Source organism: Castor canadensis, chromosome 9, assembly GCF_047511655.1.
Source record: "Castor canadensis chromosome 9, mCasCan1.hap1v2, whole genome shotgun sequence".
Classification (NCBI taxonomy): Eukaryota; Metazoa; Chordata; class Mammalia; order Rodentia; family Castoridae; genus Castor; species Castor canadensis.
The window spans coordinates 154592862-154733271 of record NC_133394.1 but is presented as its reverse complement, the minus strand read 5'-3'; the positions used below and the strand labels follow the sequence as shown (position 1 = coordinate 154733271).

General features: G+C 50.8%; 4 protein-coding genes, 1 long non-coding RNA gene and 1 other non-coding gene across 16 annotated transcripts in view; 3 read left to right on the top strand and 3 right to left on the bottom strand.

Annotated features, from left to right (window-relative positions):
• Ctbp1 (C-terminal binding protein 1) overlaps positions 1 to 8587 on the bottom strand; it is a 27151-nt gene extending 18564 nt beyond the window's left edge. For 2 of the 4 annotated variants that reach the window (XM_074042770.1, XM_020177306.2), the window contains exon 1: positions 8435 to 8587. Coding sequence is in view for 2 of the 4 variants with exons in the window: in XM_020177305.2 (XP_020032894.1) it covers positions 8435 to 8474 (40 nt within the window). In the remaining 2 variants the exon portion in view is untranslated. The remainder of the gene's footprint in view (positions 1 to 8434) is intronic. The other 2 variants (XM_020177305.2, XM_020177304.2) reach the window with 2 other exon arrangements.
• An 8794-nt stretch (positions 8588 to 17381) lies between these two features.
• On the top strand, positions 17382 to 37975 carry LOC141411027 (uncharacterized). The gene is made up of 3 exons (XR_012435897.1): positions 17382 to 17654; positions 29145 to 29286; positions 36725 to 37975. It is a non-coding gene; the product is annotated as an uncharacterized lncRNA (long non-coding RNA).
• Positions 37976 to 55289: 17314 nt separating this feature from the next.
• On the top strand, positions 55290 to 89178 carry Maea (macrophage erythroblast attacher, E3 ubiquitin ligase). Of its 2 annotated transcripts, none has more exons than XM_020177267.2 (9): positions 55290 to 55404; positions 69117 to 69299; positions 71186 to 71389; positions 76410 to 76532; positions 80166 to 80242; positions 84839 to 84947; positions 86862 to 86995; positions 87771 to 87966; positions 88182 to 89178. In XM_020177267.2, exons 1-9 carry the CDS (start codon positions 55336 to 55338, stop codon positions 88275 to 88277), a joined length of 1191 nt encoding a protein of 396 aa, XP_020032856.1. In that variant the 5' UTR covers positions 55290 to 55335; the 3' UTR covers positions 88278 to 89178. The 2 variants fall into 2 exon arrangements, with proteins under 2 accessions (XP_020032856.1, XP_073898870.1); XM_074042769.1 differs by lacking the exon at positions 55290 to 55404 and adding an exon at positions 56031 to 56240.
• Positions 58913 to 59016, bottom strand: LOC141411153 (U6 spliceosomal RNA). The gene has a single exon (XR_012435994.1). It is a non-coding gene; the product is annotated as a U6 spliceosomal RNA (small nuclear RNA).
• Positions 89179 to 93115: 3937 nt separating the features above from the next.
• On the top strand, positions 93116 to 125119 carry Uvssa (UV stimulated scaffold protein A). Of its 7 annotated transcripts, none has more exons than XM_074042765.1 (14): positions 93119 to 93259; positions 93835 to 93934; positions 95351 to 95681; positions 96231 to 96351; positions 97572 to 97718; positions 98955 to 99067; positions 99352 to 99480; positions 109202 to 109310; positions 116887 to 117055; positions 117464 to 117589; positions 119797 to 119980; positions 120529 to 120637; positions 123252 to 123429; positions 125012 to 125119. In XM_074042765.1, exons 1-14 carry the CDS (start codon positions 93214 to 93216, stop codon positions 125103 to 125105), a joined length of 1956 nt encoding a protein of 651 aa, XP_073898866.1. In that variant the 5' UTR covers positions 93119 to 93213; the 3' UTR covers positions 125106 to 125119. The 7 variants fall into 7 exon arrangements, with proteins under 7 accessions (XP_073898867.1, XP_073898866.1, XP_073898865.1 ...); XM_020177261.2 differs by having other exon boundaries at positions 93120 to 93255; positions 97323 to 97718; XM_020177263.2 differs by having other exon boundaries at positions 93120 to 93259; positions 97323 to 97718.
• Positions 125120 to 138902: 13783 nt separating this feature from the next.
• Nkx1-1 (NK1 homeobox 1) overlaps positions 138903 to 140410 on the bottom strand; it is a 3363-nt gene continuing 1855 nt past the window's right edge. Inside the window, exon 2 of the mRNA XM_020177299.2 lies at positions 138903 to 139753. Within this exon, the coding sequence (XP_020032888.2) occupies positions 138903 to 139753 (851 nt within the window). The remainder of the gene's footprint in view (positions 139754 to 140410) is intronic.

Here is a 140410-nt window from a genome sequence, read left to right as displayed (position 1 = left end):
TATACACAGTAAGCTCACCCTGAAATCATGTTTCTAAGCCAAGGCTGGCCCTCAAAGTAACCTACCCAGGCCCAGGAACAGCTCTGTGGCTGTGGCCACCCCATGGGCCTCAGTCCGGGCACCACCAATGTCCATGAATCAGAAGGTGAAGACAGAGTATGTGGCTTGCACTGGGCGCAGGGCTGGGAAAGTGCAGAAGGGTCTGCCAGCTAGTTCTGGAAGCTTCTATCACACATTGACAATTCCCGGCCTCTGTGAAGCTGGGACATGGGTCTTCCAACAAGGTGCCAGCTTTCCAGCATCTCCTGCTAACACCATGTGGCTCAAGCATCCCATTTACTGGTCAAATTCTTCCAAAACTGCTGCTTAGTTCTTCCTGCCTAGCTGCGGCCAGAACCAGGGAGGGTGCTGAAAGCTTAGGCCAAAACACACACGCACATGGGCAGGGTCTTCCAGCCCAGCAGGTCAAGGGGGCTACAGGTGGGCACAGACATCCAGCCCTCAGAGCGTGGCAATGAGCTGACTCCTGATCCTGGCACAAGGACAATGCTCAGAGGCCAACCCCAATGTTCAGCTGGACATCAGACTGGCTAGGACAAAGGCCAGACCCAACACCCTGCAACACTCCAGGGAGACAAAACCACCTATCTGGACATGTCTCTGGCAACTCCACAAGAAGGGTCACACATGGCTGGAAGTCCACAATACACTGGGTCCAGTATCCAATGGCGCCATCTTCTTCCAGAAGGCTGAGTTTCCCCTCAACTCCATGTTTCCACACACACCTGTCACTGGCTTCCAAGACATGACCAGCCTCGGGGGACAGCATGCAGCTCATCACAGGACAACACAGGACCAGCCAGTGAGGCTTTGATGTGGCCCTGGAGACAAAGCCCCATCTGTGCAGTGGGCTCTGGGCTGTGCTCCTGCAGATGGTGCTGGGAAAGTCCAAGGGAGGAAGGACCTGGAAACCTGGGCTAAGCCACACATGACCCTTCACCCAGAACCAGAGCCCTCAGGGGCAGCCTATGCTGAGGCCTCCCTCCCCTACTGTATCACCAGCTCCCAACTCAACCACACTCAGCTGTCAATGCTTGCCAATACTTATCAATACTTAAAGCCAACCAGTGCCAGTCATTACTGGTCAACACCAGCTGCTCCATGGGGGAAGGCAAGGCTGGAAATGCCACCTGATCTGCTGGGAGCTCCGCTGACTGCCTGAGGAAAGGGAGCTGAGATCAGTCCAGCTGGAACCCTGGAGACAAGGCTGTCAACCTCCTAAAAGCTCCTCTGCTGAGACCCAGGTCCTACACCTTCCTGAGGCCACTACGAGTTCAGGGTGGACACCAGCACCTATTTTTGTTCAGGGATGGATATCCAGGAAATAGCTGGCAGGTCCCCCATCCTCAAGCCACACTACCCCCAGCAAGTTGAGGTCCTAGAGCCCAGAAGGGCACCCAGAGCTCAGGAATACAGCTATAAACACCTTTTCACCCTGCCAGAAGGCTCCAACAGCAGGGCTGACTGGGCAGAAACAGGGCCCCATGAGACCTACTGCCCCAAATGACTAATTCTACCACCTCAAATGTATCACAACAGAAGGCAAAGGACAGGGCACAGAAAGCAGCCCCAAGTGACGCTGGTGTCACTTGGCCCCGGGTGCCACTGTGTGGCTGGTGATCTGTGGGTAGCCTACCTGGAATTCCACTTTAACCCTAAATCTGCAGCAGAAGGAGGGTCAAGAAAAGTACCAGTCAAGTGCCAGCCTAAGACGCTTGTTCAGTCTCCTAGGATCCCAGAGACAACACAAGCATCCCAGCCGCACCTTCCCAGGCCTCACCTGGTCCCAGTCAGTAGTGTTCCTACATGCTCACTATGCGCTCAGAAACTGAAACAGGCCCATGCCCTGACCAGGAGGCCTGTGCCTTGATACCCCTTCTACAGAGAGGAAGGCAGACCATTGGCCCTGCCATGTCCTTGAAAGCAATTAAGCCAGGCCTAGGGTAGGGTGGCCCACTGTGTCCTTCCTCTCCCTTCCACCAGTGGCCTCTCAAAAAATGACTTCATAGGTATCTGTGTCCTGGAGGGGGCAGTCCTCAGGCACCCACTTGGACTTTATGTGGAGGGCCCCAGGCAGGTCTCACAACCAGAAAGGTTTTGGAGAGGCCCTCTACCTAACATGAAGAAGGTGATTTCACTGATGCTGCAGATGCTAGAATAGAGTTTGCTTTCCCTTTGCACAGGCACTGTCACCTGCAATGGCCATGGCCATGTCTACCAGGGATGTGGGGGTTCAGGTAGTGACCAATATCCCAGGAGTAGCTTCCGTAGGCAGACTAGGCTCTGGACAGCAAGGAGTCCAAGAAACCAGAGGCTTTTAGTGGTGTCCCTGACTCTAGAAATAAGCCAAATGGTCACCCCAGGAAGTGACCTCATAACTCAACAGATGTGAGCCACAGAGACACAAGACAAGCATGAGACGGCCCTGGCCAGAAAGGCCACTGGAGAACAAGCAGTACCTCAGCTGAGGCAGGAGCTGCAGATCAGCTGAGGCTCCAAGTGTTTGCACAACGGGGCTACGAGTGTACTCAAGGGTTCTGCATGCGTCTTTGGCTCCAAGTGTGTACACAAATCACTTGGCCCCCTGCCTTCACAAGTCCTCTTCCACCACTGGCTCCTGCACCTGTCTCCAGTTCCATGCACACAGCTGGTGAGACCCCAGAATGAGCATCAACACCTGGAGCTTCTCCCTGAGAGCCAGACAAGCACAGGGCCAAGATGGCTGGTGAAAGGAAAAAGCCCTACCAGGTGCCGGCATGGGAGCACCTGCCACAGGGTGGGAGCACCTGCCACAGTAGGACTTCAGAGGTGAAGGGACAGAGCTGGGCCCCACAGAAACACAGGCATTTTGACAGAGGCCACCCAAACCACCCACTGGGTAAAAGGATGGTGTGGTGCACAGTGCATCCAGCCAAACGCCTCCAAACAAAAAAGGGCCACAAGGAGGCAGCACAGTGTAGGACCACAGGGATACTGCAGACACCAAAATGCAACCACATAGGACACTGGCCATGACATTCATTCACACAGAGGAAGGACAGAAATGGGGGAGGGGGCACAGGCACATGGAAACTCTCAGGACCATCTATCTGCACAACTGTTCAGTAAATCTAGAACTGTTTCAAAACTGAAACCTTATTTTAAAGAAAATAGGCAAGGCAAGGGACAGTGGCACCCAAGGTTTTCGGAGGCAGTAAGTCCAGGGATCTACCAGACAATACAGCTCCCACTGTGTGCTGCCACCCCAGGGACACCACGGTGCCCGAGAACCAAGCACCTGCGCAGAGCCATCTCTACTCACAGCCATGTAGTGCCTCAGGTATCCCGGCCAGTGCATGCAATTACTCACGCAGCTCTGATGACCTCAGACCCAACTGCTCAAAGCTTACCCCCACAACAGTCCTGACTCTTCCCCAGTCACAGCGATTTTCCCACCCCACCCCACCTGTGCAGGGCCCAACTTGGCAACTGCAGCTGTTCTATGCACCCATGCCCAGTGGGCAGCCTCCAGGGGATGTAGTCCCTCCCCACCCTCACCCCTCCCCACAACAGTCAGAAGCTCAAGAACCCCTCATGCCCTGAGTAAGACCCTCCGACCACCTGTCCTGGGAATGGCCATGCTCCCCAGCCAGGACCAGGTCCTCCAACTTTTCAGCCATCTGCACTCTCTAGAACCTACCAGGGAGGGGCTCCCCAGCAACTGAGGGGCACCCTCCTGCTGGCTGCCTCACTGGCTCTTGCCTGCCCCTGCACCTTCTTAGCATGAATCACTCTGGGCTAAAAGGCCAGCACTACCCCAGCAGCCCTCTGGTGACTCTAAGACAGCCCTTTGGCTGCCCAGAACTGGAGGCTCAAGGAGGGGGCCCGACCACGCCACTCAGGTGGAGGCTGACAGGTGGGTGCTGAGCACGGCCTGAGATGGATCCACCTGATGTCTGCCAGGAACTGAGACCCTGCCTGAAATAGGGACGGGACCCCACTGGGGAAGGAGCCTAAGGCACAAGGGCACATGGGTAGCTGGGCAGGAGCTGTTGCACGAACCTCACCGAGACAGGTACTGCCAAAGGCCCAGGCTTAGCACTGTGGGGCAGTACAAACCAAGATGCTCCATGGCTGCCAGTGCTTGCATTGCACACCAGAAAAAATTCATTCACCATAGCTGGTGGACTTCTCATGTCCCCATGTGTGCATATGCATGTTACATATGGATACTGTGAGCCTGAACACCTGGGAACACACTGACCATTCCAGAGCAGGAAGGAGCATCCTTTTCACTGGAGGAGTAGAGGCCATGTGACACCGAGCTGAGGAGGGGCTATCACCCTACCTGCCCTCCTAAATGGGAGGTTTTATAGATGATGCATGGAGGCCCAGCCTCATGGAGGACACAGAGACAGTGGCCTTAAGATTACACACTGGAGACTCTGCCTCAGACAGCACAGCCCTGTGGGCATCCCCATTGCAGAGAGCAGCAGAAGAGCATGCTATGAACCACATGGTGCCTGGGGAGGGGACAGCGATGCCTGGGAAGGAGTGCAAAAAGGGAATGAGGCCCCTGCCATTCACCCCTCCCTGTAAGCTGCAGCACCAGTGCCCCCGTCCACCCAAACCAACCCAAGCCTGCTAGGTTTTCCTCAAGCCACCCCAGGCCAGGGCTGAGCTCCAGTCCCCAAGGTCTTCAAGCTCCTACACTGCTCACAAGAGCTGGCCACATCGCCCTGCCAATAGCAAGGCTCTGGTACTGAGCAGGGTGCACACAGAGTCCCAGAAGAAGGACCTCACAGTAGCTAAGACAGTCTCAGTTTGATTTTGCCTTTGTACAAAAGAAACACATTTCCTCTGGAGATGTCACACCACAGGCCACAGCCTGCGTTCAGGAAGAGATGGTGAATAACATGGGCAGCACCCTGTGGGCCACTGCTACCTGAGGGACGAGGGTGCTACAGCAGCTGGTGGGGTACTGGAGACTTGGGGGCTGGACATGTCCACTCCACAGAGCTCTCACCTACAGATGTCAATGACAACACCCAGTGACCACCAGAAGACACAGAGGGAGGTGCTGCTGGCTCTTTCAGGGGACACAACTGGACCACCAAACCAGTTCGGCCCAAGCTGTGGGTTCCCTTTCACTGCACCTATGTCCAGTACCCCAGGCTCGGAACCAGGCAGCCACACCCAGCACACGACCCAGGCCAACTAGCAAAGTAAAACTTTCAAGACTCTGCAAAAGGCCTTACTGTAAGTCAGACTTCAGGGTACACATGCCTGTTTTGGTTTTCTAAGCCAGTCTTCAAACTCAAGATCTCCTGCCTCAGCCTTCCAGTGCTGGTATTAAAGCTGTGCACTGCTACGTCTGGCTCACCCACACCTGCAATTCTGCATGCCATGAGGAAGAGCCACAGGGATACCAGGTAACGCAGGCAAGGATCCACCCACGGGGTTCTCAACAACACTTGAGGCTACAGATGCTTTCCAGCACCACAATGCCTCAGACCAGGAACACACTGTAGGATGCTGGCCACAGGAAGTTCAAAAGGCAGGTGGAAAAGTTGTCAGAGAGAAAACAGAACTGCTGGCTGGTGGGGGGCCAGGATCTCACCTCAGAACCATGAAGAGCTACTGAACTGAGCCTGGGGCTCTTCTGTAGAGAAGCAGTCACTTGTTCCACCTGGGCTGCTCCAGCAAAGGTGAGTGCCAAGTAATAGCCGACCAGATACTCAAACTTAATACTACCACATCTAAAAAAGCAGTGGCTCACAGCCTGGGCATAGGCACATAGAGCTCAGCAGAGCCCACACCACTGGCCCCGAGCTGGACACTCACAGGACCCCAGCCATACCTCGTCACCACCAGTGCAGTGTCCTTGGGCTAAAGAAAAGGGGCTACAAGTGGAACACCGTCTCCACTGGCCACACCTAGACATCTCAATCATGCACCCATCTCACAACACTCAAGAACTAAAGAGCCACCCAGGCTCCAGATGAATAGAATGAGACTGAAGGTTGGGATGGGAGACACCCCCAGGCAGGTGGAGCATGACCACAGGGTGTGGGGCACCCCTAGGAAGAGGCCAGACACAAGCCCAAGAGCACATCCCTCCCAAAGCCTCAAATATGGCCCCAGAGTTACAGCTTGTGCTCAAACATGAGGGATAAAACCACAGAAAGGAAGGAAAGATGGCTGTGGATCTGGCAGAGACATGACCACCTGGTGCTCCAGATCAAGGTGGTGAGCACACAGCTGAGCCCCAACTGCAGGCTTGCGGGTGACACAGTATAGGGAGAGGTAGCCAAAAAGTTCAGAGGCAAAGATAGTGCATCCCTGAGGTCACAGCAGGAACCCACAAGCCCCATCCATGTCACATATGACCCGCACTGTGTGGTGCTGCTGGACATCTCAGATACCAAGGCTGACATCACAGCAGGGCCATGCCTATCCATGTTCCAGAGCAAAGGGCAGCACTAAACCACTGCTGTCATGCTAAATGACAGTAATAGTAAACACACAGCTCCAGAGCACACTGTCCCACACTGCCCACAGAGCTGTCCCTATATGGGGCACAGCCTCCAGGAATAACCCCATGTTGCAGATGAGAATAAGCCATGCCCATGGAATCATTCCTTCAAGCAGAACACAGTCTAGGGCCTGAGAACAGATGGTGGTGAGTAGTGGGCCTGAGGGAAGTCCAAGAGTCAACCCACTGGGAGTGGGTATCCTGTATGCTCATTTATGAGACATGTACTCTCTGACTGTGTGAGCAAGTGACGAAGAAAGCCATGTGGAGGGGAAGGGGAAGGCTCAGCCCTAGATGCAAACCACTCTGCACCTGCCTCATTGTCCTGGCTCGAGACCCCACTTACAGTATGGCTCCCAACACTCACCTTTCTGACACCAGGAAGAGAACTTATCTCCCTCCCATTTCCTTCCTAGAAGGCAAGTATGTCCTAACCAATCAAGAGGAGGCTCATCAGGACAAGTAGGGATCTGGCCCACAGCCAGGCAAAGCTCTTTGAATAGACAAGGCCAGCATGAAGGCCGCCTCTCAGGCATGCCCAGAAGCAGGTACCTTGATTTCTCACAGGCAGGCAGAGGGTTGAACCTGGCACCCCCTTCTCCTCCCGCCAGGGAAAACTCTGGCCTGCAACCCTGCTGGCTCAGGTACAAGGCTGCTTCTCCAGCCACAGGCAAGGCCAACTCTGTGGCAGGTGCAAGGTGATGGGGGATGGGGATCCCTGGCCAGCCAAGGAGGACAGAGGGCAGGCCCCTCACCCACCCAAGCAGGCACTACTCAGCCCTTCCCCTGCCACACCCATAACAGCCCTCCCAGGAGAGCTGCTGCAAAAATGGCCAAGGCTGATAAGCTTTAGCTCAGCAGCAGCAGGCCATAACAAGGGCGGCTCCCTCCCACTGCCCACAGCCCTAGGCTCAGGGCCACCAGCCCCACAGGTCCTAGGCAGAGCACACTGCAAGGTCCTGCCTCTGCCACAGTTCAAAACAGGAGAGGAACAAGGGCAGAACCGGGACCAAGACCCTGACTTTACTAAGGTGGAAAAGGCCACGGGAGGACAATGTGTGGTTTGCCTAAAATCCAGCGGTGCAGAGAAGGTGGGCCCTGGCTCCTCCAGGCTCCGTGCGAAGGTGGGACCCCGCCATGCTGCGCGCCCTGGTGCGTGGCTAGCTCAGGCCTCCAGGGAGGGGCTACCTGCTCCCCAAAATGGACCCCTATGATCTTACAACTTTTACAAATGTATTTTAAAAATGCAAATGACCCAACGCCTACGGCCAAACTGAGTGCCGCCAAAGACGCCTGGCCAGCGTCACGGGCTGGCTACGGCGTGCAGATGACCCCTGTTCTCTCGGAGCCACCTTCCGAGCCCGCCCGGCCCACAGAACCGCTGACACGAAGCCCAGACTCGGCTCCCCAGGCTCATCGCTTCCACAAGCGGTAACGCCAGGAAACACCGGGAGCAGCCCCCGGGTGTCCACAAGAAGGGGATTTGGAGGACCCGCGCCAGGGAGGTCGGTTCGGCTCCGGCAGTGGACGGGAGAAGGCCGGACCTGAGGCCAGAAGGCCGGGTCCGACTGGGTCACGCCCAGAACCCGGGATCCGGAGCGGCTACCCAAGGCGAGCCCCTTTGTCACCTGCGCGGGCCGCGAACGGGGGGGAGAGTGGGGGGGGGGTTTTGAGGACGCGCGCGCACGCGCACTCACACGCAACAACTCGCGCATGCGCGATGTCCCGCGGCCGCCCCGCCCCCCGGCAAGCGTTCCCCGCGCGCACGCGCACTCGCACACAAAGCCAGCGCCGCGCGCGCGCCCGCCCGCCCCGCCCCCGCCCCCGCCCGCGGCCGGAAATGCGCGCGCGCGGCCTTACCAAGCGGCAGGCCCTTGTTGAGCAAGTGCGAGCTGCCCATTGAAAGGCGCGAGTTGCCGCGGGCCCCGACGAGTCCGGCGCGCTCCGCCGCCGCGAGCCCCGCGCCTAGGGCGGCCTCGGCGCCGTCTGCTGCTCCGCCCGGCCGTCTGCGCCCGGCCGCCGCCGTGCCCAGCCGCCGCCGCGCCGCCAGTCGCGCTCCGACCGACGAGCGGGCGGGGACACGCGGCGCGCGCGCGGGCGGGGCCTCGGTTGGTCTGCTGTTTGCCGGCGAGGCGACGCTCCGGACGTACGCGGGCGGCTGAAAGGCCGCACTGCCCTTCCGCCCGCCCCGCGCGCCCAGCTTTCGCCGCCCAGCCGTGCGTCCCCCACTGGGCTGGCCCCCTCCCCGGGCCTTGCTGTTGCGGCGCCCCCTCCCCGAGGTGCCCCGCCTCCACGGGCGCCCCGGGTTCCCCGGGTGTCCGTGCCCAGTGGTGCTCGGGGACCCAGCGGCCTGTGCCCAGGACCAGAAGCCCCGGGGACCCGGCCCGAGCCCTCCGCGCACCCGGAGCCGAACGCCGCCTGTGGCTGGGACTATCAGGCGGCTGCGAAAATCGCACTCTTAGCTTAAAAAAAAAAAAAAAAAATCACAAAACCAGCCCAGACTAGAGGATGCTGAAGTCCATCTTTATTTACCTGTGCGTTTTTTCAGATCAAGCCATTGCGAAAGGCAAGCAGGTCGGATAAAGGGGGCGACAAGTGTCTGGGTGTGTTTGCAGAAGAAATGCTTTGAAAATACCTTCAAATTGGATCACCTCGGAGGTGGGAAAAGAGGCTGTAACTGTAACCCGGCGTTTCCCAAACACAGGCGCTAACTGGTCATAAGGGAAAGAGGAGCAGCCGGGTCCAGACCGGGGTCAGTCACACCCGGCGGCCCCTCCGGGTAGGAGGCTGGGGTCATGTGGTCCAGGGGGCTCTTCCTGGTTCTTCCCTAAGGGCATCTCCAGCGCAGAGAACCACAGCCCACCCAGGCCCTCATGTCTCAAGTGCGACCCGGGCCACCCACATCACCCCTCCATTGCCACGAGAGCCCTCGAACACAAATCCGATTTTATCACCCCTTGTACAAAATCCCTGAGGGCCTCCCTTTGCAATAGAGAGGAAATGCAAACTTCTTGTCACTGAGAGCCTTGGTCTTTGACCACTACCATCTTCTATCTCCCTTCTTCCCACCTGTCAAAGGGCCTTTGCACATGCTCTGTTTACTGCCTCCTTTGCTCCTGTTCACTGTTATGACTGCTTGCTTCCTGCTACACAGTCAGCCCCCCGCAGGAAGGAGGTCTGCTCCTCACCCCTGTGTTGTTGAGGTGGATTATAGAGATGTGCAAAGGAATGAATGTACCCGCCCTGGGGGTGCGTCCTCCATCCTCAGAACTACCGGAGACATCTGTGTCCAGGCCCTGCTTCTGGAAGAGGGTCTGGTGTCACCCTATACACTTTTGCTCAGGGCTTGAAGACCCGAGTCACCAGGAAGGGACTGGCTACATCCTTTACCTGCCCACCTCTACGCAGGCCACAAACTGGACCTGGTACCTAGAGAAGGGTCTGCCTACTCTACTTAGCTGTCACCTCCTAGGAATACAGGAGGAACCCGCAACCTGTCCCTCCTCAGCAAGCACTGGGTTTGTCCCAAGAAACAACACAGCTCTGCCTTTCACTTAAGCAAACATCCCAACCCACCATCTCAAGGAGACCAGAATGTGTCTTTTCTCCCAGGAGGGGGCAGCCTCTCCCCTGTGGTCACCCAAGGCACTGCCCATTGGCCAGAATTCTAGAGAATTTAAGGATCTGTCTTTCCTCCTCCCTCTCCTCCTTCTCTTTTTTAATTTTGGTGGGACTGGGGTTTAAACTCAGGGCCTTGTGCTTGTTAGGCACGTCTCTGCCACTGGATCCACATTTACAGCCCAAGAATCTTACTAATACTAAAGATTAATAATCTACTTTGAGTGGATGTGTGTTTCTCTTTTAGTTACTTTGAGTACTCTGAAATGTTCAGATAATTGCAAAATTTACAAAAGAACAATGTGAAAGCTGAACTACGCTTTAAAATCTTATCCACTGTTAGAGGGAGGTCTCCAATGCAATGCCCACTTCCTGTCCTCATCCTCACCAGGAAGCAGGCACCAGCCTGTCCACTCTGGGCCAGCCCGGGGCTGCAGCCAGGAGGGAACTACAAGCCTAAGGAGAAGCTGGGGATGGTGGCCCCTCTAGTGAGGCTCAGTGGCAGGGGACATATGTGGAGCCCTGATGGGGGAAGGGGCGCCCCTGCAGAGACCTAAGAAAAGAACATTACAGAAAAGTGAGCAGAAAACTCAAACGCCAGACATGGTGTAGGAGACGAATGGCCATGGTTGGAGGCCCATGACAGCTGGGCTCACAGGTCAAGACTGTGTGAGGGACAACATGCCATTGGGGTGGGAGGGCAGGGACCCCACTAGGCCAGCTCCGTGAATGGGTGAATGGGTGGTCCAGAAAGTGTCCAACAGCAGTAGAAGGGGCTAGCATGGGTGGCAGGGAGGCAGGACCCAGAGCCTTGCACTGGGCTGAGGGGCAGTGGGGACAGGGGCCCCAGGCTCTCCATCTTCTGCAGCTGGAATCAAGCTGTGATTTGAGGGAGGTGGGATAAACAGGTGGGTTTATGAGGCGGGGAATCAATGGACTTTATGAAGTGGAAAGGGTATATGGATGGCTGCAAGCAACAAACTTCATGTAAGTCCCCAGGCCCAACACATGAGGCTTTTGATAAACAGGTAATCTCAGTCTATTTTATTTTGAAAGGTAGCTGGAGCAGAGCTTCATGGAATTGTGCAGGCACAGCTCAGAATAAAGTGGGCTCTGCAGAGGTCGTCCTGGGCTCCATGAACCACATACTTACCATGCAGGCCTTGTGGGTACTTTGACTTGACTCCTCTGCTGCTGTCCCTGCCTTGTTCCCACTGCTGCCTTCTCAAGCTGGTGGTACAGCCACCGAACTCTTATCTGCTCCCCAGTGTGATGAGTGGAGTCTTTACACTCAGGAAGAAGGCCCAGCTGTCTGAACACATAGCCCTGTGCCCAGCTCCTTTCTGCTCCCACACGTCCACCTATCTCCCCCACCTCCAGACCTTCGGCCTTATTATCTGTGGAAACTAACACCAATAGTCCCCAGGTCGGTGCACTTGTCCTGGCTGCTGAGTGGGGCTGCTGGCTGTCTCTCTGTGCCCGGTCCACCCTGTCCTGTGAGCAGCAGGTGCAGTTCAATGCCCATTTGCCCTGCTACAGGCAGCACCATCCTGGAAATGCTGGCAAGGGACCTGGTAGTGCTGGAGACCCAGGCACCGGGACAAGCAGCACTGGCCTCAGTTCCCATGCAGGGTCTTATTGCCCATCAGGTAGACAACCTAGTATTGAGGGAAACGAGACCACAAAGAACCCTTTTGTTTGTTTAGTTTTGTGGTTTTGATTTGTTGTTTTTGAGACAGCAGCCCAGGCTGGCCTTGACCCATTGGCTTCCTGCTTCAGCTTCCCAAGTTCTGGAATTACAGATGTGGGCCACCACACCCAGCCTGAAATATTTTTTAACATTTAAGATATTTTTTAAATTTTTTATGGTGCTGGGAATCAAACCTAGGGCCTTGTGAATGCTATGCAAGTGCTCTATCTCTGAACTATGTCTGCAGCCTATATTTAATTGGCAAATTAAAAATTGTGTATATTTATAATATATAATATGTGGTTTGAGAACATGTATACATTGTGGACTGGCTAATTCAAGCTAATAATGTATGCATTACTTCACATACATTAATTTTGGTGGTAAGAACACTTAAAATTCACCATTAGCAATTTTTGAAAATACAATATATTGTATTAACCATAGCCACCATTTTATGCAATAGGTTTCTTGAATTTATTCCTCCTTTCTAACTGAAACTTTGTTTCGTGTTTTGTTTTTTGAACCAGGATCTTGCCTTGTGACCAGGCTAACCTCAAACTCGTGATCCTCCTGCCTCAGCCTCCTGAGTGCTGGGATTCCAGGGGTGCACCACCACGCCCAGCTGAAACTTGGTATCCTTTGAGCAACATCTCTTCCCCACAGTCCCCACCCTAGTCCTGGTGAGCACCTTACTATTCTCTCCTAGTCAATAACTTCCTCTAGTTCCACGTGTAAGTGAGGTCGTGTACTAGTTGTCATTCTGTGCAGAATGATGTGCTTTGAATAGTCCCCCAAAGCTCATGCTGGAGCTTAGCACACACAGTGAGATGTTTAGACAGTGGAAACTTAATCCAGCTTTTGTGTTTGGAAGTGGGGCCTTTGGGAGGCTATTAGGATTAGATGAGGCCATCGGGGTGGAGCTGTGTGATTGAACTCTGCTGGCTTAATAAGAAGGGAAATAGACCAGAAGACAGACAGACAGACACACACACACACACACACACACACACATACAACTTCCCTTCTCTCTCCATATGGCATCCACTTCAAGATGCTGCTAACAAAAAGATCATTACCAGATGTGAGCCCTCGACCCTGGACCTGAGCCACGAGGCCTCCATGTAGTTACAAATGACAGGACCATCTCCTCCTCCTCCTCCTCCATCATCTCCTCCTCCTCCTCCATCATCTCCTCCTCCATCATCTCCTCCTCCTCCTCCTCCTCCTCCTCCTCCCCCCCTCCTCTTCCTCCTCCTCCTTCTCCTCCTCCCCCCTCCTCCTCCTCCATCTCCTCCTCCTCCTCCTCCTCCATCATCTCCTCCTCCTCCTCCTCCTCCTCCTCCTCCATCTCCTCCTCCTCCTCCTCCTCCATCATCTCCTCCTCCTCCTCCTCCTCCTCCTTCTCCTTCTCCTCCATCTCCTCCTCCTCCTCCACCATCTCCTCCTCCCCCTCCTCCTCCTCCTCCCCCTCCTCCTCCTCCTCCATCTCCTCCTCCTCCTCCTCCTCCTCCTCCTCCTCCTCCTCCTTTTTGCAGGTGCTCTAACACTTGAGTCATACTTCCAGCTATTTCCTTCTGTTTTAAGGCTGATAAATATTCCAGTGTGTATGTTTGCCACACTTTCTACTTAAAATATTTTTAATGCAAACACTGAAAACTGCCACACAGTTTATACGTCATCTGGGTTTTCAGCCGTAAGGTGGGGAGAGAAGTAACGTCTACCTCACGTGGTGATTGAACACTGTAAAGTGCTGCTGCCAAGCCCAGGACGCTGAGGAGCACTGCAGTACTAGGTCGGGCTTTGGACACAGACATCTGTAGGCTCTTTGTCCCACAAGGACACATCTAGTCAATAATAAAATGATACTGAGTGGCTTTGTCTATTTGAGCTACTGTGACAGAATACCATAGGCTGGGTAATTTATAATGAATAGGCATTTATTTCCTCACAGTGCTGGAGGCTGGAAAGTCTGTGATCCAGGTGCTGGTGTCAGAGGAGAGAGCATCCTCAGAGGGCAGAAGGTGTCATGTGGTGACGGGGACCAAATGCACCTTCTCACTTCATTGATCCATCTGTGAAGCAGAGCACCCAGGGCCTAATCACCTCACAGCGGTCCATCTAAACACTGTTACAATGACAACCAAACCATACTATAAGTTTCAGAGGGGACAGACATTCACACCGTAGTAGAGGGAACAGCAAGTGTTCTTAGAATTCAAGCAGAAGTAGATGATCACCTCTGTCAGGACGTATGGCTACCACACCCTAAGCCTCCATGGTAGAACTGGCCAATGTAAGATGGAAGTCACAACCTTTCAATGTGGAGTGGAGCGTGCAAAGAGGCAGGGCTGAGCTAGAAACAGAGGAGCTGCAGGACAACACCAGGTGCAGAACGTGAGAGCTGCCCGGGAGAGCTCTGTCTCAGGGTGGTGGGGTTTTTAAGTCCACGTGGAAGTGGAGACAAGGCTTCCTTGGTCCCCAGGAGGCAGGCTCTGGAACAGAGCACCCAGGGCTACACTCTGAGGAGATGCGAGAACAAGCTGATGAACGCCTAGAGGCCTGGGAGACACGACAAGGGTGACTGACTGTTCTGCTCAGGAAACAGGACTGCTGAGAATTTATGACCAGGGCTCAGGACCTCACTTGGCTTCAGGTCTCACAGATCAGACCCTACCTTCCCTGTATTAGTGGTAGACAGTCTCAGAAGACCATGATCAAGAAGGTCGTAGGTCCTTGGCATCCCAAACAAAGAATTGGTGGTAATAGGGTTTAAACTTAGGGCCTTGAGATTGCTAGGCAGGTGCTCTACCACTTGAACCACACCTCCAACCCTTTTTTGCTTTAGTTGTTCTTGAATAGGGTCTCATATTTTCTGCCCAGGCCAGCCTGTACCACAGTTCTAGGCATTCCTCTGCCTAGAAGGGATGACAGACACATGCCACCATGTACCGCTTTTTATTGGTTGAAATGGGGTCTTGCAAATGTTTTGCCCACACTGGCCTCAAACAGCCTGTTCTCCACCTCCATAGTAGCTAGAAATACAGGTGTGAGTCCCACATCCGGCCACATCTTGATTTTGAACACTCAGAAACTGTGAGATAATAAATGCCGGTTGTTTTCTGCAGTGAGCTTTGGTTAAATTTGCTGTGCATCAATAGATAACAAATACTAACTGCAAAAATTACAGTGTGGCAAGATCAAAGACCAAAACAGGGAAAGAAGGCACTAGTACTACAAAGTATTAGGAATAAAAGGAAAACCAGAGACAGATGACAGATGCGAATGACCTGAGGCAGAGATTATAGGTTGGAATGAGAACAGAGCATCCTTTGAGGATGCTACAGACAAAGTGAATCTACAGACCCCGGGGAGAGAGGAGAGAGACATCTCTCAGCCCCTGAAAAAGTGCTGGGAGTGTGGAAGAAGGTGCCCTACCCCCAAAATCCTCACTTTTCCTGCATCAGTCCTGGACTGCCAAATGAGATGATCTCTGGGGCTTGTGCTCAGTAGTGAGTCCACTTTGACCAAGCAAGGGCTTACAAAGCAGGGAGTAGTGATCACATCAGTGTTTCCCATGGAGACCCATGGAGGGTGTTAGTGTCAATGAGCAGCAGGGACCTGCTCCTCCTGAGGAGCCTTCAGGTCATGGGTGACATCAAGCCCCAATGGTCACCTTCAACGGACAGAAGGGATGCATAAGGCTCCCCCCATTCTCCATTTCCAAGTGGAGCCCTTGGGAAGAATCCTCTTTGCTACAAGGTCCCTAAAATCATTACCGCCTGCCCCCATCTCTGCCTGCATTCCCAGCCCTAGGTCTTGCTCAGATAATTTTCATTTTCCTTAGACATCTTTAACACATCTGCATCACCTTCCCTGTCACCAGAGGACAGGGTGTTGGGCTCCATTATAAAACCTCCATAAGCCAGCTGGGTGCCTGTGGCAGAGAGCTTGTCCTTTCTGCCCTCTGCCTGTCTTGGAAATGGAGACAGTCACTTGCCTCAAGAGAGGCTGGAAATTAAGAGAACTGGGGGAATGGAAGGTAAGACATGCCTTCCCTCTGGGGGCTGGCAGGGTGAGATGGGCTGAGAAAAATGGGTGCATGAGGGAGCTGTGGAGCAATGGACTGTGGACAGCGGGATGGGATTGATTTAAACAGAGTTAAAGGCAGTCTTCCTAGTAGGCAGCTGGGAGGTGAAACCAGTTGATGTTGAATAGAGAAATGACCATGCCTGCCCATGGCTTGCCTAGAGAGTCAGTGAGGACATGACAGCAGATGGGAGGGTGTGAGGTGGCTTGTGAGTGAGTGTCCCAGTAGAAGGAATGGCTGACGTGTAATTGAGATTCCCTTCCGGGTGGCTGGCTGGTCTCATGAGAGTGATGGGAAAATGACAGTGCTACTGCCTGGAAGGTCGGGAAGGAAGTGGACTGATGAAGGCAAAGTCGTGACATGCCTTCCCTTCACATGGAGAGGTTGAAGTGGGTTGGAGAGACATCAGAAAATGACATCTTTTTCATGCTTGGTAGGGTCAACTGGGTTCGTGAGAAAAGAAATCTCTACCTGGAGCCTCATGGCTAGTTTGATAAGGTTCTTTGATAGAAGATGCACATGATGGCCCCTTTCTGTGGGGTTGTTGACAGGGTGAAGAGGGTTGAAAGGATGTGGAGGTTAGTACAATGCTTTCCTCTTTTGTAGTTGGAGGATGACGTGAATTGAGAAAATGTGGATATTTGATAGTGCCTGTCAGCAAGGACAGGCAGACACGACGTCTCAGGGGTTTTCCTTACCTCTTTCCTAGTGCTGTCATGTTGGCTGCTACAGCTCCTGTCATTACATATTCACCTTGCCAAGTGACAGGCAAAGAGTGGTGACTGATTTCGCCTTTCTTTAGTTGAAAAGATTGTCCCAGACATCACCTGCCTCCTTCAGTGGACACTCTCTCAGACCCTACTGGCCAGAACTGACTCAGACAGCTCCTTTTCCCCAACAATCCTGTAAGTGGGAAGAGGAGGACCACAACTGTCCTGCTTCCAGGCCTGGCTCACTCTCTGGGGAGAGAGACACTAGAACAATTTATATTTTGCTTATTGGTGACACTGCCCTTCAGGGCAGAGGAAAGAGATTGCTGGGGAAATGCCAACCTTTGGAACAAAAGGCAAGGAGATTGACGACCAAAGTCCAAGCACAGAATGGATTGTCCTGTAGATGTAGCAGTCACAAAAAATGACGACAGGATGTAGTAACACCAGCAAGCTGGGCTAAAGTCTCTGCCGATGACTGCAGTGACAGCGCAGACGCGGGGTACTGCGCAGGACCTCTGGTAGGTGTGTATTTAGGAGCAGTTATTTTCCTGTTCTCAGATGGCAGCCTACTGCCTGTGTGGCCCTGAAACCTTGAAGTGAAGCCCATTCCTCCTCCTTGCACGGGCTGGCCTCCTGCGTGTGGCCCCAGGCCACTGACGGCCACCCATCCTCCTCTTGGTCTTCCTTTCCGTGATGACCAGGGTCCACCCCCGAAGCCATAGCAACAGAAGGCGATTGGCCGCAGCAGTCTCTTTAGTCCGTCAGGGTCGCCATGGAAACGGGAGGCGGAGTTCCGATGGGGATGCCTGGTGACTGTGATTAAGACTCGCCCCACACCCACTTGCTGCTGGGCAGGGCAGTGGAGGGGCAAGGGAGCAGGGCATGACGTCAGGCGGCCAAGGTGGGAACCATCTGCTGATTGGCTAGCAGGCATGCGCGGTGGCTACGCCCCCCATTATGAAGCAGCTGGTGGGTATAAAAGGCGGTGCAGGCTGGGGGCACCGTGTAGAGGTTGTCGTTTGTCCTCCGTGTATCCATGGTCTGTCCTCTGTCCTCGGTCTAGCCTTTCTATCCACAGTCTATCCACCGTGCCCTCCGAGCCACCTGGTCACCAGAGCCCCGCAGTATATCACTCCCCTAGCCCTGGCCCTGCTGGCCTCCTGGTACCCAGGCAGTGCCCATAGCCAAGAGGTGGCTCCAGCAGCCAGAATCCTGAATGGTTGCAGCATCGTCACCCAGAACAGAAACCAATGCCACCAGCTTGGGTGACAAACATCATTGCTTGGAGGGACCAGGTCAGGGTTTGTGGAAGAGGAAGAGGCTACCTGCTCCAACAGGACCAGGGGTGGACACCTTTGCAGGGACTCCAGCCTGCTGTCCTGCTCGCTCTTCTCAAACCTGTTTCTCTTGAATGGCCTTCTGTCAGAGGGATGGAAGCATGGATGACCATGAAAACCCAACCTGACCTTGAAGAGTTGTCCAAAGGATTGAATCACCTTGGTAAAGGTGGTTAGGCCTGGCATGATGGCACACACCTGTAATCCCAGCACTTGGGAGGCTGAAGCACAGGAATTGAGACCGGTCTGGGCTACTCAAAAAATATCAACTAACTAAACTAAACTAAAAGAGTCTGTTAGAATTTGAGAACACCTTAAATTTATAAAAAGCGGAATTTAACTCTCTAAAGAGGTAGCTCTATTACAGAGAGCCACTGAGGTTTGCTCAGCATGCTTGATGGTGGGAGAGTTTGCTTCTTACCTGGAGGTCTCAGGGGGTGCATTTACAGAACGCACGGGATGACCAGGTCTCTGTAGACACTTCGGGAGATGGCAGGGGGGACAGTGGGCAAGTTTCAGGGAGACTGGGCCCTGAGCATAGCATCAAGAGGAGCACAGGGGAGGGGTAACCCATTGCTCAGGGAGAAGTACCCAAAATTAGGGGAGGCAGAGGCGTTGGGGGGCAGTGGTAGGAGGAGGCTCCTTTGAGACTCATGATGTATACACTAGAGTTAAATGCTTGGGTTAAAATAAGAAGGAAGTTCCCGGGTGACGCATGTACCCAGGAAGTGAGGGAGAGCTGTCTCGAGGCCTGGTGGGAGCTGAGTTGTCTCATTTTGCAGTTCGGTGGGTCTTGACATTGGTACTTGGGCATCAGCAAGCACAGTGCTGTGAGCCTCTCATGGCTGAGCACAGAGCCTATCACCGTGGGAAACACATCAATACCGACTCAGTTGCTCTGTAAGCTTCTTACATAGATGGGCTTATTTAGAACTCAAACAAGCTGGAGAGCTGTCCCAGCAGACCAGAAGCAGGGAGGTTGAGTGCATAGGATTCCTGCCTAACCATTTCTTCCCAAGACCTCACAGCAAGTTTATGGCAAGATTGGGTTTGGACCTAGATGTTATGGATCAAAACTCCACCCACTTACCACCCCCATCCAGTGGAACCACTGGGTCTAGACTCTGCAGGGCTGCAGTCACAAGTGCTTTCTCAGTGTTGGGTTCATAGGCAATGCAGCAAATGGGAGGGATGAGAGCAGGGCTGAGAATGAGGCCCCAAGCGGGTTGGGGTGAGGTGAGTGCAGCAGGTGGAGAAGACCACGGGAGGCAATAGTGAGTGGCAAACCAGGTAAGAGTCACTGAAAAAGCTGGACTGGGAGGAGAGCATGAATGCAGGGGGACCTGGACAAGATGAGCCAAGTCTGAGCAGTTTCCAAGCATGTCTGGAAGGGAGCATGAGAGGATCAGTGGAGTCCAGGAAACAGGGCTGTGGGGAGAAGTGGCTTAGAGCTGGTGTGGACAAGTGTGGATCTGGTGGTGAAATATCATTTGGAGGGAGATCACTGGTGCGGGGAAAGGAGTAGGAGGTGCAGTTTGAGGAAGGACACAGGGTAAGTGAGTGAGGTTGGGACGGGCCTCATCATTTCTCACAGCTGGACCCCTGCGGTCACTCTTGTAGGACAGAGGGGTAGGACAATGTGTTCATCTGAGGAAGGTTTTGATTTATTTTTTTCCTCGTCCAAATAAATCAGCTGTGAACATCTGAACACAGGTTTTTATGTGGTCATGTTTCCAGTTCTCTGGGATAAATGTCTAGCAGTGTGACTGCTGGGTTGTAGGGTAAGTGGATGTTTAGCTTTTTAAGAGGCTAGCAAATGATCTCACCAGAGTGGCTGGTAACACGTCCTGTCAACACGTGCCATTGTCTGCACTCAGTTGTAAGATGCTTTGTTTCTGTCACTCTCCCTGACGGCGGGTAGTATCGAACACCTTCTCGTGCTCATTGGCCTATTCTCTATGGGGAAATATCTCCCCATGTGTTGGGCCCATTTTCTATTTGGGTATTTTATTTTATTTTTAACTGTTGGCTTTTTCTTCATGTACTCTTGATACAAGTCCTTATATCCATGTCTGGCAAATTTGTTCTTCTAATGTGTGCCTCATCTTTTCGTACTCCCCATAGGATGTTTAATGGGGCAAATGATTTTAACTTTGGCAAAGTCTTAGTTTATCTGATGTTTTATCTTATTGATTGTGCTTTGAAGAACTCTTGACCGAGCCCTATGTCCTGAAGATCCTCTCCTGTGCATCTTTCTAAACGTTTTATAGCTTTACATTTTGTTTAAATCTATGCTATGATCAATCTGAGTTAATTTTTGTTTGTCATGGTATTTTTGTGTAGCCTTGTTGTTTTGTTTCTGTTTTCTGCTTGTGGTTGTCCAGTTGCTGGACACCATTTTTTGCAAAGGCCATCCTCTCCATATAAGATTGATTTTTTACCTTTGTCAAAAATCACTTAGTTGTAGAGTGAAGGTCTACTTCTGGGCACTCTGTTGTGTGACATTGATTGTGTGTCTTTTCTTCTACCAACACCATAAAGTCTTGCTTGCTGTGTAACAAATCCACACCTTTAATTCCTTTTCAAAAGTGTTGTAACTGTCCTAATTCCTTTGCATTTCTACACAAACTTTAGAATAACCTTGTGTACATCTATAAAACAAAACCAGCATTTATATGCATTAAACCAGCATATCCGTCTGAAAGACTTGAGGTCTTTGCTGGGTTTAGTCTTCCAACCCATGTCAGTCTCTGCACTTACTTAGAGCTTTGATCCTTTCATCAGTCCTATGTGCAACTATGTACACTTCATCATGTTTGTTAATGACTAGTCCTTTAGTGATTAGAAAGGGTGTTATATTTTATGTTTGTCATTGCTAGTCATAGAAATACAAATGATTTTCATTGTTTTGTACCCTGCAATCTTGCTGAACTGGTTTTTTTTGTTTGTTTGTTTGTTTTGTTTTGTTTGTAGATGCCTTGGGATTTTCTACAGAGACAATCATGCTATCTGCACAGAGGGGATAGTTTTACTTTTCCAAACTGTTTTCCCCACACCTCCTTTGTCTGATTGTGCCGACTAGGTTTTCAGCTTTATGCTGAATGAAAGTGGAGAGAGAAGATATCTTTGCCTTATTTCTGATCTTTGGATGAAAGAAGTCAGTCTTTCCCCATTAAGGGTCAGGTCAGCTCTAGGTTTTTAATACATGTTCTCTTATCAAGTTGCATTTTTTTTTTGTGGGACTGGGGTTTGAACTCAGGGCCTACATCTTGACCCACTCCACCTGTCTTTTTGTGATGAGGTTTTGGTTTTTTGGTTTTTTTGTTTCAAGATAGGGTCTCATGAACCTTTTGCCTGGCCTGGCTTTGAACCATGATCCTCCTGATCTCTGCCTTCTGAGTAACTAGGATTACAAGTGTGAGCCACCAGTGCCTGGCTGCATACTTAATTTTTTAAAAGATCATGAATTTGTGTTGCATTTATCAGGTGCTTTTCTGCCCCAATTGATGTGCTCTTGTGATTTTTCTTTTTAGCCTGTTGCTATGGTGGACTATATTGATCAGTTTTCAAATACTAAACCAGTCTTACATCCCTGAAATAAACACCACTTGTTCATGGTGTATGATTCTTTTTATAATTTTCTAATACTACCTGTCAACATCACAGAGTTTTTGACCTTTCTATTAATGAGGGATCTTGTCAGTTTTTAATTTTCTATGTTACCTTTGTCAGGTCCTGGATTCATACAATAACTTGGGAAGTGTTCTCTTCAACTTTCTGGAGATGTAGAATTGTTAATTCTCCCTTAAGCATTTTAAAGAATTCTCTAGTGAAATAATGTAGCTTGGAGATCACCTTTTTGGGAGCTTCAAAATGTCAACTTCAATCTCTTTAATAGTTAAGGTACTGAATGGGTGCAGTGGTTCAAGCCCACAACCCTACAATGTAAGGCTATTCAGAATTGTCACAACATATTCCACCCCATACAATGAATATATGCTAATAAAAATTTTAAAAAGTTCACAGTCCTAGCTAAGTGGGAGGCAGAGATTGGGAGGACTGCAGTTCCAGTTAAGCTCTGGAAAAAAAGTTCCCTAGACCCCATCTCAACCCTCAACCAGTGGCTGGGTATGGTGGCAGGTACTTACCATCCAAGCTACATGGGAAAAGCAAAAGTAGGAAGATCACAGTCCAGGATGACCTAGGCATAAAGTCTCAAAAATAGCCAACACAAAAAAAGGCTGGCAGAGTGGCTCAAACCATAGAGCACCTGCCTAGCAAGCATGAGGCCCTGAGTTCAATCTCCAGCACCACAAAAAAGTATGGTACCAAAATCATCTAATTCATCTGCATAGTGGTTGGTGCTTTTTAGAATGTTGTCCATTTCACAGAGGGCACCAAGCGTGTCTGTGCAGAGCATTCTCTCATGACTTCTTTGATGTCCACAGTCTTGGGCCAGCCATCATCTCCTCCATCATCCCTAGAATTGATCATTTGTGTCTTCTGTTTATCAGTTTCTTGAGTGCTATGCATTGATTTTTCTCTTTTTCCTCCTTTTTATCTCCTTCCTTCTGTGTGTGTTGGGTTCATTTTGCTCTTTGTCTAGTTTCTTAAGGTAGAATTTTCCATTATTGATTTGAGACTTTTGTTCTTTTTCGTTTCTATGTGTTGGGGATTCCTTATATATATATTTTTTAGTTTGATTCCATTGTGATTCAAGAATGTGGTCTATATGGCTTCAGTTCTCTCAAATTTGTTCTCGTTCTCTCAAATTTGTTCTCGTTTCCTATAACCCGGGATCCTGCCTATCTTGTAATTGTTCTGCAGACTCTGGAATAGAACGTGTGTTCTGCTGACATCGGGGGACTGTTCAACAAACGCCAGTTAGATGTATGGTATTATTGAGCTTTTCATGTATCTTTGCTGGTTTCTTTTAAAGCTGTTGTGCTGTTTGTTGAGAGAGTTGTGTTAAAATGTGTGGTTATGATTCTAGTTCTATTCTCATTTCTACCAGGTTTTGCTTCGTGGATTTTCAGTTTTGTTGTGTGCACTTTAGGATTGCTGTGTCTTCTTGGCTGAATTATCCCTTTGTCGTGGTCTCTGGCTATTTTTCTTGCTCCCCAAACTAATTTATCTGATTTTAACATAGCCAACCCTACCTTCTTTTGATGAATGTTTACATGGCATGTATTTTTCCAATCATTTCCTTCAAATCCACCTATATTTATATGTTTGAAGTAAGTTTTTGGTAGACAGAATGTAGCTGGCTTAGGTGTTTTAATCCACTCTGCCTCTTCTTACTTAGGTCATTTAGAATCTTTAAAGATAGTTTTACTGAATATAGAATTCTAGGTTCCTAGTGCTTACTCTTAATACGCCATGGCTTTTGATGAAAAATCTGTCACTTCGACGTGGTTTTTGTTTTCCCCTGTGGGTAAAAGGTCATTTCTCTCTCCTTGCTGTCAAGGTTTCTCTTAGCCATTGGTTTTCAATAGTTTGGTAAGTGTGTGTTGTTTTATTCTTCCTGGGCTGCCATTACAGTACATCACAGACTGTGTGGCTTAAACAACCATGTATTTCCACACATCCTGGAGGAAGGACATCTGAGGTCAAGGTGCCCACACAGTTATGGGTGGGCTGTTGTAAGGACTTTGGTCTCGGCTTGCAGACAGTGGTTGCCTTCCTGCTGTGTCCACAGATGGTGGGAAGAGCCTCTTCTTATAAGGGCACTGGTGTCATCGTGGGGATGCTGTCATGACCTCATCTATGCCTGATGACACCCAAAGGCCCCATCTCCAGATGCTATCGCATGGGGACTAGGGATGCAACATATGGATTTGAGGGGTGCAAAATTTGATTTCTACCTTGTTCTTGGTGTAGGTTTCTTTGGGATTTCTTGTTTTTTGGTGAGGGTTTCTTTGGTATTATCCTGTTTGAGTTTTGCTCAGTTTGTTGAATCTTTAAGTTGGAGGAGGGTTGGTTTTGGCAAATTTAGGAGATTATTAGTCATTTGTTGCTGAAATATTTTCTTCATTTCCATTTTTTTCATTTCTCATTTTGGGGTTGCAGTGACACAGATGGTGTGGACTGGCTGGCTGAAATAGTTAGCAGAAATACCAGGCTTTCTAAAAATTAAGTCGAGGTGGCTTCATCTCACAAGCACACGGGACTGTGCTCATTTGTGTGTCCTCCACAAGCCTCCAAGGGAATGGGGCATGGGGTAAGCATGGAGGATGGAACAGCTGGGCTCTGCCGTGGGCTGTGTGGTGAAGTTGGACACACACTCCCTGTCCACTCACCCAATATCTGCTTGAGAGTGACCTCTGCCCTTGTCCCCATCTTGTGATCACCTCGTTTTGAATCCCAAAGCCTGTGTCCCTCTTCCCATGCCAGTCAGGAGTAGTTGTATGGTCCTCAGACAACCACATCCGCAGTCAGCAGTGTCTGTCACCTAGGGAAGCAAGGAGGGAGGCATGGCAGGTAAGCAGAGGAAAGGGTGGAGGCACCTGAGCCCTTCCTGGAGGACTGCAGACCCCAGAACTTACTTAATGAACTCAGGAGCCAGGGAAAGAGTAGGGGGATCTGTGTCCTACAAGAACTAAGACTCAACTCCACCCCATCAGGGGTAGATCAGAGCCTCCCAGGATCCAAGCATCCCAAAGAGGCTTGGTGCTGCTGCCCTGGTCCTAGGATAACAGAGTGCTCCACATACAGGGCTCTTGCCTTCAGAATGGGCCAGAGCTGTGGGCATCCTGGTGACAGGAGGTGAGCTGAAGATAGTTCTGGAAACAGCTACAAGAAACCTGTGTCGAGCCACCCACCACCCTCTTCAAAGGGACATGATCCTCAGGTTGGGCCAGGGGCTGTGGAGCTGGCTCAGCCTCACGTGAGCACTCAGTTATTTAAAAGAATGGGGAAGGAAGTTTGCACAGATCTAGAGCTGTGTCCTTACCATCTCTAGCCGTGTTCATCAAAGCTGACAGACCACAAAGACCACCATCTGTCTACTTAAAACAAAGGTGACAGTGACACCAGGATGTGGGAGGAGGTAAAAGAAGCCTGTGTGCAGCAGTGGCTAAGGGGCACGGGAGTGAGCGAGAGGGTCGAGCACAGCCCGGACAGGGCTGGCTCCTCCCATGCCTAAGTCTCTGCAGCACAGGGGCCTACATAGCTGGAGGCCAAAGGCCAGCTTTTAAATGCCATAGCTGTGTGTTTGAGCTGTGTCTGGCCCACAGGGCCCCAGTGTTAGTCACCTGAAGGCCTTGCACTCACATCTGCTACTAGGCAGAGAGATGACATACACACACACACACACACACACACACACACACACACAGGGAGCCCAGGGGCTGAATCTCCAACCTCAAGGCAAGAAAATGTGGAAACACTTCACTCACCCAGTGTGTGCCCACCCCTGTGTGTTCCTTCACCAAAATAAAAGAGGAAGGGGATGGAAAATGAATGGAAGGTTAAACAAATTGCTTGCTCTCTTAACGGTCAGGTATATTAGTCTGTTTTCCATTGCTGTAACAAAATGCCTGGGGCTGGGTACTATATAAAGAACGGGGTTATTTAGCTCTTGGTTTTGAAGGCTGAGTATTCACGTTCTAGCTGGACACTAGAAGTGCTGCAAGTTCTAGCAAGGGCACCTCTGACTGTGTCTTATCTGGTAATGACATCATAATGGGAGCATGTGTGTGACGGAGCGGGGGAGAGGTCACACAGCAAGACAGGAAGCCAGAGAGCAATTCAGTGGTCAGGCATGCTCTTTTATGACCACCGTAACAGCTCAGGTTCTCAGGAACTCACTGGATTCCTTCCAAGGACAGAGTCACCAATGACCTAACCATCTCCCACTGGGCCTCTCCTCTTAAAGTTTCCACTTCCTCAACACCACCACACTGGAGATCCAGCCTCCAGTACCTGAACCTGATGGATTTACCATCACAGGTAAATGTTTTAACAACTGTAGCATTGGAGAAGTGTGTCCGACTTCACCCTACTGCACCACACGGCCCACGGCAGAGCCCAGCTGTTCCATCCTCCTTGAGCACTCAGTGTGGATGCTGAGTGTCCCCCAAAGGTCCATGAGTTCAAGGTTCCAGACTCAATGTGGCACTATTGGGAGGTGGCAGAACCTTTAAGAGGTGGGGTCTGGTGGTCTTCAAGTCATTGGGGGCATGTCCTCTAAAGGGACTGTGTGGCACAGTGATTCACGTTTTTAATCCCACCTACTCAGGAGATAGAAGATAGACCAGAGAGGACCCTAACATCAGAGGGTCCCAACAGACCAGATCTGGCCACAGGTTCCCAGGAGGAAATGGAAGAAGTAATGGTGAATTCAGTAGAGCTATATTGGGAAAGACCAGAGGAACCAAGCGTGCTCAGTCCTGTCTTCAGGGGGGCTAACGAGAGCTTTGCGGTTACACAGGAAAGGAAGAAGACGGACATGGATGGTTAAGCAGTCTTGGTCAAAATTGGGTCTAGTTGATCATTATCCCCAGGTGACCTTTAACTGTCAGAATAAAATATTTTTGAAAAAGAAAAAAAAACAAAAACTTCCAGTCCCTTTGCCCAGATATTTTGAAAGGTACGGCGTTTCCTTAGGGTTCTCTGGGAGGCGTTGGGCAGAGAAGAACAAGGTTGGGGCAGAGACAATTAGCATAGTGCCTAGAAGCTTCCTCTCCCAACTCCCACTCATGGTCCCAAAGTGTCAGTATTTATATGCATGCATTTCCATTTGCTTTTCCAGAGCAATTCATTCGTGTAAACAAATGACCTTGGCAGGAGCCATGACACACTTCCACATGTCAAATTGTCATTTCGTGCACACAGGGAAGGACTGGTCCACCTGCAGGGGCCCTGCAGGTCTGGACCCCATGCACTGGGCCCCCATTAGCACGACCACAATGAGGTACCAGACACTGAACTGGCATCAGGCTGGGCCTGCGTCCTTCAAGATGAAGTCACAGCTTCTGTGACTTTGGCACAGAAGTCTAAGAATTAGAGTTGCCTTTTGGTCACATCTGGAAACACTGACAAGACACTGTTCAACCACAAAGAGGACAAGGACACAGTCACTCCCTTGTAGTGCTGCAGGATCACACTGTGAGGACAGAACGCCAGGCATCTCTGGAATTCCATCTCCAGATGTCCCAAGGACACTTAGGGATCATCTCAAGTAAATATCCTGTTGTTTGAAATATTTTCAATTCCCGGTATCTTTTGCTGTTGGAGGTCCTTTATCACTCCATACAAATTTGAGGATCTGCTTCTCTCTCTCTCTCTCTGTCTCTCTGTCTCTCTCTCTCTGTCTCTCAGCAGTACTACGGTTTGAACTCCAGGCCTCCTTGTGCTTGCTAGGCAGGTACTTACCACTTGATTCACATCCCAGCCCTTTTTGCTTTAGTTATTTTTCAGTTAGGGTCTCCCACTTTTGCCTGGGACTGAGGCTGAGATCCTCCTACTTCTGCCTCCCACAACACTGCGATTACAGATGTGTACCACCACACCATGCTTGTTCTTTGAGATAGGGTCTTGCTAACTTTTTGCTCAGCCTGGCCTCAAACTGCAATCCTCCCGCTATTATCCTCCTCAGAAGCTTGTGTTCTGGGTGTGAGCCGCCGTGCCGGCTATGTGTGATCCTGAACTCATTTATCAGCTCTATTATCTTTCTTGTGAGTTCTTGGGCTTTCTACATAAAAAATCACATCTGCAAACAGAGATAGCTTTGCCTCCTTCTTTCCGATTTGGACGCTTTTATTTCTTTTTCTTGTCTATAGCTCTGAGTAGGACTTCCAGTAAAATTTTGAATAGCAGAGGTGAAATTATAATAGAGACGTGGAGGCTGCTTTTGCTAAAAAAAAAAAAAAAAAAAGCTAAAACACTGACGCCTTTGGGCCTGCAGATGGATGGTGATGGTGGACAGCTCACACAGGACAAAAGCTAGGCATCTTGAAGTTTGGGTCTGACTCCTGCTTAGTTCTGTCCATCACATGAGGAGTGAGTCTGCCCCCTCCAACATGGAAGCACCAAGACAAGAGCAGCTCAGATGTTTTCAAGATTTGCGGGCACATCAGAACCCACAGACACTCAGCCACCAGCTTTTGCCTCCTGTTCCAGACAACTGGGATGGTACTTCTAAGTCCCCAGTCATTGTCCTCAACAGCAGCAACTTTCTTATCCCTGACACAAAGTGGCCACCCGGGGATAATGGTCAACCAGACCCAATTTTGACCAAGACTGCTTAACCATTTGTGCCTGCCCTGCTTCTTTCCTGTGTAACCGCAAAGCTTTTGCTGGCCCCACCGAAGACAGGACTGAGCACACTTGGTCCCCTGGTCCTTCCCAGTATAGCTCTACTGAATTCATTCCTCTCCCACTTCAACCCTACTTTTTCTATTTTATTTTGGGGGCGTGTGGCCAGATCTGGTCAGTTGGGATCCCTCGAGGTCAGGGTCCTCTGTGGCCTGGGACTTCAGTGACAAAAGCAGGTATCCATACCTTGTTCCTGATCCAAGGGAGAAGCCCTCAGTCTTTCTCAACTGTTAGCTGTAAGTTTTCATAATACCCTTTATCACAGTGAGGAATTCCCCCTTGGTTCTTAGTTTTCTGTTTTTGTTTTTTGAGTTTTTTTGTTTTTTTTTTTTTTTTTTGTCATGAAAGGATGTTGGATTTTGTCAGATGCCTTTTCTGTGTCATCGAGATGGTTATGTGGGTTTTGTCCTTCATCCTATTAATGTAGTGCTTTTACATTAACTGATTTTCCTGAGTTGATGCACCTTACATTATTGGATAAATCCTACTTGGTCATGATGAGTAATCCTTTTAATAGGCTGTGGAAATTCGATTTGTGTTATGGTTTGGATATGAATTGTTCCCCCAAAAGGCTCATATTCAAAGCTTGGTCCCGAGTTGGTGGATCCATCCTTGAGAGGTGACTGGATCGTGACCCAATCAATTAATTAATCCACCGATGGATTCATAATTTGATGGCATTATTGGGAGATGATGGAGACTTTTGGAGGTGGGACGTGGTTGGAGGAATAGGTCAGTGAGGGCAGGTCCTTGTGGGCTGTATCTGTCTCGTCCTGGCCCCTCTCTCATGTCTCTTTGCTTCCAGTTCAACATGAGGCGAGCAGCCCTTCTCCATCACACCATCTCCACCATGACACCCTGCCTCACCTCCAGCCAGCAACAACGGGGGCGGCTGACCGGGGATGAAACCTCTGAAACTGTGAGCCAGAACCAATCATTTTTCTCCGGTACCTGTCGCAGTGACTGACCCAATCTGCTACTACTTTGTTGAGGGTTTTTGCTTCTAGATCCGTGCGGATATGGTCTATAACTTTCTCGAGATGTCTTTTCCTGGCTTCGGTGGTGGGGTAGTACTGGCGGCACAGCATGAGTGCTTTGATGTTTTGGAAAAGTTTGAGAAGGAGCAGTGTTAATTTTCCCAATGTCTTTTTGCTGGGAGGTTTTTAATACAGACTCAGTGCCTTTGCTTCTTACAGGACAGCTGGGATTTTTCTACCTCTTGAGCCAGGCTGGGTCCCTGCGTGTTTTAAGGAATGGGCCTACTTCCCCGTTAGCTAATTTGCGGGAGGCCAGCTGCTGCCGTCGCTAGCCGTACTTCCTGTCTCCGTAAGGTGGGCTGCAATGTCCTCATCCTGCCTGGGTTTGGACATTTTTGTATCTTCTCTCTTGTTCTCTGCCAGTCGAGCAAAATATTTGTCAGTTTTGTTGACCCGTTCTACAAAACCGCCTTTGGCTTTTCTCTTTTTCCCTGTTTTCCGTAACTTGACCCCTGCCTTTACTGTTGCTTTCCTTCCACTGGCTTTGGGTTCAGTTTGTTGTTCTTTTTCTAGCTTCTAAGAGCACCTTAGGCTATCAATTTGAGATCTTTCTTCTTTGTAACCTAGGCAGTGATGGCCGTAAGTTTCCCGTTGGTATTACTTCACTACCTCCCATAAGTTTTGGCATATTGTGTTTTCATCTCATTCATCTCCAGGAATTTCTGCCTTCCTTTACAACTTCCTCTGAGACTCATTGGTGATTTAGGGGAATGGTAGTTAACTCCCACCATTTTGTGAGTCTTCAGTTTTCCTTCTTTTATGGATTTCTAACTTGATTCTGCTGTGGTCAGAGAAGGTTCCATGTATGATATCTTTCTCATTCTATCAGGGCTTTCTTCGTGCCCTCCGTGTGGTCTGTCCTGGAGGGTGTCCCATGTGCACTTGTGTTTTGTTGTTGCTGGTAGAATGTTCTGCATGTGTCTGTTAGACCATGTAAGTAAGGTCAGCTTACTGTGTTGAAATCCTCTGTTTCTGATTTATCCCTGTCTAGGTGTTGTATCCATAATTGAAAGTGGGACATTAAAATCTCTAGCTATGAGTGTGGAACTTTCTGTTTCTCTAATTCTGTCACATTTTGCTTCAGATTTTGAGGGTCAGTTACTAGGTGTGTAAATTTTACAATTGTTATATCTTTTTTCTGTATTAAAACGTTTGTTCTTATATAATGGTCTTCTTTAGTTCCTATAAGATTTTTTTTTTCTGGTGGGACTGGGGTTTAAACTCAGGGCTTCTTGCTTGCAAAGCAGGTGCTCTACAGTTTGAGCCACACCTCCAGTCCATTTTGCTCTGGTTATTTTGGAGATGGGGGTCTCATAAAATATTTGCCCCAGCTGCCTTCAAACAGTGATCCTCCCTATCTCAGCCTCTCAAGTAGCCAGGACTGCAGGTGTGAGCCACTGGTTCCTGGCCCATAGGTTTTTTAATTTAAAATTTGTTTTGTCTGATACTAGTACAGCCACCCCTGCTATTTGCATGGATTATCTTTTTCTATCTCTTGACTATCAGTTTGCCTGTGTCTTTGGTAGAGATGGTGAAGTTGTGTGTTTCTATCCCTTCTGCCCATCTCTGTGGGTTTAAAGAGACTATGGGTGAAGAGGTGTCTTGTGTGATGCTGTTTGTTTTCACCCCGCACGGAGCTGACCCCTCACTTTCTCCATGACTGCCTCGTTTTATGTTGAATCTTTTGCACTGAAATGTTTTGCTCGAATATAATTTCCTATTGCATATCTTTGTGTTACTTTCTTTGTGGTTACCAAGGTGATTGCACGCCATATAACATCGTAAGGTTATATGCATTTATGCCAGTCTAACTATAAGAACAGAAAAACTCTGTCTCTCTACTCAGCTGCCCCCCACTCTGCTGTTGATGTCACAAATCTCAATTTTCTACCTTTCACCTAGTAACCAAAATTAACAATTGCTTTATGCTTTTTCTTTAGAATATGCAAAGTAGAGTTCTAGACCAAAACCACAATAATGGTAGCATTTGTAACTACCATTTGCCAGAGAGCTTTATTTCCTCCCATAGCTCCCAGTTATTCTCTCGCGCTCTTTGATTTCAACCTGAAATCCCTTTAGCACAGTTGAAAAAAAAGTGTGGACTACTCACCCTTTCCAACTTTGACACTTTCTACGAAGTTATTAAAGATAATTAAGGCAGCGTGATACTGACATCGAGTCAGGCACAGAGCCTGGGAGAAAGGAACACAGAACTCAAAAGGAAGCCCGTCCATTTTGACAAGAGTGCCAAGGCCACTCAACTGAGAAAGGACAGTATTTTCAACACTGGTCCTGGGAGAAGAATGCAAAAGAATGAAGATGGACCCTTCCTCACATCATGCACACAAATCAACCCACAGTGGATCAAAGACCTAACTTAAGAGCCAAACAGTCTATGAACGCTTAGAAAAACCTTGCAGAAAGTCTGGATGGTGTTGGTTTGACAAGTGCACAGACAAAGCACGGGAGGCACCAGTGGCAAAAGTAAATGAATTGATCTTCACCAAATTAAGAATTTTTTGCATGAGAAGACACTAGAGCTGGCAGAGTGGCTCAAGTAGAGCCACCTGCCTAACAAGTGTTGAAGCCCAGAGTTCAAACCCCAGAGCCACCAAAGGAAAAAAAAAAAAGACACACTAGCAAGAAAGTGGACAGACTGCCGAATGGGAGAATATATTTGAAAATTATTTATTTGATAAGGTTTGATTTTCAGAATAAATTAAGATCCTAACAACTCAACAATAACAAAAACAGCCCAATTCAAAAATAGGCGAAGGATTTGAACAGACATCTCTCCAAGCGGCCAATAAGCCATGGAAAGCTGTGCCGTCAGTCCTAATGGATTTGCCTCTTCTGGGTACTACATAAAAACAGAACATGAAATATGTGACCTTAGCATAGTTTTCCGAGGTTCATTTGCGTAACATGTGTCAGTATTTCATTTTCTTTTCATGGTTGAATAATATTCCATTATGTGGATGGGCCACCTTTTGTTGAGTTATTCATCACTGCACAGACATTGATTTTCACCTCTTGCTGCTATGACTAGAGTTGCAATGGCTTCCATGAAATCTGAACCTGTTGCTGGTTCTTGTGGGTGTGCACCTGGCAGTGGAATTGCTGGGTTATAGTGTCGCTGTGTTTACCTTCCTGGGGAGCTGCCAGGCTATCTTCCACAGCTAAGGAGGAGGGGCCCACCTTCTCCACATCCTGGTTTTTGGATTATGGCTTTCCTGGTATGTGGAAGGGGTGTCTCATTGTGATTACTCTTCCTGTGTGCTTTGTGACATTGGCCGTCTTTTCATGGCTATTGTTCATTTGTGCATCTGCTTTAGGGGAAGATCTGTTCAAGTCCTTTGTCCATTCCTTAATGAGTGGTCTGTGTTTCTGTGGTTGAGTTGTAAGAGTTGTTTATGTGTTCTGGATCCAAGTTCCTTATTAGATATAGCATTTGTAAATATTTTCTCCCACTCTGTAGTTTTTCTTTTCACTTTTGACAATGACTTTTGATGCACAAAATTCTTCAATTTTGATGAAGTCTGATCTTTCTATTTTCCATTTTGCTGCTTGTGCTTTGGGTGTTGGAGCTCAGGATCCATTGCCAAGTTGAGTAGAAGGTTACTGAGCAGTGCTTTGGCCTGGCCTCTTGTCTTCACACCCCCCCCCCCCCCGCCTGCAGCCTGATGCAGCGTTTGCAGTGCTGTGAGATCAGCCCTTGAGGAGGTGTCTCCACTGATGCCCAGGAACTGTGCACACAGCTTTCTCCTTCTTGCCTTCTCTGCTCCATTCAGCACAGCCACCCCTGCACTTCTCCAATTCCTGCTGGGTCAGCTTGGATGACCACACCCCATCTCCTCCTGCAGTGTTCCTCACACTCCTGCAGGGCACAGCCCTGGGGCTCTGCCATCAGCCGGGCTGGGCACTCCTGAGTGCAGAGCAGTCCTCACCATGGCTGTGCAGCAGCGAGTCTCCATCATCCTCCTGGAGACGACAGAAACGTTGGCTCTTGGCTGCTCAGGCTTCTCCCGCTCATGCTGCACTGCTGTGTGTCATCACCATGGTGACTGCGGTGTCCAGTGGTTCAGTGTACACGTGGTTGTCATCCGAGGAGGGCAGGCAAGAGTGAGCAGGGCAGCAGATACTGGAAGAATTAGTGGCCGAAGAAAGAATGTGTGGAGACAGAAGGCTCTACACACTGTAAGCAGAACCCATCCCTCTTGTCCTGTGCCCCTTCTGCACATGTCTTGTGGTGCCCTTGAGTGCAGACTTAGGTGGACTATGAAGTGTGGAAGCTCAGGAGGCTCTCAGCACCTAAAGATGGGTGCTGTGGGTAGGGCTGAGTGGGCCCCGAGGGCCGTGCCCCACTGTAAACCACAGTGAGCCTCACACAGGGGAAGCAGTGGAGGCTGAGAAACTCCATGGGGTCATCTCAATCATGTCATTTGCCTGTTAGCTGAGCACTTGCTGACAATGATGCACAGAAGGACAGGTACAGGCAGGGACCCACCATTGCTTTGCCTTCCAGGTACACCTCATCTATTAGCAGGTTCAAGGTAGAGTCCTGGCAGAACGTGAACATTCAGAAGTGACAGCACAGCTGGGTCACTTTGCATCGTGGCCCACATACACACAGAGTGAGGGAGACACCAGTTATTGTGTGGTGATTCTTCAAATCAGCAAAACCTCTTACATTTGCATCTAAGGTTGGCATTGAGCAGTACAAAGGTGAATGGTAATTTTGTGTGATTTAAAATTTTTTTCTCTTCAAATGAGAAGAGGCTTATTAAGTAACACCATGATAAGTCGAGAGGCCACGGAAGGAAAGGAGAAAGGTTTACATCTCAGCACGTCAATTTTGCCCCCTCCGTCGTTGGAACAAGGCGCCTGCGCTTTCACTTTACGTTGGGTTTTGTGTCTGTGTAGCTGGACCTGCTCCCTCCATGCTGGGCCAGTGGAATTCATAGGTGTGGAGAATGGGGCACATCAGAGCCTGATTACAGTCCTCCCATAGGCCCCACTGCAGCTGGGATTCTGGACACGAATCTGTTTCTGCCAAGCAATCATTACAACATGGCGAAGAGGACACACAGCAGACACACAGTGTTAGTTCTGCATAGAGCTTTAATCCACTCAATTAACACTGCAACCGGCGAGCTAAATACTGGCCTCTTACAAAGATCAGGAAACTGGGTCACAAAAGGTAAGTGGCCAATCCAACATCCCAGGCACAGGAAGTGAAACAGAAGAGCTGGGGTGGCACTCCCGTTGTGACAGGTGGAGTGGCAGAAGCTTCCCCAGTACTCTCAAGCCGTTTCCTGTTGGAAAGCAAGGCCCTGGAGAAACCCAAGGCTTCAGAAGAGCCCCCAGCCGCTGGCTTTGTATGTGTCAAGAGGCACAAGGAGTATAGGGTTGGCAGTTCTGACCCAATACCAGAGCCACACAGGGCAGGTGTCCCTTCCTGTCCACAGGTGGCAGCACCCCAGCAGGCACCTTCTGTGGTGGTGTCACTCAAGAGGCCCAGCCTTAGGCCTGCTGTCCTGTGCACATGGCAGCATGGCCACCCCATCCCTGGACTGACCATTATCTAAATGCCTCGTGTGGCTTCTGTGTTCTGCATGGAATTCTGCTCCCATGCCTCAGAGACCCAGATCTGGCTGCACTGAGGAAGTGTTTGCTGGAGAGATCATTTACTCCGACTCCTGTTCTAGCTTCCTGCAGGCATGTGTGCCCCATTTCATCCTGGGGTGCTCTGGAAGGTGATGTACCATCTGGGTTTCATAGACGTAGAGGCCAAGCCTTCATGAGGGAAGATGGGCAACTGTAGCCTCACCCAGCTTGCGGTGGCCAAGCCGGGTCTCTCACTGGTCAGTGCTCCTTTCCATGCTGCATCTGTGTGCAAACCAGAGTCAACCTTCTTAAAACGGTGTTGGAGAAGTCTTCTCTTGAGCTAAATTAAGAAAACCTTTGGGACAGTCCTGTTTATCGGAGATGAAGCTCTGACTGCAGTACTAGGAAGAAGCACACAAGAAGTTTGTCATCTGAGGCTGACAATGAAATGCCACATGGGTCCTACAGGAAATGGTGTGAGCTCCACACACAGGTCCCACCAGAGCCAGTGTGAATGGTACACATGGATCCCTCTGGAAACAGTGTGGGTTCCACACACGAGTCCTACTGGACACTGTGTTGTTCTCAGATATTCTGCGTAGGGAGGCAGCTTTCACCCTTAGTCGGCACTTGAAGGTGGTCAAGGTAGAGCTGGACCTAAGACCAGGCTGGTTGGTCAGATTTATGGAGCTCAAGCAGGGCTCAGGGAGCTTCATACCTATAGGTTCAGCAGCAGCATCAAGTTGACAGACCACTGGGAATGGTGTCCTTCCACCTTGACAAATGCCTGTCCTTAATGGTTCCACGGGCACCAGCCAGGTGAGATGGAGAATTCTAGAACTCCTTGGTGTCATGGGTTTGAGAGTGGGGTGTAGAGGGATTCCGTCCCCCCCTGCCATTGTCCTCATTACCCTCAGCTCCTTCTTGCTCTTGGGGAACATGCATGCATGGTATGGACACACCATGTCCATGTCTGTCCACACACCTTACAAACCGCTGGCCCATGGCTGCCTTTGGAGCCTAGGATGTGACATACTCCTTGTGGCATGTGATTGGGAAACGGACATGGAGAGGAAGTTCTCGTGGGCCAGAGGAAACTCTGAGGTTGTAGACACCTGAAGCATAGATGGAGCGTGTCCCCTGGGCCCTGTGGACGGACGGGACTTCCCGCCCAGCCCTTGTCCGTCAGCGCTTCCTTTTCTCCTGGCTCCATGGGAGGCGTGTGGACATATCTCCCCACCTGCCGATGCCTAGCCAAGTATGAGCTACATTGCAAATAGCATCACGCGGTGTGAATTCTCCCACAGCAAAAAGAACTAGTGTAATATAGGCTTGATCTATCAAAATACTGACCCCAGCCAGGCGTGTGGGCACACACCTGCAGTCCCTGCTACTGGGGAGACAGAGGCAGGAGGACTGAGGTCCAAGGTCCACCCAGGCAAAAACACAAGACTTTATCTGAAAAATAACTAAAAGCACAAAGACTGCGGGTGTGGCTCAAGTGGTAAATCTCCTGTCTAGCAAGCAGGAGGCCCTGAGTTCAATCCCCAGTACCACAAAGAAAAAAAAAAAAAAAAGTCCTCAACGTTGTAGTACTGAACACCTTCCACAGCAGAGAGCTCTGGGAGGGCATTTTCTCAACTTCACTCGTTCTTCTCTGCTTCATGTTTTCTATAAGGGAATTTAAAATTGCTACAAGTACCCTAGATGATTTTTCTTTTTTCTTTCTTCTTTGATACAGGATCTCACTATGTAGACCAGGCCGGCCTGTAACTCTCAACTCCCCACCTTCACCTAGGGAGTGCTAGAGCATGCGCCCCCACTCCTGCCTCAAAATTTTCTAATTAAAACTCTATGAAACTTAAGCGAGTAAAATAAATAAAAGTCTGTCATGGCACATCAGTGAGTTAGCACGAATATATCATAATTCAAGGAGTGATGATGTGAAGTGAGTAAAGTCTAGACTGAATCCTTGTCCTCAGAAAGCAGAAGGGACATTCGATTTCAGATGATAATCTTTTTTGTGTGGCGTTGGGGCATGAGTTCAGGGCCTTCACCTTGAGTCACTCCACCAGCCCTTTTTTGTGATGGGTTTTTTTGAGATAGCGTCTCATAGACTATTTGTCCAGGTTGGCTTTGAACCTTAGTCCTCCTGATCTCTGCCTCCTGAGTAGCTAGGATTATAGGCGTGAGCCACCGCTGCCCAGCTATAAATCTGTTTTTATTGTAGAAAAATTAAGTAAGAGTTGAGCGGGATATTATTAAGTGTGATGACATCCCAGTAGCTGGCAGATGGAAACCCTGGTTTGAATCGCCTTACGCTCTGCCTCTCCTCGTTCATAAAATCAACCTTTAGAGAAGACTTCTGCCTCACCTTCCCGGGAGAAGAGGGCATGTGGTTGCTTCCACTTCTGCAGAGAGCTGAGAGGAGGAACATGCCACAGGGGGAAACTGGACGTGTAACGTGCAACCGGTGTTCGTTGTCACAACTGGCTAGATGCTGGAATCCCACAGGCCCAGGCCCAGCCTTCCCACAGGTCTGTATGGCACGTGGGTGTCATATGCCAAGGCCGGGCAGAGGATTTTCTGAGAGGTCCCTCTTAGATCCAGGCTTCTGCTGAGGGCATGCTCTCTGATGACTGGGGACAGGACAGAGGGCAGAGAGGTGTCCGGAGTCATGGAAAGCAGTAACCCACAGGGTGGGCAGCTGGGCTGTGAGGCAGAGAGAGAAGCTCCATGTTTCAGGAGGCTAGTGGCTACGTGGGAAAGCCTCCAGAGACCTGGGTGTGACCCCAGGTCCTGCCGATGCAGAAGCTGTGATCCCACTTCCAAAATATTTATAGTTTGTGGTGAACTGAATCTCATTAAAGTCCCAACAGAACTCAGACCCAGATCAACTGCAAATAAATCAGTTCATCTTGTCACACAAGTGTCCTGACCAAGGAGAAAGCCCCTCCTTTTTGGCAGGTAGTATTATTTACTTCTATCTCAACAAGACTTTATCCACAATGAGTACCATAAAATAATGAATTACAAGACACATGAGGAAACAAGAAAATGTGACCCACCGAAGGAAAAAAAAGTTTGTAGAAGCAACCTTTAATTAGGTGAGCTTTACCTCAGAGGAAAGAATCAGTGAACCTGAGAATAGAAAAACATGAATTATCCAAACTGAAATACAAGGAGAAAAGTGAGTTTAAAAAGAGATCTCTGCGACAGGCATGGTGACACATGCCTATAATCTTAGCAGTCTGGAGGCTGAGGCAGGAGGATCACAAGTTTGAGACCAGGCTGGGCTAAATAGTAAGACCCTGTCTCAAAAAAACTCCAAACCACAAAAAACAACTGAGATCTGTGGGACAAGGTCAAGTGGTCTGAGTGTGTAACTTGACACCTAGAAATGCAGGAGAGGGACCAGGGAGTGACAGAACATTTGAAGAGGCGATTGGTTGATAAAAGTCAGAGAAGCTCACTGAACCCCAAGTGGGACAAACACAAGGAAAACCACTCCTCAGCACATCAGTCTGCCTAAGAAACAAAGATTAAAAGAAAAAAGTGAGGGATGAGAAAATAATTCTCAAGAGAAAAAAACGGAGACCAAAGGACAGTGGACACGTTTAAAGTACTGACTTATTAATATGTCAGGTCCAGCAGAAATGAAGGTGAACAAAGGTACACTCGTGAGAGAGCTCAGTTCCAACAGCAGGGGGGCTCAGAGCTGGAGGATGGAGTGGGTGGAGGGCTATGCTCACCTGAAGGTGAGGGTGAGGCAGGACAGTAGGGAAGTACAGTTTGGTCAAGAGAGGGTAGAGACTGACCAGATAAAATGTCATGAAAGTTCTGCCTGGGACAGCCCCCTTCAGGGGACCCCTAGCTGGGAACATCCCTGGATATCCCTTTTGTGCTTAACTCAATAGCTGTTATATCACGATAAAAGATGTCTGACAGAAGGGAAAGTCCCGGAGCTAGCACATGTGCTGAGGGCTGGGGAACCTGTTCTTAAAAGACCTTTTGTTTTTTTTGTAGTACTGAAGTTTGAACTCAGGGCCTTCACCTCAAGCCACTCCACCAGCCCTTTTTTTGTGAAGGGTTTTTCGAGATAGGGTCTCGTGAACTATTTGTCCGGGCTGGCTTGGAACCGAAATCCTCCTGATCTCTGCCTCCTGAGTGCCTAGGATTACAGGCGTGAGCCACTGGCCCCTGGCAGAAGACCTTTTGAGACATCTGCCCACGCTCACTTAAAGCGTCATACGTGTGGACTGCATCTCATGTATGTAATTGTTATAATTACTTTGTGAGTGTGCGTTATGAGTGGAGTCCAGTAAGTTCTGTAACATCCTCCTGTCAATCAACACTGTCAATCATAAGAAGGAAGCTCCTTTTAGTCCTCCCACCCCAACCCCAGCTTAGGTCTTAAATTACAACCCTGACAGAGAATTGGGGCCTTGAGTTCCTTGCTCAGATCCACTCCTGTCTGTGGGAGTGTATTTCCACGTCCAATAAATCTTCTCTTTGCTTGCTACTTCTGTGCGTTTTGTCCAAATCTTTTTCCAGTTCGCCAAGAACCTGGAATACTCAGGGTGCTCAGACCCCCACCCCCAGAACGGTATGAAAAGAGCCAAAAGACTAAATATGTAAGCAAATGTATCATGTGTGCACTTCACATGGAGAATATATATAATATAGGATATACATGTATGTAGAAAGAGAGATGGAGACAGAGAAGAGAGAGGAAGATCTATCGGAAGTCTTTCTCTAAGACTTGACCGCTTAAAGCAAAATAACGACAGCACTCTGAGTTTATCGTCTAATAGAAGCAAAATGTAAGACACAGCACAGAGAGAGACTGTAGTTAAGTGAAATTACACTCCGACAAAGTTCATATGTCTGTGACTGTGGTATTAAAGATGTTCACAGAAGTCTCTAGAGACCCCTAAAAAGCAGTCTTTGGAGGAGACATGATGGGCACCAACGCAAACCGCCAATCCACTTACTTAGTTCTCAGGTTCTCTCAGAAAAGTTTGCGGCGTCAGCCTGAAGTCTCGCACATCCTGCTGAGGTACATTTCAGTCTCTGCGCTGATGCCACTGTGGGTGGCAGTGGGAGTTTCCATCCTAACTCCCCTGTTAGTGCAGGGGACACGCAGTTGATGTGCAAAGCCCAAACCTATTATCACTTACTGCACAGCAAGCAGCCCCAAGTCATAGCTGTTGGCCAAAGGCCTCTTTTATCACTTCCTAATGCCCCACCCTGCAGGGACAGATGTCAAGGTCAGCCTAAGGTCACTGTCCAGATGGAGGCCCAAATCATAGGCTCTATGCAGGTGTGGCAGACTCAGGTTTGGGGACAATGGGATGAGGGTTGGCCCCTTCTTACTGCCTGCTACTTTCTGGTGTTCTGCTGGGTTCAGAGCCTCCACCTCCATCAGAAAGGGAACACGGACACGAGAAACAGTGGCCTGGCCTGGCCCCCTCCTGTGTGGGGAGGGGTACACAGTGACTCTGCTGCTCCCAGAGAACCCAGTTCTGCCTCCCACCCTGAGCCCACTCTCACGGAAACCTCATAGGAGAGTGGGAACCAGAATGCAAGCAAAACCACTGTACTGGAAAAGCCATCCTGCTGTGTGACAGAGTGGGGAGATGTTCACATCCTGGCTAACCTGGCAGGTAAAGAACCATCTCATTGGGTTGGGCCAATCTCATTGGGTAGAGCGCTTGCCTGGCATACATGAGACCCAGTACCCCCCTCCCACACACAAAATCACCCAACTGGTGCAGTAAATTCTAGGGTCCCTCATTTAGTGGATTTAAGTAAAGGGAGAAACGCAAAATGTTTCACTACCAAGTCCACCTATTTTGAGACAAGTGATCAGGAGTTGCTGTCCAGACTGCCCACTGGCCTCTCCAGCCTCCCTGCTGTCCTCCCAGAGGTGCTGTGGAAACTCGGCCTTCTCATGGCTGTGGGCTTCCACTGAGCCTGGACCCCCACTCTGAGCCTGGACTTGGCCCTCCTGGTGCCTGAGTGCTGCGCGGTCCCAGCCCTGCAGACTTCCTTCTCAGCTTCTTTCCAAGAGGGCTGAAGGCACTTGTTTATGAAAAAAGTTCAATTACAATGATTTAACACCGCAACGGCAGTGATTATGGTATCATGAACAACTGGCAGCTCTGCACACTTTCCTTTGTACACCGAGATGTCAGTTTCTACTGCACTGGGAGTGAAGAGCTGTGACGTGGAGTGAGCAGAGCCGATGGTTGGCCAGTATCTGCGACAAATGCCATGCCTGGCGCAGTGGTGATGGATGAAATGATGTGCCCAATTTATAAAATAGAGACCACAGAGCGTACATTTTTATTAAAGAATAATTTCATGATAACCAAGTAATGTGGAAACCTCCAAGCATAAGATTAAATTACATGCTGAACAAATCTGGCATTTTGTGATAAACTGCAGAATTAGACTTTCTCTGGGAACTGGGAGGGACGGTGCGACAGTGTCTGTAAACAGCCTCTGAAGCAGCCGCTGAAACCACAAAAAGACTGGCACAGCTGCGTGATCCGTGCGTGCCTGGAGTAATGACGTGCCGAAGGCTGTCTCCTTGTGCAAGAAATCATTTTCACTAACATCTCTGCTGTTCATGTTAAAATCTCATTATTTTTATTTTATTCCTTTGGAGGGAAACTATTGCACAACAGATTAAATTCGTATTTTGACTTCTCGAAGACACATGACTATGGCTTTAACGATCTTCTTCTGCAGTATCTGCTATAATGAAACTATTTTAATCTAGAATATCAGTATTTGTGCACTTATGTATGATTATGTGTTTTTTAATCACATCCGGATCGGAATGCACTGTCTGTCCAAGCCTTTTAAAAGGAATTTGAGAGCGAATCATTCGCTGTGATCTTTTCACACCTCCTGCTTTTGCTGAGGGAGGGATCCCCCCACAACCGCTCACTGCCCGACATGTATTCACTCTGCTCAGCTCCCCAACCCTTCCTACCTGGGGTGCCCACAACTTTAGACATTGTTTTGGGAGTACCCTTGCCAGTCCTCTGCAAACAGCCTCTATTCTCCTGTAGAGTGGCCATAGATCCTGCTGTATCCCTCCTCCCTGTGGTAATGGTTGTGCTCCACAGATGCCCAAAAGCGTGGAGAACCCAACACTGCAGTGTTGCAGGCCTGGGATGGAGTCCCTGAGGGATCCATCAGGTGCTAGGGCAACAGTGACTAGCACTGCTGGGTGGGCTGCATGCCATGGACCACAGGAAGTCACAGGACAAAGCAATCTTCAAACCCTCACCCTCTAGAGAGCAGGGGAGACCCTAGGGACCCTTCTGGAGGCCTGGGCACTTTAATGCTTCTTGTGGTCACAGCACAGACAGGATCCAGCTTAGCCATGATCAGAGCTACTGGGGAACACCGCAGGAGACTCTGGCCGGCCACACATCTCTGCTCTCTGTAGAACAGCAATAGGGACGGGAGGGTCAGCCTACCTTTCACCAAAACCTTCACCACCTCTATTGTAAGGGACCTCAGAAGAGAGCATTATATCCCCTCCCCCACCCCGGGACCCTAGAGCTCACTGTCCAGCTCTAAGCTCATAACTGAGACTCTGGTGTCTAGGGAGGATGATGAATGTGGACAGGCGGGTCATGGAGACACAGCAAGGCAGGATACAGCACGCTAGGACCTGATGTGGTCAGCAGACCTGCTTATGAAGCCAGGACCTAAATTTGAGCCCATAAGATCAGGCGGCAGAGAGACCTTCACAAGGGGCAGTTGGAAAAGCTGGCAGCTGACCCTTAGGAGGGATTTTGAAGCATTTAGTGCTAGAAATTAGCTTAAATTTGTCTTGGACTTGGGACAGTGGGCATTTCCCCAGGGCAGAACTTAGTCTCCTTCTTTCTGATTGATTTTTTTTCTTTTTTTGGTAGTACTGGGGTTTGAACTTGGGGCCTCATGATTGCTAGGCAGGTGCTCTACCACTTGAGCCACTCCACCAGCCCTATTTTGTGTTGGGTATTTTTGAGATAGGGTCTCACAAACTATTTGCCCAGGCTGGCTTTGAACTGAGATCCCCCTGATCTCTGTCTCCTGAGTAGCTAGGATCATAGGTGTGAGGCATCTGGCTCTTCTTTTGGATTCTTCCTTTCATGGAGGTTGCTGCTTTCAGCAAAAGGTCCCAGAGCACTACACAGCCAAGCTGCCTCCAAACTAACCAGTGCCATCCCTGGCCCAGTCAGGCTTTTCCACCATTGTCCAGATGTGTGTGTCCACACCAAGCACCAGCCCTGGGGCCCCACACATCCTGGAGGCCTGCTCTGCTCTGATGAGGGCCCCTCTGTGCCTGTCCCAGGGAACAGAGCCTCCCGTGGAGTCTTCTCCGCTGTCTGGACTTAACTATTCCTCATAGAGGCGTCCTTCCTGTGAGTACCACCTGAACATGCCAAGTCTCTCATGCAGCACTGCCATGGCCTGCCCTTTCCTCATGGCCAAACTTCTTGTAAAACATGTCCTTCCCCTTCTTCCCTCTAGCTCCTGAACCAGCCTGCTCTGTAGTGGGAAGCCACCCCCTGGATAGGCTTCCCCTGCTGTGGCCTTGAGGAAACCCTAATTTACACAGGAGTCCCTGCTGCCCAGCCTGGCTTTGCCTCCAGGCTCTGCCCCCAGGCTCTGGCCAAACGCCTATTCTTGGCACTGGCCTCCTGGGTGCCACACACAACGCAAGCCTGCATGTCCAAGACTTGATTTCCCTCTACTTCTCGTTCACTGGTGGCCTGGGTTGACCCTCCCTCAGCCCACACTGCCACCCATTGTTCCTCCAGTCTAGGACACCAAGAGCCTATGATAGGCACTGGATGTCTGGACTGCATTTTCTGATGACAGACATAAAACAAAGTCAGTGAGACCTGACAGGGCAGATACACCCAGGGAAGTCAGTCTAGATAGACCTCTCTTACCACAAGACCCCACCTTAGTCAGGCCTCATTTGTTTTTTAAAGAATGAAATCATACTTCCCTAGGGCTGCTGTGACAGATTACTATAAAACTGGGGTCTGAAAACCACAGAAACTTCCTCTCTCAGAGTTCTGGAGGCCAAAGTCTGAAATACAGGTGTCTCTCCTTCTGGTGGCCTGTGGAGGGAGTCTCCCGCCTCAGCCAGCTCCTGGGGGTGAGGGGGTCCAGGCCTCCTTGGCTCATGGCCACTTCACTCCAGGCTCTGCCTCTGTTTCCATGTGGCCATCTCAAATTTCCTGTTCTTTTCTCTCTCGCCTTTTTTCTTTTTTTTATTTTTCAGAACTGGGGCTTGAACTCAGGGCCTACACCTTGAGCCACTCCACCAGCCCTTCTTTGTGATGGTTTTTTTTTGAGATTAGGGTCTCATGAACTATTTCCCCTGGCTGTCTCTGAACTGTGATCCTCCTGATCTCTGCCTCCTGAGTAGCTAGGATTACAGGCGTGAACCACTGGCACCTGGCCTCTTTTCTCTTAAGAGGACATTTGTCATCCAATTTACGTTATCCTCCATCTGGGATGCTCTTAGGATCTTGACAACCCTGGCAAAGACCCTAATGGGGTCCAAAGAAGATCACATTCACAGGTCCCCAGGTTGAATGTGAACATGCCTTTTGAAGACCAGCATTTCTCCCACTACACAACACACGCATGAAGCAGATGGTCTACCAGCTGGACCTTTTTCATTTGGTGATGCATTGAGTTTGGATACATGTAACTCCACCATAAATTTTTTTTTTTACAAGCTCTTAGGGTCACTCCTGAGACAGAAGGGCCTCGGGAAACCTCCATTGTGAGGTTAAAGGGTGACCTTAAAGGGTGGAAAGAAGGAAGAGTAGACAGACCAGAATGAGGATGGTGTGAGGCCTAGTACATGACCAATCAAAATGTTGCAGGACAGCCAATCAGAGTCCTGCTTTCTGCACACCTAATTAGCATAAAGAGAAAATGGATAAAAGCCTTGGGCCACGTCATTTCTCAGGCATCCTCCCTTGGGATCTCCCTCCCCAACTCTGGGGGCTCTATGTTCCTACATTACACTTTATCTCAGTAAATTCCCCCACTTTACTCACTAGCTGTCAGTGAAGTTCATTCTGCTTCGTGAGACAAGAACTCGGAATTCTGACCTGCCCTCCGGCTAAACACCTAAGCCAGAAAGGTTGAGTGGAGGCTCCCGGTCCTACACACATTTCCTGTTTCACTCCCATTTGGGACACGCTGTCCGCCATTCTGTGTTCATGCCTGATGAATGATGCTGTGGTCAACTCACTAGTCTCTTCAACTTGCGGGTGGAAAAATGAACTTCAAAAAGTAGGGGCAAAAAGATGCAAATGCTCACACATTTCATAGTTGTTGATGAGTAAGTCAGGCACAGGGCATGAGCCTGTAGTCCCAGTTACTCAGGAGGCTGAGGCAGGAGGATTATTTGAGCCCAAGACCAGCCTGGGCAATGCAGTGAGACTTCATGTCAAAAGAAAGCACCAGGCCTGTGATTCCAGCTATGAGGGAGGCATAGGTATGGGAATTGACTTTTGAGGATGGCCCCGGGCAAAAGTGTGAGACTCTATCCAAAAGAAAACTAAAGCAAAAAGGGCCAGGAACATGGCTAAAGTGGTAGAGTACCTGCCTAGCAGCATGAGGTCCTGAGTTCTAACCCTAGTACTACAAACAAACAAGTAATAACAAAAAAAGAAAACAAAAGAAAAACTTCTGGCAAGTCTGGGTGCTTTTGGTAAAGACAAGAGAAGAGAAACAATTTAGAACATGTGTCACCCCCAAAGTGGTGTTGGGAGCTCCCACAGGCACTGCCTAAACTGTTCTGGAATGGGAATTGCTGCATACAAAGAGAGAAGCAGGAAATGCCAGGGCAGCAGTGTACAGCACTCACGGGGGACCTTTGACCAAGGGCCTGCAGTGCGCTATGGGCACAGGTGGCTCACTTCTGTAATCCTAGCCCGCACATCCAACAAGGGAGGGTTAAGGAGTCCAGCTTGGACTGGGGCCGGTTCTTCCAGTGTCTGGGCAACAAGCCAGACCCCTTATCAGAGTGGGACTCTCCAGGCCCTGCCTGGCCTCCAGCCTGCAGGGAGAACCTGCAGCTGCTAGCCACAGTGTGGTCAAGGCCTCTGACATTTAATCAGGACACAGGAAGAAGGGGGCTGGGGCTACAGGGTGAAGGGCGGCCATGGTGGTAGTGCTGAGTGAATCTGACTCAACGCTGAAGGACAGAGTGAGATGAGAACTCAATGCTGAAGGACAGAGTGAGATGAGAACATGTACACATCATATGATTCTATTTGTATGAAGCTCACACCTGAGATTTCACTTTCCATGGTTTTAGTTACCCATGGTCAACCATTGTCTGAAAATATTAAATGGAATGTTTAATATTACCCAAATAAACAACTCATATGTTTTAAACATCTACATTACAGTATGCTGTTAGGATTGTTCTATTTTATTAATATTGTTAATCTCTCACAGTACCTAATTTATAAATTAAAATGTTATCATAGGTGTATTAGTTACTTTCATTTAGCTGTGACCAAAATACCCGAGAGAGCTTCTTAAAGAGGATTTATTTTCTTTGTAGAATCAGAGGTTCAGTCCATGGCTGCTTGGCCCACTCCCTTGGATAGGACATCATGGGGTGGAGGGGAGCGTGTGGCAGAGGAGGTTCTTTATCTTATGGTGGACAGGAAGCAGAGAAAAGAGAGTACAGGAAGTGGCCAGGGCAAGCTATAGCCCCCCAACTCACAGTATTGTTTCCCCCAACAAGGCCCCAAGGCCCAACCTCATAATACAGCCTCACAACTACAGTTCCACTACCTCACAATAGTCCATTCAATAATGGATTAAACTATTCATTAGTTCAGTGCCCTCATGAGGGTGTCTCTGGAAACACCCTCACAGACACACCCAGAGGTGTGCTTTACTAATCTCCTAAGCACTTCTCAATCCAGTCAAGTTGACAATCAAGATTAATCATCACAGAAAGTCTGTAAGTATAAGAACAAAACCATGTCTATGTAGAGTTCAGTACTGTAGTTTCAGGCATCCACCCCAGGATCTTGGAGTATCTCTTGCAAGACTAGGTGGGACACCATATAGAAAGCTCAAAACTGGACAAACCAATCTACAGAGATAGAAATGGAGCAACAGTCTCTCTGGTAACAGCAAACAACTGGAAGGACCACGGCAGTCTCAGGTGAGGACTCAAGATGGTGGCAGTAATGACATTAACACTGGCGTTTGCTTACCAAAACCCACTGCATGGCATATTCACCCTCTGGGCACACTACCATACAAATGATATCCCCAGGTAAAAATTAAACTGCTTAGTTAATGGTTTTACTTGTTTGTTTTAAGAAATGGAGGGATCTCACTACGTTGTCCAGGTTGACTCCAGACTCTCAGACTCCAGTGATCTGCCTGCCTCCCCAGTGCTGGGACTTCAGGTGTGTCACCAGACTAATGCGGTAGCTTTAAATGTAGGAAATAAACAGATGATGCCTTCTCTCTGGTAGGCTACAGTTGGAGGAGATGCTCCCACTCAGCCACCTGTCAGAAAGGCAAAGCTTGTGAGAGGCAGCCATCAACTGCCTTTTGGCTTCCCTGTTCCCTAGCGAGCTGGGCGTGCAAGACAGGTGTCCTCAAAGCTCCTTGTATGAGCTGGGCATGGGTGGCTCCCTTCTGTAATCCTAGCTACTCAGGAGGCAGAGATCAGGAGGATCAAGGTTCGAAGCCAGCCTGGGCAAATAGGTCCTCCAAGCCCTATCTCAAAAATCCTTCACAAAAAAGGGCTGGTGTAGTACCAGGAAAAAAAAAAAAAGCTTCTTGTGTGCTTTACCACAGGGTGCAGAATGGTACAGAGTACAGAGTTCTGAGAATTCTTTAACTGCTTTGGAGCAGTTTCCTCTTTGTCATTTTTGACTTTCCATATTTTTTGACATCTTTCTTTAAAAAAGTAGGTTCAATAGTGGGATTATGTATTTTTTAAGCAACTATATTCCAGCTGGGGAAAAAGAGGAGCTCCTGCCAGAAATGCAAGACCCTTTCACAGAGCCAGAGAGGAGACAAATTTGGACCTGTGGAGCTTCCAAGAAGTAGCAGTAACAAAGCAGTACATAAATCAGAACCATGGGACCCCTTAGGCTGGAGCACAGGGAAATCCACAGTTTCAAATCTGTGTAGTTACAAAGGAGAAATAAACATGGACCTATGCAGTCTACTTAAAATATGTAGCTTGGGTGGAGCGCTTGCCTACCACAGGCATGCCCAATGTTGGACTCCCAGCACCCCAAAAGGAAAGATATAAAGTGATACCACAAGAAAAAAGCAAGAAGAAATGAGAAAGAATAAACACAAAATTTGAAATTACAAGGCTTGGTAGAGCCAAATGTGGAATATGGTTTTTTTTTTTTTTTTTTTGCGGTACTGGGGTTTGAACTTGGCCTCATGCTTGCTAGGCAAACACTCACTCTACTACTTGGACGTTGCAGTCAAGGACATCACTGCTCTTGTCTGCTCTTGGCAACATTTTCATCATGACCTTGTACATGGATGATTCTGATGACGATTTTGTAGGTATCCTCCCTAATTATCTGCTTGGCTCAATTGCTAAGAGTTGACGAAATGGGTAATTCTGCTAACATAGCCCCAGATAAGAGGAAAGCCTTGCCAATGACCTGGTGGCCTCAGGTCAGATGACTGGGCTCTCAAGTAGTCACAGCACCCATCCCTAATTGAAACCATGGAGGCTGGATGTCTTTCTGCTGTTCTCACCTGCCACGGCTTTGCATCCTGTCAGGGACCCACACACATAAGTGTGCCAATGTCCTTATTTCTTGATCCAGGCTACAGAAACAAATGCATGGGGCACATCTCCCAATGCGGACTTCTCCCATGGGAACTGGGCTGAGTCTCACTAGTGGGACTCTCACCCACGAGGCTGGGTTTTCTGGATCAAAGGCACATAGCATGGTCTACAGCCCAGTCTTTTTATTTTAGGGCTCACACCACCTTCTAGAGGGAATGTTCATCATCTCAGATGCAATGGGATGGAGCACAGATCCCAGAACCACCACCCCCCCACCCCCCGCCGTCGTGGAGCCCTTCCAGGGCCCCCGAGCTGCTGGTGTGACTATCCCAGGAACGGCCTCTGGGCCTCCAGCGTGGAGGCAGCCGGAAGCTGTTTCCTTGGAGACACTTACAAGCAGATGTTGTGAAAATAACCATTATGTGGTTTGGGTGGATTCAATCTCTAGCTAATCATAGAAACTAATTACAGGTTGTATTACTAAATAATTTCAAGGGAAAAATCAAATCGTGTTATCTTCTTGCCAATTAACCACTCAGCTGTGTGTAGTCTTAGCATTTGCTGCAAGGTATGCACTTTTTATTCAAGAATTAAACTTTTAAACAGAACTGGCAGGTATTAAGCCACCTCCTATGAGATGTGCAGATCAAAATAACCACAAGGGAAATTCCAGTTCAGAAAGTCAGTCTTGGTAGGTAAGAGGAAGCAGCTATGGCCAGCAGCACAGATCAGAGCCCTAAAGTCAGTTCCTGATGAAATCGGTCAAGGCCTGGCCTCACCCGGGCACAAATTCCTTACATAACAAAGTGCTTATGCAGAATGCACTCAAGGACAGTTTGCAACCAGCTGGTCAAGAACTGACCTACACAGCAGCAACCAGCCCATCCTGTCAATGCCCTTTCTGACGTCACAGGTGCAAAATCCTCTGAGCGGAACATGGTAACTTCCCAAAGAAGGAAGCCTGAGACCTGCAACCAGGCACCAAGACCTTGGATGCCTGTACAGAAGAAGGCTAAAACTCCCCTCTGGCCAGCCAATTAACAAGCAGCGTTCCCCTCCCTTCCTATAAATACCCTGGTATCAGCTGAGTAGGAAGGCAGACTTGAGTTTTTTTTCTTGCAGTTGGCCTCTGTAGGGGTTGACCTTGCAATAAAAGTATTTTCTGGGATGCCAGGAGTTCAAGGCCAGTGGGAAACAATAGTGAGACATTGTCTCAAAACAAATAAACAAAGAACCAAGCAATAAAGCCTTTTCTTTCTGCAAAAACCTGGTGCCCTATTATTGGCTTCTAGGGGACTGGCATCAAGCCCCTGCTCCTTATCTCCAATGGGGGTGCCTCCAAGCACTGGTTCTCTGTGAAAGGAAGGAGGGCTGTTTGGTGTGCAGATTCCCAGCAGCGTGTCATTGGAGTTGGCTGTGATACTGAGGCAGGATAGATCAGGGAAGCTGAGGCACGGGAAACGGCAGGCAGGAATGCATAGATAAGCATTGTACTAACAAATAGCTTGATTGCAGATACTGCTTTTTTTGCTTTAAACTTCACAAGCTGCAACATTTAGAAAAAAAAAAAAAAGTTAAAAAGAGCAGTTTCTCCCTCTGACCTTGTCCGGTTGCCCAAATAATTACTGGGCTGTGGGAACTGAGCGGATTTCTTAGCTGGGCATAGTGGCTCATGACGGTAATCCTAGCTATTTGGGAAGCCGAGATTGGATCAGTCCTAGGCTATCCAAGACAAATAGTGTGCAAGACCCCATCTCTAAAATAACTAGAGCAAAATGGACTGGAGGCGTGACTCAAGTGGTTCAGTTCAAAGCCCTAACTTCAAACCCCAGTACTACAAAAAAAAAAAAGTATATCTTAAAGAAAAACAATGGGGCACAAAAAATGTTACTTATTGGAAGGATGGATTTGTCTTGAAGGGAACATCCTTTGTTTAAAGAGATGTTCACACATCTATGTCACAGTGACCCAAGTTTAATGAGTGGACTAACCTTAAAATCTCTGGGTCCAACTGCTAAAAGTAAAACAGCAGAAATGGCTAACTATACCAGGTGCTAGACCAAAGGGGAGCACTTATCCTAAGGTGAATTTGAGCCAGACTCCTCAACCCTACCTTTCCAATGTAAATACCCCTGATGTCAGCTGAGTGTGTCTCCCCAGGATCACATGTTCTTATTAGAGCATGCCTTTGTTTTCTGCTTGCTTGCCCAATAAAAATCTGACAAATTTTCCTACCATTGTGATTTATGCAGAAATTCTTTTTTTTATTGTTGTGCTGGGTGGGGTACATTGTGACATTTATAAAAGTTTATGCAGAAATTCTTTTTTTTTTAATTGTTGCGCTGGCATTTACAAAAGTTTATGCAGAAATTCTTATTCTGGCCCTCCTTCCTGTAGGCAGTGTGAATCTAAGGGTGTGAACCTAAGGGAGAAATCCTCCTGGTGTAGCAAAAGCTACATGATGCCTGAAACCAGGCTTGGATTGCCCCTACAAAACATTCCTACGCCATTCTGGAGAGGGCAAGGAGTAGATTTGGACTCCATGAAAGAAAGGAAGACTGGAAGAGAGGAAGTATGTGCCCTTGCAGTGTCAAAAATAAAAATGTAGTTGGGGGTTTAGCTCTGTAGTAGAGCACTTGTGTAGCAAGTGCAAGGCCCTGGTTTGATCCCCAGAACCACCCCCCACACACATAAAATACAAAAAAAGATGCCCAAGAAATGCTTTTAAATCCGATTTGAAAATTCCTCAGCAGCACTTGTCCTTGAGTCCATAAAAACCTCTAGTCTAACAAGATGCTGTGAACCGCTCAGGGGCAGAGGAGCTTCCTGCCCACTGCAGGCCAGAGGTGAGCTAATTCCACTTGGGAGAATTCCGATTTGTCCTGGTGGTAATTACCAAAGACTCCAGTGACCACAACCTGTTGTGTTACACCAGCTCTTGATGCTCCAGCCCTTACCACCCACCCCAAACCAGAGACTGGGCAGGTGGAGATGGCAGTTTTTGACATATATGCAGTAAACATTCTGAAAAAGTACAGTTATCCGTTGATTCACTCATTTATTCATTCCAGGGTGATTGGTGCCCCGTCCCCCTGCACATACTAAGCAAGAGGTAGATTTGGATTAGCAAGGAGGCATGATTTTTCCTTTTCACCTTGATTTCAACAAGGCCAGTACATATTCCTTTTTTTTTTTTTTTTCTTGGTGGTGCTGGGGTTTGAGCTCAGGGCTTCAGGCTTGCAAAGCAGGCGCTCTACAGCTTGATACCATGCCTCTAGTCCTCCTCCTCTTTCTTATCTGTTAGGTCACAACTTCTGACCCCAGGTGTGACAGTGCAGGATGACAGTGCAGTGTGACAGGATCTGCTCCCATTCCCCACGGGGTCCCTGTGATTCCCTAGGGGGCTTTACAGGTCACCCAATTCCAGCCCCTTCTTCTGACAGCCTGCAAGGAAGGAAAGAGGCTCTTCCTGGTAGCTGTCTTTCCTCTCCTTCCGATTGTTACTTTTATTGTGAAACATTCCCAAGCCAACTTCCTCAACAAGCAAAAAGCAAGGCCACACCTCAGGTCATGGAACATTTCAGGTCTCTGACTTCTGCCAAGAGAACTCAGCAGGAGCTGGAGGGAGTATCCCACTCCTGCCCAAGGTGCCATAGAGCCAACATCTCACCTGCTTGCTGAGTTTCCAGGATGAAAACTCAGGTGCCAGTATCTGAAACAGCCATTAACACAGCTCCCACTGGTGGCAGTGGTCTGAGGCCATGCTCTCAATGCCTCCAAAGCGGACTGCTCAGGGACGACAGCACTCATTTGTCTCCCCTGGGCGACACTGGGGATTTCTCTCTATGCTGTGACTGGCAGGCAGCCTTTCCCTCCTTTCAGGTGATCATCCAGATCCCCGCCAGTGCCAGCAATGGGCCCCAGACACCCTCATTCCCAAAAGGAGGAAAATTCTGCCCAGGGCTGAGAATCATGCTGACCAAGTGCACCATTTAACACATGTCATAGTTCTCTGGCTAAATGTTTCTCAAGCTAGAGCCTTTCTTCAGTGCTGGAGCTGAGCTGGACCCTTTGGGCCACAGCAGCTCTGGGGTCTGCTGCTGGGATGCAGGGTGCTGTTGAAATGGGGGTACCCTCCCAGCTCATTGTCTGAAAGGGGAGTAAGTTTCCTGAAATGCTGGGTCCAAAATGTAACACACCTACAGATGACACTGGCAAGTAGGGCACATGGGGCTAAGAATGGGAAGCCTTGGCTCTGTAGAATGAAAGACACTGGGGCTTCCAGTGCACCTGGGGGATGCTCTCTGGGGTCACGAAAAAGACAGTAACTGAAGCTGCTTAAAAGAGGCACAAACTTGGTTCCCTCAAAGAATGGAACTGTGTGGCCACAGAGCCACAGGCTCCCTCAGGGTCCCTTGGGGTTCAGGGGTGATTGTTTCTGCAGGGTCCACCAGCCAGGACCACCAGTTCCAAGCACAGAGCCTGCTCTACTATCCATATACCCAAGTTCACAGCGTGATGTCCCTCTGTGCAAACTGGACAGCACCAGGGGTGGGCTGGGGCATGATCTAACTCTACAGTAAGGGACACAAAGCAAGCAACTTTTTGCACTTTATTAGTGCACAAAAGACTAGGAAAAGGACCTGCTATGGTTTGGATAAGAAGTGTGTTCCCAGAAGGCTTGGTTAATAGTGATGGCACTAAGAGGTGATTGGGTCTTGATCACATTGAGTGGGCTTCTAGGAGATGGGGCCATCTAGGAAGTGGGTCACTTGAAGTATTCCTTTGAAGGGTCTCTCTTGTCCTCAGACCCTTCCTCTCTTGCTTTCTCTGCCTCCTGTCTGCATGAAGTGAGCCACTTTGCTCCACCACACGGTCCCTGCCATCATGCATGGCTCTAGAAGCAATGAAGACAAGCGACCAGGAGCTAAAACCTATGAAATTGTGACCCGAAATAAATCCTTCTCTTAAAGTTTTTCTTCTCAGGTTTTTTTGTCACAGTGACAAAAACTGACTAAAAAGGACCAAATAATTCCAATGCAATTTTATTTTTGAATGAAAGAAAGTCTAGAGTAAATGATCTAATAAGATTGTGGGAGGTCTACACATCTTCAACCTGCAAACCTTTTTCTTATCGTCCTCGAGTATTCCTACACGGAGCAAGGACAGAATTACTCTGCTATGGAGAAGAAACCTGTGTCCTTGTCTTTGGGTTAGTTTTGTGATGCTGGGTATTGAACGTGGTTCTGTTCACTCTACCACTTGAGCTACATGCTCAGCCTTCTTTGGGTTAGTTAGCAATGAGATCAAAGTCTCTAAGGTAGCAGTAGTCGTCAAATACTGCAACACTACCGTGAGTAACTGTGACCACAGACAGGAACAAGACAGGATGGTGACAGAGAGTAGAGTGAATCTCTCCACCTATGTGAAGCCTAAGACTAACTCTGGACGGAAGGGCTAGTCTTCAGGGTCATGGACAGCTGGGCTGCTGACTCCTGCACCACCATCTTAGGCTGGCTAGGGCTAATTCGGTCACTGGAGGACAACTCGTGGGGAAATGACCACACCCTGGGAGGTGGGGGTTAGGGAGCTGCATGGAGCCTCCTGCAAGGCAGGAAACTTCCTAGATGGTGCCCCTTAGGTGGGCAGAAATTCAGCGAGTTGCAGAGTCAAGGTGTGCGCACTTTACCCAACGCTATCCCTCAAAATGTCAACGTGCCAGGGTGACCGGAGCCTGGGGCCCCTGGACCCTTCCAGGTGAGGGCATGGCTTCTTATCTCCCGGGTCTGGCAAGCCAAGGCTGACACTGCTGCGCAGGTTCTCCCCCCACCACCCCCCGCTGCGGGTGTTTAACGCTACACTTACCGTGTGAATCGTCGCTCGAAGCCAGTTCTGCCAAAGCACAAGAGACGGGTTAATAGGAAGACATGTCCTAAAACCGAACCGATTTTCATTTCTACTTTAAAAGGCACAATCTGCAAGGAGGAGAATGTGCCAGGGTTCAAACCAGACAGCACCACGGGGCAGACCCACTGGTTCACAGCCCTTCCCATACTCGGGGACTCTGAAGCCCCTGGCCTTTCCTCTTCCCATTGGGAACCGTGGTTTCACGGCAGGCCTCCAGCAGCTGCTACTCGGTGAATACGGGGCTGTGAGAGATCAGAGCCTCAGAGGCCATCGCCACGGGTGGTAGCCGCCAGGAGGAGTGAAGGCAGGAGCTATAAACTCCAGGAAGAATGACCGCTCGCAGAGAGAACCCCCGATTCTCCACGGAGTCCACACCACCGCGTATCCGGACCAGGACCGGGCGGGGAATTCAAGGTGGGAAGCTGCTCACCAGAGCTGTAGGTGATTGGCTGAGCCCGGATGAGGCCGACGGTGATTGGCCCGCACCTTCTTCCGCCGACAGGAGGTTGGGCTACGCTATTAGTGCAGCGGCAAAGCCCGCCCCTTCGCGTCACTACGTCACTACCCGGCCTGCCGCGCGCCGGCCTCCTCCGCTTGGCCGGCCCAAGATGGCGGTGCAGGAATCGGCGGCCCAGCTGTCCATGACCCTGAAGGTGCAAGAGTACCCGACCCTCAAGGTGTGCGCTGCGGCTCAGTCTGGCTCGCCGCGGTGCTTTCTAAGGGGATCGTGGGGGTGTCCTGGGGGACAGGGGAGGGGCGGGCGGGGTCTGGGCGCAGTGGGGCCTGGGGGCGGGGTCCTCGGGGCGGTGGGGTCCAGGGCGGAGGGGGCGGGATCCGTGGTTCCCCAGCGGCGGCCGGGCTGGGCAGAGTCCGGAGGCCTGGGTGGTGGTCCTGGGGTGGGGTGAGTGGGGGGGGGTTCCGGACAATGGGGGGGGCAGTGGACCCCGGGGTCCGTGAGGCCGTTTCCGCGCCCCCGCCCACCCTCCTGCCCACCCGGCACTCAGAGTCCGAAGGCGGCCTGAGGTCTGAGCTGTCCCAGCGACTGCCGGGCCCGAGCCGCCGGGGGCGCGGGCTGATAGGGGGCCGGCGTCGTGGGCGTGGGGTCGCGGCGGCGTCCGGCGTCCTCCCGGAAGCTCGGGTTGGGGCGTGGCCCCTAGATTTGCCTCCCCGCGCTGTTTGGGGGGCAGGAGAGGAGCCCCAGCGATCCGGTGGCACCCGCCGCGTCGAGGTCTCCGGACCTCGGAGTGCAGCTCCTGCCCTCGGCTGCCGGGGCGTGACCTTGGGTGGTCGCTGCGCCCGTCGCGTTCCCTTCGGGCGAAGGTGCGATCCAAGCGTCCTGGAGGGGTGGATGGATTCCTGCGAAGCTCCGGGGAAGAAATCCCTTCCGAGAACAAGTTCGGGCGTTCTTAGGAGAGCCTGCTGAGCTTTGAGATTCTGCATTCCTTTCCTCGGAGCCGGGTCCCTTCTCTCGGCCCGCAGTACCGCGCGACACCGTCCATCTCAAGGATGACAGGTGATGGATGCCATGTGGTTAGGTGGCGGGAGTGTCCCCAGCCCCAAGGCGGTCTAGCCAAGGGCTGAAAAGCACAGGTGCTGAGCTGACCTTTGCGGTCTAACCTGACCCCTGAGCTTATGGGAGACCTGGGGCGGTGCCTATCTGATGGTGTACCCTTATCAGATGTAAGCCATGGTAGCACCTGTGACCCCCGCATGACATGAGTGACCAAACACTGCTCAGGGCCGTCAGGTACTTGTCGGCATTGTCACTGCTGATGCCTGGCTGCCCTGGTTCAGTTGGTCTTCACAGAAAAGCAGAAGCAGGACCCTATTCCTCCTCAATAGTGGGTGAGCAGCCCTGTTTCACCACTGCTTTGGTGTCCACACTTTATTTGATCAAGGAAGGGAAGGGAAGGGGAACATTGCTGGCATTGCCAAATTCTTTTCTTCGAAATTTCTTTTTCTAGGTGTTTTGTTTGTTTGTTTTTCTGTGTGGGGGATCCAACTCTGGCCCTTGCCAAGGGTGCATTCTCAACCCTTGGGTTTTTGATAAAAGGGCTCATGTACCTCAGGCTGGCAGTCTTCCTGCCTCCACCTCCAGAGTTTGGGGTTATAGTTGTGTACCACCCCGCCTTGTTTGTAGTTGGCTTTATACTCAACTCCATGATATTGGTGGGTTTCTCTTGGTTGACAGATGAAGACTTGGTGGCTCAGAATGGTCTGCACTGAGGTAGGGGGATACGCCATCACTGGAGAACCTTTAACGACTGACCTTTAGTTGCATTCAGCACCTCCAAATCCACCACAAGGAAGTTTGCTAACTAGAGCTGTGGCGGCAGTTCACTTTTGATCTGACTGGTGAATGTGGGAACCACCAAGCAGGAAAGGTCTCCAGAAATTTCTCCATTGCCCATTGGGTACACTGGGAAAGGAAATGGATGGTTAACCAAGGGTTCCTTTAGTCCTTTGTCCTCGGTGACCAGAGGTATTTACTACTCAGTCTGATTGAAGTGACCATGAAGAGGCTCGTGCACATGCAGAAAGATGGCGGTGTCATTTCAGATGAGCTTGCCATATTTTTAAAAGCAGTTTTCTTTTTTTAAAGAATGCTATTAAAGTTGATTTTTCAAGTAGAGATGCTACTTCTCTACTTCCCATCCATATGATGGTTCTGTTGACAGTGTATCTCTGCTGAGTTGAGGTTTTTTCCTAGAAGTTTTCAGGAATAATTCCTGGTGAATGATGGGGAGCTTTTACTAAGAAGGTAGGGATCCTCACTTAGAAGCATTTTCTGACATAGAATAAGCAGACTATCAGAAGAGCTGATGTCTCCAGAGCTGTATTGTTGAGTCGGGAGGTTCAGCAGAGTAGGGTGCATAGTGTAGGAGTCCAGGAGTGAGGACTGAGGGCTGGGTGCTGGCGGGTATGGGTCTGTACCTCCATTCAAGGGAATATCCTCCTGCATGGTGGTGGGAACTAGACTGAATCTTTACCTGGCGAGAATTAAACTCCTTTCCTGCCAAGTACATCTGCCTCTGGCACACAGGGTTGGGGTCCCTGGGTGGGTTCAAGCAGTGGACCTGAGATGTCTACCTCCTCAATCTCAGGACTGGTGATAGACTCCTGGTGTCTGGCAGGGAATTCATTCTCTCTCTCTCAACTAGAGCAGTGTGAGGTGCTGTTGCCAGCATGCCCTGACTCTGGGCATGGCTCTTCCCTGGACCAACACAGGCTTCTCTGGAAGCCTGGGCACTCCTGGGCTATGCCATCCCTTACTGTGCATCCCAGGATGTTTGGCTGCATCCCCAGCTTCTGCCTACCAGATGCCAGACACGTTTCCCAGAATGCCTCCTACACAGCCAGGTGTCCCATGGGGTCAAAGTCACTCATGTGAGTACCTCTGGATTGGACCTTGCTCTAGGGGGCTCATTTCTTTGTTCTTCAAAAGCCACAAGGTGTGGCTCAGGAGACGTTCCATGTATTCTGGCTGTGACTGAGGTCTTTTGCTGAAAAGGCTGTCTGGTGCCAGACAGATGATGACCCTTTGGAGCAAGGAGATGAAGCTAGGATGTAGAGTCTACCATGTTGAACTGGAAGCCCTTGTTTGAATTTTTTTTTTTAAGTAAGTTTCTTTTCTCCAGATTATTCTGCTGCACAGATTGTTTTGTTCCATTAATATTTCTTTATTTTTTTCTTTTCTTCAGATAGGTGAGGTAGACTAGTATCCTATCAGTCTTTATCACCACCCAAATCAGGTGGAGTCCACAGGGGGAGGGGGAAACTTGGCAGTTGTCGCTGAGACACCTGACTCCTCCCCTTGGCTTGCCTGGGCCTACGTCTGTCCTCTCCTGGAGCCCAGTCAGAGGCTTCTCAGCTTGACTCTGTTCTCTCATACCCCCATTGGTGACACTGTCCTCACCTTTCATATGACAGGCTGAGAAATCTGGGAGTGTTGTTCCTAAACGTATTCTCGTGTGTCTTTGAGTTCTTTACAGGAATACTTCCATTTTCTGCCTTCCATTTGATAACAGTACTTCCATTTGACCAAGTACTGCCCTGGAATTCACAGCCTGGGTTTGTACTTGACATAGAGTTTGAATGCCAAGTACATGCCTCAGGTTCTAACTTTTAGTGCAGTTTCCCATACTCAGTCTTGCCTGGATTTGGGAGGATCATGTGTTCTTTTTTTTTAATATGGAACTCTTCACGAATTTGCGTGTCATCCTCATGCAAGACCCATGCTAATCTCTGTATCGTTCCAATTTTAGTGTATGTGCTGCCCAGGTGAGCACTCATGTGTTCTTAAGTGTAAGAAACGATGGTAACCATGAAGTATTTGACCTAAGGGACAGACACATACTGGACTTTGTCATGGCCGTGTATGTCCTAGACAGTGGCATTAGGCTAGATCTTAACTTCTTTTGATGGCAAAGTAGCACCACGTCTCTTGCCCTCTTCTTGGGCACTTACTAAATTGTAATCCCTTTCCTCTCCCAGGCTTCAAATCCTGCCAGATCTTCAGAGCACTGTCTGCTGTTATCTGAAATGCCCTTTTGCTTTCCAGTACCTACTGCCCCGGGGCACAGCTGAAATCCCTTCTCTCCTGAAGAGCTGTGCCCTGCCTTTCACTTGCTTTGTCTTTCACACCATTGGCTGGACATTTGACTGAGTGAAACATACGGGCCATGTATCCTGCTGGTGTCCTTGGGGCAGCACATGTTTTGCCTCTTTGTGTCTGGGCTGTTCTGGCATAATAGATGCTGGCTGAAATGAGAATGCAGACTTGGAATCCCTGCTAGCTGCCAGGCTGTTTTTGGTTTGTTTCTGATGTGCTAATATTTTAAGCAGATTTTGAGTTAGGAAAAGAAAAGACTTTGTAATACCTAGTTCTCAGTGATGTATGAGGCAGTACTAAAACAAGGTATAGAGTGGCTGAGGGACTTGAGCAGGGCATATCCAGTAGGCTGCGAATTTAGGATGCAGCTCAATGCTGCTGGTGCCAGTGCCTCTACACTTAACCCTAGCCATGTATTCCTGTAGTAACTGTTTGGGAGCCTTCCTGGGCCTGGCATTGTGCCGGACCCTGAGGTGTTGCGATGAGGGAGAGCGTAGTTCCTGTCCCCTTGGAGCTCATCCTCTGGCAGGAGGGTGGTGTTGACAAGTCAGTGATGTTTAAATCCCTCAAGGGATGCCCAGGTGAAGTTGGGAAGGGTGGGGTAGGCTCTTGAGTGGGTGATGAGCTGGTGGTCAGAAGCTGATAGACTTGTTAATAGCTTTAGTAAGTAATAAACATTTAGTGAAATGAGGTTGAAGGGAGAAAACATCCAGCATGCTGGAGGCCTGGCTTTAAATTCCTGACCATGAACCTCTGATGTCCCTGAGTGCCTGCCTTCATCCCTGTCCAGTCTCCCTCCTGTCCTCTCAGATGCATTTTTCCTACCCATCCTTCTCTCAGGCCCCTCTATTACCTCACTTACCTGCACCTGTCATGCCAGCCTGCCCACCTGCACTGCTGTGCAGCCTCTGGGCATCCACCTACCTGTGCCCTTCCTGTGGCCTGCTGCTCTGGCAGTTGGCTTGTGTTTGCTCTGTGTCTCCAGGTACCCTTTGGTAGGTCAATTCATAGCATGCACATGGTCAGCTGCTCCTCTCTCTGCCCTCCTCTTCTACACTCTAAGCTGTTTGCCAGGCACTTCTGCTGAGGATAGGGTGGTCAGTCCCCAGTTAATCACCCACTCAAAACCTTCTCTCTGCATGACTCCTGTGGCACCCTTCTCTGGGTTCTCTTCCCCCCACCCTGAGCCTGCAGGTGCCTTTGCCTTTGCTCTTCTCTCTGATCTTGTAGTCTTTTCACTCTTCTGGGTCACCAGCTAACACACAAGAGGTCACTGGTCATGTTGCTTTTCAGGTGGCCTCGATGTTCGCGTACTTTGCCTCCAGCCAAGCTTCTCCCTGAGCTCCCGCCTCATGTAGCTGCCCACCCACAGGGCATCTCTCTTTGGATGTCTGGGAGGTGGATCAAAGATCCAAAACAGAAAGCTAGACCTGGCCTTGGAACCCCAGATCTGATCCATATCATCTCAGTGGAAGATGCCCCCCTGCCATTTGCTCCACAGCAGGCTACAACCCCAGGTGGTTTTCTTTCTTTATTCTCCTTTTCTTATTTGAAGAGATGGATTACTGGGGATTGAATCCAGGCCTCAAGCATGCTAGGCAAGCACTCTTGTTACTGGAGCCATACTCTCAGCCCTTTTGTTTATATTTTTTGTTTTTGAGATAGGGTCTCACTAATTTTGCCCAGGCTGGCCTCAAGCTTACAATCCTCCTGCCTTCATTCTCCCCTGCTTCCCTCCAGTTCCCCCTCATTGTACAATGGCTGCTGGGTTTGTAGCATTCACATAGCAGGGAAGGATGAGAAAACTATGCTGCTGTGTTTGGACCAGCTTCCTGCATGGGGCTTTCCCAGAAGTCCTATTGAGCATTTATACTTAAGTTCATTGACCAGATCAAAGATTTGCTATTTCCAGCTTTAAAGGAATAAACCTGGAAAAAAATTATTCCACCATTTGTGGGCTTATTGCTGCCTTAAATAAAATTGAGGCTTTGTGGTTCCTTTTGGCCTCTGCTACTTTTACCCTGTTTTGGTTTCTTTGTAACATTAATCACTGGCTGACAGAATTGTGGACACCTGTTTGTATGTTTCTTTTTTGTAGATATCTTTAGAATATGCTCTGCAGGGGTAGGGGCTTTGTTTTGGTCACTACTGTGTTCTCAGCACATCCAAGAGTGCCTGGCACGGAGTCATAATAAACAGCTATTGACTAAGTGAATTTCTCCACTGTCTGGAAAATTCCTTAAAACTTTCAGTCTCACTTTTGTCTGTTTGCTGCATTCCAGAGTGCTTTTTGTGGCAGGCATGATCATCTGGGTGTGGTCAGCCTGCCTTCTTTAGCCCACGTGCCCTCTCGGTGCAGCCTGTCACTTACCCATCCTTCCCAGCTGTCCAGCATTTCTGCTGGCAAATTCTAGCTCGGAGTCATAACTCCACACAGCACCTGAATGGACCCTGGAGCTGTGCCTACTACTGAGGGCCCTAATTGCTCACTGGAATGAACCCTGTACCCCAAGGACTGTTTAATGGGTCTCCCTTTCTTCTTAAACCTTTATCACCCACGCTTCGCCCACATGCTGTGCTCCTGGTGTGGTTCCCAGCTGTTGCCTGCTCGCTCCCCTGACTAGGATAAGTTGTCTGCTCCCTGGCCCAGGCCAGGCTCCATGTTCATGCTCCGCTACCCCCCACAATTCAAAGACACCTGTACTGCTGTCTTCCAGTTACCCAGTGGACAAAGCCCATGGGCCACCCTCCCTGAGTTGGCTTTGCTTATGGGCTCGAGTTGCTGCCCTTATGCTTTTGCCTCTATTGACCATGGTAGTGCTGTAGCCAGGTGACCCTAGTGTACTGCTCAGACCCTTGATGATGATGTGGTGCTCATTTTCATCTCTGGAGGCACAACAGCCACTGGCCACTCCCTCTTCTTAAAGCACACCTCCTTTTTGGCTCCCAGGGCGCCCCTTGCCTGGTTTCCTGGGTTCTCCTTGGCCCTAATCGTTACTGTCTTGGTGATCACACAGGTCTGGTGGACCTGAGACCCTGTCCACATTGTTGGCCTCAGCCCCAGAGCCCTGCTCCTCTTGTCTACACTGCTGGTCCCAGCCCTAGAGCCCTGCTCAGGAACTTGGACACATCCTCACTTGATATCTGCAAGGTACTTCTCATAGTTACAGCTGGACTTTGATGATTTTTTTTTTTTTTTGAGATTGGGTCTCATATAGCCCAGACTGGCTGCCAACTTAAGCTTCTCCTGCCTCATCCTTTCAAGTGCTAGGGTTACATGCCTGTGCCATCACTGTGGCTTAAGCTGAACTTTTATTGCTCCACACATCTTAGGCACTACCACTTGAGCCACACTCCTAGTCCTTTTGCCTTTTTAGGTTTTTTTTTTTTTTTTTTTTGACAGTACTGGAGTTTGGACTCAGGGCCTCAGGCTAGCTAGGCAGGCATTCTACCACTTGAGCCACTCCACCAGCCCTTTAGTTTGCTTTTGAATTTTAATTGCTTCCTCCCAAACCCACCCCCACCTTCCATCTGCCAGATGGAATAGAGGTGGCCTTTACCCCTCTGTTTTCACAGCTCTCACCCCACCCCATGTACATCCTCTGTGTTGTAATTTCAGAACACCTGGGGGATCCAGCCATTTTCTATGCTCGGCTGCTGCCGCTGGGACTGGATGCACCATAATCTCTCGGGAATTGATGCGACTACCTGGCTGGCCTACACTCCCTCTGCCCATTGCATAACGTTCCAGGCCAGCCACCAGATGGCAAATCACCTGGTTCTGCCTAGTGGTTTCTGTGTCACTGGCGTAGAGATCCAGGGTGTTAGGGAGGTCGCCCTAGCCCTTTACAACTCCATTCCCATGGTGGCCTTGCTGTTACTGGGACTCACTGGCCTGCTTTTCCTGCAGATGTCTCTAGGACCCCACTGTCCTCAGTCCCCTGCTTAGTGAGCTGCTCAGTCACTTGCTGAAAGGAGAAGCCCACTCCCTCCTGCTCTGTCCCTACCTGAGTCGGTACTACCATCTGATGTGCTGTGTTTGCCTCTTTGCTTTTGACTGCTGGGACTAGAAGTTGTGTTGGAGGGTGGAGGTAATTCTGTCAGCAAATGAAGTGTTAAGTAGTATTTTGGCACTTCTGACAAAGCAGTAAGAAGTGAAGTAGAAGTCAGCATAGCAACTGAACATGGAATAAACACACACATCTCAGCTGTTCCTTGTATATCATCAACAGTTAAATAGAACATGTCCTGGGGAAATGCCCACCCATAGTGACCTGCCAACAGGTATAGGTGGCCAAAGGCCTGGCTGATGGAAGACTGGCATTAATGGGGATGTCCTTGTTTATGTATGGAGGTGGTGATGATGTCTGGTACTTTTTGTTTATGAGATAGCATTTCTTACATTAAGGGGAGGACCAAGAAGACTGGGGCTCTGTTGACCCCAAACCCAGGGACTGCTCAAGTGCTGACCTCCCAGAAACTGCTGGCTGCACTGTTATCTCTACAGAGGGAGAGTAAGGCTCATTAAGGTGTGTAAGCTGGTGCTGGTGTGCTTGCAGCTTATGTTTTGTTGGGTCACTGAGCTGTCCCAGGAATGGAAGTGCTCAGTGGCTTGGAGCTGGCCTAACGTCAGCAGCTGCAGCTCAGAATCTGCAGCACGTGTGGCTTTGCTTGGACCGCAGCAGGCAAGTGGTGTAAGATTCTGCACAGAGCCAACGACTTGAGGATGGGTCATACCCCCAACCCAGGGAAGGAGTGAGCATGGTGGTGCGATGGCTGTCCTCTTACCTAGAATCATGGGCTGCATCTCATTACTGCTCCCTACAAGATGACCAGAAATGTCACTTTCCAACAAGCCTAGTTAAAACAGGGAAACTGAGCTGTTCCTAACCTTGGTGAGTCTCCTCAAGATATGGCCTGTAATGGGGCCTTTGGCTCTGTGGGCTCAGGGTAGCACAGAGCCACCATGATTGTGAGACTGAGTATACCTCTCCAGGGTGCAGTCCATCACTTCAGAAGGTGTGGTTAGGTTCGTGGTAAATACTTAGAAACTTCCTCTGAGGCTTCTTAATTGTGAAAGATAAAACATGCCATTGGGAAAATACTTCCTTCCTGTGCTGGTAAAAATGGCTGAAAACATGACGACAAACTAAAATGCAGTTTTGGCAGCAAATACTTTCAGAAAACCCACAGCAAACATTGGACAAGGCTGGAGGAGACATGTCTTCGACAATAACATGCTGACATGTACTGACAATAATGCGGGACTGGAAAAGCTGCTCTGCATCAACTGAGTTGCACGATGTGCTCAGGAATTAAAAATGTTTGTTCTTGAAATTTTTTGATATTTGTTCATTTGTATATTACTTATTTTGGTCAGACTTGGTCAAAACCATGTCCTCACCTGTCAGTAGTGTGTGAGGCTCAGACTCCACAAACCCACTGGTCACATCTTAGGGCCACACACACTGCGTTGCTGCAGCTGTGAGCCTGTGTGGACAAGGGGCACTTGGACCTTATGTGCTCCAAGTTAACATGTACCCGGGTTTTAAAGATTAGTATGAAGAGAAAAAGAATGTAAAGTATCTAATGTTTTGATTGTGTGTTCAAATGAGACTGTCTTAGATATTTTGAGTTAAGTATATTAAAACAAATTTCATGTCTTTTTGTTTGTTTTTTTGAGACAGGGTCTCACTATGTAGCTCAGATTGGTCTTGAACTTGTGATCTTCCTGTCTTAGCCTCCCAAGTAGCTGGGATTATAGCATGTGCCACCACATCTGGCAGCTTTTTGTTTTTTATTTATTTCTATAAGTTTTATAGAAGTTTTATAAAAACTCAAAATTAAGTTTTATAGAAACTCAAAATTAATGTGCATTTGTGACTCAGTTCTACTGGATGGTCTGCTTTGTACTTTACTTTTTTTTCCCCCTCTTGATGGGGATTGAACCCAGGGTCTTGTGCATGCTAGGTGAGCACTCTACCACTGACCTGCACTCCCAACCTTGTTAACTTATTTTTTGGCCCCTTGTGTTTCTGAGAGATGTTTATAAGAAAGCATTTCTTATGGTGTGGTGGCACATGACTGTAAGTGGAGCACTTGGGAGGCTGAGGCAGGAGGATCGGGAGTTCAAGGCCAGTCTGTGCTACATGAGAGCCTGTCTCAAAGAAACAAAGCACTGGTTTTGAAGTTCCTCTTCCTGTTGCTATCCAGATCTTTAATCATAGTAATGCTATGGACTTGAATCCTCACCATTTTCTTTTGTTTTCTATTTCCTGTGCGTTTATCTTTGTTCATTCATTTCTTCCCTTTTGGTGGACTGATAAGGTTTTCTTTGTTCATTTAATTTGTTATTGTGGTTTGGCCAGTTCATAGCTGTACTCCAGTTGTGACAAATCAAAATGTGGTCATGCATTGCAGATGAGACTGAGGGGTATGTCTTACGGGGGGAACCCCTGCTCCATGGCAGCTGTGCCTATGTGAGGACAGCTTGTCAAGGCAGCCCAGGTGGGCAGGCATCATTGTGCCTGGCATTAGGATGACTTGGGTCTGAGGCTTGTCCTGCTGGACACATAGTGTGTGTGTCGGGGGGGAGGGTCGTTCCCCAGCCTTCTGCTTCCTGTTGAGAACCTGCACATCTCATCTGGTGCTGCCTTGGTAAGCAGTGTGTGCAGTATTATTATCTTCTCATTTCTATCTTATGCTTCTTTTGGTTATAGTTATTAAAATACAATTTTAATGTCTAAATCTGATAGTAAAACTTTGGGGCTTTTGTTTTTTGTGTGTCTTGGTATTTGTTTTAGTTTACTTTATTATTATTTTGCAGTATTGAAGTTTGAACTCAGGGCCTGCATCTTGAGCTACTTCACCCACTCTTTTTTGTGATGGGTTTTTTTGAGATAGGGTCTCTTGAAATATTTGCCCAGCCTGGCTTTGAACCACATTCCTCTTGATCTCTGCCTCCTGAGTAGGTAGCATTATAGGCGTGAGCCACTGGTGCCTGGCTCCAGTTTATTTTTTCAGTAATTCAGTGTTACTATGTTTAATGAAAGTTGGGTCCAGGTCAAATTGGAAGGTATCCATAGTCCTCCCCAGGAGGGTCTGCAGGGCAGGAGTACTGGAGTGGGAGGGAGCATGATGGTGGAGTCACCACCTCTGCCCTGCACTGAAGCCTTTTCTTCATCTGGTTCTTGTCTGCCTGGGAGGAGCACTGGATACCCAGTGGAGTTTGCTGGATGCTGTCTGTTGGAGTGATGCAGCGTGGGGGTCTAGAACTGAAGCTCTCCTTCAAAGCAACAGGCTTTGTATCTTGCACATGGACACAGTCCTGGAGATCAGTGAGATATGTGGGCAAGGATCCGTGTCCCACCAACCCAGCTGCATCTGTTTCTTCGAATAGCGTTGCCTTTTCCAAAAGGGTCTTGCAAGTGCTTGCATCTTGCCTGCGTGTGCATTGTTTGTTTTAGATTTTGAATTTTGAGGTAAAGTTAAAAAACAGCCTATTTCATTTGGACAAAGGAAAGACTCAGGACTCCATGTCTGCAGCCCACCAATATCTAGGAGCTTTGCCCTGCTTGTACACCATGTAGGCTGGATGGTGAGGCAGAAGGCCCTTGGGCAGCCAGGGGTATTCAAAGAGGGCCCTCCTGCCCAGATTGACACTGTGTCTGTAACGTTGAGCACGGCTGTGCCTCTAGTTGCAGAGACTTTCCGATCTTGGCACACTAATTCCTGGCATAGTTAAAGAGTAGATGTACGAGCTACCTTCCAGCATCCCTCCAGAATCCTGTCTCCTGGAAAGACACTGCACATAGAATGGCACATGGAGACTTGGATTCAGGAGAGGTACCAGGTGCCAGGGTGGTTCAGGGATTCCGGGGTGCCCCCAGAGCTTCACCCTGTGCCTACTTTTACTCCTCATCAGGTACTTAGTAAAGACTCTGCTGTGAGCCAGCTCTGGGCTAAAGCGCTATCTCTGAAATGTCCACATCCCTTGGATAGAGACAGGAAAGAGGACCCCTTTGCTTTTTTTTGTAAAAAGTACCAAGTCCTCTGAGAACACATCTGTGACAGCATGCAGTGTGGAGTGAGGAGGGTCTTGAAGATTGCCCCAGCAGCCACAAAGCTCTGGGCAGGAGTGGGAAGCATGTGGGGATGCCTGGCCCACAACACAGAGCTTCCAGAGATAGTGCCTGCTGCTTCCAGCACTGCTTGCTGCCCTGCCTGGCCACACTGGCCTCCTGTTCCCCACAGGAGCATGCTGTGGTTTGACAGCTTCCCACCCTGTGTTGCAAGCAAGAGTCCCTGCTTAGTCACAGACAGCAACGGCATTGACAGTGGCAAACATGGCTTGTTCAGTGTTGGTGTGGATGGAACGGCACATAGCATGCTGCCACCCCATTGAGTCCCTGTGGGCCCTGGGGGTGTCTGGGGGTGGTGGTGGCTGGTCGGGGAGGCTGACTTGGGAGTTGCAGCTGGGGCACCAACACAGTGCTGCAGCAAAGCAGGTTTGGGGGTAAGAGTCTAGGGCTAGTCCTCTTCCTGTGTCTCCCATTATCCCCATTGTCTCTGCTCCTAAGAAGCACAGGCTCTGAGCCACACCAAGCTCGTCCCTACCCACACCCTGCCTTCCTCAGGCTGTCACTGTGAGCTCAGTGCCTGGCCTGTCTGTGTTGGTGGGGCTGGCAGAGCCTCCAGGAGCCTCTCTTCCATTTCTGGGTGGGCTGCAGAGGACTTTGCTTAACAGCAAAGTCAGAACCAGCAGCATTATCAGTGCAGCCTGCCTCTTGAGCAGTGCTTCCCCCAGGACTCTGTTGGGACAGAGACAGGGTGTGGTGCTGGGTGTCATGTTCATAGTTGTGGAGCCAGGAAAAGAGGGGAATGTCAGCTGCAGTTCTTTGAGAGCTTGTTTGAAGGTTCTAGCAGGGGAGCGCAGCTACTCGTATACCCTTGACCGAAGAACGGTCTTCCTCTATCGGGGATGGTCGTCCTCTTTGACCGAGCGCGCAGCTTCGGGAGGGACGCACATGCCTAGCCAGCCAGGTCAGCTGAATCAACCCTGGCGATCAATGGGGTGACAGATGTCGCAGCCAGATCGCCCTCACATCCGCTGCAGTTCTTTGAAAGGGTAGAAAGTCACAGCGACTTCAAGGTTCTTCATATATTCTTTATTTTCCAAATTTCCTATTGGGAGTAGGATTTTTTTTTTTTTTTTTACAATCGGGGTAAAATACTACTCTTTCACTGAGGAGATGGGCTGAAAGTGTATTCATAATTTCATGTGGATGTTCGTGGTTTGCTTCAACCCTGGTGGATGTGGAGTTCTGCCTTGTCACCTCCACAACATGTGGTAATATCCCTACCTAGCATTGTCTGCGTGACTGGGTCCTTACTGGCTAAGCCTAAAGCCCCTTTCACCATTCTCCTTCTTTAGCCACTTTTTAAACTGTTCTAAATGAACTTTGGGATTATTTTGTCGATGTACACTTAAACTGTTTTGGAAGAAATGGGACTGCATGCCATCTGCAGATTTGGGGTAGTATGTATCTTTGCTTTCTCCCTTCCCCCCTTCCCCCCACTCCATCCCCGGCTATCCTCCACTCACCAGGCCTTGTGGGTCTTGGTCCAGTTTGCATTAGATGTGTTTTGTGAGAGCTGAGCGTCTATGACATTGCCTCTACAGGTGCCTGACAGAGACTCATGTGCTGCACCTGGGTGGGGTACCCACACACCGCCTTCAAGCCAGGGACGGGGCTCTCATCATCTTTTCTCATCTAGGTGCCCTATGAGACACTGAATAAACGCTTCCGAGCTGCTCAGAAAAACATTGACCGGGAGACGAGTCACGTCACCATGGTGGTGGCCGAGCTGGAGAAGACCTTGAGCAGCTGCCCAGCTGTGGACTCTGTGGTCAGCCTCCTGGACGGTGTGGTGGAGAAGCTCAGTGTCCTCAAGAGGAAGGTCGGTATTGCCTCTTCTACTTTGTTCCCTGTGAAGGATGCGCCCTGGCTGGGGGGTCTTGAGGCAGAAAGGCAAGCTGCATGTAGGACACAGGCCTACTACTGCTGGACGGCCAGGTTGTCTTGTCCTGACTCCAGCTGGTGGGGAAGCCAGGGCTTGTGGCAGATTGAGTTTTAGAATTCACCTCAGAATTGCATGCGGAACTTCTTGTTTCTGGGGCTGGTAGACTGGGTGTTTAGAGTAATCTGCCCACCAAAAACAACATTTTAAAAAATTGAGTTAGACATTTAAAAACATCTTCTTGGGAAGATGTCAAAGAGCCCAGGAGGCAAAAAGGAATCACCATTCCAAACTGGAGGCAGGGGTCAGAGAGGTGAAAAGGCCAGGGACAAAAATATGTCATTGAAATGTTGACTGGGTATGAGATATGGGGTCCAACGACCCCAGACCTGATGGAGATAAGCTGGGGGAGCCTCAGTCTAAGCACCAGATTGCTCTTGGTGATTTTTCAAGTACAGTGTTCAGCACAAAGACAGTCCAGATCATCGGCACACGACTGTTGAGAGAACCAGCAGAGGCAATGGACAGGGACTGGCACAGACTTCACTATGGGAATGTCGGGTCTGTACCTCATAGCATTGAAAGAATAAAAGCCTGAAACTCTCTGTAGGGAACAGGAAGTGTAAAAAGTGGTTTAGGGTTTAAAAAGAAACATAAAATGTCAAGAAATGAAAAATACAATAGTCAGGCCTGGGGGTTTGGCTCAGTGGTAGAGTACTTGTTAGCATGCATGAGGCCTGGGGTTATATCCCCAGCACTGCCAAAATACATGTGTATGTAAATATATATGTTTATATATAAAGTAACCAAAGTATTTACAATAAATAGTTTAGCAGTTGACAGACAAAACCCAGGAGGGGATTAGTAAACTGGAACATTCACCAATGATCTCCTCAGAGATCACTGAATGTACAGCACAGACAGAGGACATAGTACGCTGGGTGTGTTTGTGTGTGTGGGAGAGCTGTTAAGAGATTCAGAATAGAGCAGGGTTCCTGAAAGGTCAGCCAGAGTCCAGAGAGGGGACAGTGACAGTACTGGGAGAATGACATGACCACCCCCATCCACCACCACCACCCCCCCCCCCCAGTCCAGAGCCCTGGACAGCACAGGCTCTGCACAGAGCTTTGCAAGGTGAATGAGAAGAGTCCTAAAAGCAACCAGGGGAAAAGACTGCTCCCAACAGAACTATGACCCAGCAGCTGACTCCATAGCAGTGGCCTGTGCTGGAAGAAAGTAAGCCATTGAGCCAGCTGGGTCCTGGCTCTGCTGCCCAGCAGCCAGCAGCTGCCTACGTGGCTGTCAAACCATACCTGATACCATTGAGCCCCCGGCTCCTCAGTGGCACAGACCTCTCTCAGGCACTTACTTGGAGGCACATGAAGTAGTGGCCTCTGTTGGGCCGTGTAGATTGAGAACGTTTGTATCTAGTCTTCAGTTTTCAACATGATTGTCTTTAGAAAGCAGTTGTAGAAGATGAAAAAGCCACTTTATCATGACAAACAGTTTAGCTAGGAAGGTACAATAGCAGCGTAGCATTAGAATATGTAAAGAAAATAAACATGAGCAAAGTGGGAGACTTTTTTGGGGGGGGTACTAGGGATCAAATCCAGAACGTGGTGTGTGTAGGGCTGACCCTTGAAGTGCATGTCAATAATTCTGCATCCCAGGTACAAAGCAGAACCTAGCTTGTATTTCTGTCATATAGTACGGTGACAGCCCCAGCTGTACTTGTACTTTTCCTTCCTTGTCCTTTCATGAGCACTCAGGGAGTGGCACCCGTGACCTGTGTTCCCCACCCTGAGCTTGTCCTTGCTGTGGCTTAGGCGGTGGAGTCCATCCAGGCCGAGGACGAGAGTGCCAAACTCTGTAAGCGCAGGATCGAGCACCTCAAGGAGCATAGCAGTGACCAGCCAGCAGCGGCCAGCATGTGGAAGAGGAAGCGCATGGACCGCATGATGGTGGAGCACTTGCTGCGCTGTGGCTACTATAACACGGCTGTGAAGCTGGCACGTCAGAGCGGCATTGAGGTGAGCCCGCCCTGCTCGCTGCGTGTCTGTGTGGGGGCTGTCCAGTCCCAAATGCGTTTCACCCGACCGGGCTCATGTCCATGCTGTGCCTAGTAGTTTTCTCTTCGAGGGCCAGAGCAGTGACTCCACGTACTCCTTACTGGCCTTCAGTAGTTTAACGGGGTTCTGATTAGGGAAAGTAAGGAAAGAGCCTGTGCTCCCGGTACTTGACTTCCTATGGTTCCTTCCATTGCCTGCTGAGTACTGTGGGTTTCCCAGGAGTCTGGCTTTACTGGCTTCAGCATTCTGGTACAGAGATGAGCACCAACTGCCCGTGGGGCATTTTTAAGCTTCCAAAGGAAGGCTGCTGGTGGTCTTGGAGGCATTCCTGGTGCAGGGTAGGGTCTGAATCCTGTTACTGTGTTGCCCCTCAACTTGGTCTTCATGGACTGTCTAAACCTGTGGCTGAGGCCTTGCTGCTGTCAGTCAGTCATCCACATAGTGAAGCCCACAGCAGTCAGAAACTCTTAGACCATGGTGTGTGCTCCTCCTGGTCCCAGTTCACATCCTCTCCATTGGTGCACAGACTCAACATGACCCGATTGAAGGCGATGTCCAGGTTCCACCTTCCCTAAAGCAGCATCATTCAGAAAGCTCTCAATGCAAGACCTGTGCAGACAGCAGTGAGCCTTCATGGCCTGTGTCAGGCCTTCCTCAGCCTCTCCCAGTTCCCAGCTGCTCTGTCCTCATCTCAGCCACCTCTTTAGGCTGCCGTGACCTCTCTCTCGTGGTCCCTTCTCTTCCCTGCTTTAATCCTACCCATGTGTGAGGTTCCCACCTGGACTGAGATGAGCCTCAGGCTTGGCAACTCTAAACCCTGGCCCGAGACTCCCAGGTCCTAGCCTGAAGCATGGTGTCAGTGCCATGCTCATTCCTTTGCAGGTGTCTGCAGCCCTGCCCTCTGCTTCTATGGTGCTTTCTGGTTCCCCACTCTGACTGCATCAGTCTCATGGTCGGACTCAGCCCCAGGCCTCACAGGAGCCTCCACCTGGGCTCTTGACATCTGCTCTTGGCTATCCTCCCTGCCACACTCTTAACTCTTAACTCTCCATCAGGCTGGCCTCTGAGCAGGCTAAGCTGGGCCCTGCTCTTCAACCCCTGTGGCCCCACCAAGCATTTCAACTCAGCCCATGACCCTGCTTTTCCTGAGCACAGAGCTACCGCTGCTGTCTCCAACCTATCGGATGTTGGCTCACTAAATGCCAAGTCTGCAGGGCAGCCTCCCTGACCACCCCAGGAGAAATGTCACCCTCCCTCATCTTTCCTAGCTTGCTCCCTTGAGCTTCCCTACCCATGACCTTGTCAGTGGAGGAGTAAAACCAATGAATGGCGAACAGAACCATGCACTGAGACCCAGAAATGGGGAGGGTGGAACCATGCACTGAGGCCCAGATTGCATGGCCAGGAAGGTTGTGATAGAGCCATAGGGCCAGGTTCTAGCTCAGCCCTGTCTAATCCATGTCTTTCTCAATTAGCAGCTTGGGGTCTGTGTGCTTGTATACACAGGATGGGTCTCTTGATGTTGCTGCCCCAACAGACCAGCCAGCCACTCATCCTACCCTTTGCTTCTGCCCTCAGCCTTGGTACTGGTGATAAGGATGTGGCACTGTGGGAACTCAGTGGGGCCTGTGTGGCTCACCCGCTCACCCAGAAGGGAAAGACTGGGTTCACAGGCCATACGAGGTTGGAGGCACTGAGGAAGGTGTGGGTGCCCCTGTTCACTGTAACCACTGAGGACCACTGGATAGAACTGTCTTGATCTAAGCCTGGCCAGTGCCGGTGAGGCCCACAGGAGGCAAGATAGGTCAGCATTCTTGATAGAACGAGCCAGGCCTGAGTCAGTAGCATGCCCACTTAACCAGCAGGTGGTGGGGGTCGGGTACCGACTGCTTTCCTGCAAGGAAGTGGTCACCAGAAATGGTCATTGCAGGTAGACAGTAAGCATCTAGCCTCTGCCCATCACGTGGGGAGTTGCGATGCTGAGCCTATGCATCGCCTCATTTTTTTCTTTTAATTTTCTTGTCATGGGTGTTAACTGGTGCAGTACTAGCCATAATGCTTTACTCACTTGCTGTTTGTCTTGAGATGGGAAAAGGAGGAGTCTGACTTTATTGTGACTGCTTTTGTTTAAAGTAGGTATCTTAAGTTGTGTTCCAGACAGACTCCTCCCAGTCATGGCTCTGTTCATGGCTCTGCCTACAGGTTTCATTCCCTCCTCCTGCCCCTTGGTCCTTGTGTGTGTGCAGCATCTAGTGGTTCAGGATGTGATGCTGACTGGGACACTGTTCACAGGGCCTCAGCATGAGGGCATCAGGTACCCTGTGGATCGGCCAGAGTATACTGGGCAGGGCTCAACTGGGGTGTTCTACTCACTACTTGAGAAACTAATTTTTTTTTTTTGCAGTGTTGGGTTTGGGGCAGGCACTCTGTCTTTGAGCCATTCCTCCAGCTAATTTCTTTTAAAAATAGACTAATGAATTTTTAATCCATATTTTTGTTAAAATATAACCTAGGATTAAATTCTCAGTTTAAATTAGACTAAATAGAACTCTGTTATCAACCACTAAATGGATTTAGCTTGACAGTGTTTGTTAAGTGTCTGGTCACCTGCTTTCATCCTTTTTCTTTGCTAAATTCATTCTGTCCTAGTTTTCACTCAAATATCACTTTTCAGGATCAATATACTTGAGTAATTATTAAGCCTGTTTGGAAATTTCCAAATCTTTTTTTTTTTTTTTCATTTAGATTCAGTTAGTTAATTTTGTTTGTTTGTTTGTTTCATTGTTGTACTGGGGGTACATTGTGACATTTACAAAAGTTCTTACAATATGTCAGAGTTGAATGCTCCCCCTCCATTATTTTTCTTTATTCCCCCTGCCCCCATTCCTGGAATAGTTTCAATACGTCTCATTTTTCCATTTTCAGGCATAAGTACATAATATTTCTACTAAAATCACCCTCCTATACCCTTTCTTTATATCCTTCCCCCTCCCACTGGTACCAACCCCCCAGACAGGACCTGTTTTACCTTCCTGTTCTCCATTTTTGAAAGAAGACATTTTTTGTTTGTTTAAGATAGCTATATTGGGAGTTTAATTGACATTTCCGTGTATATAGTATTATAACCTGAATTGGTTCGTCACTTCTATTTTTTCTCCTTTCTACCTTAGTCCCCTTCTTATGGTGATTTCAGCAGGTTTAAATGTTCTATATTCATCTTTGTATAGTGAGTACATCAACCATAGTCACCTTTTTAACTCCCTTTTTTTACCCTCCCTCTCCCATTAGTGATCTCCCCTTAGTGTGACTTGATTTTTATAGTATGAGTTTTTCCAATTCTTAAAATTTGTTTTCACTACACATTCCAAAGAACTACTTATCTCACTTTTTAAATTATTACCATTACATTCCACAAAGAGCCAATAAAAGTGGTTTATTTCTCTAAAATGAAAGATGAGGATATTCACTGACTTATACTAATTACTTAGTGAAAGTACATCAAAATGGCTCATTCCCATGTTCTTCACTGAAATTATAATAAACTACCTCTTGTCATTTCATGCTCACAAGACTTTTAAGTCATCACAGTAGCTGCTCACAACTTGTTTGCTTTCTAGATGCTTCACATTTCAATGTCTGTACAAAGAAAATCCAAACATACTTTCCTTCACTAAAAACATTACAAGAGGCTGAAAGGCATTGAGGATTTACCTAAAAATATTACAGGAGGATAAAAGGCATTGAGACCTTAAAAACAGAGTGTATTTAAGTTACAAAATAGCTTCCATTCTGTGGCATAGCTTCAAGTTAAGTGCATCATAAATAAATTAACTGGGTACTACTCCATTCATCAAGCCAGACTTTATTTTCCATCAGGGCTCTTATTTGAGATTTCTGTTCCTTTTAAACTACATAGAAGTTGCCCAAGACTGCATGTGGTCCTCAGTTTTTGCTCCACTGGTGATAGAGGCCATTATTTTTCACTGAGGGACATGTGTGAAGATGGCTTTTTATAGTTAATTAATGAGCAAATCCTCAATGTCCAAAAAGTAAGCATGTCTTCAGTTGGCATATTTTTGGACACAGGGATCAATTCTAGTTTGTCTTTTGAGTATTTTGGGATTAGAGAGGTAAGATTCTTCCCATATTTTTGAAAGCGATTTCTTTAGAGACTAGTAATTGTTGCTAGTAGCTTGTAAATTGAAGTCTGATTTTAGAATAGTCTCTTTTGTGTTTTTTCTGGAGTCTGTTCCAGGTGGGAGAGAAATTTAGTTTTTGAAATTTCCATGTTTTTCAGATACTCTCCCTTGCCTTTCTCATGGCATTCACATGTCCCCTTGTGTCGAATGCTTGCTCTTGCTGGACTCTGCCATTGGGGGTCCTTGGCCCTTTGAGCTCCAGAGCTCGGCAGATATGGCTGTCATTAGGCCCTTACCAGAGAGCACAGTTGGAGGAGGAGCAGGAAGCCCAGCATCTACTTCCACTGCCCTCTCCAAAAGATCGCGTTTTCAGAACAAAGCAAAACAGAACACGAGATTGTGGGCTGCTTGGGTTCTCGGCTCCATGAAGAGCTGAGGTGGGAATGGGCTTTGGCTCCCTCAGGGCCCTCAGGGTTCTCACTTACCTGTGCATCTTGCCCGTGCTTGGCCAGTTGCTCTATGTGAGCACACTCTAGATGTTCTGCCCTGGTCGTGTGGACCCTGCCTCATGGCACTGTTAGGTGAGTGTCACCTGACACCCTGGCCAGCCTCAGTGCTCATCTCAGCCTCCGGTGCTGCAGAAATGGTGTTGTATCCTCTACTGTGGGCTCTCTGGCCCTTGTCCATGTGTATGAATCTGCTATTCTTATGGTTTAGGTGTGAGCCTGGACCTCTGGCTGCAGTGGGGGAACACGGGCCAACTGCCTCTGCTTATGGGGCACAGGTGCAAAGGGTTCCCTTGAGTTAAGTGTGTTGTGACCTGAGCTGCCCCTTCCCCTAAGGACCTGGTGAATATCGAGATGTTCCTGACAGCCAAAGAAGTGGAGGAGTCCTTGGAGAGACGTGAGACAGCCACCTGCCTGGCCTGGTGCCATGATAACAAGTCCCGGCTCCGGAAGATGAAGGTGCGGGGACTTCCCTGGGGTGTGGGGACTCCCTAGGATGTAGTTCCTGGTAGGGACAGGACTCCCTGGAGTGAGGAGCAAGGTGGAGTGGAAGTAGCACCACCCTCACCTGCTCATGGTTCTTTATTTTGGTTTTGGTTTGTGAGGTGGGGTTGTGGAGTTCAAGGTGGGGTTTGATGTGATTTTGGTTGTGGGGTGTCGCTCTTAGGTAAAAACCCTGAGGAATGGCCTCCTTCCATTGTCCTGAGCACAAGGTTCAGAAAGAGTGAGGTTTGGAGCTCTGCTGTGCATGTGGTATGTCAGGGGCTGCTGCACTTGGTGTCGGGGTGGGCCTGTGGACTCCCCACTCAGGCATGTCAGAGAGTGCTACAGGAGGCCATTGCCCCAGCAGGCTGCAGAGCTCTGGGCTGTGGTATTCTATTGAATACACACTTTCCAGAGACCACAGAGGCTTTAAAAATACCCTAGAGCAGAAACCACAGAACTTAACCCTGCTCTGCTCACTATGAGATGATACTGTCCTTGGACTTGCAGAAATGTGCTAGCTTTTGTGAACACCCTGCCTCTGAGAAAAACTGTGTTCTGTTTTCTAAGATTAGTGCTGCTTCACCCACCTGCTATGCTTGTCAGGTCACAGTAGTCACAAGCCAAGAGTGATACTGTCTGCCACTCAGGGTCACCAAAGTGAGCACAAGGCAAAGATGGGTGAAAGAGTAGCTCTTGTGGCTCCAAAGAGAGTGAGAAGTTTGGTATGGAAACCCTAAAAGGAAAGCCAGAATTGGTTTGTAACACTCAGCATGCTGCATACCTGTACCTTCACTTCCTCCTAGAGAACACGTATTGGGCTGTGTTATGTATGGCATCTGTGATCTCTGCAAGTCCCAACCCTGCCAGGCCATGGGTGGAAGCTCCTGGGTAGGCTGAGAGGGATGGGTGCTGAATGGGTGCTCAGCAGGTGAACAGTGCCTCTGTGTCTGAGAGGCCAGGGTAGAAGGGAACATCGCAGCTGTCCAGAAACACATCATGAAGATGCCTGAAGATACAGGAGCCTGCCGTCACAAAACATCAGCTGAGACAGAATGTGCAGTTGTCTGTGCAGTCTACATGCATGGATATATGGGAGGGGAGGTTAGTGCACACTGTGCACTGATCTCTCAGGTCAGAAACATGAGGATCTAGATGGGAAGAGAAACTTTTGAGACACAAGTTTCAGGCTTTGAAAATAGCTCAAAATAATGGACTACCAAGTTAACTTCTGTTGTCTTGACTCAGTCTCTAGACCCTACAGGACACTGAAGCAGCAATTTTGGTGCCTGGTGTCTAGAAGTCACATGGAGTGATAGGCGCAGAGGCTGCAGCCTTTTGCAGAGTGCATGGAGTGGCCAGTACACATCTATGTGACTAGACTACAGATTCAAGTCTGAAGACCTGATTTCTTTTACATATATGCACTTATGTATTAGTGGACTATTGAAAGTTAACCTGAGCCATCACTGGTAGCTCATGCTTGTATTCCTAGGTACTCAGGAGGCAGAGATGAACCAACCACTGGTAAATAGTTCACAAGACCCTGTCTCGAAAATACCCAAATAGGGCTGGCAGAATAGCTTAAGTGGTTGAGTGCCTATCTAGCAAGCATGAAGCTCTGAGTTCAAACCCCAGTACCACCAAAAAAAAAAAAAAAGCGTTCACCTGTTACAGCAAAGGACAATCCTAAATGAAGACAAGTTTGAGAATATATATTTTGCAAACCAGTCAGCTAGAGTTTGCCCAAAATGTTACTCTTTTAAGATGCCCACACAGTGGCTCCTTCCTTCTCTTAGCCATGACACCTGTTGTTGTAGGTAGTCCCCAGGGGGAAGGCAGGGCACAAGGAAAATGGGCCTTCTATGGGAGGATTCTCCCTCGGCCTCTACTGCCCTAGCTTTGAAGGGATCAGAGGGCCCACCATCAACTGTCCACTTATCAGTGGACCCAGGTCACTCCCAGGGAGCCCTGGGTAAGCTGTCCTCTTTACTGGTTGTACCAGGCCTTCTACTCAGAGTCAAGACTGCTTCTGCCCTGACTTGAAATGGGTTGTGAGTTTTGCCTCTAGACTGCAGCCCACTTGCTCAGCTTGGGTGCAGAGAGGGGGCATTGGGTACAGGATGGGGAAGGAGTGGCTAGAGACCCCTCACCTCTGCCCTGTCACTCCTCTGTCAGAGTCACTGCAGGTGCTCCTGTGTGGTGGCACTGTGTCAGTGGAGCAGGATCGTGGCACCAGTCAGGTGTGGCTGGGGTAGAGCCAGCTCTGCAGGGCCCAGGAAGAGACAGTCCCTAACAGAACTTGCTGAAGAGTCTGAGTGTGAAAGTACATACAATTGGGAAACTTGAGTTTAAGGTTTAGACATTCGGAGTTGGTTTATTTATTGCCACATGGGATTCTGTTTATGCCATGGAGTTAGAGTGAAGTTCCTGTTCGTGGAGTGCTGAGTGTCCTGAAGCCATCCTGGAAGGCTTAGCATTTTGACACTCATTTGTGTAGAAGAAGCAGCTTTCCCTCTGAGGTGACGGCACTTAACACCGTCTGCTGGCCTTACCCAGTTACAAGAGTTGCAGCCCACTTTGGATCCATGCTGCTGGTTTCAGTGCCAGCTCCAGTCTTCGATGCAGACTGCACCCACCTATGAGCTCTGTACTGTTCCCAAATTACTTCAGCACTGGACAGGCACCTGCCAGATCTTTGTCCCCAAGCCAACCCATCCTCCTACCATGGGGCATGGAGCCCTCCTTCCTGCAGTACAAACCCCAGACCTCTCTCACAGCTTCAAAAATCTCAGGTCTTCTGCCCTTCGTTGGAACCACTTGTAAATCAGGACATCTCCACTTGGTTCTGGCCAACCTGAGCCTTAAGGTCATGACAGGAGTCTTAGCATCCTTGGGATTAGCACCTCCTGCTCCAGGCACCACCTGCCCCCGGGCCTTTGTACTGGCTCCTGCTTCTGCCTGGAATCCCCAGAATCTTTCCAGCCCCTATACTCATACATGTTTGCCCCTGTATTCCCTGTCAATCCTCTGAGGTGTCAACTCTGACCCACCCAGCACCCACTCATTGGGTCACTGTCTCCTCTCACTAGGCTCCAGTGTCTCTCGGAAAAGCAGTTTGTCTGAGTTCTCCCAGAACAGGTCCTGACACGGGCAACACCTTGCTCACACTCTTGGAGCAATCAGACAGTGCTGTGAGTGGGGACAGTTGGGAGGAAATGAGTTTAGGGGAAGAAAATTTCATGGTGCTTACAAATGTAGGACCTTGATGATGACAGGTGAGACCTAGAAAGGCCTTTTGCCCTTGTGAGGAACTGGCAGTTTTTTCCATGTGCCCTGTGAGCTGGCAGTGGCCTCTGGCTACTGCCCTCCTTGTTGGCGCTTTTTCACAGGAATCTCTTCTGTGCCTTCTGCCCTTCCAGCAGAAGGGCCGACCTCCTAGGTGTGTCCTCAGGGCCATTGCCTTTGAATGCTCACCATGGCTGCCTTGGAGAAGGGGCGGAGGAACAGGTGGCAGGGCCTGTTGGAACCTGTGAGTCCCTACACCCAGGTGCCTGGTGCCACTGAAACACAGCGCTGTCTAAGCTCTCCCCTTGTCTTTGCTCTCAGAGCTGCCTGGAGTTCAGCCTCAGGATTCAGGAATTCATTGAGCTCGTTCGGCAGAACAAGCGCCTGGATGCTGTGAGGTAGGAGATCATGCCACATGTGTGGTTTCTCATGGGAGGACCGGATGCTCTACTGCTCCTCTCCTCTTGCTCCATCCTGGTGCTGGAGATGGAAGCATGGGTGTTGGGGGTCTTCCAGAACCAGCTTCACCTTGCTGCACCCAAGCAGGGAGTCCTGCTTCCCTGCCCCACACGGAACCACAGGCCAGAGCCCAGACCCCCATGGCTGTCGGGGGAGCCAATACTGGCATCACAACCATCCACGTAAACCTGTGGATAGGGCTCTGAATCCTATCTTCCCATATAGGAAAGTGTCATTAGCTTCTGGTAGCAGGAATGCCCTGATGGGGTTGGTCCTTGATCAGGTCAAGGATCTTTAGCCTGGGGACTTCTCTTGGTGGACATCTGGAAGAATGCTGGCCAGGAAGACCTGAGGGCATTCTGAGGCACATCTGGGCTCTGTGGCCCATATCTGATCCAAGGGTGCTGAGAGCTGCAGCTGGTGGCCCACAGCACAGCATAGCTGGGCATAAGGATGGGGAGGCTGGTTGTCTTGCCTAATGAGCCTCATTTGGATGCACTGTGTTGACCAACCCCCTCCTTTCCCCCAAGCAACCCTGTGAAGCCTTCCTGTTGCCTGGTCAAGCCTGGGGGTTCAGTCCATGCAGGCTGCACGTGTGGCAGCTCCTTGAGCACAGCATCTTCTCTCTCCAGCTTCACCAAGGCTCCTGCTCAGTTAAACCTGGAGTTGGGAGCAGGGAATGCAATGTGGGCAGAGCCCTGCACTGGGCCCGTGACAGGATGAGCTACTACACGCCTGTACATGTGCTGAGCTGGCAGGCATTGCTCAGTGCCAGCCCAGGAGCATGTATGCCAGGATATCTGGCAGCTTCCCATGCCTCCCTGGAGCAGCCTGGGTGGGTAGCCCAGGAGTCTGCCCACGAGGACTCCAGGGTAGGAACAGGAACCTCAATGAAGTGCTAAGCCCCAAGGGGTGTGCTGGCATGCGGCCAGTCTGCACAGTCAGGCCCCTCTCTCTGGTTCCCAGTGCCTGTGCTGGGTGCACCGTAGATGGGAAGATAGGGCTGGGTCTGTGTTCCTACTCAGTCCAAGAGCCAGCCAGGAGGAGGATCTCTGGCCCTGGCACAGTTGAGCAGGCACTATGTGTGCCAGGCTGCTTCTCTGAGGTGCAGATGTGATGGGGGCAGAAGTGACTGGCTTTATGTGGGCCTTACTCTGTCGTACTTCCTGTTCCATTCCGCGTTGGCCTTGACGCTTATATCCACAGGATGACATCTACTGGGCCATGGCCTTGCGCACTTCTCTCTAAGGACCTCAGCTGCCTCATTAGCCCCAGTGTCTGAGAACAGAGGTCCTCTCCATGCTGCCTGGGCTGGGCACCCCCTCCGTATCAGGCAGGCAGCTGTCAAGTGGTGGGAGAAGACTCATGCTGCCTCCGTCTTGTGATTCTGGAGGCAGAGCCCAGAGCTGTGCCTTTGTGGCAAGTAGGTGGGCACTACTCCCCAGTGGACCTTGGCCCCTGCTGGGGGACTACTCCCAGCAACATGTGTTCCTTCTCTGTCTCGGTGCTGCTGTGTGTTGTGTGAAGCCTCAGCCCCCAGCCTATGCCTTGGCCCTAGAGTGTCAGGCTCTGCTATAGGGGTGGATGCAGCTGGGTGTTGCTGAGTGCCTATGCTGTGCCTGGCATGGGGCACGGCTGGCTAAGGGGCTCTGTGCTTCTTGGGTGGCCTGGGCATGCCCTCCATAGATGCCTGGGACATCAAGATGTGTACAAGCAAATGAAGCAATGTCTCATTTTGGTGGTATCAAGTTTCACTGCAGTCTGAAATAGCATACCAGAAGTGTTGAGTGACTTTTAAATGCTATGTTTTCCCAATTGTCTTACCATAAGCAGGTATAAGAAAAATGACAAAGCTGTTTCTCTTTTGTGAGAGGCAAATTGAGTCACCAGTGAAACCTGTATGGAGTGAGGTTAGAGCAGGATTTGGAACTTGCTTTGGGCTGGACCAGGGCCTAGGTGGGAAGATACACAGTGCAGGCTTGCAGTTGAGAGACAAGCAGGGACCTCTGTTGGCAGGTGTCTGGATAGGGCCAAGAGTTGGAGAAAAGGGCCTTGTCCTCCAGGCTGGCTTTCCAGAAGGGTGGGGGTGAGGGGGCTGAAGATGGTGGGCATTGATAGGACCCGTACAGGACTTGGGAGCTAGGTTTCCAAGTGGGAAAATGGAGCAGTGGGGCAGTGTCCCCAGGGCTCAAGACTGAGCCATCAGGCTGTGTCAGGTGAAGAGCACCTTTGGCCAGATCAACGCTGGAATGCTATCCTGCCCAAGGCTGAGATAGGCTCACCCAGGACCCCTCTGGTGGGTCAGGAGAGGGTGGAGACCTGAGTCTAGGAGGGGTATCCTGGACCCAGCTAGGACCTCACTAGCTGCTGGGGCTGTAGCTCCTTCCCACTTCCTGCACTCATGAGCCTGAAAGCCAGTGCTGCAGTGACTGCGAACAATTCTATTATTAATTTATTGTGGTGCTGGGGGTTGAACCCAGTGCCTCGAGCATACTAGGTAGGTACTCTACCACTGCATTATATCTAAAGACCTTATTTATTTTTTAAGAGATGGGGTCTCGCTGTGTCACCCAGTCTGGTCTTGAACTCCCAGTCTCAAGCAATCCTCTGGCCTCAGCCTCCTGAGTAACTGGGAATGTAAGGGTAGGCTACCATCACTGGCAGCATTTTTAAATTTAATTTAATTTTTATTTATTCATTTTGCTCTATTGGGGTTTGAACTCAGGGCCTCACGCTTGCTAGGCAGGTGCTCTATCAGTTGAGCCATGCCCCCTGCCTTTTTTGCTTTAGTTATTTTTCAGATAAGGCCTCATGTGTTTTCACCCAGGGCCAGCCTCAGAGTGAGGTCCTCCTACCTGTGCCTTCCCAGAAGCTGGGATCACAGGCATGTAGTACCACACCTGACTTTTATGTTGAGGTGAAGTCTTGTTAACTTTTTGCCCAGACTGACTTTGGATCACAGTTTTCCTGATACCCACCTCCTAAGTAGCTGGGATTGCAGGTGTAATCCACCAAGCCTGGTCTGGCATTTTAAATCTTCAATGAATGAATAAGCCAAATGCCAGGTCAAAGTGCCGGGGAGTTGGCCTTTACCAGGTGCTCTGTGTGAAGTGGGCCTGTGTCATTTTACTGAACATCTGCATCTCAGCCTGGCCCGGTAAAGTTTAGGGATTTAGGCTTCTGGGTGTTTTTTTACATTTGTTTATGTTTTTAAAGGAAAGCTAGATGCATCGTATGTTAGCTTTTCATCGCTGTGACAAATACCTGAGGTAAACAATTTAAAAGGAGAAATGATTTATTTAGGGCCATGATTTCAGATGTTCTGCCCATGGTCAATTGTTAACCATTGCTTTGGGTCCATGGTGAGGACCTCCTGGTTGGTAGGGAAGCAGAGAGAGAGGGGAGGGGCCACATCTCACTATCCCCTTCAAGGGCATGAGTCCATTGACCTCACTTCCTCCCATAGACCCCACCTCCTCCCCATAGGCTGGGCCAGCCTTCAACACATGGCATTGAGGGACATTCCAGACCCAAGCTCTCCATTCATTAACCGCAAATCAGTTCCAGTGTCCTGGGTCTAGGATGTCAGGCTCAGACCCACCTGCTCACAACTCACAGGCATCCATCTACATCCCAGGTGTCAGAGTCCTGGTTGTCCTAACCTCACTGCTCACCACTTACCCATTTGGTGGAGAGCTGTATGGACTCTCTTGGGTGTGCTTAGAACCTGGGCACCTTTCCTGCTTCCTCTGGCCTCACTAACCCCCTTGCCTGCTGCCCCCTTAGAGCTGCGGCCTCATGGCCACCTTGCTGTTTCTCAGAGACTGCTTGGTGACGTCCAATGCTGACTCCAGTCTCTGTAGACACCATATTCTTTCCCACCCCCAGGCTGCTGTGAGGGCCTGGGTTCTCCTGGCTCCATATTCTTGGCTACACACCTTCGTTCTGCTATGTCATTGGCCCCAGGGTAGAGTTTCAGGGGAGTGAGCCTTGAGCGCAGAGAACGTGCCATGGATTGAGGGCATGTGTGAGGGCAGCCAGTGGGGCAGCAAGCCTCAGGGCCCATGGCCTGGGGAGAGGTGTATGGCTGAGGCCCTAAAGTGAGCAGATGCCACTGGGTGGCCAGGAAGAGAGTGGCTCTGCTCTTCCTTGCTCTGACTTTGGTCAGCTCTGACTTTGGTCAGGGGCTGGCTGTGTATGGGAAGACCATGGTGCATGTTTGCTTACACACACAGGGCCAAGTGACTGGGCAGCTGGCCATGGAGGTCATCCATGGGACTGAGTTGCTAGTGTATGGGTGTATGGAATGTGAGCAGCGGGGCAGTCTGGAAGCTGGCCATGGGGATGAGCTTCCAGGGCAATTGGAGTTGTTCTGGAGGCCTGGGTGGCACACCAGTCCTAGGGAACCCCTGCAGGCCCTGACCAGTAGAGCTTCTCTGGTAGTGGCTCCCTTTGTGCTCAGTTCTGACAGGGACTATTAGTGTGGGTCCTTAAAGTTGAAAATACAAACTTAACCATGCCAACTGTTTTTTTAGACATGCAAGAAAGCACTTCAGTCAGGCTGAAGGGAGCCAGCTGGATGAGGTCCGTCAGGTCATGGGCATGTTGGCCTTTCCGCCAGACACACACATCTCCCCGTACAAGGTAATGCCTGCACCCTCCTCCAGGTTCCTGTTGGCTCTCAGAATCAAGGGTCCTGTGGGGTGGCTTATAGGATGTTGCCAGCTCCTGAGGGCCTGTCTGTCCTTGCTGCCTTGAGTGTGATATGAGGAGTGTCCTGCAGTTACCTGACCCAGGCAGCCCAACCCGGAGGAACCTGTTCTGCTTTACTCCTGTTCTGCTGATGAAACATTTGGGTCAGAAGGTTCAGGAGGCTTTAGCCTGGCAAACTTGGTTCTGCTCCCTCACCTCCCGCCCCATCACTCCTTCATCTTCTCTTCGTATAGTTCCTTAGTCACATGTAACAGAAGGGCATGTCTTCTGCTCTGCTCTTACCAGTGTCCTTGCTGTCTTTGTAACCTTGGAGCTCTGGGTCTCCAAGGCACTGGTGGTTCTTGGTAGTGATCTTTTCTTTAGCCATTCCTGGTCTTTATCCTTGGCATCAGGCTCACTGGCAGGTCTGCTGCCCACAGCCCTCCCCCTATGGAAGGAGGGGGGCTATGAAAAGGCCCAGCAGAGGATGTGTTTATGTGTTGTCAATCACCAGAGCCCAGTGTGCTGATCCAGGGCTTACCCAACCAGGGCACTGCTCCTAGCCCTGAACAAGTGACTGATGACTTTTGCATGCAGTGTGGGGCATCTTCTAGCAAACTGCCATCAGGTCACAGAGACATCAGGTGTTGAGCCTAAACTTTTCACATCTCAAATTTGTGTCTGAGGTGTTTCTTCCTGGTCTGAACAGAGTTTGGTTTTGGGGTGAGACATTTGACTCTCCTCCTTTCGGGGGCTTCATAGTGTTGGAGGAGTGAGGTGAGTCCTGCTGTCCCAGCTCCTCAAGCACAGGGAGAAGCCCCTGTCCCATGTGGGGATCCCAGCATCAGCTGTGTCTGCCTGCTTACTGGCATCAAGGCCAGCTGGGTGACAGTTTCCTGTCACTGATGGTCAGAGTCTGTGATGTGATAGAGAAGGTGAGCGCGGTGGTGCGTATTGGATACTGTGAGGAAAGTACAGAACAGGGCCCTCGTTAGGTTCCACAGTTGTCAGACTCAGCAAAGGCCTCCTGTGGCAGAAAGTTGAAGGGTACAGCTAATGGGTAGAGCGAGACAAGGAGGAATCTTTCCTTTTGTTCAAGGTGGTGGCTATAAAAGCAACCTGAATGCAAAGGTCCCTGGGGGCAGGAATTGTTCCTTCATTGAGACCCTCTTGGACTGTGGTCCTATCCAATAGGCTCTACTTTCATAAGATTCATATTGAAAACAATATATGTTTAAAAGGTTGAAGTTGGACTGGGAGCATAGGTCAGCTGGCAGAGCACTTGTAAGGCCTTGGGTTCAAACCCCAGTACTGGGGGAAAAAAAGTTGGAATTTTGCTGTTTAGCCTAAGACTGTCAGAGGAGAGCCTAAGACTGTCACAGAGATGGCCGGCACCCTGGAAACCACCTTCCCTCTTCAGGATGGCAGCCACCTTCTCTGGGCCCTTCAGGGCTGGTGTTAAGGTTTCACCTCCTTTTACACATACTCTGTCTGTCTTGTCTGTTTGTCTCTCAAATGTTGTTCTGTGGTATGAGGCTTGAGGTGCAGGGGCTACTGTCTGCCTGGTGTTGCTGCTCTGCACCTTGCTCTGAGCCCCATCCGATTGTTCACTCATACTTAGATCTTTCAAAAGATTTATAAGCAGGGAACATTCCAGAAAGTTAAGCAGTGGTATCATGCAGTGATGTTAAGTGAGGGCTTGACAGCACCTTCTGGGCTATCCTTCAGCTCAGGAGGGTGTGGGTCAGCAAGGGCTGGAGGCAGCCTAACACCTGCCTCCCACAGCACACTGTGTTCACCGTTCCTGGTGGTCTCCCTCGGAGCTGCCTGGAGAGGGGCTCAGTAGTGACACCTTGTCTCTTCCAGGACCTCCTGGACCCGGCGCGGTGGCGGATGCTCATTCAGCAGTTCCGCTATGACAACTACCGACTGCACCAGCTGGGGAACAGCTCCGTGTTCACACTAACACTACAGGCCGGCCTCTCAGCCATCAAGACACCGTATCCTCCCACTCCTCCAAGTGGTGTGCAGCTCCTTTCCATGGTCACTTTTTGGCAGACTAGCCCTCCCCGTACTGTCCTATCTGCTGTGTTCCACCATATGAGGATTGAGCTGTCCCCATGCTGTGTTTGCACAGTGTTGACGCTGCTGGGTGAAAGTTAAGAAGGGCTTGTACGCAGCAGCACTGTCTTCACCTGGTCTCTTGCCTGTGTAGAGGTGGACTGAACGTTGGCTCTCCAGCTCAGGGTCTTTCCTTTACTTCTCAGGTTGGATCATGAAATGGTCATGTCTCTGACAAGGGGATAACCTTCTCAACAGAGAGCAGGGACAACTAATACCTCCTCATCCAGATTGGCAGACCCTGTCCCTGCATGTGACTGACCTCATCCTTGCCCCTGCATGTGGTTTGGTCCTGTCCCTATGTGACTTCCTGGGAACGCTGCTGGTGCTGGCTGTGTTGTGCTCTGTGCTGAGGCCTTACTCTCTGCCTGCACATTGGAGAGGAAGCACTTGCACGCTGCCTTGTAGGGCCCGCCACACACCGCTGTTTCAGGCACTGCCCTGTTCTCCTAGGAGGCTGGGGCTGTGGAGGTTGCTGGAATCCCACTGGGGTGTATTCCTGGAGGCAGTGTCAGGGTGGTTTCTGTCCCAGGTCAGGTCTCAGTGGCTGTAGAATATAATATTCTCTTCCCCTTAAACATTAATGAGTCACAGTGCGCCTGCCTGTCGCACCCCGCTGACCAGCAGCCCAGCCATCCTTAACCCCATGTACAGACAGTGCTATAAGGAAGATGGCAGCTCCAAGAGCCCTGACTGCCCTGTGTGCAGCCGCTCCCTGAACAAGCTGGCCCAGCCCCTGCCCATGGCCCACTGCGCCAACTCCCGCCTGGTCTGCAAGATCTCCGGCGATGTGATGAACGAGAACAACCCGCCCATGATGCTGCCCAATGGCTACGTCTATGGCTACAACGTGAGGGGCCCAATGGGCTGGGGCCTCGGGGGGGGGGGCAGGTGGGGGGGCCACAATTGAGCAGCTCCGGGCTTCTTTGGCAGGTGTGCTTTCAGGAAGTGACTCGCACAGTAAAATAGCTTATTTTCTGATAGTTGATTACAGGCATTATTAATGGAAACCCTGATTTGTTTCACATTTTCTCATCTTAATGCAGTCCCTGTCTTGTTTTTCAGTCTCTGCTTTCTATCCGTCAAGATGATAAAGTTGTTTGCCCAAGAACCAAAGAAGTCTTCCACTTCTCACAAGCCGAGAAAGTGTACATCATGTAGGCCCCGAGTCGCCAAGCGCACGCCTGGGGTCAGGGGCTATGGGAGCGGGGCCGCACCCTTCTCCGTCCCAATCCCTGCCTGCCCCGGCGTTTCTGTTTCTTGCGACCAAAGATGAGTGAGCAACGACACATACTCTTACAGACAGAGGAAGTCAGATTTATTGAGTCTGTACCTGAGAACAGCATTTTGATCAGTAGGATTTTGTAACATAAGTCGACTGTTTGATGCTTCTGCAAAGTTCTTGCACCTCAAAGGAAACTTTCTCTACAGCGTGACCTAAACACCGAGGGAAACTCAGAACGTCTCAAAAGTAGGAATTGGTGATTTCCCAGTGTTTCTGTTTCCTCCTTTGCTAGTGACCAGACGTGGGGAGCATGAGGAATAACTCGTGTTGGCTGCAGCCTGGGTGAGGTGCTGGCCGCACCAGCCTTGACTTGTGATGTAGTCCCCGAGGCCTTTCCTGACTTTACTCTAGAGCTGCTGCCAAAACGCCACCGTGTGCCACACCCCTGGGATTGCTTTGCCGAGGCTCCACCCGCAAGGCAGGCTTGCGGCTGCGGGGCTGTGTCCATATGTGCATAGGTTCAGTATCTCATCTTCCCTGCGCCCGCCTTATTTCCTGCTTCGAGAATGTATTCATGTGGAAATCCACTGGACCAAGTTTCTGCAGAGGCCTTGCTGGATGGTTCCGTAACCCTAGAGCCTAAATGCTATTCATTACAGAAACTGATAGTTGAGCCGAAATAAGTACTGATGGTTTTCAAAGCAAATGAACCATTATAGTTCACACAAAACCATATTGTAGAGGTTTGTATCTAGCACTTATTTTTGCATGTTGATGTTGATTAGCTAATAAACTGTAAATGTAAAGCGTGTTAATAAAACAGCTTTCTATTTCTCATTTCTGTGTGAAGCGTTTCTAACACCTGGAATGTGTTCTGCCCTCCCATTGGTCAAGAGGCCAGCAGCACCATGTGGGCCTGGGTTTTGTCACTGCAGCACATGTGGCAGCCACGTGGCCAGCCAGCACCAGGGGCCAGCCCTTCTAGGAGGTGCACGCCTGCCCCACCGACCTCCAGGGGACTGCCCTGGAGGATGAGGGCATTAGTGTCTCCAGTCCTGAAGTCACATCTGATTCCTGTCATCTCCATCCCTGATTCCCAAGACCTTTGGGGTTGCTGTCTTTTTGTACAGGAACTCGGGCTACAGACACCAGCAAGCAGTGGCCAAAGTCCTGCACCACAGTCACTTGCCCTCCCCACTCCACGCCCACTACACTGTCCTTCCCCTGCTGTCCTCTGCCTCACCTCTTATTTCACTGTGCCACTGCTTTGGCACTCAACTCCTGTCCCACCACTACAGCCAAATGTGACATGGTCCTCTTCTAGTACCACCCCAGTTCAGGCTGTGGTAGAGGAAGATGCCTGCGTGTTGTCCTCACTGACCTCCTCCCTGTGCCTGTGCAGTGCCGAGTGGTCACATTGTGCCACTTGGCACTTCTCTACTTGGGCTGAGGCTGCACCAGTGAGGACGGTAGCAGCGCCCAGGACTCCTGAGCCACCTCACCAGCTGCACATCCTTCATCCTGTGCTGCTGAGCCAACCCCAGAGCACTGCACTGGTAGCATAGGGTCTTCCTGGACACCTTCAGCTTACCTGCCTGTCCCTGCACCTCTGGACACCCTGTATAGCAGCGAGCCACTCCCCAGTGCTCACATAAGACTGTTCCAGCATCCCATGGGTGCTCCAGGGCCTCCACAGGCCGTACTCTGGCCTGTCATTAATCAGAGTAGCTCAGAAGGGCCCCTTAGCCCAGCTTCATGCGGGGCAGTTTGTTCCTTTATGGCTGTGTGGCTTCACTACAGGACCAGACATGGTGGTTTGTCCCTTCCGTGGGCATCTTAGATGAAGCATCCTGAGGGAAGAAGCTGTATGGTCACACCGACTTGCCCCCACCCACAGTACACAGGCCGTGTCTGCTATGTGCTCCTGCATTCAGCACTGGGAGCTTGTTTTTTTTTTTTGTTTTTTGGTGGCTTTAGAGTTTGAACTTGGCTTCACACTTGCTAGGCAGTCGCTCTACGACTTGAGCCACTCCTGCCTGCTGTCGTGATTGGTATTTTCAAGATAGGTTCTCACTGCTGGGCACCAGTGGCTCACATCTGTAATTCTAGCTACTCAGGAGAGAGAGATCAGGAGGATTGCAGTTCAAAGCCAGCGGGGCAAATACTTTGTGAGACCCTATTTTGAAAAAAGCCATAAAAAAGGATGGTGGAATGGCTTAAGGCATAGGCCCTGAGTTCAAACCCTAGTACTGACCAAAAAAAATAGGGTCTCACAAACTATTTCCCTGGGCTGGCTATGCATCATGAGCCTCTTGATTTCTGTAGCTAGGGTTACAGGCATGAGCCATGAGTGCTCACTCCAGCTTTGATATATTTAATATACATTGTATCTTTTCTAATCCCTTATTTTAACATGTGGATTTGGGTTTTTTTTTTTTTTGGCAGCACTGGAGTTTGAACCCATGGCCTCATGCCATGTGGTAGGCAAGTGCTCTACCCCTTGAGCCACTCCTGCCAGCCCTTTTTTGTGTTGGGTCTCAACTATTTACTTGGGCCGGCCTTGAACAGCGATCCTCCAGTTCAGTTCTCTGCTGAGTAGCTGGGGGTTACCGGTGTCCAGCTTAACCTATGTATTCCTGTAGACATAATGTGGACCTTGCTCTTTTTAATCTAATCTCTTTTTAATTGGGGTGTTTAGACCTTTGACATTCACTATTATCGTTTGGGTTTAAATCTGTTGCCTTGTTTCCTTTCTCCACTGTTGTTATTTTTCGTTTTTACCTGCCTCTAGATTAGTTTTAAGTGACTCCTATTTTTAGCGATACTTGATTTTTTTGTGGTGGTAAGGATAGAACCGAGGGCCTCATGCATGACAGGCAAGTGACTATGAGCCATAACCCCAGCCCTGCTATACTTAATTTGTGTACAGTTAATGTCAATTAACTGAAGGCAGTATGTTCTGAGAAATACAGCATTAGGTAGTTACACTGTGGCGTGAACAAAAAGTGTGCTTACAGTCAACCATGTCACTAGGTGTTAACATTTACCTGTGGGGCCACAGTGCTACATTCGTACATTCAGTCCTCTCCCGCTGAAACACAGGGCGTGGCTACATCTTTAACTTACCCGGTGTACCTTCAAGTAGCATTCGTGTAAGAATCCTAAGGGATATACTATTGCTTTTCCCCTCCCTGTCCTTTGGATAACTGTCCTAATTTCTTCCACACATAATGTATCTTCACGATCCACTATTGCAGTCGGTGCTTTCTAGAAGAAATGTGAAATAGAAAAATATTTACTCTTTTACCACTTACAGAGCACGTCCCTTCTTCTGTAGCTCAAAGTTAGCCTCTGATGTAATTGCATTCATGCAAAGAACTTCCCCTGCCATCCCCTGCACTCAATGTCTGTGGGAATTTTACTTATTCACTCAATCTTCAACAGATATTGAGCACCCATTCTATCTGGCATCATGAAACAACAAAGGTGCCTGTTCTCAAGGAGCAGACTAGATACACAAGAGAAAATGTAAGCTTGCAAGCCCATGTGGCAGAAGGCTGGGAAATGAGTGGAGGCCTTCTCACAGCTCGAGGTGAGGAACCAGCAGACCTGGAGGAGCCCTGTGCATGGGGCATGTGTGACCTTTGAGGCAGAGCAGCCAGCTCCTGCCTGGTAGCAAGAGGAAGAGCAGGCCAGGCCAGCCTGGGCCCTGCATTGCTGCAGGAGCCACCAGAGGGCTCTGAGGAGTCATGTGATCTTGCTGAATGGGGAGTGGACTCCTGGGGCACCAGGGGAGACAGGTGGTCAAGGCATGGACCCGGGAGGGGAAGGGGCCGGGAACTGGCAGTGGCTTGAGAGGGTGGGAAATGCCTTGGTCCTGAACGTATTTTGAAGGTGAAGCTGCCCAGAAAAGTCCAGGTGGCTCAGGTCACCAGCTAATACAGAGAGGGCGGTGGGGAAGTCAGCTTGGGCAGCGTGGCAGACACCGGAGTTACACAATTCAAACCCCATTGAGGTCCTGGGTGGACGTAGGTTTAGTGGAGAAGTAAAATGAGGCACGGGGCAAAAAACTTGTAGGAATCTTGATGCAAAGGGAAGCAAAGCCTGCGGTGCGTGGTGAGAGGATGCAGAGGGCAAACTTTGCTGACCAGAACAATGCGGACCGCCAGGCAAACCAAACTGCCTCGTGCGCGCGGCGGCCGCCGGGTCTCCGGGAGCTCGGGGCTGCAGGCTCCCCGCGCAGGAGGCGATCTGCCGAACTGAGGGAACCTCAGCCGGGGGGTACCCCAAGGGTGTCGCCGGGAAGAGCCTTTGCTCGTGGTCACTCGGTGGGCACCGGGTGTGCCCCAATCATCACCCGGCTGGGACCCGCGCTGAGACTCCCACCTGGGACCACCCTCGCCAACAGGCAGGGGCAGAGTGCGGGACCGCAAGCTCACTGGTGGCCAAGGCTCTGAGGTCCAGACCGAAACCTCTTTCTGAACCCCAGTTTCCCAGCCCGTCGCCGGGTCCCACCTCTCGCCTCCCCCAACCCCACGGCCCCTTTAAGGACTTGCTGCGCCCTCCCGCCTCCTTTTTCTCGCGCTCCCTCCTCCTAGGGTCCTCACGCTCCGCCGGGAGCGCGCCTGCGTCACCACGCAGACCTCGACAGCGCCCTCGCGTAGCTATTGGCTGCCCCTCTCGGACACGTGATATGAGGAGGGCGGGGCCCCTCCGGAAGGGGCGGGGCGAAGACCTCCGCGTCGAGCGGTAGGTGCGGCCGTCGCCGCGCTGACCTCTGCTAACGCGCCGCGGGGCCTGGGTGAACCAATGACCACAGCGCTCCGGGGCACGTGATGGGGTGGTACCCCCCCACCCCCGCCCCCCTGTCCCATGCCGGTAGGGGCGGGGCCAGGAGAGCGGCCTAGTCTTGCGGTAGGTGCGTTGGGGGCTGCGCTGGGGGCGGGACCCGGCGGGACCCTCGGATCTCCCGGGCTGCGGGTCCGGAGCTGCAGCGAGTGACGGGCTGCGGACCGCGTCCGCTCAAAGCCTCGGCCCTCGGGCTCTGGCGGAGCTGTGCTGCAGCCTTCCGCCCTGGCCTCTTGAGGGTGCGGTTCGCGGCAGGTCCTTACTCTCAGGCCGCAGCTCCGCCGTCTGTCCCTAGCAGAGAGCGAGTACCGGAGGCTGCGCTGCCGGGTTGGGAAGGCCGATTGCATATAATCATAGAGCGACATTCGCCCCCCTAACCTGGGGCCAGGGTGGGCGCGGCGGCGTCTCCCCCGAGTGGCTGTCGGAGTCACTGTCATCTTTGAAACGTCTGGTTGCCTCCAAAGGCCTCGTTGGACTCGCGCCGATCTCCCAGGGAGGCACCCATAAAGGCAGGGTTGTAAAGGCCAGCCGTAGGGTCCCTCCCGCAGTCACCAGTACTTGGGCGCCCCAGTAAACATTTGTTGCTGAAGCCAATAATGTGAAGCACTAGGGTGGTAACTGGGTACCTCCACTCCATATTTCTAGATATGGATCAGAAACTTCCAGAGTTGGTAGAAGAGCTCACAACTTCAGGAGAACCCCAACTGAATCCTGAGAAAATGAAGGAACTGAAGAAAATTTGCAAGTATGTCTTTAGGTTCAGCATTTCGTGGTTACTGACTGGTCCCAGTGAGCCCAGTGACACCTAGGAGATTGTGGGGTTTTCTGCAGTATAGCTCGCCGCTCACCTACGTATCTCAGCCATCCCGTGCACTATAATCCCAGCACTCTGGAGGCTGAGGCAGGAGGATTGTGAGTATGATGTCAATGATGTCAACCTGGGCTACATAGCTGTCTTTAAGGCCTGCAATGCCTGGCTTAGAAGGGCAGTCATATTCTGGGGCTATGGTCTTGGTGCCGTGAGGGAGAACACAGGTCAGAGCTTTCCAATTGAAGCTTCTGACTAGTCCATGTATGCGGCTTATAAAGTACATATTTGAGTCTTTGGACATATGCGACCTATAGATAAAGAAATGCACATCTTTATACTGTTGGAATATGGGAAGGGAAGTTTGTGGTTGACTTAGTCACTTTTTTTCCCACTAAGTGCTGGGAATTGAACCCAGGGCCTCAAACATGCTAGGCTAGAACTTTACCTCTGGGCCACACTCTGCCCCTGTGTGCCCACCCCCCGCCCCAGCCCTGCCCTGTCTTTTTAAGAGTCCACACATTCCCATTAGACTCTCCCTCCAGGGAGAGCACCCATAGGGACCCTGCTGCACAGCTTGAGGCAGCCAGATTTGAAGAAACAAAATTTAGGTGCTGTAAACATGAGCCTCGGGTTACCGAGTGTCCTGTCTTTTTACAAGGGGCGAACTTAAGCGATCCTTTGCTAAGTGGTAGAGTATTTACATTTCAGTAAAAACATTCCAGCTCACACCAGGTTTTGCTGGAAAACCCAGACTTCTGTGGTTTTCAGGGAGCTATTGCTGGAAAGAAGGACCACCAAGAGGGTTCCAGGAGCCTTTACCCTCAACTTCCCAAACAGGAGACTGGGGTTGTGCCCCTGGTTCGTTGAGCTAGTACAGGGCAGCAAGCCCATCCTATGAAAGGTCTGAGAGTACATAGGCCGTGCATCTCTAATTGGATCCACTCATCTCTGAAAGCAGCTGTGGATGATGTCAGTGAGGAGTGGCACTGACATTTGAATCTCATGTGATTGTCACAAGTCAAGACGTATCCTTGTACATATGTATTTTGACCATGTGTTTTGTTTATTCTTGCAGTGCTGGGGATAGAACACAGGGCCTCCTGCATGCCAGGGAAGTGCTCTGCCATTGAGCTACATCCCTAGCTGTTTCAGCCATTTAAAAATGTAGAAAACATTTTTGGCTTGTGGAATAGGCTGGAGGGAGGTACGGAGGCCATGGTTGTTGTTCAGACAGTGATATGCCCTCTCTGCTCTAGAGAGGGAGGATGAAGTTGTGTGTGGTGTTCCCACACAAAGAGCTGTAGTTACTTGTCCTTCAGGCACTGGGTCAGCCTACTTTGTGTCCCCCAGGTCTTCAGAGGAGCAGCTCAACCATGCCTACCGTCTGCTGATGACACAGCTGACCCAGGACCACGCCGAGATCCGCCTCTCCGCTTTCCAGGTTGTAGACGAGCTCTTCACCAGGTCTCACCAGTTCAGGGTGCTGCTTGTTTCCGATTTCCAGGAGTTCCTGGAGCTCACACTGGGCACAGACCATGAACAGCCCCTGCCACCCCCGAGAGAGGCAGCCCAGCAGCTGAGGCAGGCAGCCATGCGGGCTGTGGAAGGTTGGAATGAGAAGTTTGGGGAGGCATATAAGAAGCTAGCCTTAGGCTACCATTTCTTAAGACATACCAAAAAGGTAAGTGGGCTTTGCCCAGGGCCATCTGGTTCCCTTTTGTTGAACACAGCACAGAGCAAGCACAGGCTGAGTGGGGAAGGGCTCCCTGAGGACAGAAATAACCCTGGGGAAGAAAGAGCTGCACCTGTATGTGGCTCTAGTGGAGCCTGCCTAGGGTGTTACTTTCCCAAATGCAGTCTTGTTCTGCGAAGAGCCTTTCCTTCTGGGATCTGTCCACTCTTGCCCTTTAAGTTTCCACCTGGATGCAGCCATCCCCAGCAGAGGTAGGTCCAGCCCCACCTTGAAGACCTGCCTGAGGCTTGCCCCCCTCTCCCTCTGGGTCTGGCCAACAGCCCATTGCCTGCTGATCAAAGAGCATGCTGCTTTCCCACCTATGTCATACTTGAGCTGCAAGTCCTGCCTCTTTTACCTACAGTGGCAAATGTGCTGGCTATCCAGGAATGGGGACTGACAGACACGTGGAGATGGTAGCTGCATGCTAATGCCAGCGTATCTTTCCAACTTTGTGTGTGTGTTGCAGGCAATCTGTCTTTATTCTCAACTTCTCAGGTAGATTTTCAGGATGTAAATGCTAGGACTCTGGCAGAGAGGAAGCGAGAAGAGGAGAAGCAGAAGCACTTGGACAAAATCCACAGAGAAAGAGCTGAGCTGGCCCAGAGGGAGATAGAAGGCAAGTTCCAGAACTGTGGGATATTGCAGGTGCTGGTGGCTGCTGGTACCTCTCTTCCCCAGCTGTCCTCTGCCCAGCCTGCTTATCCTCCCTGTTGTAGGAGACTCAGGAAGGCAGGACAACTCAGGTCTGGGCTGTGGCTTTACAGGGTGCCTGCACCGTCTGTGCCCCCTGGTGGTTAGGTCTTGTGGCCACTTGCTGAGGCTTCCTGGGCAGAGAGGCTTCTTGCCAGGGGTCTGCACTTGGTTGCCTGGCTGAACCATTCTTCTCAGAGCTCTCCATTTGCTCTTGGTAGCACCCTTTCCCCAGTCCTTCACATGCCCTTCCTGACAGCCAGCACTGTTAGGGGGCATGAGCAGGGTGTAGGGAGTTGGGGCAGGCTCAGAGAAGCATTTGCCCACCTGCGGAGTACCCCCCAGGCAAACTGAGGCAGCTGATCTCTGTCCTCAGATGGCAGAGCTGGGGCTCTTACTGTACCGAGAGCCACCCACACACACACCTATACCAGGCATGCCTCAAGGAAGCCTATACAGAAACCTGTGCCCCAGGTGGTGCTGTGGCCACCGGGAGCAGGTGTTGGACCAGTTCCTGAGAGGCATGGATTGGTGGCAGAATTGTACTGCCTTGGAAGGAGGCACAGCCTCACTAGTAGTCACCACCCTGGCCTACTGCTCCTGGTGAGGGTTGGCCATGGCAGCATTCACAAGGGCTCCCATTAGTTGCTGCATAGCCTCATCCAGAGTAGGACCTTGCAGGCCCAGTGGTTGAGCCAAGCAGCTGGTATGTTAGGCAGTCAGAAGCTTCTGTGATGTGTGCACCAGGTGTTGGCTTTTCTTGGGAAGAAAGGTATGAGTGGCAGGCAAGGCTCTCAGCACACTTGGTGCCCTGGGGAGCAGGCTGTGGCAGTATTGGGTCAGGTGCTCTTTGGCTCGAGATGACAGAATTAAGCAGGTGTCTTGATCTCTTGGCAGAAATGTCTGAAGAAATCAGGTGCTGCCTGACAGAAGTAGAGAACTGCTTTAGGCTGTTGGTGCCCCTGGACTTTGGCCCCTGCCCAGAGGGTGAAGTTCTTAACCAGGCATTTGGCAGAACTGAGGAGGGAGCCTCTGGCTCCTCAAGCCTGGGCCACACAGCCTCTCGCCAGTCTTGTGCCTCCGGCCCCCAGGATGAGGAGCAGCCATGCTGCAGCAGGGACCTACCTGCCTTTATGTGTTACTCAGGAGCTGCTGGTGATGGGGAAAAGCCAGCCCAGACAGACACAAGGAGCCCCTCAGAAGATGAAGATGAGGGTAGTGACCCGGAGGAGTTCGTGCGGAGTCACGGGCTGGGCTCGCACAAGTACACGTTGGATGTGGAGCTCTCCTCAGGTAACTGGTTGGCCAGGTGTCACCTGATCAATGCCTCTCTGCCCAGCTCTGGGCTGGTTGGGCTGCTGCTCTCTCCCTGGCACCTGACCCAGGGTACCCTTGCCCAAGTAAGTCTGGGCCCTGCTGTGGCCTCCAGGTAGGTGGGGCGGGCTGGGGAGCTGCCAGTTTCTCTTTTCCATTTGGCTCTGCACTGGGCTACCCTACCATGCTGGGCTTCGGTAGCCATGGGACAGCCACAAAGAACTTGTGCACTTCTCTGTCCTTGCAGCCTCACCCTAGCAAGGCATTAGCAAGGCTGGAGCCCCTGGCAGGCTATGGACATCTTGCCTGGGTACAGGTCTGCTAGGGGCACTACCCTTGCCTGGGAGAAAAACATGATCAAAATATGGTTTCTTTCTGTGTCTGTGACAGTGACATAACACAGTCACACAGGACTCTGGCATTCCAGCCTTGGTGGGGTGCAGAGGCAGTTTCCCACGCTTCTGTCCTCCTTGGGCCTGCTTCCTCACAGGTGCCCTATGCTTGCCATGTGGAGTGTGGATGGAGGAGTTGGGGCCTTCAGGGATACACAGCTTCAAATCACTGTCTCTGAGGAGGCTATCTCTTTGAAAGGATAGCAGGCATCCCTTTTCCAGGGGGAGGCACCAGGCTCTGTGGCTATGGGGAGATCTTGGTTTCCAAGACTCAGTCAGCCCTGAGGCCAAGTGCTTCAGAAGGCCTCTAAGAGAGCCTTAGGGATGAGGTAGCGTGTTGTCCTCAGCCATGCATGGCAAGGACAACACTGACACCCTGACTTCACAGTGGGGCATGTGTGCAGCCCAGGTTGAGCAGGAGATGGGGTGCCTGTCAGAGGAAAAGTGGGGGAGTGGGGCCAGTGAGGATGGCCTGGTGGGCCACCAAGACCCCAGGGCTTGGAGGCAGAGGCATCCTGAGAGCATGGTAGGTGGAGCTAGGTCTGCGAGTCTGTGCAGTGGAGAAGGCTCCCTGTTGATGATCTCACCTTCTGGGTAAGGAGGGATGGCCACAGCTGGGTCACAGTAAAGGCATGAGGGGAGTTCCTGTTGTGGGACTAGAGTGGTCTTATCCACAACCTTTCTAAGGCAGCAATTTCTTCCCATAGTCGGCAGCTGGCTGGGAACAGGTGGGTGGGAGTCAGGTTTCCCTATGGGCTCAAATGGCCTCTGCCATGTGGTCAGCCACAGGGTCCTTCTGTGACCCCTGTTTGCCTTGTCACAGATGGCCTGAAGGTACAGGAGAGCGAAGATAATCTCGCTGTTCTCCATGCTGCCCGTGATGCACTCAAGCTCATCAGGAACAAGTTCCTGCCAGCTGCGTGCTCCTGGGTTAAGGTGAGGTTGGCACCTGGCCTTTGGTGTGGTCTTTTGAGGCCAAGAGCCAGGCAGAGTGTGGGTGGAGGGAAGACGTGCAGAAAGTGCTGGGTATGTCATCCTTAGAGTGATTTAGGGAGCAGAGTAATGGTGGGCTCCATTCTGGGGAGGGCTCTGTCCCTGCCCATAGAGTCTTGGTGTGCTCAGGTGTGCTTAGTGACAGGATCAGATCATGTGCCTCATGGCAGGGATGAGCTCTCTGGGGCCCGTCTGGGGTCATTGTGATTTGTTCCCTTGCTTTGCAGCGGTTTACCCGTGCAGGGATCCACAGTGAACACTTAAAACATGCCATTGACCTGAAGATAGAATTGGAACTTGCTCTGAAGAAGTATGAAGAGCTGGACATTGTACCCGAGAGAAGGCAGAAGAGCAGGGTGAGGGGGTGGGGCATATCAGGTCCCAGGGGTCTGTGCTCAGCTATCTGAGCAGGCAGGAGTTATTGGGGTTTTGGAAGATTCCAGCTCGTTCTTTACCAGAGCTGACTTCTTGCAGTGGGAGCTCTAGACAGCCTTGCTCTGCAGTGGACCAGGGCGGCTCTGGCAGCAGAGCCTGCCCCCAGCCTGGCTTCGCATGAGCTCACTTATGCCACATCAGTGCAACATTCCTGTTGTTGGGTTGCTGTCCACTTGTCCTGAATTGTAGCCAAGACTACGAGGTGCTGAGCACCTGTATGTCAAGGATACATACAAGGAGCCCAAACAGCCAGGCTGTGGCACATATACACCTACTGAAGTGTGTGTATGTGTGGTGGTGGTGGGGGGGGCTTGCAGGGAGTTGCCAGCAGAGAAGCTGTTTGCCTTGGTGGGCACCATGATCAGGCAGAACAGAAACCTGCAAAGTGCACTGAGACAGCCGGAGAGGTGAGGGTGGGCGCTGTACTCACTTTGTGATGGAGACCTGAAGGCGAGCTGGACTGTGTATGCTTCAGGCCACGAAGGGTTGGGGTTTGGAAGCAACGAGCTGGTCCTTGGGAGAGCAGGTGGCTGTATCTCTGTGAGTAAGAAGCTGGTGTCCAGGTGTGCCAGAGGGAGTTTTCAGGTGCCTGCTCTGGGCACCTGGTGGAGGGCAAGGGTATAGCCTGCAGTTGATTGTGGAGCCGCAGAGATTGTGGGCAGTGGATACATTGGGGCAGGCTAGAGAGGAAGGGGGCATTGCTCTGGCAGAACCTGGAGGAGGGGTGAGCTTGGGTGGGAATTGGGACCCCACTGCCTGAGAGGGACATGCAGAGCTGGGAGTCCTGGGAAGGAGTCCTCACTTCTTGTGGCCAGAGAAGTTTGTTCTACTTAGTGTAGTTGGACCTTGAAATTGAGACACAAAATGGTCACAGGCAGGTCCCTGTAACCCCAGTCCCTCCCCGCAGTCATCTTCCTGCCTTTGGTGGTCTCTCAGCTGGTCTTATAAGGGAGAAAACAGATACTAACTTCACACAGAAAACCCAGGCCTGGGCCTTGAGCCTAGTACCTGGACTTGGAGCCCAAACCTGACCTGAGTGGAGAGTGTCCCAGTTCTAGCCTGGAGTAAGCAGATCTGTAAACTCTTCCCATTTTTGAAGGTAGCTTTTGGATAGAAACATGTTGTTCCTTTGCTGAAGGGAAAGTCAAGTTCGAAGCCAGTCAGAGGCCCCAATCTAGAACTAAGTAGACAACACCCTATACCACTTAGGGACACATTGACCACCCTCTGGCAGCCAGCGGGAGTGGGGGGTGGAGCAGCCCAGGAAGTGCTGATTCTGGCTTGGGAAGGGGGGAAAGGGTCTGACTGCTCTGCAGCAACTGCTTGCTGGTCCCAGCTTTGCAGAAGGTGTGTGCAGCCCCTGGCTCCAGCAGAGGGCGACCTTGCTTCTCCCTTAAACTGCCACTTTGAGAGGTTTTTTTTTGTGGGGACACAGTGCTGTAGTAGGGTCTGCCTGGCTGTGTTTTGTGGTTGCTGCTACTAGCTTACAAGGGTTTCATTTTGCTGTGTCACTTATCTAAGAAAATATTTTTGTGAATTTTTGACCAAAATGTGTTTGCAGTGAGTGGAACAGTTTTCTGGGGTAGGAAGATGGTTGCTCCTTTTAGCATGGTGTTGGGTAAGGATGTATTGGCTCTGTACCTGGGTCACAGGTTGTCTGAGCAGCAAGTTTGGCCCAAACTGAGAGTGCTGTGGGGTCATGCTTTCATGGTGGTCTGAAGGCCTATTGAGTGGAAGCTCCTTGCTGTTCTGCTGTATGCCTGATCCCTGCTGTCAGGACTCAGCCAGGTCCAGCTCCTACAGTCTGTGGACTATGTTGCTGATAGGATGTGGCTTTGCCCAGCACAGCCTTGAGCAGCTGGTACTCTGGGTAATGTCCATGATGCTTCAAGGGCTGTTGAGTTAGCTGGGTCTGGTCTCACAGATCTGGGCACCTCTGGCCTCATGGCCCATGGGACTGCGGGGTGACCCCAAACTCAGAGGCTTCAGCAGCTAGCTGCCTGAGCACTGATGCTCCTGCTCTCATCTCTCAACAATATGGCTCCTGATTGCTGAGTCCCCACTCAGCTGGTAGAGGGAACTGCTGGCTGTTCGGCATGTGTGGTAGGTGACATGGTCACCTAGGTCAGAGCTCAGCCAGCTCCAGGTACTCCACCTGGCACCCCCAAAACCTAGGGAGGCTCAGGCTCTCCTGTTTGTGTCCACTGTTCTGCCACCCTAGCCGGGCCTGCTGTGCACTCTTGGTTCCTAGCTTAGCCTGACTAGGTGCCATGAGCTTGCTTGCTTTGGCTGCTGCTGGCTGCCAGGTCCTAGCAGTAGTCCTGGCTTCCTGCTGCCATTGCTCTGGTTGCTGTTCCATAGGTGCCATTGAAGCCCATCATGAGTGCCACCAAGGCCCATCAGTGCCTATGGCTGTCTCCATACTCCCATGGGACACAGACACTGGCCTCTTGGACCCCCTCCATGGTGCACAGCCCCAGGCCTGCCTCTGTCCCCACCTCCCCTTGTCACACCTGCTGGCTGTTGGCCCCATCTGGACCCAGTTCACTGTGTCCTCACACCTCTTCGTGAGTGGTGGCCTTTGCAGTAGTGGTCTAACCACTTCTACCTGGGGCCTGCAGGACCTGCTGCTGGATGGCAGAGCCATGTGGAGTGATGTGTGAGGATAGCTCCAGGCAGTCTGGGACCTTGTTCTCCTCTAGGCATGCAAGTCAGCGTATCCTTGTCCAAGCCATTCTCCAGGGGCATGGGGGCCTGTGAGTGCAGGTCAGCTAGGCCTGTGGGGTGGGAGGTGCTTGGGCCACCTGTCACAGCTGCAGTGGGAAGGAAGACACTGCTGTACCTTGTTGTCAGTTGAATAGACACTTCCAGACCCTTCTTCATAAACCAATTTCAACAGAAGGCTCTGCTCTGAATCCTTGGAGATTTTGCTTACAGCAGCTTGAGAGCGAGGAGCTGCCTGTAGATGAAGTGATTGGCAGCTCTCTGGCTGTGAGTGGCAGTGCCTGGGCTCAGGTGAGCATCGCTTCCCAGAATAGACACGGCTGGGCAGCAGCGACAGCCTATCTGCCCATCTTCCCTTCTGCAGCTCTCGGGCAGCTCTGTACAGGGCTGCTGCTCCTGCAGTGGTGTGTGCAGGGCAGGTGGGGCCAGCTAATGAATGCCAGTGTTAATTAGAGCTGTTTTAATTAGAAATTGTGAATGAGGTGTTCTTCACTAATTTCCAGATAAAATTTACGGAGGGTTTAAATCATTTCCCGTAGTGTGTCCCCATTTAGCACGGGATGGGCATCGTTAACTCCGTGTGTAGAACAGGCTGAGCGGTGAACACTAATTCAATAATGCATAATTTAAATATTTTAGAACTTCTAACAAATGTATAAGATCCTGAAACAAATACAAAGCTCCCAGTTAAACTCCAGTGGCAGCAGCTCAGACCCTGGACCGCTCTGGTCCTTGGCAGTTGGCTGCTGCGGGCTGTGGACGTTGCTCCTTTTTCCTTCAGCAGCACCTGGAGGAGCCTTTTTCTTTTCGCAGTTCCATTTCTGTCTGTTGCTGTTGGTTTCTACATAGCGTTGTTTCCCTTTTGACATAGACGTTCTGTCTTCAAAAAATACTTGAGCCAGTTTAAATATGTCTAAGTGTTTGTTTTATAGAGTGTGTCTGTGTCAGCTCCGTTTGGAAGCAGGCAGGGGATAAATCTTAACTGGATCAATGTGGAGGGTCATTTGGTAGAGTTACTTTCTACCTTGCTCTGTTACAGAAGAGCTGTAATAATCCGTGGCTGCCTCATTTGTTAAACTGATAAAAATCCTTGGAAAACTTTTAAATTGCCTGCCTTTTAATTATGTAGCTCAGATCACCAGTAGTTTGTATTGTGTAATTAAGAAAATACAAATTCTCACTGACTGGTGGATGAGCACAGTGATTTCAAGCATCATTCTGTCTAGCTGCTCTTTCTGTCCTGGCCTTTCAGGCCACTTGTTCATGTGACTGTAAGGCCCGCGTGGCCTCTTTGTGCTCACCTGTCTTTGAGGGCAGCCTGGCTACCACCTGGCTATACAGTAGCTTTGTCCTTAGCACTCATGGGAGTAGGTCAGTCTGTTGTTGCAGCTTGCAGTTTTTTTTCTGTGTTGGGCACCGGCTTGCCTCAGCACCAGGATTATGTGGGTTCTGTGTGCCGGAGAGCTCTTGCAGGCCCAGCTCCTACTGTGCTGAATGTTAAGGGAGCTTCCTGTGCTGCTGCTGGGCTGCAGGATGTTTGTTTCCTGTAGGTGAAAAGGACAGAGGCAGAAAACCCAGGGGATGAAATGTTGAACATCAGGCCCACGCAGGGAAGGCAGGGAAACTAAATCAGCCACACAGGGGACCTTGTGCGGCAGCGGGGCCAGTAAACAACCTTCCCGGCACTTGCGCTCCCTCCATCACGCTGAAGGCCGAGCCCGCTCCCTGGCAGAGAGCAGGGAGGGGTGTGGGCACTGGTTCTTTTGAGGTCACCCATGAGGGTGGGAGAATGTCTTAGCTTGGTCTCAGCCTTCATGCCAGCTCACCCCCTCCCACTCCATAGCCCAAGCATCTTGGTTCTCCTTGATTCCAGATGTCTTGCTGCAGTCAGGTTTCAGAGTGAGCCTGCTCTCGTTGCACCTTCCCATGTGTTAGCCCTTTAGTTCCAGGAGTAACGATCAGGTAGATTATGGGAAAATATTGGGTTCAGTGTGTGAGCCTTGGCTGCCTGATGAATTGGTGCTTTGGTGACAGGGCCATACAGCAGAGCATGCCCTTATGCTTTCCAGAAGCTGGCCTGCTGACCTGGTCAGCACTAGCCATGCACTCTCACCTGAGTTTAGAGCCAAGACAGGTAGTTCTGCTCCATGTCTGGGAAGAGATCCTGTTCATCAAGGGCCTGTGCAGGCCCCCACACAGTTAGCTTTCTCTGCAAGCTTATGGGGTGAGCTACTAGCCTTAGAGGTGCCAGTGACTGTGAGGTGATTTCACACTCCGTTGGATGTGATGTTGGCGTGGAGTGCAGATGACCTCATGATAGCTTTACCTGCTTTGCTGTTCCACTCACACTGCCTTGTTCAGCGGCAGCACATATTATGCAGAATCTCAGGTGTCTGTCCATCTGGGGAACACTGCCAACACAGGGTGCCTGGTCTGTGTCCACCTGGCCACTAGCCCTCATTTGGATGATCACATCCATCCTCCTTACCCATCTGGCCGGCTGCTTGTTGGGACCCAGCAGCAATTTTGGCTCTGGAAATTGGCCTCCAGGCACAAGTGACCCAGGCTCTCCCATCCGACCCGACACTTCCAAACAGGTGAGCACAGCTCCTGGGTCGCAGGCCTGGGATACTGTGGCTCTGGTTCCAGGCTTGCTGGGCCTTGGAGCCTCCTATTCCTGGCACTGATTGAGATCAGGTGAGGAAGGAAGATGCCTGTCGTTCTGTGTTCTGATACGCTGTTGTGAGATCTTTTTGATGAGTGTAGATTTTATGGAGAGATAGTCATTCCAGAAAACGATGATGTGCTTCAGCATCATTTTCAAATTCTCATTTAGGAGGTGAGCAGAAACTCCTAGTGTCTTGTCTGTATCTGAGCAGGTTTGACTTGACCCTGGCACCATTGCCCACCAGGTGTCTGTTCCGGCACACTCACGTGGTCAGCAGCACCCTCTGTCCTCTGAAGGTGCGTCCCTGGCAGCAGGAGATGCACATGAGATATTGGCCTGGCCGGGCAATTTGCACGGCCTTCCAGGGAGGGCATTAGCATATAAATAGCAGATGCAATGACGACCATCACAGCTGAGCACGTTTAATTTTTAGTTTATAAGATAGAATGGGTTTTTAAATGCATAGCCATCAACCCGCTGAAAGACAAATGCAGTTTGGAACTCACTTGTCTGACGAGGCCTTACATCATTTTTTTTTAAAAAGGGAAATAGACACACATAAAACTGAACAAAAGTGATTTCTTGGGTGAAAAGTAATTGAGATTGCGCACCAAGTTAATTAGATCGCACAAAATTTATTTAATGGTCCCAGCTGTATCTCTAGGCCGTGGACTTGGTGGCCACCCGCTTCCCGGACATTACGATGCTCTTCTCATTCCTTCACAAATAATTAGCACTCACTACCCCCACTTCTGTAAACTGATTGCGTTGTATATTTCAGCTATTTTATTGCTTGTTTAATTATGATCGTGGAGACTCATTTTTCTAAATCCTTTTAACTGTGGGTGAAAATCAATTTGTATAAAACCAGCAGTGTCCCGTCCTGTGTCCCCCTCCCACCCCCACTGTTGCGATAGCGGCTGTGAGACATCTTGTGGTATGGGAAGATGGGGTTGGCTCTGTGTGGGATTCTGTAGTTCCCACCCAGGAGACCAGATTGGGAGATGTTCCCTATTGTTCTGTAGGGTATTGACCACCTGCCGTCCTTCACAGGCACTGAGGAGGGCACCTGACAGGGAAAGTGTGGGCAAGATGCCCAGTTTTCCCCAGCATGCATCTCCCAGTGAAGGGTGCCTCCCTGTTTTGCCCTGTTTTCATAGGACTTGCTTTGTGTTCCATCACTTTGGCAAACTCGGCCCCCAAATGGGTTCAAATCAAACTGCTCCTAAGAAAATTTCACACCTGAGGCTGATGCCTCTGTAGTGGGTATGCACTCATTTGGTGGGGAGCTGGGAGGCTTAGGCATCTGACACCTCCTGCCCGCTGTGTACTGCACAACCCCCATTTTCTTGCTCAGTTTTGGCCTCTCTCTGACCTAATCTGTGACCTTGAAGCCAGGTCATGACCACTGCAGCCATGGGCTCTTGATTACTTGGTTTTAGTCCTTAGGACTGTTCCACCAAAGCCGTAAACCTCTCTTGGGCCATGCTGCCTTCTCCAGAGCACTGCCCCTTGTGACCACAGTATTCCTGTCTCAGAATAAGCCTTGAATGAGATTCCTGAACAGACCGCATGAGTGTCCTAGCAGCAAGTGGCTTAGTGCTCTCTCTTCTTGTCCACACCAGGAATTTCACTGTGTGTCCATCAGTTGCAGCACACTTAATGTCAGTTGTCCACAGTAAATTTGGCACCCTGGGTTTGTAACATCCATATTTACCAGATGCAGATTCAGTGTTAGCAGCAAAGGCTCTAAATTCTGGTTGCTGTAGTTTGAGTGGCTACCCTAACTCTAAACAGTTTAAAAGCATGAGAATGGCTGGCTGCGGAGGTCGCTGTGGACCAAGGGAAAGCCCCAGGGTCTTTTTTAGAGGCAAAGACTTGTAGGAGGACTAGCAGCATCTACAGAGGGAGTGCAGACAGCCTGAGTCCTTATCAGTGCTAATTTAAGAACAAAGAGGACTTCAGATTTAATCACAGAAATAAACAATTTTAGTTGGGGAGAAATAAGGTGTAATTCCTAATAGTTAGCTAAGCAGTTGAATATTTTTTTAGGAAATGAAAATTTGATAGAAGTCCCCGGTGAAATTCAAGGGTGTGAGCAATAAGCACAATATTTTATGAAAATGACCCCCATATTTAAAACCTGGCACTATATGTTATGCATTGTAGCACCCAGTCCACATCTACCTTTTAGAAAATTAAAACACATAAATTCTGTTTAGTGTTTGATACGCACTGCACTAGCCGAGACCATAATGCCCTAAAACCTTGGGCTGCTTTCCACCTTTCATAAATTCCTGGGTAGATTCTATACAAAAATAATTTTCAGGTCCGTGGCTCATTGTTATTCAAACGTGATTGATCGTCGTCATTTGCTCAGCTCGGGAGTTAAGTGCCCCTGTCATTTCCAAAGAGTATAATTGGGACGTTTCACAGGTCAGTGGTGGAGGCAGGCTTCCCTTTTGATCAGTGTTAGACTGATAACAAAAATTACAGTTTCCAATGATTAATGTCTCCTGTGCTTCCCAGATGCACGGCCGTGGGCTGTACCTAAACAAAGTGCATTTGCATCTGATTATGCCTCTTGGGCAAGCAGTCTCGGCAGGGGCATTGGGCCCAGCAGGCTGCTCATGCCCTGGGCTCTGATGGCTGCACCCTGGAGCCCAGCTCTACCTGGGCGGGCAGTGCTGAACAGGGCATGAGTTAGTGACATGCTGCAGGTCCCTGCCCCTGGGGGCTGTGGCTTGCTTGACTTGACTCCTGGTGTACAGAGGCTTCCTGCCCTGGAGGGTCAATGACTGCTCCTCTTTTCAGGAGCAAAGCTAGGGGCCTTCTAGATGTTGCTATTGAGAATGGCTTTTAAAAATGAAGCCATGGATCACAATGACTTAAGTTTTTCAAAGTTTTTCTCTTACAACCTTTTAAGGGTCCCACTGGTTGTTATTCCCCTGACGGGGGCCTCCCTTTTGGGATGCTCCCATCAGCTTGGTCCTTGAGCTGTAGAAACTATGGGGCCACTACAACCAGGGTGCCATGACAGGGAGCATGGGCCCAGTCTCCCTGACGGGCTGAGCCTCACTCCTGTTGTGGCAGGTGGGCCCAGTGGGAAGGTGGAGTGGAAACAATCTCACCAGAGGCTTGTTTCTGAGTCCATGGGGTGGGCACTACCAGATGTCTGCTCTCAATGCTGTCTGGTACATTCACATGTGTTTGGCCACAGTTCTGGCCATGATGTGTATCAGCCTGCACTGGCTGCTGCCTGCCTTATGAGGAGGGGAGCCAAGGGGATGAGCTAGTCACATGGATCCCCTGCACGGCCCACCGAGGCAGATGCAGCAAGGTGCAGAAGGAGGGCAGGGTGGGTGCCGAGAGTCTGCTTCTTAGGGGAGGAAGCAGTCCTTCCCATGCAGTTCTTCAGGTCCCCAAGGTGTGGGAGACATACCTGCTCCCCCAGGACTCACATGAGTACCCACCACTCCCTGGCAGGAGAGGTGGCCTGGGAGGGGACTCAGATGGCTTCCTCCCTCCCTCCTTTTCTGGATTTGAACTCAGGGTCTCATGCTTGCTAGGCAGGTGCTATACCACATGAACCACACCCCCATCCCTTTTTGCTTTAGGTTATTTTTCAAATAGGGTCTCAGGCTTTGGTCCAAGACTGGCCTGGAGCAGCAATCCAATCTTCTTTATGCCTCCTGTGTAGCTGGGATTACAGGTATGTACCACCACATCCAACTCAGAGGACTTTTAACAGGTTATTCAGGACAGAATATTCCAGAAGTGCCTGTTCATTTCCACTGCCCGTTGTGTCCAGCACCCTGGATAGGTCCACATAGTGCATTGGCTCTGCCAACTGTTCCAGGGGTGGACACACCTGCCTTGTTTCATGGAGAGCTGCTGCCTGAACTGGGAGGAATGTCTGTAGGTATTTAGGTATTCTGTCCTGAGACTTGGAGCTGCGCTTACTCCTCGTGAGGGCGGAAGGAGAGCACACGCCAGGGCTTGGGGTATGGCAGGCTCACAGTCTGTGGCCGTAACATAGGCTAAAAAGGCCCCAGGTAGGTGCAGGCCAGAGAGGTGAGACTGAGGGACAAGAACAACTTCAGAGATGACCTTCAGTGAAGACAGACCTTGGCTGAGTCTGAAATACTGAATTGTAAGAAAGGCCCTGCATTTTTCCCAGCTGCCTACTGATAGTTGCTCTCATTCACAGGGTCTGGGTGTCCTTATCTGTACTTGGGGTATTTCCACAGACAGAAGCCCCAGAGGACAGGGAGGATGAGGACGATGAAGACTTTGTGGAGGTCCCAGAGAAGGAGGGGTATGAGCCTCACATCCCCGACCACCTGCGGGCTGAGTACGGTGAGCTGTGGGCCAGGGATCAGGGAGGGGAGGGGTTATAGGGATGGGTAGAGCAAGGGGGTTGGGGGGATACCTGGGGAGGAGAGTCCCCACTCTGCATACTGCCTTAAGGCCATGACAACTCTCTCCTTGACCCCCCATGCAGGTGGGTCTTGGTGGGCATCCTACCTGCCAGACCTGCTGGCTTGTCTTAAAGAGCTGTTGTGTCAGTCATTGTTACTTTCATTTAAAGTTCTGGGTTTTTCCTTTTGTTCCTTCCCCCTGCCCAAAGTGGGCTGCCATCCCACAGGGTGGGTCCTACAGCCCTTTCTGCTGCCCCAGCCCTGAGACAGGGACCACAGACAGGTGGAGAGTCCTGTGTGGGTCTGCACCACAGATGGAGTGGAGGCAGGCTTTGGCTCTGTGGCATCTGGTACTCCCTGACCCGACAGGCAGCCTGTTCACTCGAGCACATCCAAGGATGTAAAGGACACCTTCCAGATCCAGCTCTTTCATATGGGCTCCTTAGATTAAAGAAGAGGTATTGGGGTCTGGCTTCTGCAACTCAGGTACCATCTCTAGGGGCAGGAGGTGGCTACCCCATGTGCTCTGGGCTTCCTCTCCAGCAGCCATTTCTTAAGGGCATCATGAGTAAAGCATGTCCCTGCTTGGTGTCTGTGAAGTCACAGATGTATCTGGGCCCAGGACATCCATGTGCCCCACAGTAGAGGAACAGACATGGCTCAGGGTGTCTGCATACCCCACAGCAAAGAGCAATTTCTCACTGCTTGGGACATGCATAGCATAGCTCTGAGGGGCCTTTCCCATAGAATTTTCCTCTTTTCCAGAAAAACCTCTAAATGCTGTGCCCTTACACTGCAGGCTGTGGCCCTCAAGGGAAAAAGGGAGTGGATCAAGTCAGGACAGGGCCCTCAGGACCCCACAGCCACACTCAGGTAGCATTTGCCCATGTAAAGAGGAAACAAACAAAAAGAAGCCTGGCCTCTGTGGTGAAATAGACAAGTGGGCTTGAACCGGAGTCTACAGGATGAAATGTAAATTTGTTGAAAGTATTTAGATGATTAGACAACTCATGTGTGACGACATGATCCATTAGGGGTGTCATGCCAAATTAACACAACCAGACTGCTAAGGGCCTTCTGTTTGTGCAGCCCTGTGTACCCACACATGCCATCTGTGTTGGGCCACCTGAGCACCTTGGGGTCAGTGCCTGTTGGCAAGCAACATTTGGGGGTCACTGGGGATAGCCTGGTTTGGCCTGCTCTGCATGAGGCCTAGAAAAGACTCAGACTTGCTTCCTGTTCATGAGGGGCTCTCCACCCAACAATGCTCCTCTCGCCCAGCTCACCCTGCTGGGTCAGACCTGTTGTTCTCCATTGCCCCCCACTCCCTGTCCTCATGGGACTTCTCTAGCCTCCCCTATCCGAAATGTTCCATTCTTTTCCGAGCCTCAGTCTCTACCTGAAATGATTGTCTGCCCTCCTGTACTACTGCCTTTCCCCCTGGTGTGAGGGCTTCTGTGGACAGAGCCTTATCTAGGACAGCCTTGGCCAAGTGCCACACTTCACATGGGGCATTGAGAGGTGCTTGAGGTATGCTGTTGGGTGCTGTGACTACCCTCCCTGAGCCTAGATGGTCTTTGCTTCCCATCCTGCTGTCTGCTGTCCTCATCCAGACTAGGTTAGGTCATGGCCCCAGGTTCAAGTTGGTGCTGGTCTAACTATTGCCACCAGGATCTGAGACAGTGGACAGTTGGGGCAGATGAGGCAGGGAATAGCCTACTTGGCCTTTCCCTTCTGCTCGAGATCCTGCAGCCAAGGACTCCAGGTTTTAGGCAGCACCTGCCTGTGTACCACCTGGGTGGTCTTCTCTGTCCAGATGTCCTCCCATCTCCTGGGTACCTTGCCTTAAGCCCCAGGGCTAAACCTGGGCTTCTAGAGGTCCTCAGGGGAGCCTGGAAGTGTGATTGTAGCAGAGTTTTCTGGGACTGGGCCTCTGTGCATTGGTGCAGCCCTGTTCTGATGCTTTCATGTTCTTCTAGCAGAAGTCACACCTGCTGGGAATTGTGGCTGGACGGTCACTCAGACCTTACTGGTGGCCCCAGGTCGTAGAGCAGGGCCAGAGTGATGAGTGAACAAAGGTAATTGTCCTCAAAGAACAGCAGTTTCCTTCTGGCCTGTGGCATGGGAGTGGTCAGTAATAGTGACAGTGATGACAATAACAACAGCCTCCAATCATAGGTGCTCACTTGATGTTACCTGGAATTTACCTCCAGGAAATGGGCACACAAATAGCAGAGCCCTTGCTGGCCCCTGTGGGAAGTGACAGGGCCATGCAGGTCTTTGGCGCTCCTGTTTAGCGGTGGCCTTGTGCCCCCTGCTTCTGAGTGGCTTGTTGCTGTTGGCCAGTTGAGTCTAGCAGAGGGGGTTAAGTTGTCAAAGACCCTGTGGACCCTGCCAGGTTTGCTAGGACACTTACTTGGACACACAGGACTACATAGAGCAGTCACAGCTGGCCCTCGGGTTGACGAGCCAGGCCCAGCCCTGTTTGTGGGTTGTCTCAGTCTGGCCCTGGGCACAATAGAAGAGATGTGCCATCCCTGCAGAGTGCTTCTGATGCTGAACAAGCTTAGGTGGCTGCTGCTTCCATGGCTGAGTGTTGGAGTAGCTTGTTAACATACTCAGTAGCAATAACTGCGATGCCTGTCCTCTGGATTCCTGGCTCTTTGCTTACCAGCCTGCATGTGACTGTCCTGTCTTCCATAACCTGTGTGTGAGCAGGGCCAGGCCCACATGCACCTGGTCTGTGGGGGCTAGGGGAGGGCTCTTCACAGCAGGGCAGAGACCCCGGTTGTTTTATTGCCTCTAATTCATCCCTTTTCTTCAAAAGGCTAAGAACATCTGTCTTTAACCTCGAAGGCAGCCCTGGCTGCTGTGGTCTATGGTTCTCTAAACTGCATCCAGTGGAAAACACTGGGCTGGCAGGATGGGTGATGTGGTGCAGTGATGCTCCAGGCAATGTCATCTGTGCCAGCCCTAGGCCTAGACCATAGGAGCCAAAGGAGGGACCAGTGGGCCCCAAGTTCCAGGGCCAGGTCACCAGAAACGTTCAGAGTGGGGCAAAGAGGGTGCTGGCCCCATGGGCAGGAATTCTGGTGGTGATAGAGGGTAGGCACCCCATCCTTACCTTTTAGGGAGAGGGTGCTTGAGAGCCCTAGGGAACTAAACCAGCAGCCTGGGTGCTGTGGGGCAGTGGATGGACAGACAGCATGCGGGCAAGCTCAGTTCATAATACTAGTTTATATTCTGTCGCTGTTTTTCCAATTAAACACAGGCGAATCTGAAGTGTTAGATTCAGTCTAAATCCACACGGCTGAGGAAACCGGGCCCTTTTTCTTTCTCATTTCTTTCTCTGAATTTTCACTGAGGGGCTTTTATCTTCCCCTTAATCCTACCATTTCTGTCAGGACATAATCTCTTTCTCAAATTTACATTTTAATTACAAGGCCAGCTGAACTAGGTAAAATCAATAATGTCAGCGCTCGGCAGCTAACTTTGTGCGGAGCCCCAGCCTCTCCATTTCCTTCTATCGATTTATCTCTCCCGCACTGTCTGCTTTAGTGCTTCAGGCAAATAGGTGCCCCTTGGTCAATTTAGACAAAAACGGGGATTTGAACATTTTTATGATTCCTTCTAAAAGCAACTGTGGGAGTGAATTTGAGCCAAGATAACTGTTCTCGAGTCAGATACCGAGGGGCCTCTAGTCCAGCCATGAGATGGTCAGACTCCCCCTGCTTTCTGGAGATGCACGCCCTCAGTACCCAAGGAGCACACTCTGCTTTTTGGGTTTTACTTTGAAAGTATGTCAGTGAGATTGATTTTCTACGACAATGTGAAAATAGTGGTGTGTTCAGTGCCCTGAGTGTTTACCCTGCTCTAACACGCTTACCCATCTTCTTAATGGTTTAAAACAACAAATCAATGAAAAATATATTTCATTCTTGTAACTCTTAGGAATTCTCATATTGATCTTTTGGCTATGATTGTATCTATCTAAATGTCACATTGTTCACTTATCAGCCTTGCCTCCCCCCTTTGTACCCACCCGTGCACACATGTGCAGGGGTGGGGTTCGCTGCTGGCATCTGCATCAGGCAGTAATGATGCCAGAATGCTGAAGGGATCTGGAATAGTTGGTGAGCTAAATCCAGGGCATTGTTTGGAGAACAGAGTGGAGTAGGAATTGCCTGGCATCTTCCAAATGCATAGTGCACCCAAGCCTTCAGGCCTCAGAGCTTGTGGCAGCCTTAAGGTCGCTGATGGCAGCCTCATTACCCTCTCCACATCCTGTGTTCCCAGCTCATGGGGTTCCAAGAGATAGGAGTGTACCACACATCTGTGTGCAGGGTGTTTTAGAGCAGGGATTGGCAAATGTTTTCTTGAAGGTCCAGAGAGTGAATAGTTTGGGCTCTCTGGGCCACATCAGGTGTCTGTCACAGTTCTTCAACTCTGAAAACATCCATAGACGATACATAAGCAAGTGAATGCAGCTGGTACCATAAAAACTTTGTTAACAAAAACAGGCAGTGGGCTGGGTCTGGCCCATAGCCTGCTAACCCCTTCGAAGTCCTGAAGAGCAGCTGACCATTTTGTGCTGTCGGCTCACTGCTGCTACAGTGAGCCCACAGGAGTCCTGTGGGCCTGGGTGAGTGGATTGGTCTTTGCCCCTTTTGGACAGGCTACATGTGCTTTGACTTCATTAGGCGCATATCCATCCGAGTTTACCACACTCCCGTGCTCTTCCTCTTACGTTCTTTTTAAATTTTAAATCTAGTTTTTCCTGATACATGTCATTACAGCTCTCTTTTGGTTCTTGTTTGTACAGTAACTGTTTTTCATCTATTTCCAGCCTCTCACTAACCATTTGTTTTTAGAGGGTCTGTTATAAATGTATGGCTACGTATATTTAATATAGTTTTCTCATGGATTTAATTCATTTGATAGTTTGTCGCATACTTCTGCTTACTGTAATTTCTCTTTGATTTGCTGCTACCATTATTATTGTTTGGTTTTCTTCCTTTTCCTACCTTTTATTTGGTAGAACAAATTTTTTCCTGTAGCTTTAAAAAAAAATAGTCTCTTTTTATTCTTTTGGTGTTTATCCCTAATTTTTGTGGTGTTGGGGATCAAACCCAGGGCCTTGCACATGCTAAACATATGCAGTGCAATTGAAGCAGACCTGCAGCCCACTCATTTACTATTTATTTTCACAGTTTCTCAATTTCGGTACGTTCCCCTGCAGAAGCACCCTGTCATCCCACCCCCATCAAACTGAATCATCTAGATACCAGCTTCATTTTAATTGTGATGGATCTGAGAGGGACAGTAAAGGTTACAAAGTCATTTACTCCTTGTTACCTCCCTTGTCCTGCCCCACTCAAATTTATAATTTATTTTTCTTTCTTTTTTTTTTGGTGATACTGGGGTTTGAATTCAAGGCTCCATACTTGCTAGATAGGCACTTTACCATGTGAGCCATGCTCCCAGCCCTTTTTTACTTTGGTTATTTTTCACATAAGATGTGAAAAATCTTACCCAGTGCAGGCCTCAGACCACAATCTTCGTACATACATGCCACCATTCCCAGATTATTATTGCACTAATCTTTGCCCAGGCTGGCTTCAAACTGCAGTCCTCTGTTATCTCCAGCTCCTGAACCACCATAGCTGTTGTATTTTTCTTCTTGATTGATCATGTGCTCTAAGGGTATTTTCAAGTGATCTCTTAAGTGGTGGGCCTCATAAGGTCTGTGTCCTCAAGACCCTGGTCCTTACTTGTAGCTGACATGGTATTGTAGCTGGGTATAAAACTGTGACCTCAGCTCTTCCTGCACAATTTTTTTGTTTGTGTGGTGCTGGTGATTGAATCTAGTGCCTCACACATACTGGGTAAGTGCCCTGGCACTGAGCTCTACCTCCAGCCCTTTGCTGCACACTTTAAGGTGACTTTCAAGATCCTGTGTTCACTACTCCTGCTGAAAGTGATGCTGCCAGTGGGATTTTCACTTCCTTGAATATGTCTTCTTTTCCTCTTTGTCTTTAATGTTCTTAAACTTCCCGTGACATTCCCAGCCACAATTTTCTCTCCCTCCTCTGGTACTCTAATGCCAGGAAAACTTGCCTCATTACTTCTTCAGCCATTTTCTACACTCTAATTATTTTTTCTTTCCTCTGGGAGTCCAGAAGGGAGGACACTGAAACTTGCATATCTGCCCCACAACTCTGAGCTATAATGTGTGCTCATGTGCAGCCGCTGCTCCCTCGGTCTTCCAGTCACCAGCAAGGATTGTTTCTCTGCTGCTTTTCCCCCTCCCCTTCTGACTCCACAGTGCTCCTGTTGTCTGCATGCTTCCTCAGCTGTTTCTCCCCTCCCACTTTCCTCCTCTGTGGACTCTGCCACATCCAACATGTGCTTGTTCTCTTTCTTCTTGGCAGGGTGCTCAGAAGACTCTGCTTCTCTGCTTGTTCAGATTGGTCTGGAGTAATGACCAGGGCACCTTTGCAGGAGGGACTGGGTCCAAACCTTGTTGCTTCAGTCCAGACCCTGCCCTGGGCCTTGCATGCCCCACCTGAGAGGGTCAGCAGGGCGGACCCAAGAGCCAAATTCAAGTCCTGCCTTGGCACAGGCCTGGAGCAGGACAGGCAGGGCTGGGCTTTGGGCAACAGAGGCAGGGCAGGGCTTGGCAGTGTTGGAGGATCTGTCCTTGTCCTGCCCCTGGGATGTGAGAATGGGTGCCAGGCTGCAGAAGGTGATGTTCTGCCTTGTGTCCTGTGGGAACACTGGTGAGATGCCAGAGTCATAGCCTCATCTAGCTAGTGGCGGGGTAATTCTAAGGTGACACCCTGCTAGTTGAGAGCTTAGCATCTGCTCACAACCACATGGGTGTCTGCAGGCCTGGCCCTGGCTCCCACTGCCCCTTTGGTTTTCACAGGAGTTGGCAGAAGCCAGAGCAGCCCTGGGCAATTCTCCTGTGAACAGCAAAAGAGAGAAAAGGTGCCATTTGAATCCGAGCTTGAAGTTGTATACGTGTGATAATGCAGGAAACCAAAAGTGCTCAGTGCTTTTTTCTCTTTCTTGTTCCTGGTTCAGTGAACGGTGGCTTGCGTGTTGTTAGGGGAACCTTGTGTTCACACCAGGGGGTGGCCACTCTCCAAGTGTGGCCCTGTTCCGTCACAGTGGGCAACTGTGGGTGAAGGTGACAGTGCTGCTGGCCTGCACTGTGGAGAGCCCTGGGTGGGGTTCCTGCTGCTGGGCCTACACTCCTGGAGTGGCCTGGTGAATCCAGGTGGTAATTTCCCAAAACTGGGCAGCCCAGCATTGACAGTGCCTCATGGACTGGGGCTGCCAGGGTCCCTATCCCAAATCCACTGTCTTCTGCTAAATGTGGTCCTTGTTGGAGAAGTTGAGGTTCTAGGGGCTACCTCATGCATTGTTGGAGGAGTCATGGCAACGTGGCACTCCTGGAGTGGTCCTGGATTGTGGAGTGGAGTCCAGGAGCAGATACCTGTCTGTTTCAGGGCTGGAGCCAAAGGCCCCACTGCGGACCCAGGAGAAAGACACAACTGCACAGGGCTTTCAGGCAAGGACAAGGACAAGAAGAGATGAGGAGGCATCGGATCCTACCTCTGCTGCTGCCCAGCCATGGTGGCTCCAGGACCACCTGCCCCCAACCCCAGCTTCTGCCAGGTGACTCCAGATGTCCTGTGTTGCTAACACACCTGCTAAGAGCACTGGCTGGCCTGAACAGGCTGACTCTGGTCTTCTCTGGCTCCCTTGGCCAGTCTGGGTGTGTAGCCATGGTTAGTTGGCACTTGCTGGTATCTGCCAGGGCTGGAGCTATGGGGCTGGACCTGAGGCTGGACCACACTGCGATTTGCGGCAGATGTCAGGTAACCCCAGCCAGGCAAGAATCAAAACTAGAGCCAGTGCTCAGCTGGGGCCAGGCGGTTTTGTCAGACCTTGGAGCTGCCCTGAAATCCAGGTCATTGCTCATTTGTGGTCATTATGGGCCTTGGGCTACACTGGCGTGTGAGAAGAACTGAGTGATGTGGCCACACCAGGAGTGAGTAGTAAGCACTGCTGCTGTGTTCTTAGGGCAACGCTGGGGCCTCAGGACGCCCAGAAGCTGTCAGCAGAGCGGGCCCGGGCACCCATTGTGCCCTTTGGAGTGGACCTGTGCTACTGGGGCCAGGAGCAGCCAGCGGCTGGGAAGATCCTCAAGTAAGTCTAGTGGTGCCTGAAGTTCTTAGGGCACATGGCAGGGCCTGGCTAGCACGACACAAAGCTTTTACTAAGCCTTGCTATTGCTCTTTTGGGAGCCACCTGTGAAGGGACAGGCATTACAATCATGAAGGAATAGCCACAGCAAGTGTTGTGAAGGGGGAATGGGATGCTGCCTTTTGGAGAACTCTGCTTGGAGAGCCTTGGCACCTCCTGACCATGGTGTAGCTCTTCAGGCTATGGCAGATGGCTGCATCCTAATCAGAGAAGTTGAGGCTCTAAGGGCTACCTCACACCCTGTTGGAAGATTCAGTGTGCAGCATGCATCCCAGCCTCTTAGGCACCAAAGCATGGCGCATGGCACTCCTGGAGTGGTCCTGGGTTGTGGCCTCTAGCTGTTCTCTAGGATGCTTCTGAGCACTCCCACCCTGCCCTGTCAGCCAGAGAAGCCTGGGAGCTACCTCAGGAGGTCTCAGACCCAGGACAATCAGAGCTCAGAGGGGACAAAGGTGGGCTCACCTGGGACAGGGCAAGGGAGGTTGGAAGAGCCCAAGCTACATTAGGCTACTCATGCATACATACATCAGGGCAGGCCAGTGCTGCAGGTCTGAGACCAGTAAAGCCTGCAATTGTGAGCCCTAGGTAGGGGTGCTCGTGTGTGGTACTGACTTGAAAGGGGGCACAGGACCTCAAGGGGCATAAGAGAATGAGGCAAGAGTTTCCTGTGTGGGGGTCCTGGGGCCCCATGTAGTTAGACCCAGCATGGTTAGGCCTGAGTGGCTTGTGTGAGGATCTCATCAGTCCGTCCCAGACAGCAGCACTGTTTGGCCAGCATCATGCGTCCCCAAGTTCCTTCAGTTGTATGGGCCTCTGTATGTCACTGCCACCTGCCTGCACAGTGCTTTGGTGGCTTATACTTCTCCATAAAGCAGAGAGCACTCTCTGACCTCACTCTGAGGCCAGCTCTTCCTCCAGATGACTCCTCTTTGGAAAGGCTACTTCCATGGGGGCTGCTAGGCCACCCTTTGGGACCCAGTTTGTGGTGAACCACCAGTGGGAGGAAGGGAGAGGGAATACTTTGCATATGGACATGGTCCCGGGAGGGCAGGAAGCCCATTCCTGTTCCCGCTGCTGAAGCCCCGTGTTATGACCAGTTGGGTGTTGACCCCTGAATATACCCACTGAGTGGTCCTTCCCTTCAGGCACAGTATATTGTACCATTGGGGACCTCCCTGACTGACTTGGAGTCTCCTAGGGTGGCCCTCCTCTGTCTGCCAGGGGTCCCTGCGGGAATCCCTCATCCTAGAGCAGGCTGCAGGCTGACAGAAGATATGGGTGGCCCAGAGGCTCTGCCAGCCATGTCTCCCAGTGGGGAGCACTTGCTCAGTGCCCATGTGCCTATCTGTAGGCTGGAGGTCTGAGTAGGACATGCCTCACACTGCTACCCTGGGATCCTCTTGGACAGGAGCTGCTGGGCGGAAGGGGCCCCATTGCTGTGTCAGTAGGCAGCCAAGGCTGGTCTGTGTGGTCGTCTGGGAATCCAGACGTGTTACTTCTGTCCACCACTGTACCTGCCATCCCTAGAGTGTCCACTGTGTGTTGCTCATCTGAGCCCTGGCTGGGATGCTAGGCCTGAAGTACCTGCCAGCATTTGGGGCAGCTGGGGTCCATGTGCAGACAGCTTAGACCCCTGCCCCATGTCCTGGAGAGCAGGGCAACTGGAGCCCTCTGGCATCCAGAGAAAAACATCTTTAACAGGGTTGGTGACAGCAATAGCACATGGTATCACCCTATGGGAGCAAAGCTGTCCTTCCAGCCCCTAGGTACTGCACCAGGAGCCGGGCAGTTAATTTCTATATGCTCCTTCCTCTGGGGTGCTGGTCATATCACCGTCACAGCCTGCACTCACTCCCTTAGTGGCACCACCCATTACCCTTGGGGTGATGGCCTGAGGGCCCCAGAGCTGCTCTTCCCACTCTGCAAGAACAAGAAGCCTCACCTAGTGGTCCTGCTCACAGTCTGTTGACTGGTTCATGCAATGGCAGGATTTGAACCCGGAGGGAGTGACCATATCCTTCAGCTCAGGGAGCCCAAGGAGAGCTAGGGTGTAGTAGGGGCTGATCCTGTCCCCAGGGCTAGACACAAGGTGGCCACCTTCCTCCAAGGTCCCTAAAGACGTGCTTTAAGGGTCTCTGTTGCCTTTGCAGATCTGACTCTCAGCACCGCTTCTGGAAGCCCAGCGAGGTGGAGGAGGAAGTAGACAATGCAGATGTCTCTGAGATGCTTCGGAGTCGGCACATTACCTTTGCAGGGAAGTTTGAGCCTGTGCAGCACTGGTGCCGGGCCCCAAGGCCTGATGGCCGGCTCTGTGAACGCCAAGACAGACTGAAGGTGAGGCCAGTAAGACCATGGGCACAAGGGTGTGGCTACCCAGGGTGAAGCTGGGTGGGGAAAGGGCTGCCAGAGGGAAGTGCTGACCACCCCCCCCACCCTGCCCTGGGCCAGGGACCTTGAGGGACCCTGGAGAAAGGGGCTGACTGTGGTTGACATAAGTTGCTTAGCCACTGGCCATCAGAGCATTGTGTCTGGGGTCTCCTGCCCTGGGCCCTGGAGTCGACTTCTGAGGACCTTCCACGGCACTAGAGGCCTGCTTTGTGTAGGGCTGGAGTCCTCAGGGCAGGGAGTTAGTTGAACATGCTCAGCCTTCCAGACTCTCTGGGCAGGTGGGGAGTGAGGCGAAGCAAAGTCATTTCAGACAAAACTGACTTGAAGCTCAGGATTCCTGCTGCTGCTGCTGCTGGGATCCTCCCCACTTTTGAGGGGCATATGATCACAGGGCAGTGTAGATCTCAGTTTGTCTGTGCCACCCTCCCTGAGAACTGTTTGCCCAAGGAGTTGTAGAACTTTCAGCCATCAGTGGCTCTATGCTTGCTGTGCAGTGCCCATTCCATGGGAAGATCATCCCCAGAGATGACGAGGGGCGGCCCCTTGACCCAGAGGACAGAGCCCGGGAGGAGAGGCAGCGACTGCAGCAACCGGTGCGACCAGGTAGGACTGAGTGGACAGGAGGAGGCACCATGGGCACAATCCCAAGACCTGCTGCCAGGTGGCCCAAGAGCATCCCAAGGAGCTCTGTGTGGCCACCAAGCTGCATACTCCATTCCTAACTGAGAAGCAGGTCAGGGGCTCCTCAGTGGGACGTGGGATGCTCACACTTGTAGTGCGTTTCTTGTAGGTTCCTGACAGGGATGTGGACACACCTGCCTCCAGAAACCACCACTTCAGCACCTCTGTGGTTTGATTCTGAGTCTTTTTTTTTTCTTTTTTGTGGTACTGGGACTTGAACTCAGGGCCTACACCTTGAGCCACTCCACCAGCCCTTTTTGTGTTAGGTATTTTTGAGATAGGGTCTTGCAAACTATTTGCCTGGGCTGGCTTTGAACCATGATGCCTCCTGAATAGCTAGGATTACAGATGGGTTCTGGGTCTTAATTCTGATTCTGAGCAGATGAAGGAATGGTACCAAGAAGAGGCAGCTGATTGAGTTGAGCCCCAAGCTGCTCACAGAAAGCCAGTTGGCCTCTCCTGATGGGCTCATCTACTCTTGTCCTTGGGTAGGCAGAAATGCATGTCACTAATGCCTTCCAGGCACACACTATGGCCTGGCAGCCAGAGTTGGCAGGTGCCCTGTGCTGGCCCCTAGGCCCCGAAGGCTCCTGAGCAGCAGGGCCATCTGTGGTGAGTAGCTTCCATAGGTGGCAGCCACTGTAGGACTTGAGCTGCCTACCCTGCCCCTGGGCAGCTATGACCCACCTTACTGATTCTGTGTTGGTCAAGCCTGGCTGTGGTTTTGTCTAGTTTGGAGGCTGCAGCCAGCTTCAGAACCCTCCTCTGAGGAGGGGACACGTCTGCAGGCCCCTTTATGGCTTCTTGCACTTTGGTCATAAGATACAAATGCTGGTTTCAGCCTGGAACCCAGAGACATGCCGAGGCTGGCTGGCGACAGGGAGGGCCCTGACCTGTTAATCTTAAGGGCGAGGCCTTCCCTGGTGGCTCGCACTTGGGAGCAAATTAAGTGCCTATTTTTGTGTCAACTCTGAAGAGTATCTGGTTTTCCAGCCCTCGGTGGCTTGTTAACAAACAGGTATCAGGCCGCGGGCCGAGCCAGTGCTGGCCAGTCAGATGTGAAATAGCGTCTCTTTACTAACTGCAGTATTGATCCCGCCTCCCTCACACACGGGGCAATTTTCTTTTCCCTGGCGCTAACCTCAGTGACAATGCCTGTGGTGCTCCAGGGCCTGCCAGCGCCCAGGAAGGCGCACGGCCCCAGCATCTATTGATTTTCTTCAAAGGCTTTTAAATTGCTCCTTCATTTTCCTGAGGTGCTCATTCCATCTCCACTGGATGCTGGCGTTTTTCCTTGTGTTTAAACAATTGCTCCATTCACTGGGTTCCTAAACTGTGACGCCTTCTTATTACCGGGAGATAAACTGTTTAGACAGTTTTCCTTAATCTTGGATTAATCGTCCCTGTATCTGAATCGTGCAGCCCTGAGTTCCTTCTCTTCAAAAAATCAGCTTGGAGAGGCCGTGCCATCTGTTTGTCTGGGGTGCATGGCTTTTCCCTCGATGGACGTGGTCTCCTCACAGCCTGGCCTCACTGGTGCCCAGTCCCTTGCCCTAGCTCACAGGTCCTCCTTGCATGTTTGGTGTCTCTGGGCACCCACTAGACTGTGAAGTGTCAGGTGTCTGCAAGCCAGGCTTATCTGCAGGCTGGGCCCATTAGGGCGGCTTTGTGATCGTCTGCTTCATCTGGGACAGCTTTGCCCGGCCAGACTCGATCAGTGCCACGTCTTATAGGTCTTGTGGCATCCTTCAGAGAAGAACCAGCAGAGACCCAAGAGGGGAGCAACTGCCCAGGCTCTGACCCCAAAAGGGGCTTGGTGCCATTTACATAGTTATCATTCGACAGCCTGGCAAGTGAGCAATGACCTCACCATGAGTCCGGCCTGGTGCTGGCAAGGCCCCTTAAGTGGGACCAGGTGACTTTCACTTCCCTCACAGCCTCATGGCTACAACAATGCCCAGCCATGCAAGAAGAGCAGCCTTTGAACTCCCATCCTGTATTTTTCTGAGACCTGTGGCCAAGTTACGTGTGGAATGTTAAAAGCCATCTTGGCCCACCCATACCCCTCAGCTCTGCTAGCTCCTGCCTTGTACACACACTGGTCAGCAGGTGTGTCTGACAGCACTGCAGTTGTTCATCCTGCAGGCTAGAAAGTAGCCTGTGGTACTCCAACTCCCTGGCCACCAGCTCTGCCTCCATCCACTCTGACCCATCAGCAAGTGTACTAGGAGGGGCCTTTTGGGCATGCCTGGCGCCTTGGCCTGTGTGGACTGCTGAGTTCAGGGCAGTAGGAACCAAGAAGGGAGGTGGCTCTGCCTGGCCTTCACTCCCAGGTGGCTAGCTCCTTTCACTCAGGGATACCTGAGCCCCAGCACAAACCCTGTCAGGCCATAGAGCCAAGGCATGCTGCAGGCAGGCTCCTGGCCCCTCTGTCTGGACAAAGGCCCACGAAGTCCACTTTTAGGGTTGAGGGGCTTTGACAAGAGGTATTCCGACTGATGCCAGGCATTGTCTAAAATCTTCGAGTTTTGTTCAGACTGGCAAGACCCCGAGTTTATGAAGGATGTGGAGGCAGCCACAGGTGCGGACCTCGGCTCGTCCAGATACAGTGGGAAGGGCAGAGGAAAGAGGAAGAGGAAGCACCCCCAACTCACAGACCTGCGGGAGCGGGCCAACACCTCTCGGGCCCGCATCGGGAAGAAGGTCTTCGCCAAGTAAGAGCCCTCACTGGCCAGGGCCAAGCCCCAAGCTGCTGAGCTCTGAGAGCTTCTCCCTGGTGACCCCCCACCCTGGCCAGGGCAGCTGTCCCAGAGGCTGGGTGGGTGCAGAGCTGCAGCTGGACATCCTGAGTGTTCTCCCAGGAGGCCCCACCCTCTCCCTTCCTGTGATAGCTGGCATTGTAGGTGGGGGCCAGCTGGTACACAGTCCTGGCCCTCTTCCTGACCCAAAGGGTTGGGCACTGGCCTTGCTGTGCCAGGTCAGTGCCCATGCTATTGTCTGCGGCAACAACCTCAGGGAGGTTTCTGCAAAGGTTGGTGGGCGGGGGTCACTGCACAGGTTGGCCCCATAGAGCTCGGCTTCTTCACCAGCAGGGCAGCCCAGCCACCAGCCTTGGTCACCACTGCCTCTCAAGGCATTGCTGTCTCTGCATCTCTGCACCTGTTGCAAGAGGCTGCAACAGGTTGTCAGAGCCACTGAGGCTGCTGCCCTGCAGGGTTGAAGCCCAGTCTGGCAGCATAGCAAGGCAGCCACAGCACTAACCGGAAGCTTGCTGTGCAGCAGTGTATTTGCAGGAGGCTATCTCCCTCCCTGCCAGCATTGCTGTGCCCTTTGCCTGAGGGAGGCAGGCAGGAGAGAGGCTCCCATGGCACTCGACCCATGCCCTGGAAGGGCCTGTGTGGTGGGGCTGTGTGGGAAGCCTTTGATGCCTGGTGTGGGGCCAGGTCTGGTAGCTTCTCAAACTCAGGTGCCAGGCCAGTTTCCCATGGGTCAGCTGGGGGGTCAAGGATACCCTAGGGCCTTTACCCCAGAGCAGTGACAGCCTAGGGGTCTGTGCCTGGTGTCCTCCCTGTGTTCTCCTGGGGTCAGCAGATGTGATAGGAGCAGGACCTGAGAACTGGCTCCTCACAGCAAGAGGTGTAGCCTGGGCCCTCTTTAGATAGGACCTCAAGTGACCACAAGTAAGCCCTGCCTTAAAGAGTTTGCCCCACAGTAGTGACTGCCAGGCTCCAGGGGTTGGGGGTCAGGAGGCATCTCCACTGTGCAGCTCAGACTCTACTGGGCCTAGTGCCAGCAGGGTCAGTGAGATGCTCTTTGTTCTGCCTTGGATGGGGCCAGAGGCCATGGCCACTCATGCCTTGTGCCCTCCTCTCACTGTACAGTCATGGGTACTTCCCTCAACTCTGGATGTGCAAACCCATGTGTGAGTGTGCAGTAGGACCCAGCAGTGTGACCACACTTCCCAGCTGCATGGGCTTGCAAGGCTATGCCCCAGGAGGTAAATGGCCAGGCTGTGCCCCCACACTGGAGTGCAGCCTGGTACAGGCTGTCTCTCAGGGCTAGAGAGACAATGCCAAGGACCTCTTTCCCCAGGCAGAACCACCACTGTGGACTCCAACTCTGGGACTGGTGAGCTCCACTGCGTCTGAGCCTTGCCTTCCAAAAGTTCAGCAGTGCCCACAGGAAGTCTGCAAGTGGTCCAAGAGCAGCAGCTGCACCAAGACCAGTGAGGCTATGGTTAGCAACAGACCATTGGCCAAACCTCCCTGATCATGTCTTGCTTTGTTCTCCCCCCAGGGCTGCTGTGCAGAGAGTAGTTGCTGCCATGAACCAGATGGACCAGAAGAAACACGAGAAGTTTGCAAACCAGTTTAATTATGCACTGAATTAAAGGGCTGAACCACATGTGCTGTGGTGCACTCTGGTTATCAGTTCTCCCACTGTCAGCACTCTAGCATGGGAGAGCATGCACACACCTGGACAGAACCACAACCTGTTTGTGTGTATGTAACATCAGGAAATGGTGCATTAAGATGCTCTGAAAAACGACTGGGGTGTGGCTCCATAGTAGGGCACTTGCCTAGCATGCATGAAGCCCTGGGTTCCATCCTCAGGACCACCAAAAGCAAAATTTCAACCTCATATGGTGTTGCATACCTGTAATTTTAGTACTTGGGAGGCAGAAGCAAAAGGTGATGAGTTCCAGGTTAGCCTGGGCAACTCAGTGAGATCCTGTCTTTAAAAAAAGCTGAACACTATTGCTCATGCCTATAATCCTAGCTGTTCCAAAGATGGAGATTGGGAGGATCACAGTTTGATGACAGCCCAGGCAAAAATTTAGCGAGACCCCATCTCAACAAATAAGCTGGGTGTATTGATGCACGTCTGCTATGCACAAGGCATAGATAGGAGGACTGTGGTCTGAGGCTGGCCCAGGCAAAAAATATGAGACACTATCTGAAAAATAAGTAAAACAATAAGTGCTTGGGGACATGACTCAAGTGACAGAGTACTTGCCTAGCAAACGTTGAAGCCATGAGTTCAGACGCCAATACTACCAACCAAAAAAATATATGCTCTCTTAGGATGGCCTCACTGCCAGCAGGGCACCATTATCTGGATGCAGTGAGGCCTTGGAGCCCAGGGTGTGAGCAGGGCAGCATTGTGTCCCTAGTGGGACATCTCTAGTCCTTTCAGACCGTAATGTCTTCAGAACCAATGGATGCACACAGCATCCAGAGCCCGCACCTCTGCCATCTCCCCAGAAGGTGATCACGCAGCAGTTCCTGGAAAGCCCGTGCTGTGACACATGGCTATATTTAACACAGACAAAATGGCTGGTATCAGACTCTCAGTTCCTCACTGAGTGGTTTTTGTATTGCTAGGGATCAAACACTGGCCTTGCACATGCTAGGCAAGGGCCCTGCCACTGAGCTGGGTCCCCCAGTTGCTCTGTCTGGTGTGTGTGGATCTGTTCTGGCAGCACTGAGGTTTGAACTCGGGGATTCATCTGCACCCCCAGTGTCTGTTTATCTTTTAATGGCAGCTCTACTGAGAGCCACCCCTTTGGTGTGTCTGTCAGTGCTATAAGCACTGGCATAGTTGTACAGCCCACAGCACTGTCTGCCCAGGACTGTGACGGAGCCCCTCACCCCACTCTCCCTAGCAGCAGCTGGTCTTTCTGTTTCTGGATTTGTCTGCTCTGAACATTTCAGATTGATGGGACCATGCAGCTGTGGCCTTTGTCTCTGGCTTCTTCCCATAGTGTAATGTTTCAGGGTGCTCCATGTGACACACAGCCCAGTAACTTCCCAGAGGAGAGGCCCCCCCAAAATACTGACATTGGGTTGTTCCCACTTTGGGGTAATTATGAATAGTGCTGCCATTTTGTGAGGATGTGTGTGCATTGACTTTGGGGTCCATGCAGGAGTGGAGCTGGTAATTGGTAAGTAACTGACTTCGTGAACTGCTATACTGATCCCAAGGCCAGGATGGGGTCGAGGGCACATCCCACCTGTGACGGCGGCTCTGATTTCCCCATATTCCCGCTCTCACTGGTTGCTGTCTCTTCAATCCCAGCAGATGGAGTGTGTGTGAAGTGTCCTCAAGATGCTTGTTTGCGTTTTTGTGGTGGCCAGTGATATTGAGCACATCTGTGTGCCGACCAGCCACTTGAGTATCTTAGAAGAAGTGTCCGGAGCTCTCTCATTTTCAGTTTGTCCAAAAATGAGACAAACTCATTTTGTTGTTTGTCTTGTACTACAATTATACCTATTCTGGATACTAGACCTTTATGTGATTTGCAAGCATTCTCTCCCATTCTGTCTTTTCACCTTGATATTGCCCTTTTTTGGATTTTTGAGCCAAGAGTCTCACCATTGTAGCTCTGGCTGGCCTCCAGCTCTCGATCCTCCAAGCTTAGCCTCCCAAGTACTGGAATTACAGGTATATACCACAATGCCTGGCTCTTGATGGTGACTTTTTTTTTTTTGACCTTTAAAACAAAAATAGTTGTCACATTTGAGGCAGTACAACTTACCTGATTTTTCTTTTCCTGCTTGTGCTTTTTGATGTCCTAAAAAACCATTGCCTAACTTGAGGTCACAAAGATTTACTCCTCAGTTTTCTTCTGAGAGTTGTATAGTCTTAGTGCTAATGTTTAGATCTTTGAATATTTTTTGCATGTGAGGTAGGGTCAACTTCATTTTTTTATTCACATGTACTGGCCCAGCACTAGCACTGTTTGTTAACAAGATTATCTTGGCACCCAGTAATAACCAGTTGCCATGAACCTGGACGTAGAGATGCTTTCTGGGTGCTTGCTTCTCTTCTGTTGACCTGCATATCCTGGATGTCAGTGCTGGGATGCTTGCGTTAGCTGTAGCCACGGGGTCAGCTTTGGATGTGGTGTGAGTTCTCCAGTTCTGTTTCAAGATGGTTTTGACTGTTCTGGCCAAATGAATTTAAGGATCAGTTTGTCAATTTCTGTTAAAAAAGCAGCTGAAATTTTACTTAGGGATTGCATTCAGTCTGTAGATCACTTCGAGAAATATTGCCCTCTTAATAGTAAGTCTTCTAATTCATGGACTTCTGATCTCTTTCATTTAATTGAGTTCTAGTTTTTAGCATGAGTCTTGTGTTTACTTCATAAAATTTATCCCTAAGCACTTTATTATTTCTGATGCTACTGTAAATGTAATTGCTGAATTGCATTTTTGGATTGTTGTCTGTGTTTGGAAACACAGCTGATTGTTTATGTCAGTCTTTCCTGCCACCTTGCTCTACTTGCCCACTAGTTCTGATAGGTGTGTGTTAGGTCCTCTGCAGACAGACTGAATTCCTTCTGTTTCTTTTTCATGCCTAAGTGTTCTGGCTTGCACCTCCAGTCAGTGTTGAGTAGACAGAATAAGAGGGCGTCCTTGTCTTGCTCCTGCTCCAGGGCTGGGGCGCTTCCATATGACCTTTGTAGAGGTCAAAGGTCCTCACTGGGTGGAGGACATTCTCACCTTCTGTTGAGTTTTCCTAACAGGTTGAATGTTGTCGGCCGCTTTTTGTTTCTCATGTACTGAGGTGGTCCTGTGATTCCACCCTCCATTCCATTGACATGCTGTGTTACTCTAAAGGCTGCTCATGTCTTGAAGGAAGCTTGCATTCATGGGATAGACCCCCTTACTCCTTTTCCTATGCTGCTGCATCTGTTTGCTAGTATTTTGCATCTGTATTTATCAGAGAACTTGATCATAGGCTGAGTTGGGAAGTGTACCTTTCTCTCCTAGATTTTGGAAGACTTTGTGAAAAACTGATAATATTTAAACATTTGGAGATTCCATGTGGCCCTGGGCTTTTTTTGGGGGGTACGGTACTGGGGTTTGAGTTCAGGACTTCATGCAGGTGCTCCACTGCTTGAACCACACTTCTAGTCCAAGGTCCTGGGCTTGGTGGGACTTTCTTATGTTAGTAATTTGCTACCTTATTATATCTTTACTAATTCCTCTCTATAGTCTGCTTATAGTTTCTGTTCCTTCTTTGTTTTCTGAGACAGGGTCTCTCTGCGTTGTCCATGCTAGCCTCCCAATGGTTGATCCTCCTGCTCAGCTCTCAAGTGTCACAACACCACTCCTAGCACCTTTTATTCCTTCTTGAGTCATTCACTACTTCATCTCTTTCTAAGAGTTTGTCCATTTTACCTCAGTTCTTTTTTGTAATTTGTGGAACTGTAGTGGTTTGTAGTATTTCCCTATTTTAGTAACTTGATTTCTCTCTCCCTCTCTCCACCCCCCTTGATAAATTTACCTAAAAATTCATAATTTCCTTGATGTATTCAGAGAGGTAACCTTGGTTTGTGCTGATTGTTCCAGTTACTTCCCATTCTTTACCTCATTGGTTCCACTCTGTTCTTTATGATTTCCTCTGGGTTCCTTTGGACCTCATCTTCTCTTCCTTTTTTTGGTGTTTCTTTTCTTTTTTGGGGGGGACACTGGAGTTAAACTCAGGGCTTCATACTTGCAAAGCAGGCACTCTAGCACTTGAGCCACACCTCTATTCCCTGAAACTTTTATTTTTAATAAAGGTGCTTATAGCTATAATTTTTTTTATCTATGCATTGCTTTAACTTTACCCCATAAGTTTTAGTGTGCTGCATTTTATCTTTTTGCTTCATCTCCAAATATTTTCTAATGTTTAGGTTGTTTCTTCTTTTACCCATTGATTATTTAGGAGTGTGTTACTTAGTTTTCACATACTGGTGAAGCTCCTAGATTTCCTTGTTAAGGATTTGTGGCTTCATTCCCTTGTGAGCAAAGAATGTACTTTATGTGGGTTAAGTGCTCCTCCTGCCCCGAGAGTTGCTTCAGCCTTCCCTGTAATTCCTGCTGGGATTACAGGCGCATGCCACCCTTACAACATAGTTTCCTTGTTGTCCTTTACCACTTTTCTTTTTTTTGGCAGTACTAAGGTTTGAACTTGGCCTCATGCTTGCTAGGCAGGCGTTCTACCACTTAAGCCACACTGACAGCCCTTTCTTGTGTTGGGTAATTTTGAGATAGGGTCTCACAAACTATTTGTCCAGGGCTGGCTTCTAACCACGATCCTCCTGATCTCTACCTCCTGACTAGCTGATTATAGGCAAGAGCCACTGGTGCCCAGCTTCTTTTACCATTTTTTAAAAGTTGTTTTTACAGTGGTTGCTGAGTAGTATAGTTACCTTAAAAGAGTCTAGTTTGGATCAAACTGCCTTAATTTCAATAATGTACTGACTCTTTGCTCCAGTGCAGCTCTGCCCCCACTGACCCCCCCACCCCAGCTTCTGTGTTCCAGTTGGGACACATGTGTCACATCTTTGTAAATGGCAAGCCCATCAAAGTTTTGTACTATTGCTTGGTAAGTTGACCTTAGATAGGAGAAAAGATATTAAGAACAGGAGTGCATCCGTACTGCCTTTAGCTTAGCTCTGTTCTTGCCCTTCCCAGGGTCCTGTTCCCTGGGGTGGATACTTGCCATCTGGCCTTGCTTACTCATGCAGGGCAGGTCTGCAAGCAGTGAGGTCACTCCATTTTGTCTGTCTCAGCTTCTCCTCTACTCCTGAAGACTTTCTGCTGGAGATAGCATTCTTGGTTGACAGTCTTGTTCAGCCCCTTGAGTGGTCACCATTTTCTGCTGGCCAGGAGATTCTTGCACACAGAGCCACTCTTTTGGGAGGAGGAGGGGACCTGACTGGGGTTTGAATTCAGGACCTTAAGCTTGTTAGGCAGGCATTATACCACTTGAGTCATGCCTCCAGCCCTTTTTTCTTTAGTTGTTTTTCACCTACCTTTGCCTTTCCACCCAGGCCAGTCTGTGCCACAGTCGTCCTACCTACATGTCCTGTGTAGCTGGGACCACAGGTGTGCACTACCGTGCGCAGCACAGCCTCTGTCCTTACTCTGAGGATTCTCTTTTCCACTGGCTCACAACAGTCTGGCCATAATGTGTCCAGTTCCTACTTGGAATCCTATACTAGGCTTTTTTGGATATAAAGACTAGTGTTGCTCATTGGATTTGGAAGGTTCTTGCCATTTTTTTTTTTTTTTACATTTTCCTTTTCGTCTCTGCATTCACCCTGGGTGCCCCTGTGTGTGTGTGTGTGCTGGCATGGGATGCTGCCCTGGCCCTAAGGCTTGGTGTCCCCTTGATCGTCCCTGTTGACCTGTCCTCAGGCTCCAAGCTTCTTTGCCAGCTGAGGTCTACCATTTCTGTCCGGTTCTGATATTCTCACATATGAAACATCACTCTCACCTCCAGGTCTCAGACGTGGCTTTCTTTCGTTCTTTGGACATGTGTACTGCTGGTTGAAATTATCTGTCTGGTGCATTCATCCTCAGGACTGTTCAGGGACAGTTTGTGTGTTGGACTGGTTTTCCCCATTTGTGTGTCTCATAGTTTCATTTGTTGCAAACTGCATGTTTTAAATGATACAATGTTCATCTCTGCAGATCTGATCTCTTCCCCAGGGTTTACTGTCACCTTTGTTTTACTATTTGTTTGTTCAGTGACTTTCCTGGGCTAACTCTGAAAAGTCTGTGCTCCAGGGCACGTGCAGCCACCGAGGTCTCTGCTCAGTTAGGTCTGCTTGTGAGTGGACAAAGGCTTTCTTCGTGCTGGGAACCAGTAAGTTGTGCTTTTCTCTCACCAGGCTGTGGGTGTGTCTGGCACACCTCAGTGCTCAGGCAGGGGCTTGCCAGCTTTGCCTCAGCCCCCACTTCTGCACGGAATAGCAGGGCCAGTAAGAGATGTGAGCTCAGGGTTCACTCAAGGTTCCCCTGGGTTTGCACACAGCCTTGAATGTGTGCATTCCTGGCCTTCCACGTCACAAGAACATGCAAGCTTGCCTGAGACCTCAGATCTTCTTTCCAAGATTTTAGGCCAACAAAGTCTTGTTAAGCATTGGTGTTGCTTGTTTTCAGCTCACACTGAGCCAGCTGAGTCAGGCCAAGCAAAGACAAGTCCCACAAATGGGGTTTGTCAGGAAGTAGCCAGAAAGGTCAATAGTGACTGTTTTCCTGAACGGGGCTTTTGGCGAATTCCAGACCTGGTCTCCCCTTCCAGTGGCTGCTGCTGTCCACAGCTGCCCTGCACAGGAGGCTGCTGGCTTAAGGCCTGTGTGGAGCTAGTGTGGGGGACTCCAAGCTGAGGTGCTACAGAATGCTGTTCTTACCGAGACCCAGCTATTTTTGTTTGTGCAGTGCTAGGAGTAGACCTAGGGCTTTGCCACACTCCCTACTGAGCTGTGGCTCACCATTCAGCCATCTTTCTTGAATAAGCACTCCTTGCAGTTACAAGCCTTCCCTTAATTTCCCGAGTTTTGAGAAGCTGATTTTGTGGGTTACTACTGTGCACCCTGACTTCAGTAGTCCTCCCTTTACTCTCCAGGAGAGCCTCCCTCAGTCTGCTATGGTGAGGACCAGCCCACTGTCCCTCATGTTATTTTGAGGCTGTTCCCAGTCTGTCTTGTCCTGCAGCAAGGGCCTTGGTGCGCTCCCTGGTGCAAGCATAGGCTCATCTGGGGTTGGGCTCCTGGGAGCAGGCGGAGCCCTGGGGTTTGTGCAGTGTTAACTGCCACACACTCGTCTCCTTCCTTTCCCCAAGACCTATAACAAGGCTTGCTGTCCTAGCCCTCGCCTTCCCATATTGTGAAGGTTCCACCTCTGCCAAGCTACAGGAGAAGGTGCCTTGTTGTTTTGGTTGGTGTTTCCTTAGGAAGGAGAGCACTTCTCACAGGTTTCCTTCCCTCCAATGGTGTGTCCATGTTCTTTGCTTATTTTTTTCAGGGCTTACTGGATTACTTCTCCTATTGTGGGAGTTTCTCATTCAGTTGTTGTTATTAGCCCTACATGATGCTTTGCAAATACATCCTTGGTTTCTCTTCTGAGTTTTGTTTGGTTGGTTAGTTGATTTGGTTTGTGTTTTTGAGGCAGGGTCTCCTTGTGTAGCCCAGGCTGGCCTTAAACTCACAAACATCCAGCCCCAGCCTCCTGAGGGCTGCTGCAGGCATGTTCTCACGCCCAACTGTCTTCTGGTTTTGCTTAGGCTGTTTTTCTTCTTTTAGTGCTGGGGTTTGAACTCAGGGCCCCACACTTCCTAGGCAGGCACTCTACCACTTGAGCTACTCCCTCAGCAATGTAGACTGTTTTTAACCATGTAGATTTCTTGGATAGTTGAATTATCCAACTTTTATGACTTCTGACTTTAGAAATGTCCTTCCTGTCTGGAAGAGCAAATTAAAAAAAAACTACATTTTTTCTAGTACTTTTATGGGCTCCTTTTCACATTTAAATCACCGATCTATGAAATGTAAGGCAGGAAACTCACTTTTTAAATTCCAGATAGCTGTCCACTTGTCCCTACATGGTTTATTAATAAAGTCACACATTTTTTCTGACTTGAAACACTACCTTCATTGTGTATTAAAATCCTGCTTACAGTGGTTCCTTTTCTGAACTCTGAGCCGTCTGCTGGTCACATCCTGTCATAGCTTTTAATTATTGCAGCTTTGTGATCTGCTTTTAGGTCAGAGAGCTCTGCGTGCTTCTGTCTTAAGGTAAACCTGGGGCACCAGGGGAAAGATACAAGGAGGATGTTTTTGTTTTTGTGACATGTAAACCAGGACTGATTGGTTTTCCTGGTGCTTCTTGTATCCTGTCTTTTTTCTTTTCTTTCTTTTTTTTTTTCCTGTGCAGTGCTGGGGATCAAACTCAGGACCTTGTGTATCATAGGCACAATCCCCAACTGCAAACTTTTTTTTTAGTGGTATTGGGGTTTGAACTTATGGCTTCACACTTGCTAGGCAAGTGCTTTACCACATGAGCCATGCCTCCAGCCCTTTTTGGCTACTTATTTTTGTTGTTGGCAGCACTGCAATTTGAACTCAGGGCATCACTCTTGCTAGGCAGGTACTCTACCGCCTGAGCCACTCTGCCAGCTGTGTTCTGTCTTTTAACCAATCTCCCTGACCTGTGCTGCTGTGACTGGCAGGATCAGGTTGGAGCGAGGAGAGGAACTGTACCCAGGAGCAGGTCCCACTCTCCCAGGCTTGCCCATGGGATGCTGACTGGGTGGGGAGCTGCAGCCCTTCCTTGATGCATACCACCTGGTTCCCACTATACTTGTTCCAGTCAGGGCCCCTGGTCAAGCGGCTTGGGACTGGAGCTCCTGGGCCACCAAGGAGAGACTGCAGGAGAGGCATACCCTGGGGACAGAGGGCCAAGCTGGCCCAAATAAGGCGCAGGTGCTGAGGATGCTCAGCTGGCCGAGGGCTGGAAGAGCCACAGCCACCGGTGGTGGGTCCCAGCATCTCCTCCCCTGCCAGGGGCAGCAGGCTTTGCAGGCTTTCATGCCCATATCAAGAGGGAGTGGGGAATGGGAGTGTAGAGAAGGAGGGAGCGGGTAAGGGAGAGATGGAAGGGGCAGGAGGGAGGGGTTAGTGCCAGTGATCTGCTCTGCAGATGAGCAAAGGAATGAGCAAGGTTCTGTGGACAGTATCCATCAAGGCTATGAGTGGCAGCAGTAGGTCCTCAGGGTCAGGCTGAGCACTGGACTATGTCTGGGAGTGGCCACAGGGCTGCTGGTGATGGAGCACAGGGCAGAAGGCACATGGCTGGCTGGCTAGGAGTCGACTGGCTAAGCCAGAGGAACAGCAGAAGGTGAGTGAAAGGGCTGGCAGGAGGGAGCACAGGCAGGGCATGAGTGGCAGCCTCAGTGCTCGGGTAGGCAGCCGTTATGGAAGTGGGGTATCAGAACTACAGTTGGTCACATAAAATTGAAAACTCTTTTTAACAGTGACTTATAAGCACAAGGGTTTAGATGTGTTTCTGTCAGGAGTCCAAAGGTGGGTGCCCCATGCTGGTGAGGAGGACATATGGCACACTAGGCCTTGTCTATTTCTTGTTTTTTGGGTCAGCATGTATCTTCAAGGATTACCTCACAGCCCAAGGGAGTTGCTGAGGCTCCAGCCATCATAGGGCCTACAAAAGGAAGTGGGCTGTACCTGCCCACTGAGACTCTTGAGTTACCTTCCTGGGTCCCTCTCCAACACATTCACTGTTCATGTCAGCTTGGTCAGAATGTAGTCAAATGTCCAGCTGCCCCCAGCCCCAGAACCGGACATTTGTCTTTATCCTCGGAGATGGAAGAAAGGGAACAGATCAGGACACCAAAGAGCAGCCCCAAAGGTGGCTGCTATGCAGAGCTTTCTGGGAGAAGGTGGGATGTGGACATCACAGACCTGGACCTGTGGGCAGGTGGTGGGATCCTGCAGTAGAGGGACCACCTTTGGGAGGTGAGGGGCCTTCATGAATAGCAGTGCTGGAGGCTGCCCAGCCTAGTAGGACAGGTCTTAGCCCTGCTCCCTCCCAACAACTCCCTGTCCTTGTATCCTTGTGATGACCTGCCTGGCCACCTTCCCAGCTGTCACCTCCTCTTTTCCCTCCTCCCCCCCCCGCCCCCGTGTGTGTGTGTGTGTATGTGTGTGTGTGTGTGTGCGTGCGCACTCCTGTCCAGTCTCATCTATCCCAAACATCATCCTTGTTCCAGGGGCTAGGGAGGGCCCCTCTGAGCTCCATGTGGCCCTGAGGTCAGAAAAACCTAGGAAAAGATCCACAAGGGTGAGGGACACTCAGATATCAGGACCTTGGACGTGGGGCACCACCAGGTGGGGAGGGGCTGGGTCCTGCGTGTTTCTGGACTAGGGACATGGTGCAGGAGATGGACGGTAGGCAGTGAGGACTGCTGGTCTTGGGGACACCTCATGCACAGGACAGGTGAGGGCCTGCCAAGCAAGGGTGAGGCCAAAAACAATCGAGGTGTAGACAGCCAGTGTAGACTAAACAGTGGACAGTGAGCTCAGCAAGTGTAGTGTAGGTAAGTGAGGACAAGACACTGGAAGGACGACATAGCCAAGCAGGGTTGCTGCTGCAGCCAGCAAGGTGACAAACATGGGATTGGTGTGCACAATTTCGCACACCAAAATTCTGGGAACAGAATGGGCAGCAGGAAGCCCCCACTGGCCTTACTGGGCCTAACTCTGGGGAAAGACCCCATTTCCCAGTCTCCCTTGCCCAGGGTGGCAAGCAACTGCATGGCCTGGGCTTTTAGGGAAGTGTCTTAAAAGGGAAGGGGTGGGCTCCCTTCCTGTCTAGAATGAGGATGTGCTGGCTGGAGCCTCTGTTTCCCCAGTATAGTGCAGCAGGGAGCTGGATGGAGCTGGGCTGCTGAGGACTGTGTGATGGTGTCATGTCTGCGCCTAGGGCTGCCACTAGCCATAATTCCCTCATGAAAGAGAAAATAAACAATCTTCTTTCAACTTCTGTTCATTTGGGTTTTCTCTTACATGCAAACAAGCCCAACCCACAGCACATGGGTTTGGTGGCAGCGGGATGGTGGCCTCACTGGGAGCTTCCTCAGTGTCTGAGCTCCGTGGTCTGTGCCCGGGAGGGGGAAGGGCTGGGTGAGAGTGGAGGCCCCTCTCCCGCCCCCAGGTGAGCCTGCTCTGTCAGTAGGGTTGTGCCTTGCTTACTGACAGAGGCCTTTCTATATGGAAACCACCTTGGTATAATTCTGGGTTTGTGGGGGAAGCTGTCCAGGGGAAGGGCTGGCCCTGAGTCCTAGGAGAGGATTGCTCTCATCCCCTGGGGGGCAGGACAGCCTCCCAGCATGGACACCAAAGGGGGCAGGTTACCTCACCACCAGCCTGAGTCAGGCACCAGAGGCTCAGGCTGAGAACAGGAGGGGACAGGCCCCCAAACCTGGCCAGAGCAGAGTGATGGGTCCAACCTGAGGGCTCCTTGAAGCAGCCAGAGAACCTGCAGCCCTCACACTCCCCAAATGCACCTGTGCCTGAAGAGCCAGTGAGAGGCTGCAGCCAGAATGGGGAAGTCCTGGCCTGCTCCTCCAGGAGGGGTGGGGCACCTGACAGCCCCCAACCTCGTGGGCCTGTTTCCTACATGTCATGGACAGGGAACCATGGCAGTCACCACAGGGCTCTAGGAGGCTGAGGTGGGCAGACACAGGTCTGTCGCAGACAGGGACTGATACACAGTAAGTGTGCACCAAAAGGCAGCTGTTCCAGGGAAATGCAAGGAAGCAGCCCCACTCCTGTGGCATGACACATGGATGTGCACCTGGAACTGCAGTGGGAGTGCCGTGCATGGCAGGGACACTGCTTCCCAGACTATACCACCCCTGGTCACCACTCTCCACAGTCCTGCAGCCTGGGTTTGGCGCTGGAGCATCTTTGAGAGTGAGGAACATGTTTGGGGCTGATTACTGCCCTCGCTGCCTCCCACCCAACATAGAAGTTGAAGTGCCCAGTTCAGCCAAGACCCAGTGCCACAGAAGGCTGGGGCCTGGCTATGTGGCCAGATTCCAATCGTGATTGGAACTCAGAACTCTGTAGAGTCCTGGGATGTCCCAGCAGGTCTCAGCTGAGCTCAGCAAGGTTGGCATAAGGAAGCAGGGAACAGAGAGGGGACATATAGGCTCTGTCCAGGCCCGAGCCTTGGAGGGTCAGATGGTCCAGCCTTTGTGTGGCCTCTCCCATAAGTAGAGGCTGTGTCTTGTTGCCCCAGCTCAGACCAAGCAGACCAAGCCTGCAGTACCACTGGTGACTTGAAGTTAAGAGCCTCTGGAACACTCTAGGGTTCCCCAGTCAGCTGCCTGCACCCTGGAGACCCAGCCCCAGCTGTGAAACCCAGAGTAGCCCTACCCACCAGCATCTCATAGCTACCTTTGCTCACACGCAGGCCTCCACAGGCTGGGCCTCACTGTGTTAGAATGTGATGGAGGCTGAGCTCAAAGTGTGATCCTAACTCACTACTGCTAAAGTGGGTCACTTCAGGCAGTGCTAGAGCCAAGCAAAAGGGAAAAGTGCAGTATGGATGACTGGAGTGGGGCCCCAGGTGTCTGCTGACACTGTAGGACTGGGGGGTGGGGCGGGAAAGCAGGGAGAGCCAGCAGTGGGCAAACTGTTCTAGCTGCCTCTGCCCCTCCAGACTGGTGCAAAGTGGCACCAGTGGGCTTTGCCCACAAGGAACTCTCTTTCCATTCTTGCCTGTGGCTCTTGCCGTCACTGCCACCCATCATCAAGCCTGCTCCCAAAGGTGCTAACCAGCTGACTAGCTGGGAGGCAAGCCCTCACTGCAAAGGAGAGGGTGGCTGGAGGAGACAGCCCAGTGCAGGGGGCACATAACCTGTTCCCTTGCAAGCCACACAGGGCTCGCATAGGAGGGGAGTCACCTGGCCTTGCTGCACCCCATTCCCGCTGCTACTAGGACTCTGAGCCCTTCCTTGGCTTGCTGGGTCTCCCTTGTCCCTCCAGGCAGTGCCCTCATCCCTGCAGCATCCACCCACTCTTCAGTGCCACCGCTGCCCAGTTTTGGGTGAGCCCAGCACTCCCAAGACTCCAGGAGCCCCAGCGAGAACCGTCCCCACAATTATTCAGGGAGAGTGGAGTGCTGAGAAGGAGCTCTGGCGTCAGACTCCACTCAAGGTGCTCTTGGTTGGTAGCTCAACTTCGGGAACCGTTTCCTCCTCTTGGAGAGGGTGCAGGCGGCGGGCCGGCAGACGCCCGCCTGACACAAGTTGACACCAAGGCTTTAGATATTTTAGGCCAGGGAGTGAGGGGGAGCAGGGCGGCAGGACGAGTGCTGCCCCTTGCCCGGGCCCAAGCAGCTCCAGCCTGCAGGAAAAGGGGAAGGGGCCGGCGACACAGTCCGGAGGGCCTCTCAGCCCTCCAGCTAGGCCAGCGCCAGCGCACAGCCTCAAGCCCACAGGGTGAGCCCCGGCTGCGGGACACTAGGCCAGGAGGAAGCCGGTCCAGGAGGCTCGGGGGCACTAAAGTCCCCCACGAAGGGGGCTCACGAGGGAGGGGGGTCCGAACCAGGGAGGGGAGGAGCGAAGGGCGCGAGGTTGGTGCGGAAGCCTGCGACACGCGGGGTGCGGCCTCCTGCGGTTTATTGAGGGAAGTTCTGCAAAGTGCTTCCGAGGGGCGCGCGGGAGCCACTGGCCCGACCCCCCACGCGCGGTCATTTATAAAACGCCTCTGTAGGAACCCGATATGTACAGGGCCAACGACTGAAGCCTTAGAAAAAGAGCCGGCCGCGGGCACCTTGGGGCCCGCGTAGGACGGTTGTCGCCCGAGTCCCTGCGTCCCGCTGACTCAGAGGTGCGGCGCGTAGAAGGCAGGCGCGCCGTAGGTCTGCGAGCCCAGCACGAAGGGCGACAGCACGGCGGGGCTGGACAGGAAGGGCAGCTGCGCGGCGCACACCAGCCCACTGGGGCCGTGCGCCGGGTACCCCGCGGGGCCGTGCATGGCGAGCGGCGCGCCCATGGGCGGTGAGGGGCTGAGCGGGCTGAGGCCGCCGGGCAGCCCCGCGCCGGGCCCCGCACCCGGCCCAGGGCCGCCGCCGCCGCCGCCGCCGGTGGGCGCGCTCGTGTCGGCGCCGGGGTTTTGCTTCTTCCACTTGGTTCGGCGGTTCTGGAACCAGATCTTCACCTGCGTCTCGGTGAGGCTCAGCGACAGCGCCAGGTTGAGGCGCTCACACACCGACAGGTAGCGCGTCGCCTTAAACTTGTTCTCCAGCGCTACGAGCTGCTCGTAGGTGAAGGCGGTGCGCGCGCGCCGGGGCTTCCCCGACTTGGAGTCGGAGCCCGTGCGCTTCCGCTTGGGCTTGGTCGCCGCCGACGCGCCCTGCGGGGTGGTCGCCGCGCCCCCAGCTGCCGCCGCGGCTACCGGTGGGCCTGAGGCTCCCGGCGAGTTCCCACGGGGCCCGGGGGCCGCGGTCTCGTCGACTGGGGATGCGTCGGCGTCGGCCGTTCCCGGGCAGCCCGACCCGCGGGCCCCGAGGCCGCCGCCTCCCCGCGCCTCCTCCGCGCAGCGCGCCCGCGCTTCGCGCCCCTCGTCCTCGTCGTCGGGCGCCTCGTCCCCGCTGTCCGCGCTCGGGCTACGTCCGCCGCCGCTGCTGTAGCCGTTAGGCTCGGCCTCATCAGCCTTGTAGGGGTCGCCAGCACCTGAGGGCGGCGAGAGAGGAGAGGACAGAGGGTCAGGCCCGCGCCCCGCCGTCCTGCCCGCTCCCTTCCTGCGAGATTTCCTTTTCCTCGTTCAGTGTCCCCTCTTCCTCATTTGCCTCCTTTCTCCGAAGCTGGTTCGTTTCCTCCCTCCTCCCCGCTGTTCCTCTGTGCCTGCCTGAGGAACAGGCATCTCTGTCCCTTCGTGTCGTTATCTCTGTCCCTTCGTCATTGCCTTCCATGGAAAGGACCCGCAGCCGCATCTCACTGCCCCATGCCCAACAGGGCGCCGGTGAGCGCGGGCCTGCCGAATGTCCAACGAAGAGAGCGCTCCGATCGATCCACGGGGCAGATACAAACTTAATTAAACTCATTTTGTGTGATATACAAACTAGTTAAAGGCCATTAATTTATTTCGGTGTATATTACCCTTCAATTACAGCGGGCGTGGGGCCAGCCAATCACGGGACATTTAATAGTCCATAGAGCTAGAAGCTTGGATTAGGGTCCCTCAGAGCCAAAATCAGTTACCCTGGCCGGGTCCAACCTCAAGCCTAGGGCCCCGTTACTCCAACAGCTAGCATCAGTGCCGGGCTTCTCTGCCTGCCTCTCAGGGCCCCTTCCCCTTCCCACCATTGCTATCTCTGCTTGACCTGACAA

Bases quoted from the DNA above. Each gene is read 5' to 3' on its own strand.
- Maea (XM_020177267.2), top strand. From the start codon at position 55,336: ATGGCGGTGCAGGAATCGGCGGCCCAGCTGTCCATGACCCTGAAGGTG. The intron at 80,243-84,838 runs GTAGGAGATCAT...CTGTTTTTTTAG, and splicing joins AAGCGCCTGGATGCTGTGAG to ACATGCAAGAAAGCACTTCA. The intron at 84,948-86,861 runs GTAATGCCTGCA...TGTCTCTTCCAG, and splicing joins CACACATCTCCCCGTACAAG to GACCTCCTGGACCCGGCGCG.
- Uvssa (XM_020177263.2), top strand. From the start codon at position 93,214: ATGCCGGTAGGGGCGGGGCCAGGAGAGCGGCCTAGTCTTGCGGTAG. The intron at 95,682-96,230 runs GTAAGTGGGCTT...TCAACTTCTCAG, and splicing joins TCTTAAGACATACCAAAAAG to GTAGATTTTCAGGATGTAAA. The intron at 109,311-116,886 runs GTGAGCTGTGGG...TGTCTGTTTCAG, and splicing joins CCACCTGCGGGCTGAGTACG to GGCTGGAGCCAAAGGCCCCA.